The following is a 144,179-nucleotide window of genomic DNA, read 5'->3' on the forward strand; positions in this document are numbered from 1 at the left end:
TTTAGCCTGGTGGTCCTTGGGTACAGTGATCTGTATTGCTGACCAGAGGGGAGAGGTATGAAAAGGGTGAATTCTGGACGACAGGAGTCGCTGCTGATGCCACCTGCCTGCTTCCTCACTCTGGAGGAGTACAGGTCCTGGATGGAGGGCAGGTTCACACCAGTGATCCTCTCCGATTGTCCTCTATAGTCTCTTCCTGTCCACTTTGGTCACTGAACCAGCATATCCATATATCCATCCCCTGACTTGTATTGCAAAATCTGACTGTAAATGTGATGATTTAATTTAGATTTTTATAATAAGTTGCCCATGTGCCAACTTTATGGAAATGTGCTTCAATCCCTTCAGCTTCTCTCTTGTTTCACTCGGGGTTGCTGCAGCAGATCTGAGGTGGATCTGCATGTTTATTTTGCACATGTTTTACACAGGATGCCCTTCCTGACACACCTCCACATTACACAGAGAATGGGTAGGGATGGCCTGGAACTGAGGAGTTTCTGCATGGGAAACAAGGACATTAATCAAATGAAGTTGACCACAAAATATCTTGGATTCATACTGTCTGCAATGAAATAAAAGTCAAAATAAATGTAAGGATCACTGGTTTTCTTTTTATTTGCATGTTTCATCCAATATTATTTATTTATTTTCAGATTTGGGATTGCATGCACAGAGTTTATACTGTGTTCTTCCCAACAGGATGTTAGATTGCAGTGTTTACTAGCTACAGGGGTAAAACAAGTATTGAACACGTCACTATTTTTCCCAGTAACAACCCACGTAATCCACACATAAAAAAAAAAAAAAATCAAACTACAGATGTCCATAAATTCTGTGTAATAATGTGAAATGCTGCAGGAAGAAAGTATCTAACACCTGAAGAAGGAAGGTGCAAAAAGGCATGGAAAGCAAAACACCAGCTGTAATCTATCAATTAGAAAGCAATCCTGCCCCTTGTCAGTGCAAATTAGTATCAGCTGGTTCAGTCCCAAGTGATGGCCTATAGAAAAAGTGTCTCATTACTAAGCAGTTACACAAGAAACTAGGCCTGGGCGATATATCGATTTTATGGATTAATTCAAGATTTTGTTGCGGACAATTTTAAAAAATAAAAAATAGAGTTTTTTTCTACTCTTGCTACAGCACCACTTTTGTCCCCAGGACCCTCCGTAGCTCCACCCCATCCCTGTCCTGTTTCCTTTACACAACAACAACATGGCTACCGCTAATGAAGAACAAGTTTGGTCAGTGGTTTGGGTTTGCTGTGGTAGACGTGGAACAAGTGATTGCATGCTGCTAAAGCCCACTGCAACAAAAGGCAGCAGTACAACAAACTTATTCCAGCATTTAAACAGATGCATCCAGCCGAGTGGGAGAAATGCCACGCTTTACGAGGGGAACAAGAGCGCGCAACAAAAAACATTATTTTTTAAAACAAAAGAACAGCTGGAACTTCAATTCCAAGAGGTAAGTAGGGGTTACTTTTGTTAAGATTTTGATCAAATAAAAGCAAAACTTGTTTGGGGTCATCTCTGTCATTTGTACTCTTTAAAAAGTAGGGGGAAAAATCTAAAGAATTTTTTTCTTTAAAAATCAGATTTTATTTTTAGGCCATATCACCCAGCCCTACAAGAAACACTCATGATGGGTAAAAGCAAAGAGCTCTCTCAAGATCTTCATAACCTTATTGTTGCAAAACATTCTGATGGTATTGGTTACAGAAGGATTTCTAACCTTCTGAATGCTCCAGTGAGCACTGTGAGGCCACAATCTGAAGGTGAAATGAGTGTAATTTCACCATAAACTGGCCACAACCAGCTGCTCCTCATAAGTTTTCTGACAGAGGCCTGAAAAGAATTATTAGAAGAGTTGTCCAAAAGCCAAGGACCACTTGTGGAGAGCTTCAAAAAGACCTTGAATTAGTAGGTACAATTATTGCAAAGAAAACAAGTAATGTACTCATCTGCCATGACTCACCAAGCAAGACTCCATTGCTGAAGAAAAAGCATGATGAAGCTTATTTAAAGTTTGTTGCACAACATTTAGACAAGCCTGTGAAATACTGGGAGAATAGAGTCTGGTCAGGGGAGACAAAAACTGAACTCTTTGGATGCCATAATACACACCATAAATGGCACTGCACATCACCCCCAAAACACTATTACAACTGTGAAGTTTGTAGGTGGGAACATCATGGTCGGGGCTGTTTTTCAGAATACGGCTGTGGCAAACTTCATATAATTGAAGGCAGGATGAGTGGAAAAATCTACAGAGACATTCTTGATGAAAATCTGCTGCCATCTACCAGGATGATGAAGATGAAATGAGGGTGGACATTTCAGCAAGACAATGATCCCAAACACACAGCCAAGGAAACTATCAACTGGTTTCAGAGAATGAAAATAAAGATTCTAGAATGGCCCAGTCAATCACCTGACTTGAATCCAATAGAAAATCTATGGAAAGAACTAAAGATCAGAGTTTATAGAAGAGGTCCACGGAGCGGTCAAGATTTGAAGACTTTGTGTGGAAGAATGGGCCAAAATCACACCTGAGCAATGCATGCGACTGGTTTCTCCATACAGGAGGCATCTTGAAGCTGTCATTACCAACAAAGACTTTTGTACAAGATGTTAAATAAATTTCAGTAAGTGTGTTCAATAGTTTTTCCCTGTGTCATTTCACATTATTACACATAATTTAATTTATGGGCACCTATTTCTTTGTATGTATAGATTACTTGGGGTGTTACAGGCATCTAGTGAAAATTTCATGTCAATAGAACCTTTAGAAATACATTTACTGAAAAAAAATGTTTTCAATGATTGTTTTACCTGCTGTATGTCTGTCATTTACAGTTACTACAGCCCTTTACAATGTCAATGTTAACATCTCTTGGAAGAGTGAATTCCACACCAAAATATTTGTGTGAGCAGACTATCTCAATCAATGCATTTGGGACAATCAAATCAAATCAGTTTTATTTATATAGCGCCAAATCACAACAGTTGCCCCAAGGCACTTTATATTGTAAGGCAAAAGCCATACAATAATCACAGAAAAATCCCAACGGTCAAAACGACCCCCTATGAGCAAGCACTTGGCGACAGTGGGAAGGAAAAACTCCCTTTTAACAGGAAGAAACCTCCAGCAGAACCAGGCTCAGGGACGGGCAGTCTTCTGCTGGGACTGGTTGGGGCTGAGGGGAGAGAATCAGGAAGAAGACATGCTGTGGAAAACAGCAGAGATCAGTCACTAATGATTAAATGCAGAGTGGTGTATACAGAGCAAAAAGAGAAAGAAACACTCAGTGCATCATGGGAACCCCCCAGCAGTCTAAGTCTATAGCAGCATAACTAAGGGATGGTTCAGAGATTGCGAGAGTACAGTACATGAAGTCCTTAGAGGGTTATTGCACAAAGTTTATTGCAACCAAAAACCAATTTGCTTGTCACATTTTTCCTATCAAGTAACCATATTTTTTTTAAAATGACCAAATAACTGCCACCTGTGAAAGTTTCCGAAAAGTTGCATATTATACAGTGCATCCGGAAAGTATTCACAGCACTTCACTTTTTTCCACATTTTGTTATATTACAGCCTTATTCCAAAAAGGATTAAATTAATTTTGTTCCCTCAAAATTCTACACACAATATCACACAATGACGATGTAAAAAAAGATATCTTAGGACACTTAGGAGGAAGATGTACTGTTACACCGGTAACTAAGATAAATGGACTGAATTGCTATAGCACCTTTCAATCTGAAGCAGATGCTCAAAGACCATTATAACAATGCTTCACATTCATCTTTCCATATGCACACACAAATATTTGTTGCCATACAAGGCACTCATCTGCACCCTGGGAGCAATTTTAGTTTTAATGACCTTGCCCAGGAGCTTTTAGTGATTAGTGAAAGTGAGGAGCCTACCACCAACACCTCCCCCAGTTGTAAAACTGCATTCAGTGGCTTTTATTCACCACAGCTATGAAAAAGCTTCAAAAGATGTTTTCACATCAGTCCTGGAAGCTTGTATTCTGCTGCATCCGTCACTTCACAGTATGTTTCTGGATCCTGACTGAAGACCACCCAGGCAGACCAGTCATCCCTCCTTATCAATCCAGCTATCTCCCCGCACCCAGGTGCCCTTTTAGCCTAGGCATTGACACAAGCAATAAGGCATCTGCATGCTGGATGCTTTTATATATATATAAATATATATATATATATATATATATATATATATATATATATATATATATATATATATATATAATCTCACATGGCTATAATGGTGCAGGTGGCACGCAGTAGATGAGTTTTGGCATTGTGATCAGTTTTGCATGTGCTCTGGTCCATTTCTGTAGTCATTTATTTGCAGAGAGAAAACTGGACTAGACTTTGAAGAGCAGTGGTTCGACAGGTGCAGAAAGGTTTATTTCACAGATTTAAAAAAAAAGTAGAAGTCAATCAGTAAAGTCTGCTGAGGGGAGGGATGAAAACCTCTGGACCTGATGTGTAAGCAGCTCGAGACACCCAAGTAAAGGTAGCTGTGATTCCTGGCACAGAAATGATGCAAGAACTTGCCACTTTTTGCAGTCACTATCATACACAGACTTTATTTGCCTGAATAACTTCAAACTTCAATACAGAATACTTCAACAGGTGTGACGGGAAGAGCACAATAGAGTAACTAAGCATGTGCGATCAATTTCAAGGTTTCATGGGCATGAATTTACTTTAATTACTTTAATTTTTGGATTGCTTGTGATTGTCACTCATAAATAAATTGGAATAATTTCTTCATCCACTGCCATCACATCGGTACAGCTCCATGAAAGGAGGCTTGGTGCACATCTTGTTCAGGAGGAGGCAAACATAGTGGGGATATAGCATAGCATTTAATCTGGTCATCCAAATGCACAGATATATAACATACACATTAGTGTTTGACATATCAAGAGTTGAGAGAAGATTCCTCTTTAAGAATAGCTGCAATCTGAGGATACTCAACTTTACCCATCCAAGGTCTTGTGAAGAGCAAGGGGAATGATCTGTAATGATAAGTGGATTTAAGATCTTCCTACAAGATGCATAAACTCAGACACACTTTCATGGATAACCTTCAATGATCTGAAAAGAGTTGCGAGTTGAAAAGTGTATTGTGGTATATTGCGTGGATCCCGAGGTCCTACCCTTCATAAACATATATAGGTCTAAATAAAAGGCAGTAGCTGTTAGCACAATGTCCACACCCACTTGGTAGCCTTGCAAGCACACTACAAATTTCTCAAAACAAGGGCCACAAAAGTAGAAACTTGGCTGTTGATGTAGTACATGTGCAGTCATCTTGTCAGTCTACTCATCATCCTTGTCTTTGGCACCATGTTTCAGGATGCGGGTGAATTCTGCATAGTTGAAGTTGCCCTTCTTGTCAATGGGTGCCTCACGAAAAAGCTCATCCACCTCTTCATCTGTGAAGCGATCACCCATGGTGGTTAGCAGCTCTCTCAGATGGTCCTCGTGGATCACACCTTGGAGACAGGTACAAGGATTGACAGATGTGGCATACAAATATGAACTGAAGGCATGAAATACCTTCCTGTCAGATGTACAACTAGAAGGACACAGTGTCCTTTAATTTAAGCCCCACAGCAAATTATGACGCTTAGTTCATTCTACAAAAGGTGTCCATACAGTGATGACCAAAGTAAAGCCACTGCACAATGGACCTCTGGCCAACACGTCAGCCAACCAAATTGACTCAAATTATTGATCATTGATCCTGGTTGCTGAAAAATGATCCCAAACTTTGATTACAATTATATGATCTATCTCTATGACATCACTGCTTTGAGCCTTTTGCTCATATCTTTCATGGCAATCAGGCCCCAGAGACAAAATACAACTGTTGGCCACACTTACGTCATGACAGAACAGCAGTGTTGCTATATAACATCAATAACTGATCAGATGAACTCCTGTTGCCCCGCATTGCTACCACAGATCTTTTATCCAGCCAGTGTGCAGTGGAAAGTCAACGACAAATGTGATCAACTGCATTGACTTTTGTACTCAGTTACTGATCTTTGCGTATTACTGATCCTTTGATCCCTAATCACGTCTTTGATCCTGATCGTCAAAAGTAGACCTTTTGGTTCCAAATACAGGATCAAAATAATCAGGATATAAAATACACTCACCATTTTAAAAAAATAAACCATACCAGTAATGATCAAGGTTCTACCACTATATCTTAAGCCACACAAAATAACTGAATAGGTTTTTCCTTGCCCTATACCCACATTTCAATTAAAATTTATTTTAATATAATGGCTGAGTGGATCCTTGTCATTTGATTGGTGGCTTGTATGTCACGTGACATGGATTATTCATGCCATTTACTATTGTGTTTCATTTACTGTGCAATAGTTCTTTTTAGTGTGCAATTTTGGTGCCATATGAAATGTGCTATTGCACACAACCACGCATGCTCACACTACTGGGGGCAGCGTTTAGCTAAACATGGCAGAGTTTGTTTTGTGGTGGATGACGGTTTGAAGGAGCTAATTGATGGTCCCCATTCTTCTAACACCAAAAAACAAATCCACTACGCTGTAAGCAGTCTGGAGGCATGAAAAGCTGTTAGGATGAAGAGGATGAAGTTAGGATGAAAAGCTGGACAAATTTCTGACGTGGTTTTTCACTGGAGTAAGGAAAGCATGTGGCAGTATGTACTGAATTCAACACAACGATGTCACGGACTATATCGTCAGGATTGTTTTTTGCAAGTTGGCTGAGAACAGTTTGGACTTCTATTTAAAGATCATGCTGGGCGTCAAAGGACCAGTGGCGCAGGCCAAAATGTCCCTTTTCTGTTTATAAATTCATAAAATAAATTTGCTTCTGCCCTCACCCTTTCGGCCACATGGGATCTTTGTAATGTTGTTTTGTTATGAGTTTTTTTGTTGAATCATGTGCCGAATAAACTCTATTCATTCATTCATTCAAAATATCAAATGACAAGGATCTGTTTTCGCTGTTATGTGAAACAAATAATGAATGCTTTTTCATTCTTGCAATGGTACAAATATTTCATGAGGTTCCATCTTTCACCGAATTAAATATTCATTCCACTGAACTCAAATATTCATTATTTGTTAAATATATTGCCAAACCACAACATAAGGCACTTCACAAAAGGTAAGGTCTATCTAACCTTACACACACACACACACACACTATATAATATATATATATATATATATATATATATGAGGTCTATTAGAAAAGAAACCGACCGTTTTATTTTTCAAAAAAACTATATGGATTTGATTCATATGTTTTTACGTCAGCCAAGCTTGAACCTTCGTGCGCATGCGTGAGTTTTTCCACGCCTGTCGGTGACGTCATTCGCCTGTGAGCACGCCTTGTGGAAGGAGTGGTCCAGCCCCCTCGTCGGATTTTCATTGTCTGAGAAGTTGCTGAGAGACTGGCGCTGTGCTTCATCAAAATTTTTTCAGAAACTGTGAGGCACATCCGAGTGGATACCATTCGAGAAATTAAGCTGGTTTTCGGTGAAAATTTTAACGGCTGATGAGAGATTTTGGATTGTTTCTATCGCTGTAAGGATATCCCACGGAGCAGAATGTCGCGCAGCGCTCCGAGGTGACGTCGTCATCCTGTTTCAAGCTGAAAACCTCCAAATTTAAGCCTCTGTTGACCCAGAACGTCGTGAGAGAACAGAGAACTTTCAGAAGAGGTCGGAATCAGCAGTTTATCCGGACATTCCACTGTTAAAGGAGATTTTTTTTAATGAAAGACGTGCGGACGAATTGGCGCGTCGGCTCACAGCCAGCGCGGTGCGCCCGCCACAGGATTAAAACACCTCCGTGTTGATAACCATTTGTAAAATCCAGGCGGCTTTTGGTGGCTTTCAGTTGAGTGAGTATCTGAGAAATTGTTTAACAGCAGGGCATGTTCCAAGTTGTCCTTAAGGCTTCCAACGGAGGTGCTTTTCCTGTGGCGGGTGCGCCGCGCCGACTGCGAGCCGACGCGGCAATCCGTCCGCACGTCTTTCATTAAAAAAATCTCCTTTAACAGTGGAATGTCCAGATAAACTGCTGATTCCGACCTCTTCTGAAAGTTCTCTGTTCTCTCACGATGTCCTGGGTCAACAGAGGCTTAAATTTGGAGGTTTTCAGCTTGAAACAGGATGATGACGTCGCCTCCGAGTGCTGCGCGACGTCCCGCTCCGTGGGAAGTCCTTACAGCGATAGAAACAATCCAAAATCTCTCATCAGCCGTTAAAATTTTCACCGAAAACCATCTTAATTTGTCGAATGGTGTCCACTCGGATGTGCCTCACAGTTTCTGAAAACATTTTGATGAAGCACAGCGCCAGTCTCTCAGCAACTTCTCAGACAAAGGAATTCCGACGAGGGGGCTGGACCACTCCTCCCACAAGGCGTGCTCACAGGCGAATGACGTCACCGACAGGCATGAAAAAACTCTCGCATGCCCACGAGGGTTCAAGCTTGGCTGATGTAATCACACGTGATTCAAATCCATATGGTTTTTAAAAAAATAATAAGGTCGGATACTTTTCTAACAGACCTCGTATATTTACAAGGTCTGTTAGAAAAGTATCGGATCTTTTTTTTTTTCAAAAACCTGATGGATTTGAATCACGTGTGCTTGCATGAGCCAACCTTCGTGCACAATACATGCGTGAATTTTTTCACGTCTGTCGACTGCGTCATTTGCTGGCAAGCAGCCTTTGTGTGAGGACATGTGTCGCGCTCTCGGCAGATTTTCATTGCAAGGAAAAAGATGGAACAACTGGAGCAGCGCTACTGCATCAAATTTTGCCAGAAACTGTGCGACAACCAGGTGGAAAGCATTCAGAACATTCAGACAGCTTTCGGTGACTTTTCAGTCATGTGACTATCCGAGAAATTGTGGAAGAGGTGGGCATGTCACAGCATGTCCTGTGAGACTTCAACACGAAGGTGCTTTTGCTCCGCCGTCAGAAGCTTCGGGATGATGAATTTCACCGCCACCCTTTTCATGGCCAAATCTTCTGTCACAATGGAATGTGCCGACGTCTTTAAACCGGTTGTACCGCTCCTTAATCTGTGTGATGTTTTATGTTTTATTAAAACTGGTTCGTGCTCCCCATATGTTATCTTGCTAATGAGCAGGCACAACTAAATCACACAACATCCTTGGCAGAGGCAACAATACTACAAGCAAGTATACTGCAAGCACAAAATATTATAGTGTGGTTGCTCCTACAGTACAAATGTAGCCACTGAGCTACAGTGGATTACTGTATCTACTGCATTTCTGTTGGTCTATATCAGTTTGCAGATCATGACTCACCAGATCCCTCCTCATCAAAGCAGGCAAAAGCATTACGGATGACGTCTTCTGGGTCTGTTCCATTGAGCCTTTCGCCAAACATGGTGAGGAACATTGTGAAGTTGATAGGCCCCGGAGCTTCACTCATCATCCCCTCCAGGTAATCATCAGAGGGATTCTTACCTGTGGACCATCAACACTGTGACCAATATCCCCACTATCACTGCAAGAATCATTAATTGTAAGCAGACATATTTAAAGAGTTTCATTTGTGTTTGTTTCTTTAAGAATAAATGTTTCCATATACAACAGAGTATGTTGGTGCAGCTCTTGATATTTAGTCATTTGATGTGTCACACACACCCACACCCCTCAGTGTCTGTGTAGGATAATGTATGCACATTCTGCTGTGTGCTCAGAGTGTACACAGACAACCACTTTGTGCCATCAGAATGCAGCATAATTAGTTTATTTAAATACTGTGTATGGAAGAATAAATCTCTGAAATAGTTTTTTTTTTTCCTCTCTTTAACCAGAGTGTGAACGCACCCAGTTATGCCGCAGAGTTCATGCATAATGAAGCACAAAGCGCATACTGCATTTGAACATACTCCTGATCTACCATTATCAGGAGACAACAGCAAGGTCATCGCAAGTTTAAAAGGTCATGTCTGGATTTGAAGAAATTCTAATTTACAATGACTGGTGGTGGTGGAACAACCTGCCAGAGGGAGCAGTAACAACACTGAATAATCAGTTTTAAAAATAAATGACTAATATTGGAGGAATAATGATAAATACAGAGACGGATGCCCTTCCTGATGCAACTCCACATTATATGGAGAAATGTGGCACAGGTGGGGTTTGAATTCCGCATTGAAACCAAGCGCACTAACCACTTGGTCTCCCTCACAGCAGAGGCTGCTGCCCTTCAGGCCTGTTGGTACCTTTCAACTGCCTCTGGAGTCCTCCGAGATAACATATCCCAGAAGGACTCCCTCTTGAGTCGGACAGCTTCCCTGACCACCGGTGTCCACCACGGTGTTCGTGGGTCGCCACCCCTTGAGACCTTGAATGAAAAACACCTATTTCAACATGATTTTGTGTAATGTTTCCCTGACTTCCATGACAGTCATAACCTGCACTATAAATGACACTAATTATGATATAATCAAGGAAATATTTACAAGTTACAATGTCACAATTTGTGTGCATATGTAGACATGCACATTTGAAATTAAAATGCATGTGGACATGTTGCATTGATGTCAATTTTTTAGATGTTTTGAAGAAAACTGTCGTAAGAAATTGGTGTGTGGCTTTGCCAAAACCAAGTAGCACTGCTCATTTTTATTCATTTATTTTTATATTGCAACTGTTGTTGATTTCATGATAATTTTATGAAAAGATTTAAGAAAACCATTACCAAATGGGGCAATTCAAAAACATTATTCATATTGAGTTTTTCACTTGGAGTCACCACAGCAGATCCAAGGTAGATCTGCATGTTTATTTGGGATGTTTTACGCCAGATGCCCTTCCTGATGCAAATCCACATTATACGGAGGAATGTAGCAGGAGGGAACCTTCTACACTGAAACAAAGTGCAGTAACTACTTGACAACCACCCCTGCTCAAAGACATCATTGTATAGTATCATTGTATTTAAATTGCATATTATGATTATATTTGTGATATTTGATGGTGTTGTACTTGTCTCTCAACAGCCAGAATGATGTTTAAGTGTAATTTGTCTGTTGGTACTTTTTACAAAAAAATGTTACATCATTAATTAAGTCTTCGTTAAGGAGTATTTTAATGTTGAATAGACGTTTAAAAAACAGTTATGGTGAAAATATGTTGAAAACAGATTTAAATGTGAATGTTTAGACCAATTTTCAACAGGGTGTTCATTGCCAGCTTTTAAATGATAAATGTGGACATGCTGTTGGGAAGGTGTCGTAGCACGGACCCACAACAGGGGGCGCAAATGAACGGACAATGAATAAGCCAAAAAGGTAACAATTTAATGTTGCGATAATACACAACGAAACGTACTGTAATCTGCACAGTCAATTTAACACCAGGTGACGTGTGGGCAGGCTCGAAGATAGAAGACCCCCGACGAGAGAGAAGCCGCGTCCCACACGGCTTCCACCACCAACGGTCTGAAGAACACCGGAGCCGCCAAGTCCCGAGTCCCCAGGTGGCCTCTGTCTTCGGCTGTCGACCCTGGTACTGCTGGCAGAAAGCAGAAATATGATGAGTGAGTGTGAGTCCGCACACTCAGTAAATCCACAGTTACCGAGGGAGGAAGCGCCTCCACCTCCAAGCACACACTCGTGCAGCTCCTGTTTGAGCACTTATCTGGGTGGGAGGTGTTGCGAAGCCGTCGCTGAACACCTCAAACGCCACCTCCACAGATGAGTCTCACCGACAGGAAAACGGCTGCAAAGAAGAGTTTAGACAGATACACAGTCTTAAGTTCACAGAGAAATTACCTTGGTAATGGTAGTCGATTTCTCGGCGGGGAGGTGGAGTTGCAGTCCGGCTTTTATGGTGGTGATGATGAATGAGTGACAGCTGTCACTTCTTCTGGGTCTAGCGCCCTCTCGTGCAGGGCGCCCTCTGGTGGTGGTGGGCCAGCAGTACCTCCTCTTCAGCGGCCCACACAACAGGACCCCCCCCCCCCAACGGGCGCCTCCTGGCGCCTGACCAGGCTTGTCCGGGTGTCGTGCGTAGAACTCAGCCAGGAGGGCCGGGTCCAGGATGAAGCTCCTCTTCACCCAGGAGCGTTCTTCGGGTCCATACCCCTCCCAGTCCACCAGGTATTGAAACCCCCGGCCCTTACGACGGACGTCCAGGAGCCTGCGGACCGTCCAAGCAGGCTCCCCGTCGATGAGCCGGGCAGGAGGCGGCGTAGGTCCAGGTGCACAGAGGGGCGAGGTGCGGTATGGCTTGATGCGGGACACGTGGAATACAGGGTGGATCCGCAGTGAAGCCGGGAGTCGGAGCTTCACTGCGGCCGGGTTGATGATCTTGAGGATATGAAATGGTCCAATGTACCTGTCCTTTAACTTAGAGGAGTCCACACAAAGGGGGATGTCCTTTGTTGAAAGCCACACCTCCTGCCCGGGCCGGTATGTGGGGGCCGGGAACGTCGGCGGTCCGCATGGGTCTTAGCCCTCGTCCGGGCCTGTAATAGGGCAGAGCGGGCGGTCCACCACACCCGGCGGCACCTCCTGAGGTGGGCCTGGACCGAGGGCACACTGACCTCTCCCTCCACCAGTGGGAACAATGGGGGCTGGTACCCCAAACATGCCTCAAAAGGGGAGAGGCCGGTAGCAGACGAAACTTGGCTGTTGTGGGCATACTCGATCCAGGCCAGATGGTGACTTCAGGCCGCCGGATGCGCGGAGGTGACGCACCGAAGGGCCTGCTCCAACTCCTGGTTGGCCCGCTCTGCCTGGCCGTTGGTCTGGGGGTGGTACCCGGACGAGAGACTCACGGTGGCCCCCAGCTCCTTGCAGAAACTCTTCCACACCTGTGAAGAGAACTGGGGACCACGATCTGATACAACGTCCGATGGTATCCCATGCAGCCGCATGACGTGGTGGACCAGGAGGTCTGCTGTCTCCTGGGCCATTGGGAGCTTCGGGAGGGCCACGAAGTGGGCCGCCTTGGAGAACCGGTCCACTATTGTGAGAATCACGGTGTTGCCCTGGGACGGCGGGAGGCCCGTGATGAAATCCAGGCCGATGTGAGACCAGGGGCGATGAGGCACTGGCAGGGGTTGGAGGAGGCCCGTCGTCCTCCGATGGTCTGCCTTGCCCCTGGCGCAGATGGTACAGGCCTGGACGTAGTCCCGGACGTCGGTTTCCAGGGACGCCCACCAGAAGCGCTGCTGGACTACTGCCACGGTCCTACGCACTCCGGGATGACAGGACAGCTTGGACCCGTGACAGAAGTCCAATACGGCAGCTCTTGCCTCTGGTGGGACGTACAGTCGGTTCTTGGGGCCAGTCCCCGGGTCCGGGCTCCTTGTCAGGGCCTCCCGGACGGTCTTCTCCACGTCCCAGGTGAGGGTGGCCACGACAGTGGACTCGTGGATGATGGTCTCGGTGGGGTTCGACAGCCCCGCTTTGGCTTCTTCTTCGTGCACCCGGGACAATGCATCTGGTTTTTGGTTCTTGGTCCCGGGGCGATACGTGATCTGGAAGTCAAAGCGCCCGAAGAACAGAGACCAGCGGGCTTGCCTGGGGTTCAGCCGCTTGGCGGTCCGGATGTACTCCAGGTTCCGATGGTCCGTGAAAACCGTAAAGGGCAACGATGCCCCCTCCAGCAGGTGTCTCCACTCTTCAAGAGCCTCCTTCACCGCAAGAAGTTCCCGATTGCCGACGTCATAGTTCCGTTCAGCGGGGGTCAACCTCCGGGAATAAAGGCACAAGGATGGAGAACCTTATCAGCCTCCACGCTCTGGGACAGCACGGCTCCTATCCCTGAGTCAGAGGCGTCCACTTCTACTATGTACTGGCGATCAGGATCAGGCTGCACCAGAACTGGTGCAGTCGAGAACCGGCGTTTCAACTCCTGGAACGCGGCTTCGCACCGATCCGACCAGGCGAAGGGGACCTTGGTGGAGGTCAGGGCAGTCAGGGGGCTAACTACCTGACTGTAACCTTTAATGAACCTCATGTAGAAATTTGCAAAGCCTAGGAACTGCTGTAGTTTCCTGCGGCTTGTTGGTTGGGGCCAATCTCTCACCGCCGCAACCTTAGCCGGATCAGGGGCGACGGAGTTGGAGGAGATGATGAACCCCAGGAAGGACAAAGAAGTGCGGTGGAACTCGCACTTCTCGCCCTTCACAAACAGCCGGTTCTCCAACAACCGCTGTTGGACCTGACGTACATGCTGGACATGGGTCTCAGGGTCCGGGGAAAAGATGAGTATATCGTCCAGATATACGAAGACGAACCGATGCAGGAAGTCCCGCAAGACGTCATTTACCAAAGCTTGGAACGTCGCGGGGGCGTTAGTGAGGCCGAACGGCATGACCAGGTACTCAAAATGACCTAACGGGGTGTTGAATGCCGTCTTCCATTCGTCTCCCTTCCGGATCCGAACCAGGTGGTACGCATTTCTAAGATCCAATTTAGTGAAAATTTGGGCTCCATGCAGGGGCGTGAACACTGAATCCAACAGAGGTAACGGGTATCGGTTGCGAACCGTGATCTCGTTCAGCCCTCTGTAATCAATGCATGGACGGAGTCCGCCGTCTTTTTTACCCACAAAAAAGAAACCAGCACCCATCGGGGAGGTGGAGTTCCGGATCAGCCCGGCAGCTAAGGAGTCCCGGATGTAGGTCTCCATTGATTCGCGTTCCGGACGTGAGAGGTTGTACAACCTACTGGACGGGTACTCAGCGCCCGGGAACAAATCGATGGCACAATCATACGGTCAGTGCAGGGGAAGAGTGAGCGCCAGATCTTTGCTGAAAACGTCAGCAAGATCATGGTACTCCTTTGGCACCGCCGATAGATTGGGGGGGACTTTGACCTCCTCATTAGCCGTAGTGCCGGGAGGGACCGAGGATCCTAAACACTCCCGGTGGCAGGTTTCGCTCCACTGCGTGACAACCCCGGATGGCCAATCTATCCGGGGATTGTGCTTCACCATCCATGGAAAGCCCAAAATCACTCGGGAGGTAGAAGGTGTTACATGGAACACTATGTCCTCCCTGTGATTCCCAGACACAACCAAAGTCACTGGTTGTGTCTGATGTGTGATTAATGGAAGCAGGGTGCCATCTAGTGCTTGCACCCGCAATGGTGTCGGCAGAGCCACCAGAGGGAGCCCTACTTCCTTTACCCATCTGCTGTCCAGCAGATTCCCTTCAGACCCCGTGTCTACCAGTGCTGGGGCGTGAAGGGTTAAATCCCCACAAAGGATTGTTACTGGGATTCGTGCAGATTTGCGGGGTTTTCCCGCGTGCGTGTTATGGCCCACCCTTAGCCCAGTTTCTAAGGACGGGCGTTGTAGTTTGACCGTTTGGGGCAGTCCTTCTGCATGTGCTCACAAGAGCCACAGACAAAACACTCCCCGCGGGCCAGCCTCCTTTGTCTGATATTTGATCTTAATTTGGCCCTGCTCGTGTCCATAGCCTCCTCAGCAGGGGGAGCTGTAGCCACACGGAGCTCTCTGGCAGTGAAGCGTGGGGACGACATCACCTTGTCGGAACCGGAAGGGGGAGGGACGGCTCGTGCCCGGTCACGCCCCCCGGCCTGCTCCCGACGATGCTCGTTTAAACGGTTGTCTAAGCGTATAACTAAATCGACAAGCCCGTCAAAATCCAGCGGTTCCTCCTTAGCCAGTAGGTGCTCCTTAAGGACCGGGGACAGTCCGTTTACAAAGGCGGCGCGGAGCGCAACGTTATTCCAGCCGGACCTCGCTGCCGCGATGCGGAAGTCGACTGCATACTCGGCTGCGCTACAGCGCCCCTGTCTCATCGACAGCAGCACGTTCGAAGCGGTCTCGCCTCTGTTGGGATGATCAAACACTTGTTTGAACTCCCGTACAAACCCAGTATAAGACGTTAGGAGCCGTGAATTCTGCTCCCAAAGCGCCGTAGCCCATGCGCGTGCCTCTCCTCGAAGCAAATTAATAACATAAGCCACCCGGCTAGCGTCTGATGCGTACATGACAGGGCGCTGTGAAAAGACGAGCGAACACTGCATGAGGAAGTCCGCGCACGTCTCGACACAGCCCCCGTACGGTTCCGGAGGGCTTATGTATGCTTCAGGGGACGGTGGGGGGGTTCGTTGAAGGACCAGTGGAACGTCTGATACAGGCCCAGGACCAGCCAGAGGAGTGGCTGCAGCAGCGCCCTGATCGCGCGCTTCCACCCTGGCGGTGAGAGCCTCCACCCTCCGATTAAGGAGGACATTCTGCTCGGTCACTAAATCTAACCGAGCCGTGAAGGCGGTTAAGATCTGCTGCAGCTCACTCTTTTCTTTTTCTTTTCTTTTTAATATTTATTTCATTCATTTAAAAGAAAAACAGAAAAGCAAAAAACAAAAGCACCACAATACCAGAATGAAAAGGAGCAGAAAGAAGAACAAGTCTTATGATTTCTGCCCCTTTTAACAATACAATCTTTCAATATACAGCATCATAGTCAACATTATTTAACAGATTGCATTTCTTTAACTTGTCACATACCACTGACCCATTTCATAATTATGACCAGAAATTAATAGATTACATCACTGACAGGTTACATTTAAACTTAAGACACTCCAAACATTATTAACAGTTTACTTTTTTTTTTTTTTGACTTTCTTGCAGCCCACTGACTTACTTCATAGTTTCATACTTACTTAATACATCTAATTTAATATGTTTTTTAAATAATTTAAGCGACCTTAATTCTTTAATTTCTTTATTAAGATTGTTCCATAATTTGACACCATTTACTGCAATACTCCTTTCCTTTACTTTGGTTCTAAATCTTGGTTTTTTAAAGACTTCTATTCCTTTCAATTTATAACTACTTACTCTTTTTTCAAACATATTTTGAATGTTTGTTGGTAAAGTATTTTTATTAACTTGGTACATCGTTTGTAATATTTTCAAATAAACTAAATCATGAAATTTAAGTACCCTATACTTAATAAACAATGGATTAGATGGATCTCTAAAAACCACTGTTACTAATCACTTTTAAAGCTCTTTTCTGCAAAATAAATAAAGGTTGTATATAGGTTGTATATGTTGATCCCCAGATTTCTACACAGTAAGTTAAATATGGGACAATCAATGAATTGTACAATGTTAATAAACCATAACTATTTAATGAATATTTTACTTTATGCAAAACAGCAATGGCTTTTGCTATTTTTCCTTTTATGTAATTTATGTGCGACTTCCATGTAAGATCTTCATCAATCATGACTCCTAAAAATTTCATTTCTTTTACCCTTTGTATATCCATTCCATCTATTTGTAATGACACATTATTTTCTTTCGCTCTATCATTAAACAATATGATATTTGTCTTATTAATATTTAGTGACAATCTGTTTATATCAAACCAATGTTTAACTTTTTCCAACTCTGTATTTATCACTTGTGCTACTTCCTGTATATCTGATCCAGAGTAAAACAGCGTTGTATCATCAGCAAATAAAATGCTGCCAAGCACATTGGATACATTCACAAAATCATTGATATACAAAATAAAGTTTGGGTCCAAGTACCGATCCTTGTGGTACTCCATAAATAATGTTACACAATTCTGATTTGGTATTATTTATCTGAACAAACTGTTTTCTATTTTCTAAGTAGCTTTTTACCCACTGATGTGCAACACCTCTTATTCCATATTGTTGTAACTTGTGGAGCAATCTTGAGTGGTCTATAACATCAAAAGCCTTTTTCAGGTCAATAAAAATACTTACAAAATAATCCTTATTATCTATTGTTGTTGTATTTTCTCTATTAGTTCCATAATTGCCATAGCTGTTGAATGTTTTGTTCTGAATCCATACTGAGCATTATTTAAAATATGATGTTTCTCAATAAATTTATCCAATCTTGTTACAAAAACTTTTTCCATAATTTTAGAAAACTGTGGAAGCAATGATACTGGCCTGTAATTAGAAAAATTATGTTTGTCTCCATTTTTATATAATGGGACTACCTTAGCAATTTTCATTTCATCTGGAAAAACCCCAGTTGACAGAGACAGATTACAAATATAAGTAAATGGTTCAATAACAATTTCTATTATACTTTTTACAGTCATCATGTCTAAATCTTCATGGTCAGTTGATCTTTTGCTTACACAGTTTTTTACAATATTTCTTATTTCATCTTTTTCCACATTGTCCAGGAAAATACTATTGACCGTATTTACCAATGTACATAATTTATCTTCTATTATTGGTTTATTTCCCACCAGACTTGACCCTACATTTGAAAAATAATCATTAAACCCATTTGCAACTTCTTTTATATCATATATCTCTTTATTTTCCTTAACAAAGTAATTTGGAATAGTTTCTTTCGTTCCATCACTTTCCATCACACTTTTTATAATTCCCCATGTTACCCTCATATTATCTTTACTCTTATTTAGTTTTTCACTGTAATAATCTTTTTTTTTGTTTCCTAATTATTGTTAATAGTTTATTTTTATATTTTTTGTATTTATGTTCTGATTCCTTTGTTTGCAATTTTAAAAAGCACCTGTATAAATAGTTTTTCTTTGCACAAGCATTTTTTATTCCCTTTGTCAGCCATGGTTTATTTACTCTTTTCTTACTAATTTCAATTAATTTACAATTTTTTATTGTATGATTTCATCAATATTTTCATAAATGAGTTATATGCTACATTAACATCACTGACATAAACTTCTTCCCAGTTTTGATTTTTAAGGTCATATTTTAATGCCTCTAAGGCTTTTACTGACTTATCTCTTTTAAAGTTTATATCAGTTTTTTTTGTTGTACCTATTTTTATATTTAAATATTGAAAAAATTGGTAAATGGTCGCTAATATCTGTCATGAAGATCCCATTCTTAATAATTTCATCTGTTCTGTTTGTAAATATATTATCAATTACCGTTGCACTTTGCGATGTAATTCTGGTTGGTTTTGTTATCAAGGGGAATAACCCCAAACTATACATTGTATTCACAAAATCACTTAATCTTTGGCAGCTGGAGCTTTCTATGTTAATATTAAAGTCCCCACACATAAAAAGCGTTTTGTTTTTAATTTGATGGAATAATTCAATTATTTTATCTGTAAATTTCACAACACAAGAATCTGGTGCTCTGTATACACAACTAATTAAAATATTCTTAGATGTTTCATGTACAAGTTCCACTGTTACAATTTCTATGACATCATTCATAATTGTCATTTCTTCAACAATTGTACACATCAGATCTGTTTTTGTATACAGAGCAACACCACCGCCTTTTTTATATCTTCTGTTTACAAAATACAGCTCATATCCCTCCATTTGAACTTCATCCACTCAACACGCCTCCCGCTGACGCCTGCGCTCCTGGCTCTTCCATTGGCCGTTCAAGCTCGGGTTGACGCCCCTCGGAATCCATGACGATGGCCGAGAAATCCTGTTGGGAAGGTGTCGTAGCACGGACCCACAACAGGGGGCGCAAATGAACGGACAATGAATAAGCCAAAAAGGTAACAATTTAATGTTGCGATAATACACAATGAAACGTACTGTAATCTGCACAGTCAATTTAACACCAGGTGACGTGTGGGCAGGCTCGAAGATAGAAGACCCCCGACGAGAGAGAAGCTGCGTCCCACACGGCTTCCACCACCAACGGTCTGAAGAACACCGGAGCCGCCAAGTCCCGAGTCCCCAGGTGGCCTCTGTCTTCGGCTGTCGACCCTGGTACTGCTGGCAGAAAGCAGAAATATGAGTGAGTGTGAGTCCGCACACTCAGTAAATCCACAGTTACCGAGGGAGGAAGCGCCTCCACCTCCAAGTACACACTCGTGCAGCTCCTGTTTGAGCACTTATCTGGGTGGGAGGTGTTGCGAAGCCGTCGCTGAACACCTCAAATGCCACCTCCACAGACGAGTCTCACCGACAGGAAAACGGCTGCAAAGAAGAGTTTAGACAGATACACAGTCTTAAGTTCACAGAGAAATTACCTTGGTAATGGTAGTCGATTTCTCGGCGGGGAGGTGGAGTTGCAGTCCGGCTTTTATGGTGGTGATGATGAACGAGTGACAGCTGGTGCAGAGGATGAGTGACAGCTGTCACTTCTTCTGGGTCTAGCGCCCTCTCGTGCTTGGAGCCCGCACTCCAAGCAGGGCGCCCTCTGGTGGTGGTGGGCCAGCAGTACCTCCTCTTCAGCGGCCCACACAACACATGCCTTGCTCACTAGGCTTCAAAATTATGATTTGCTCATTCTACAGGTTGAAAATACCACTAGTCAAAATCATGGTTAAAAATGGTCTAAAGTGAAATGTTGATTTAAAAAAATAAAAAATCTCTCAGTTTTGAACGTCTTTTCAACATAAAAATGCTCACTGGGTGGGTGTCCCATTAACCTTCACCAGCAGCTGGGCACTTGGGATCATGCTCAGAGAAACACACAATATGTTCAAAAATCATAGCCAACATTTCCCGATAATACAAGGGATACTCTTCATCAGAGTCACCCTAAGTATCCACTCATTTGACAGTCATTCAAGCAGTACTCAAAAGAGACCTAGTACCCAAGACCTTAGTGTTTGGTCACTGTCACACAATGGAAGCATGCCTTATGAAGATTTGCAAGACGTAAAAGTAATACTAGTCTGACATCTTCAATTTCAACAGAAGAACAGAAGAGCAGGGGGAAAAGGAGTTAAATTAGTCTAATTTTAAACAGTTAAGCACAACCATTGAAGTGCAACCTTGATCATAACTAATCCTTTTTGATGAACTGCATCTTCCAATGCAAAGCAGTGGCACATTTTTCTTCCCTCATCAATGGACACCACAAGTGTCAAGGAAAGGACTGTGTGTGTTTGTTTTACCCAGAGATGCCAGCATATCATGCAGATCCTCTTTGTCAATGAAGCCGTCTCTGTTCTGGTCGATCATGTTGAAGGCCTCTTTGAACTCTTGGATCTGTGACTGGTCAAACATGGCAAAAACATTTGACGTGGCCCTCTGAGGCCGCTTCTTTGTGGTCTTCCCCTTGGCACGCTTGCTGGACATGGTGACAGCTGGATCTTGGCCTGTGTGCATTTAAAAGACATGATTCAGGCATGAGTGCAGAATGGGCTAAATGTACGCTATGACCATGCAGTGTTTGGTAATGTTGCTGGATTCACTGGATTCCTATGAATTTTGTACCGTTAAGCCATCAAGATGCTCATTAGGCTATAAATTGGTGTACTGTTTCATGGAGCTCTTTTTCTATCATCCTTTTACTTTGTCCTGAGCAGAACTAAAACCTGTTGTCACCACATCCTCTTAAAACCCAGGCACAGCAATAAGTGCGAAAACACCAAATCCTCTCAGAAATAGACCTGACAGTCATTGCAGGTCTGATTTACCCTCATGTGTCTTTGTTCCATGATGTCAAGCCCGGTGTGCGACAGCAGGCAGAAGGCCCAGCTGGCGTTTGCAGGGAGGATGAGTCACATAGAAAAAGTATGACATCATGCTTCGGCAGGACCCGGGGTGTGTGATGTCAATTCTTTTTTGAATGGCTCTCGATTCATTTAGTGATGGAGGAGAACTACAACCGTACTCTGTGAGATTTGATGATTTGAAATATTAAGCCATCAAATTACATCTGAATCACATTGTCAATTTATTTTTTTAAAACGGTAATTATATTTCTGTGGAAAATTGTCAAAAGGGAAAACCATACCGTGTTTAATCCTACAATACAATAATGATCACTTAAATAAGAGTGTATTTTATTCTATTTAGACTGGGACCAAATGTTATCCCATCAGAGTAAATTTTACTCAGCAAAATTTACTGTGTACAAATATTCAATGTTATCAATCACCGTTTTGTCAGAGCAGGTCTGATTTATTTCCATATAGGCATTTTGAAAGTGATAGACTGATTGCATTTGATTCACTTCAGAAGGCATTAGAACTAATAAAAGGCTGGGAAAGATCAGATGAAAATGTGACATCATCCACTTGTAAGAGAGACTCACATCTGAAAGGAAACCACTAATCCAAATCAAATTCCACTTTAACAACAAAAACATTTGTACTTCCTGTTTGCACTCACTATGTGGAAAAAAAGTAGGGGGAGGAAAAAACTATGTATATGTACAGTGGGGTAAAAAAAAATATATATTTAGTCAGACCCTGATTGTGCAAGTTCTCCTACTTAGAAAGATGAGAGAGGTCTGTAATTTTCATCATAGATACACTTCAATTATGAGAGACAAAATGAGAAAAAAAATCTAGGAAATCACATTGTATGATTTTTAAAGAATTTATTTGTAAATTATGGTGGAAAATAAGTATTTGGTCACCCACAAACAAGCAAGATTTTTGGCTCTCACAGACCTGTAACTTCTTCTTTAGGAAGCTCTTCTGTCCTCCACCTGTTACCTGTATTAATGGCATCTGTTGGAACTCGTTATCTGTATAAAAGACACCTGTCCACAGCCTCAAACAGTCAGACTCCAAACTCAACCATGGCCAAGACCAGAGAGCTGTCGAAGGACACCAGGAAGAAAATTGAAGATGTGCACCAGGCTGGGAAGAGTGAATCTACAACAGTCAAGCAGGTTGGTGTGAATAAATCAACTGTGGGAGCAACTGAAAGAAAATGGAAGACATACAAGACCATTGATAATCTCCCTCGATCTGGGACTGTACCCAAGATGTCATCCCATGGGGTGAAAAATGATCATGAGAACGGTGAAAAAAATCCCTGAACTACGCGGAGGGACCTGATGAATGACCTGCAGAGAGCTGGGACCAAAGTAACAAAGGCTACACACTACGCAGACAGGGACTCAAACATTGCAGTGCCAGGCGTGTCCCACTGCATAAGCCAGTATGTGTCCAGGCCCATCTGAAGTTTGCCAGAGAGCATATGAATGATCCAGAAGAGGACTGGGAGAATATCATGTGGTCAGATGAAACCAAAATAGAACTTTTTGGTAAAAACTCAACTCGTCATGTTTGGAGGAAGAAGAACGCTGAGTTGCATTCCAAGAACACCATATCTACTGTGAAGCATGGGGGTGGAACCATCACGCTTTGGGGCTGTTTTTCTGCAAAGGGGACAGGACGACTGATCCGTGTTGAGGGAAGAATGAACGGGGCCATGTATCATGAGATTTTAAGCCAAAACCTCCTTCCATCAGTGAGAGCATTGAAGATGTAACGTGGGTGGGTCTTCCAGCATGACAATGATCCCAAACACACCACTCAGGCAACAAAGGAGTGGCTCCGTAAAAAGCATTTGAAGGTCCTGGAGTGGCCAAGCCAGTCTCCAGACCTCAACCCCATAGAAAATTTGTTGAGGGAGTTGAAAGTCCATGTTGCCCAGCGACAGCCACAAAACATCAGTGCTCTAGAGGAGATCTGCATGGAGGAATGGGCCAAAATACCAGCTATAGTGTGTGCAAACCTGGTGAAGACTTACAGGAAACATTTGACCTCTGTCACTGCCAACAAAGATTATGTTACAAAGTATTGAGTTGAACTTTTGTTATTGACCAAATACTTATTTTTGACCATAATTTATAAATAAATTCTTTAAAAATCCTACAATGTGATTTCCTGGATTTTTTTTTCTCATTTTGTCTCTCATAGTTGAAGTGTACCTATGATGAAAATTACAGACCTCTCTCATCTTTCTAAGTAGGAGAACTTGCACAGTCAGAGACTGACTAAATACTTTTTTGCCCCACTGTATGTGAATATATAATACATTTTTCAATAAAAAAAAAATTGATCATAAAAAACAGCATTTAATCAGGACATAGATCAAAGCTTTTTAATTAATGTCTGGTTTTGACTAATAGTTCCTTGGTCACAATTTTCCTTGGTTTTTAAACCATTGTGATGGGATGTTCTCTTAAAGGTGGATGATGTCTCACTTCTGTCAGATTTTTCTAATACCTTCATCATTTCCCTAGTTGTGATCCAGGGGTTCTGGTGGAACAAAAGTTTGCCCATTCAGGCTTACTTCCTCAGTGGCATATTCAGATTCTTTACATATTTTTCCTCTCTTATGTTAAATGCAACACAACACTGATTTGACAGGTACGCCCTTAAATACAGCCAGAGGTCCCCACTTAATTGCTCATTATGCAGCTTTGTCATTTACAAGTCTGTAAAATAAGTTAAATCGTTTTATGAAATGTTGTGATTTGTTGTGACATAAATTTCAGTAAATGTAAACAGTTTTACCACTGAAAATTGTGTGTGTGTGTGTGTGTGTGTGTGTGTGTGTGTGTGTGTGTGTGTGTGTGTGTGTGTGTGTGTGTGTGTGTGTGTGTGTGTGTGTGTGTGTTGGGGGAAGGGGACAAAACCTAGCACTTTCCTCTCCTAGCAAGAAGGTCTGGGGTTCAATTCCACCTGTGCCCAGTACCTTTAGATTTTTCATACACACACCTCACATCATAAAAAGGATACCAGGAGTTAAAAGTACATTTCACATACTGACTTGACTAAACCAACCAAAATAAGCTTAATTTTAATGGGATCTTTCATGAAAATTACAACAGGATGATAAATGTGCTTAAACTATTTTTGAAGTGCTGCAGCTCAATAAGCTGTCAGGTCAAATTTTTTGGTCTCGCGTTACTCAGAGGCTGTGCATTTATTTTTGCTTCTATTCAAAACTTTTGTTGAAATTGACAGCAAATCCAAATTCCTGCCTTGATCTTTGACCTGATGAAATGATCTCTTGCTGTATGAGGTCTGTTAGAAAAGTATCCGACCTTATTATTTTTTTCAAAAACCATATGGATTTGAATCACGTGTGATTGTGTCAGCCAAGCTTGAACCCTCGTGCGCATGCGTGAGTTTTTTCATGCCTGTCGGTTGCTTCATTCGCCTGTGAGCAGGCTTTGAGTGAGGTGTGGTCCACCCCTCTCGTCTATTTTTTATTGCGAATAAATGTCTGAACGATTTGGATCTTTGCTGCATCAGTTTTTTTCCAGAAACTGTAAGAGACCTCCAGGTGGACACCGTTCGAAAAATTAATATGGCTTTCAGGGACGATTTTATAGGGATTAAACAGATTAAGGAGTGTTACTGCCCCTTTAAGGATGGACCACAACTGCTGAGAGCGCAGCTCGCTCCCAGCGCCGATGGACAGGCTGACACCCCGCACAAACAACCAGATCATTTCCAACGTGAAAGCTTTGTTGATCCGGGACCTCGTCTGACTTTTACAAAAAGGCAGAAGATGTGGACATCAGCACTTTTTCCGGCACATTCCACCGTTACAGGAGTTTTTTTTTTCTTCTTTTTCATGGAAAAAGAAGCCGAGGGATGCGCCACGGAGCCGTTCATTATGCGGGACAAAACCACCTCGGTGTTGGTCTCACAGGATGGCTTAAAGGTGGATTTCAGACGGATTCCGGTTGCTTTCCAGTCGTGTGAATATCTGATTGTGATTGTGCATGAGCTGGACATGCCAGAACATGTCCTGTGAGGCTTCATCACGGCGTTTCTTTTCGCCATGCAGCTCCGCCGCGACGCGCGGAATTCCTCCGCCTTTGTTCCTCTTTCCATGACAAAAAACTCCTGTAACAGTGAAATGTGCCGTTCATTTCTAAACTGGACGCTGTCTTGATCTGGTATGTCCTCTGACTAGCACAGGAATTGTGAAAAGACGTGGACATCAGCAGTTTTTCGGCACATTAAGACAGACATGCGGAGGAGTTCGGCGCGTCGTGGTGCAGCCGCTCGGCGCAAAGAAACGCCGTGATGAAGCCTCACAGGACATGTTGGGGCTTGTCCAGCTCAAGCTCAATTTCTCAGATATTCACACGACAGAAAAGCAACTGGAATCCGTCTGAAAGCCGTCCTGAGAGACCAACACCGAGGTGGTTTTGTGCCGCGTCAAGAGCGGCACGGTGGCGCGTCCCTCGGCTTCTTTTTCCATGAAAAAAAAAACTCCTGTAACGGTGGAATGTGCCGGAAAAGTGCTGATGTCCACGTCTTTTCACAATTCCTGTGCTAGTCAGAGGACATACCGGATCAAGACAGCGTCCAGAAAAAGTGCTGATGTCCACTGCGCTCTCAGCAGTTGTGGGCCGTCCTTAAAGGGGCAGTAACACTCCTTAATCTGTTTAATCCCCATAAAATCGTCCCTGAAAACCATATTAATTTTTCGAACGGTGTCCACCTGGAGGTCTCTTACAGTTTCTGGAAAAAAACTGATGCAGCAAAGATCCAAATCGTTCAGACATTTATTCGCAATAAAAAATAGACGAGAGGGGTAGACCACACCTCACTCAAAGCCTGCTCACAGATGAATGAAGCAACCGACAGGCATGAAAAAACTCACGCATGTGCACGAGGACAAGTTAGGACAAGTCCAGCTCTCCACAATTTCTCTGATACTTACTGGACTGGTAAGCATTGAAAGCCGAGATAGGCATGTCCCAACTTGTCCCATGACACGCCAAAACGGAGGTGTTCTTTGTCTCGCTCAAACAGCGAATCGGTCGTTACGCACAAAGCCTCCGCGCGGCTTTCCATGACAAAATCTCTTGTTAAAAGTGAAATCTGCCGGAAAATGGCTGATGTCCAGCTCTTGTGATAACCAGAGAAAGTGCACACGATGGTCTCGTATCCACAGAGCCATCAGCTTAGAAATGATCTGGCGTTTTCTGCCTCGTCGTCGCAGCTCGGAGCGAGCGTCCTTAAAGCCGTCCTTAAAGCTGTAGTAACAGTCCTTATTCTCTGTGAAGCCCGTAAAATTTTCACCGAAAGCCAGATAAATTTTTCAAATGGTTTCCAGGTGCCAGTCTCTAACAGCTTCTGAAAAAATTCTGATGGAAAAAAAGTCCAGATCATTCCGCTATTTCCAGACAATGAAAATCCGACGAGGGGGCGGGACCACTCCTTCCACAAGGCGTGCTCACAGGCGAATGACGTCACCGACAGGCGTGGAAAAACTCACGCATGCGCACGAGGGTTCAAGCTTGTCTGACGTAAAAACATATGAATCAAATCCATATAGTTTAAAAAAAAAAAAAGGTCCATTACTTTATTGACAGACCTCGTAAAAATGACTGTAACTGTATAAACACAACCTTTTCTAAAACCTTAGACAGAAATGGCAGATGAGACACAGGTCTAAAACTGGATAAAATTGACGAGTCCGGGTGAGGTTTTTTAAGAAGGGGTCGAACCACAGCATGTTTAAAAGCAGCTGGAACAGAAAATCAGAAGTTAATATATTAAATAAATGTAATAAACTTACTTGACAATCAAAACCAGTTAAAAATAATTTTTTTTTTTTTTCTGGATGAACCAAAGAGAAAAGGAGGGAAGCTCATGTCAGCTTAAGGAAAAAAGTTACAAAGTGGTTACGGTTAGGCAGCCGTAACTGTAACCACTTCAAATTTGGCAACAGTTATGGCAGCTATAACCCTAAATATTGGGACTATGCTTACAGCAGCCACCGTAATTGATGTTCTGTGACTCTGTGGTTGTTGCCAACTCCTCGTTAGCGTAGTGGTAAGTATCCACCTGTCAGGCAGGAGCCCGGGTTCAATTCTCCGATGGGGAGAACAAGGCTGTTTTTTCACTCCCTTCATATCAACTAACATTTCATGTTTATTATTCTTTAAGTTCGTTCACCTCTGGAAGATTTGGGTTATTTGGGCTATTAGGGTTAGGGTGTCACCTCACCGACATAAATAACCTTCCAACACATATTTATGGTTACATTAACAATACCCATGTGCAAAAAGTTAACCTACTTTTTGCATAATATTTGGAATACTACAAGGGGTTCTGTGGAGGCATGAGGGTCCATATTGCAGGTAACAAAATCTATTGTGAGAAATGATAATTTTTCCCATGGAATGATTATATATATATATATATATATATATATATATGTGTGTGTGTGTGTGTGTGTGTGTGTGTGTGTGTATGTGTGGTCTGTTAGAAAACTATCTGACCTTTTTATTTTTTGCAAAAACCATATGGATTTGAATCACGTGTGATTGCATCAGCCAAGCTTGAACCTTCGTGTGCATGCGTGAGTTTTTTCACGCCTGTCGGTTGCGTCATTCACCTGTGAGCAGGCTTTGTGCGAGCAGTGGTCCACCCCTCTTGTTGGATTTTTATTGTGAATAAATGTCTGAACGATTTGGAGCTTTGCTGCATCAAATTTTTCCAGAAATTGTGAGAAACCTTCAGGTGGACACCATTCGCAAAATTCAGATGGCGTTCAGGGACGATTTTATGGGGATTACACAGATTAAGGAGTGCTCCAGCCGGTTTAAAGACCGCCCACAGCGTCTGAGAGTGCAGCGCACTCCGAGCGCCAATCGACAGGCTGAAACCCCGCTGAAACTACCAGATTATTTCCAACGTGAAGGCTTTGTTGATCCGGGACGTCGTCTGACTTCCACAAAAATGGCAGAAGACGTGGACATCAAGAGTTTTTCGGCACATTCCACTGTTACAGGAGTTTTTTTCATGGAAAGAAAAGCGGAGGGATGTGCCACCGTGCCGCTCATGGCGCAGGGCAAAACCACCTCCATGTTGTTCTCACAGGACGGCTTTCAGATGGCTTTCAGACGGCTTTCGGTGGCTTTTCAGTCGTGTGACTATCCGAGAAATTGTGCATGAGCTGGACATGCCACAACATGTCCTGTGAGGCTTCATCACGGCGTTGCTTTACGCCATGCGGCTCCACCGCGACGCGCGGAATTCCTCCGCACGTCTGTCTCAATGTGCCGAAAAAGTGCAGATGTCCACGTCTTCCGCAATTCCTGTGGAAGTCAGACGACGTCCCAGATCAACACAGCATCCAGTGTGGAAATGAACGGCACATTTCACTGTTACAGGAGTTTTTGTCATGGAAAGAGGAGTGGAGGAATTCGTCGCGGTGAAGCCGCATGGCGCAAAGCAACGCCATGATGAAGCCTCACAGGACATGTTGTGGTATGTCCAGCTCATGCACAATTTCTCGGATAGTCACATGACTGAAAAGCCACCGGAGCGCGGCGCACTCCTTGCGCCGCGCTCTCAGACGCTGTGGGCGGTCTTTAAACCGGCTGGAGCATTCCTTAATCTGTGTAATCCCCATAAAATCGTCCCTGAAAGCCATTTGAATTTTCAGAATGGTGTCCACCTGGAGGTCTCTCACAGTTTCTGGAAAAATTTGATGCAGCAAAGCTCCAAATCATTCAGACATTTTATTCGCAATAAAAATCCGACGAGATGGGTGGACCACTGCTCACACAAAGCCTGCTCACAGGCGAATGACGCAACCGACAGGCGTGAAAAAACTCACACATGCGCACGAAGGTTCAAGCTTGGCTGATGCAATCACACATGATTCAAATCCATATGGTTTTTGCAAAAAATAAAAAGGTCGAATACTTTTCTAACAGACCTGGTTTGGGCCAAACATGGCACACTTAGGTGGATTCCAGAATTGCCCTGGCAAGGTCAGCAAGAGGCTAATTATTTTCTGTCTTTACATTTCTGTGTGTATAAATAGGTCTGTTTAAATAATGAAATGGACAATGAGAGAAATGTGTGTGAAAAGTGCACTATATTTGGGGTGGTTAGGGTTGGTTACCCACATTAAAATGAGCATTAACTTATATTTACAGTTGCATCAAACATGATTAAACTGAGGCACAGTCACAATTCTTAAGCCTTCGTCTTACCAGTTTCACATATATTATTTAATATTTCAGCTGCTTCCATGACATTTTTTTCCAGGCACAAGATTGCATTTAACTGAAAGAAATTTAAAGTTCATTCTATAAGTTTTCACCTGTAATATTGTACTTGTCATTAAATAAACATAGATTAATCATATCTATGCATTGACTTTAGCAGTGATTTTCTCTGATTTTTTGGGGAAAAAAAATATGCTTACTCATTGCAAGCTTGCATGAGGATTTCCTACTCTGCAGTGTGAATCCCAGTATTGGGGCTCCATTCATGCTACCTTTTTACAGTGGCAGCACACACACTCAAGTCAGAGTGTACCTACTCTGAGTTGATTAAACTAACTGAAATCAGCTGTTCTGGAACTGAAAACTTAAGAGTTTACCATCTCAGGGTCAAACAACTCGGTTCAGAGACAGACTCGGCATTTGTTGAACCTCCTTTCTGAAACAGGCCACAGTATGCTGACACAAAAAACAATACATTCAACAGCTATAACAGATTCCTTTTACAACGCAAATGCAGAGTTTGTTTAAGATTAGAGTTGGGTTCTGCATAGTTTCCCAAATTACTCATTGATCCTGTCGAGGGTCAGGAGGTCTGTTTTCCTGAACCATGTCATTACCGGCAGGCAAGCCTGGGAACTGCTCACAGCACAGCAGCCACTGCCCAGAAAGTTTGTGGATTGAATTAGAAGTTCTGCTGGGAGGAATGGGTGACAATTCCAGCAAAGTAATGTGAGAAGCATATGGAAGGCAATCATAACTGTCTGATATAATTTAAACATTTAAAACTACATACAAAGACTGTGTATGCAAACTTATGACCAGTGAACATCTGATAAGAAGTCCCTTCAGCTGCTTCCTTGTTTTCACTCAGGGTCACCACAGCGGATCCGAGGTGGATCTGCATGTTGAATTGGCACAGGTTTCACTCCTAGTGGAGCAGATAACTGAAACAATCCTTCGCATGGCAATACAAGCATCAGATTTGGCATGAAGGTTCTTCATAAATAAATGTTTGAGAAACAAGTGCTGGCCAAGTGAAAATCCAATATGACAGCCAGGTAGGGGTCAATGAAGAATGACACAGGGGTCAAAATTTAAAAATGCTCCAATCATATTGAAAGCTATACCAAATTATGTGTCTGATCACAAAGATTCCAAAAAGGTATAGTTTGGACTATCTATGACTGAATGTTATGGAGTTATGGGGTAAAAACAGTCAGAATGGTAAGAAAGGTCAGTTTCAGTTTGCACAGGAGTCAAAAGGTAAAGTTGCTCCAATTTTGGTAGAAAGTGGTACAAATTATTGGTTGAACTAATAATATTAATAAATGGAATAGTTTTGACTGTGTTGAATGCTTGGTTTGCAGAGTAAATGTCAAACAATGTTGAGGTACATTGGATTCTATGGTGTATGACGTATGTTACCCTGTAATGTGACAACTAAGCATGACACATGGTGCAAACTATTCCTTTTTAAACCCCTATTAACTCAACTAATAATTTGCATCACATTTTACAAAAATTGGGCAACTTTAACTTTTGACTCATGTACAAACTGAAACTGACCTTTGTCACCATTTTTGCTGTTTTTACCTCATAACTCCATAACATTCAATCATAGATAGTCCGAACTATACCTTTTTGGAATATTTATGATCAGACAAATAATGTGTTATACTTTTCAATATGACTGGAGCATTTTTAAATTTTGACCCCTGTGTAATTCTTCAATGACCCCTACCTGGCCACCATATTGGATTTTCATGTGGCCAGCACTTTTTTCTAAAACACTGATTTATGAAGAACATTCATGCCATATCTGATACTCGTATCACCAAGTGAACAATTCTGGCCAAAAGTCATATTTATCTGCTCCACTATCCAGATGCCCTTCCTGGTGTAACTCCACATAACATGGAGAAATGTGGCAAGGATGGGGTTTGAACCAGGAACCTCACATACTGGAACCAAGCCCACTAACCACTTGTCCACAGTAAGAATTGAAATAAGTCTCTAAATATCACTAAAGAAATTAAAATAAATTTCAATGTATTTTATTTGTATAGTGCCAAATCACAGCAAAGCTGCCTCAAGGTGCTTCACATGAGTAAGGTTGAACATACAGAGACATATATGAGTACTAGAGTCAGTGATGCCGGTAACGCGTAACGCGTTACTCTAATCTGACCACTTTTTTTTAGTAACGAGTAATCTAACGCGTTAATCTTTCCAAATCAGTAATCAGATTAAAGTTACTTCTCCATGTCACTGTGCGTTACTATTATTTTTCATTGTGGGTCGATAACAGCATTAAACTTGGTCTATGGGCAGGAGGTCGAGGTTCGACTGAACTGCCCACTTTCAGTGAGCTGTGAGCTTTTAATCCGCGGTTTTTTGCAGCTGCTCGACTCGTCCTCACCTCTTAAAGCGCGGTGATCAGCACACCTGCACTGAACTTTACAAAGACATTTTATACTTTTTTTCCTCCTTTCTTTAGAATTCTGAGCTGAGCCGCTCTGTATCTGGTCGTTAAAAACAGCTGATCCTCCGCGACGCGTCAACAACTAACACTATTTTCCACTCAAATGCACCTAAACTCTCTTTCTGAGGACCACATGATGTGAAAACGCAATAAAACTTTCTTACCTGTAAATCTGGTCATGTTTTCTGCATAAATAAATGTTATCCATTCTTTGTGCTCAAACGCCAAAGCAGGGGCGAATCTAGATGGAATGGGGGCGTGGGGCAAGGATGTGCCCCCCCACAACACCCCTAGATTAAAGGTGCAATTTTGAAGCCGTTTTTTACTACAGCTAATATTGCTTAAAATAATAATAATTTCGACAAGTAAAATGTTTAGAGAGAATTTAAATGTTAGAAAAATGTTAGAATTTAATAGTTACCTTTATAAACAATGTAGGCTCGAAATTGCAAGTTTTACTGTTACAGTGCTGTCAACAGTTAAATATGAGGTCAAGAAAGACGTCTTTATTTTACTTTTTATAAAACAAGTATTTATTTTCATTGAAGTCAAGAAAGGGTGACTATAAAGTGAGTTTTGGCAAAAACAGGTATCATTGTCATGTTGAGGTGGCAGAGGGTTGTTGTCGGCAGCTGGGAAAAGTAACTAAAAAAGTAACTAGTAATCTAACTTAGTTACTTTTACAATTGAGTAATCAGTAAAGTAACTAAGTTACTTTTACAATTGAGTAATCAGTAAAGTAACTAAGTTACTTTTTCAAAGTAACTGTGGCAACACTGACTAGAGTCCACACTCCCAAAGCTGCCTACTGAATGTGAATGTGCTTTCACGGAGAGCGACATGACACCTTCTAACCAGGCAAAATATTGACGAAGTGCCCGGATGTTAATGCATTTTCAATGCGGATATGTGAGTGAACATACACAGAAAAAAGCTCGCAAAATACCGTTCTGACCTGGATATCAAGCCTGTAAAATTAATTTACATTAACTTATATAAGGAAAGTATTAAACCAACACTGACACCCACACATTCCCAAATATTAGTGTTGAAAGTTACACGGATCTGATCTGTTCCAGCTGCGATAAATCAGCAGCTCAGCTGCTGAGACGTCCAGCTGCTCTGCTGTGTTCAGCGCTGCACGACTCATCGATCCATTACTATATATATATATATATATATATATATATATATATATATATATATATAAACGCAACACTTTTGGTTTTGCTCCCATTTTGTATGAGATGAACTCAAAGATCTAAAACTTTTTCCACATACACAATATCACCATTTCCCTCAAATATTGTTCACAAACCAGTTTAAATCTGTGATAGTGAGCACTTCTCCTTTGCTGAGATAATCCATCCCACCTCACAGGTGTGCCATACGAAGATGCTGATTAGACACCATGATTAGTGCACAGGTGTGCCTTAGACTGCCCACAATAAAAGGCCACTCTGAAAGGTGCAGTTTTATCACACAGCACAATGCCACAGATGTCGCAAGATTTGAGGGAGCGTGCAATTGGCATGCTGACAGCAGGAATGTCAACCAGAGCTGTTGCTCGTGTATTGAATGTTCATTTCTCTACCATAAGCCATCTCCAAAGGCGTTTCAGAGAATTTGGCAGTACATCCAACCAGCCTCACAACTGCAGACCATGTGTAACCACACCAGCCCAGGACCTCCACATCCAGCATGTTCACCTCCAAGATCGTCTGAGACCAGCCACTCGGACAGCTGCTGGAACAATCGGTTTGCATAACCAAAGGATTTCTGCACAAACTGTCAGAAACCATCTCAGGAAAGCTCATCTGCATGCTCGTCGTCCTCATCGGGGTCTCGACCTGACTCCAGTTCGTCGTCGTAACCGACTTGAGTGGGCAAATGCTCACATTTGCTGGCGTTTGGCACGTTGGAGAGGTGTTCTCTTCACGGATGATGCGAAGGAGATGTGTTGCACTGCATGAGGCAAATGGTGGTCCCACCAGATACTGACTGGTATCCCCCCCCCAGTAAAACAAAACTGCACCTTTCAGAGTGGCCTTTTATTGTGGGCAGTCTAAGGCACACCTGTGCACTAATCATGGTGTCTAATCAGCATCTTCGTATGGCACACCTGTGAGGTGGGATGGATTATCTCAGCAAAGGAGAAGTGCTCACTATCACAGATTTCGACTGGTTTGTGAACAATATTTGAGGGAAATGGTGATATTGTGTATGTGGAAAGTTTTAGATCTTTGAGTTCATCTCATACAAATGGGAGCAAAACCAAAAGTGTTGCGTTTATATTTTTGTTGAGTATATATATATATATATATATATACACACACACACACACACACACACACACATACACATATATATAATAAATTGTTAACTTTGACAGGATTCCAAAAACGTTCTCCACTACATGACATGGACAAGACACCTGCAGCTGTAAACAATTTCTGATTCTATGAACGAATGGTTTCATCAGCCAATAGTTCTGAAAGCAAATGCGTCATCAGGTACGAAATTATTATTTTATTTTAGTGTTGAAAGTTTGAACAGATCCAATATGTTCCAGCTTCCAGTTTCTGCAGACATGACGGCACAATATCACACGATCCAGACTGTCACACAGGCCGCATTAATTAATTCCACCTGGTCCGCATGAATTAAGTCCATTTTTGTATAGTACTACATAAATTCAGCTTTGAATGAAATTCCATTCAAGGTGATGTCTAAATCCTCAGATTTCATACACAGGCATGACGCTTTACACCAGTTTATCGCCCAAAAGTCACGGTAAAGTAACAAGAATAACCAAAACTGCTTAATTATGGTAGGAAATGTTGTCTCCCTTCTTCCTCCGTTCGTGGGTTTGCCAACATGCGCAGCTTTCCACCATTTTGGACCAGTTTCTTGATGAGACTCATTGACCATCAGTGTGCACTGCCTACTGAGTTGGCCTGAGTCAAAATGGCAACCACACCTCCTTGCCGGGACTGTGGACTCTAGTACTCATATGCGTCTCTGTGGTCTGACCTTACCAACCCCCCTGAGCAAGTACAATAAAGTATTTGATGCTTCCACTACAGCACATTTGCATAAAATTTTGATTGTGTTCCTCCTGATACACCAACTAATAGATCACCAAAGCTTACCTGAGTGTCAGCCAAGCACTCAAACTGCAAAGGTCAGTAATTTTATTTTCAAGGCATTTTGCAAAAAATGCTCAGGACAAGTACAACGAACTCAATTCAGCAATCAGTCTGAACACTTTGAAAGATTTAGTGCACATGTTATTGGAGCAAGATGGTCACCCATTGCAATCTTGGTAATGGCAAACCCATAGATTTTATATACACACAGGGCAAACATGAAAATAAAAGTAAAGCAGACATTAACTTACTGAACACATTGAGATGTATAAAATTAAGTTTGAAAGGTTTTTTTGCCAAGTGTGTGTGCTACAAGTGTTGTTTACAGAATCACACACACACTCTATGGACACAACATTGCCGGGGAATCTACAAAACTTTGCCTGGTTGACATATCTTATTTTTAAAGACAAAAAAATAAAAAAATCTTGTTTGATAAACACTCACGTCATTTTTTAGTTTTTTAGTTTTCCAATAAGGTAAGGGAAAACTCAGTGGTGTGTGTTGTTGGCCCACTGCCCTTTGCTGTGGAAGCAGGAAACATAACAGTACAGTTCCATTTAAGGTTTCAAAAACAAGAGTAATTCTGCTATCTGATTAAACGTTCTGTCCCCCACTTTGTACATAAATCTGCCACATTTTCATTGTCCAGACACTTGAAGGAAATGACACAACTACTTTAAATATAAACAGTTCAGTTTGAACCCCTTATCTCCAGTGTGCATTCCTATCTGACTCCACAGAGTCCAGCGACGAGTCTTTACAGCAGATTTTTGAGGGGTGTTTTCTACTACAGCAACATCTAAAATCTTCTGGATTATCCACTCAAAATATTCATAAAGAGTCTGAGGAGAACATTCCCATGTTCACAAAGGGTCACAGCTGGGCTCAGACTGACAACTGCGTTTGTTCTCAGCCACCACGGCTCCTTTGACAGACAGATGACAGAGGCCCTCTGTGCACACATTAACATGTCACCCAGCTCGCCTGTCAGCCATCAACACATCTACAGGTCAGAGGCCAAGAGTCAGGAATTCCACCAACAAACAAACTTAAACACCCTGAACAGCCGTGAGGTGGAAGTCCACGCATGAACACGACACTGTACATGTAAAAACATTCTCACATCTTACCCAGAATCCACATCGGGCAAACAATCAGTGCACAAAGAACCAGACATCAAGTGCGACCTTTAAAAACAAACTAACAGAAAGCAGCAGTTTTTCTCACCGGAGCTTCAGATGGAAATATTTGGGAGTCCTTCACACTCCTTTTGTGTAGCTTTGACACAGCAATGGGAAGGGAAGCAGGCAGCCCTACTGAAAAGTTTTGTTTAAAGAATCAGTCTCCCGGAGGGACCCTCCCATTTCTGCCGTGTCCAATGGAGGAGCGGCGCTGTCCCTCACAAAGACATCCCAGGCCAGGCCATTTTTCCATACAAGGCAAAAGAATGCAACAGTCTGCAGCTTTGTGGCTGCTGCTGCTGCTGCAGGCTCTGCCAGGGATGTTTGGGGGGAAAGTCAGAAATGACAGTAATCATGATACGGCTGCCTTATTTAGAGAAACGGGCGCAAACATTTACAGCCGGGTCTGTATGGTCCAGTGTGGAAACTTTAGGGAGAGATGAACAAAAGCCAGATGTTCTTATAGCCAGTTTCCTTAAATAGGCAGGCCGGCTGCTCAGCATTGGGCCCTGCTGACATGGATGCAACATCTGTTTGAGTTTTAAATGCTCACTGGCACCTATTTTACAGTCATTTTATATGTAAAATTGTTCTGATGTTTTTGTGGCTGCTAACACAGCTTTCCATTCAGTTTAGGATTAAAGGAGTAGTTAGAAAATCATTTGATTCCATTAAATGGGAAATATTCTGCTTTATTTAAAAACAAAAGCAAAAGAAAAAAGCCCTGCTGATGATGATGAATATATTGGATATTTAATGTTACACAAACTCAAACAATTCTGTGCTGTAATTGAATATATTAAATATATAAATAAATAACATTTGTCTTGATATCAGTGTGTGTGTGTGTGTGTGTGTGTGGGGGGGGGGGGGTTCAATATTTTAATGTTTCTCTGATCTTAACTGAAAAATTTGGTTATTTTTACAGAGATTAACTATAAATTAACCTCCATCCTCTATGAAAAACATGATTATTTTAATTACCCTGCACGCCACCACGTGAGCAGTGTACCATAACTGTTCCTGTGAGTGCGTGCGTGCGTGCGTGTGTGTGTGTAGGAACAAAAGAACAAAACAGCTGAATATTTTCAGGGAAAATTATTATGAATAATAATTTTTTATGATAAGAATTATTATCATAATTCTTCATGTGTCTCAGTGTACGGGGTACATATCAGCCATCTGATGCTACTTTTTTTTTCAGTCAAGGCCAGTTTCTTAACAGAATCTAGTACTTTTTAATTTTTGCTTCAGGTGTGAGCTGACACTTCGGTTTACAACGGTATGGGGGATTGTGCTTTTCACTTTTTACTTGCATGGGCAGCCTTACTTCATGGGGGGCGGGGGGTTGATTTTGGTCTTGTGTGTCTGTCAATGTGTGCACAAAATGACATAAAGGCTATAATTTGGGCCTAATATGTATATTTACGGATATAATATGAAGTCATATATCAAATGTCTGTTGCAGCGGTGGTGGCCAAGTGGTTAGTGTGCTTGGTTTCAGTGTGGAAGGTTCCTGGTTCAAATCTCACCCCTGCCACATTTTCCATGAAAGGTGGAGTTGTGTCAGGAAGGACATCTGGTGTAAAACACGTCAAACAAGAGAGCAGCTGAAGTACTTACTGTATCAAATGTCTGTTGGTCACATGACTTTGAAAAGTCAAACTCATTTAGAGTGGCTATTTCAAAGAATTGCTTAATGATATTCCTATGGTTACTATTAAACTCTAATATGAAGTTATATATCACCCATCTATTGGTCATGTGACTTTTGGCCAAGGAAGACCTTGAAAAGTCAAACTCAGAGTGGCTATTCCAAAGAATTATTTAAAGACATTTATTGTTACTATTAAACACAAATCTACAGCATGCAGACTGTGTATACACTGGACAAAGCCTCCATGATGTCACTCACGGGTTTTCTGAAGAGCTGGTTTGAAGATGAAATGGGGCGGCTCTAGCTGTCACCATGAGCAGCGTGCCTGACTCTGCCTAACTCCTGGGCAACCCATAAATAGCTAAAGAGGTGGCGTGTAGCCAAGACTGCCATGACTTGGGCAGGCTGAACGAAGCCCAAACACACCCCGTCTCTGAGTTACCAAAGCTGAAGCTGACAGGCTTTGTGCACTGGGCGGTGGTTTTCAGAACAGGTGGCTTGGGTGTCGGCATTAAAAACTATGACCAGCATATTGCTTCAGTAAGAGTGGAGGTAACCTCACGAACTTCTTAATACCTGCTAATTAGTACTAATGGTGCTGATATACAAATTCAATTATACTAAAAATTTCCCTCACCATATATCCCTCACCAGTCCTTTAATACAACTAACTACACAATAAACCATATTCAGGATGTTTGTGCTAAAATGCTCATTTTGGGGCTTGATCTTTAGTTATATATCACCTTTGTATTGGTCACATGACCTTTGACCTTAGATGACTTTGAAAGGTTAAACTCATGGTCAAAACTGTTTCACTCAAATAGAATGGAGCAAATATGGGTTAAACATTGGGGAAGGGTTGTGTTTCACGTAAGAATAAATCGGTTCTACTTTGGACAGAATTAACCAAGCGTCAAGGCCACATTATCACATCATCCCAGCTCCCAATTCAGATCAGGGAGACAGACACCCTCTCTACTTTTAAGATTAGGCTTAAAACTTTCCTTTTTGCTAAAGCTTATAGTTAGGGCTGGATCAGGTGACCCTGAACCATCCCTTAGTTATGCTGCTATAGACGTAGACTGCTGGGGGGTTCCCATGATGCACTGTTTCTTTCTCTTTTTGCTCTGTATGCACCACTCTGCATTTAATCATTAGTGATCGATCTCTGCTCCCCTCCACAGCATGTCTTTTTCCTGGTTCTCTCCCTCAGCCCCAACCAGTCCCAGCAGAAGACTGCCCCTCCCTGAGCCTGGTTCTGCTGGAGGTTTCTTCCTGTTAAAAGGGAGTTTTTCCTTCCCACTGTAGCCAAGTGCTTGCTCACAGGGGGTCGTTTTGACCGTTGGGGTTTTACATAATTATTGTATGGCCTTGCCTTGCAGTGTGGTGCGCCTTGGGGCAGCTGTTTGTTGTGATTTGGCGCTATATAAAAAAATTGATTGATTGATTGATCAAGTCATGTCAAATATTTAATTTGCATGAACATGTGTTAAACATATGGGTGTTAGACTCTGAGTGCACCCTCTTGCTGATTTTCTGATTGGTATACAAACAAATCAAACATTTATTTTTAGCAAAGTTGTAATTAGTTGCAGAGCAGCAGCATAAATACATATTTCAGGAATATAAATTATGGGAAATAGCACATGAGTAGACACCGTTTGTGACGTGATTGTGAGCACACTTGGCAGGTGCTCTGCCGCCCCCTACTGGGCTGAAACAGTTACAACGTTGGTGAACAATGAACTGACAAAACCAACAATAACATGGAAGAACTGTTATTTGTGATGGACAGAAATAAAAATGTGAAGAAGAAGAAAAAAAAATGGTTTCTGGATTACAAATTTTATGCTTATGTACAAAAGCCTACCCTACCTACCTAAAATCATTTTCAATTAAACTTGCTTTAATCACTGTTTGGGTCACCGGAAGCAGCACACGGCCCCGACATTTCAGTTGTGATGAGGTATGAAGATGCGATTATGAAGATACACTCATGTGATATTTGTTACTGTGTGAGCTCAACTACCAGCTTTCATCAAGTATTTGTGGTTAACTAGGTAATAGTATGTGTGGACTTGAAGACAGCGTGTGGTACAATGTGACAGAGACCAGCAGGAGTCGCTGTGCATATGGTAGTCCATAGGCCTCACTCTCCCAACTGCCAAAGGATACTCTGGCCACTCAGGCCAGAGCCCAGGTTTTGGCTGACTGGACAGAGCGTTCGCCTCTCATGCCAGAGACTATAAGCTTGTGTCCCAAAGGGAGCAAGTGGGAGTGGGAGGAGTCACAACAGAAACAACACAGACGACAAAAAGCACAGACCCACAACAGGGGGCGTAAATGAACGGACAATGGATGAGCCAAAAGTATAACACTTTACTGTTGTGAAATGTGCACAACGAAATACAGACAATTGCAGATTTTGGAATACAGCCAAATATACAAAGGTGACGTGTGGGCAGGCTCGAGGATAGAAGACGTCTGTCCAGAGAAGAGCCGGATCCCACACGATTTCCACTGCCAGCGGATCTGAAGCACACCAGAGCCGCCAAGTCCTGAGTCCCCAGGTGGCCACCGTCTTCAGCTGTCAGACTTGGTACTGCTGGCAGGAAGAACAGACAGATGATGGTGGGTGCGTGAATACCCAGCAAACAGTCAGCACAGCACACAGTTCTCTTCTGGTGGAATACCTCCACCTCCTAATCACAATTATCCCAAGAGTTCGTGCAGAATCCAAGTCACGCTAGCGGAGTCTGGGATGAGGAGCGGAGAACGCCAACTCCCCAAACACACCTACAAACTCTCGCGTACAAAGGTACGTCTGCAAACTCAGAATTTAACGTAGTTAAACACAGAAGTAAAGATGTTACGACTGTCTTACGTTTAGCTGAACAATTCGTGTTAAAAGGCTGAGTGTTTACCTGATGTACTGATGTTAAGGTCGAGTCAGTCTGCTCGACACAGCATCAAGCTTTTTGAACCAGAAGTGTCGGTGAGCAGCGTTTTGAGCACGCCCCCATCACGTGACCACTGCGAGCGAGGCCTCGTTACGTCACACCACGTGTCGAGCTTCACATAATCTGGGCGTGTCAATACGACCCGCCAAGTATTTAAATGAGATCTGAATCGCAGCTCAAACCGTGGGTTTGTGAGAGGAGGAGATTGCTAGCTACACTGTTATTACCAATTACCACGTGAATCGTAGCCAAGGAAAGCATTAGTTTATGTTTAGGTCTAGTTTAGAGTTCATTTAGTACATACACATAGGATCTAACATAGACAGACACACACCAAACACAACAGGCCATTCATATACAACATTTATTCACACAGTACATCAACATCGGTTATAGGTTCGACTATATATTATAGGTAGATCAGAGACTGAGCTGAGTGACTGAAGAGCTGTGATTTTGTTGAAGTGAAAGGTGTGAGAAAGGTGAGTGTGTGTGCGTGTGTGTGTGTGTGTGAGAGTGAGTCGTGGTGAGGAAGGGACATGGAGGAGCCAGTTCCAAAAAGAGCACGATCAATTGATTGGGAGCACTTTGATCTAATAAGTCCCAAAAAGGACAAGTGCTTGATTTGTGCTCAAGAGTTGAGGTACAGTAACAATATGTCTTCAATGACACCTGAGGTCCAAACATCCTGAGACATCAATGGCTGCTGCTTCTGGTGCTGCTCCTGGAGCAGGAATCAGGCCATGTAAGATATAGTTTATTCTTTATCTAAGATTAAAACATACTCATCAACAAAAATAGCTCAGCATGTCATACTGTATTTCCATTAAAGGCAGACAAGCTGATTTGGATGAGACACTGGTGGACTATGTTGTGGAAGATGCACAACCGTCCAAATAGTGGAGAGCAAAGCCTTCAGGGCTTTACTACAAAGGTTTGACCCAACATATGCCCACCTCCAGAGGAGAAGACCGGCTCAAATACTGGGGGACATGAGTCGCAGTCTATCCCAATTTACAGAGAATGGAAAAAAATATTTGTTGATGCCAGCAACATCAGTGCCTTGCAGTGGGTCTTCTCCAAAGCTGGAGAGGTGGTGAGGCAGAAGAGGAGCCGATTAAAGTCCAACAATGTTGAAATTATTCTTTTTTGAATAAAGATTGTTGAAAGTTGCACAATCACTGTCTCCTATCCCCTCTATTCTAATTTACAAATTACAGCAACATAAGCACCAGTTGCAGAAGCACGTCTTTCTCACTTTTCCCGTCACATTTTATCCAAATATAGTTTGAGGAATGATAACACAAATCTACATATAGTCTACAATAAAGGCTTTCATAACCATTATGTGTGCATCTGTAGGGACTATTTATTACATTAAAAAAGACACAGTAATACATATGACATTTTCTTTTATTATTATTATTTTTCAAGAACAAACCACATCAGTCATGAATTAATGCAAACATTTGTCAGGGCACTCGCTCAAGGTCATTCTCAAAGCAATCCAGCAGATGTCACCCTTCAAACTGTATCAAACGCGTCGAAGCAGTGTGTCGATTTTCAGCCAGTTGTGTTGCAGTGGCTCATTGGTTCATGAGGCTTCGAAATTGCCATCACTAACCTGATAGGTAGACGATATCTCGGCAGCCAGGTGGAGATGCTACCCGGCTTTTATGGTGGTGGTGGTTGATGAGTGACAGCTGGCGTTGATGATGAGTGACAGCTGTCACTCCCAGTTGCTCCCGTGGGGGCGCAACCTCTCGTGCCTGAAGCCTGCACTTCAGGCAGGGCGCCCTCTGGTGGTGGGCCAGCAGTACCTCCTCTTCAGCGGCCCACACAACAGCTACAACAGCAATCTGACATTTGAGCTTGGCCTTTGCCCAAATGCTTGTCACCCAGACCTCTGGCAGACCTTGCCAGGACAGTTCTGCAATCCACCTACGGTGCATCCGGAAAGTATTCAAAGCGCTTCCTTTTTTTCCACATTTTGTTAGTCCATGGGCCAAGCAGTGTTTCGGTACCACTTAAGGTGACTAAACAACACTTAGAATCCAGCCTCAGTGTATATATATATATATATATATATATATATATATATATATATATATATATATATATATATATATATATATACGAGGTCTATTAGAAAAGTATCCGACCTTATTATTTTTTTCAAAAACCATATGGATTTGAATCACGTGTGATTACATCAGACATGCTTGAACCCTCGTGGGCATGCGAGAGTTTTTTCACGCCTGTCGGTTACGTCATTCGCCTGTGGGCAGTCTTTGAGTGAGGAGTCGCCCACCCTCTCGTCGATTTTTTCATTGTTTAGGAATGGCTGCTGCTTTGTTTGATCAAATTTTTTTCAAAACTGTAAGGCACAACTGAGTGGACACCATTTGATAAATTCAGCTGGTTTTCGGTAAAAATTTTAACGGCTGATGAGAGATTTTGGTCTGATAGTGCCCACGGCACCCGACGGCGATCTGCGCTTCGAGGCGGCAGCGTCTCGCCATTTCAAGTTGAAAACTTCCACATTTCAGGCTCTGTTGACCCAGGAAGTCGTCAGAGAACAGAGAACTTTCAGAAGAAGTCGCCATGAGGAGTTTATTCGGACATTCCATTGTTAACGGACATTTTGTAATGAAAGAATGTGCGGGCAGAGTCGCATGTCGGGCTGGACCCGACCGCGGGGGGGTCGCGACAGGAAAAACACCTCCGTTGGAAACCTTAACGGGCAAGTTGGAACATGCCCAAGCTGTTAAACAATTTCTCAGTTACTCACTTGTTGAAAGCCATCAAAAGCCGCCAGAATTTTACAAATGGTTTTCAACACGGAGGTGTTTTTCCTGTCGTGGCGCACACAGATTTGCCGAGTTGTCACGGAAATGACTCGGCGAATTTGCGCGCACGTCTTTCATTACAAAATGTCCTTAAACAGTGGAATGTCCGCATAAAGTCCATGCCGGCCTCTTCTGAATCTTCTCTGTTCTCTCACGACGTCCTGGGTGAATTAAGCCTTAAATTAGGATGTTTTCAGGTCGAAACAGGCCGACGACGGCACCTGGAAGCGCTGCGCGACGTCCCGCTGCGTGGGAAGTCCTTACAGCGACAGAAACACCCCATAATCTCTCATCAGCCGTTAAACTTTTCACCGAAAACCAGCTTAATTTCTCGAATAGTGTCCACTCGGATATTCCTCACAGGTCCAGAAAAATGTTTGATAAAGCAACGCGCGCTGTCTCGAGCAGCGTGTGAAACAAAGGAATTCAGCCGAGAGGGCGGGACCACATCTCACTCAAGGCCTGCCCACAGGGAAATGACGTCACCGACGCGTGAAAAAACTCATGCATGCACACGAGGGTTCAAGCATGATTGGTGTAATCGCATGTCATTCAAATCCATATAGTTAAAAAAAATAATAAAAGGGTCAGTTTATTATCTAATAGACCTCGTATATATATAAAACTTTGCAACAATCTAAAAAACTTTTTCACATTGTCATTATGGCATATTGTGTTTAGAATTTTGAAGAAAAATAATTTCATCCATTTTGGAATAAGGCTGTAATATAACAAAATGTGGAAAAGGTGAAGCGTTGTGAATACTTTCCGGATGCACCGTAAGTATAAACATGCATAAACATGTTGCACTCATTGTTGTCATTAAAAAAGACCCCAAAACAAAACAATAATTACTGTTTACTGTTTAGGCACTCTGGCAAAACAATTTCCTTCTGAATTAACAAAGTTTTTCTTATTGCTATTCGTATTCTAAAGTATGTCCCGCAGTTAGATCAAATCAGGTTGAAAATCAAATTCCTTGACCTTTGACAAAGTGAAATTTAATAATAATATGCATTTTATATATACATGCCTTTCAAGACACTGGTACATTTCACAGACAATAAACGCTTCCAACTCACAAAAGTAAAGAGCAGCGAGAAACTAAACAAAATATATGAAACAACAATAAATTACAGTGGATTGGCTCCATGTTAACAGCCAGCACGTTTTTTAGTTTGTCTTAGTTTGTCTGACGTTACAATAAGAAAATAAAAAAAGCCTTTATCATTGGACTCCTCTGATTGGACTTTGTTTATAGATAACACAGGAGGCGGGTCTGCCGCCTTTTCCGCTTTGCTCATTGGTTAGTTTTGTGATTGACTTTTTTCTACACTGCGATTTGCGCGTGCGCAGCAGAATAGGAAACGATCAGTATGGATGTTGGTTTATAAAAAAAAGATCTCTTCGGAAAGGTAATTAAAAAAAAAAACTTTTTGACTGTATGGTAAATGTTTAGAAAAAGAGAAACGGGTTAACTGGTCAGATATACTGGAATTATGCTTTTAAAATGCTCTTTTAAACTTTCTGTACAAAAAAGTAAAGAAAAAACTAAACAAATGGACGTATCAAGCAACAGATAGCAACGTTCCTATCAAGTTGACAAAGTAGCAGCATGTTATTGTTTTACAAACAACCTTGTTTGATTTTTAGAGTTCACGATGAGCAGTAACTTTTTAGAATGCATTTTGACCCACGCCGTCATCATCTTTTTCGGTATAAATATAAAGCAACTTATTGTTGTGCGCTTTTTAATGTGTATATATAATTTGTTTGCGTGGAACAATTTAGTCTGTTGACGGAAGACTACGGAACCCTCAAAGTACCAAAAAGTACGTTTGTATCTAGGCGCACAAGATTTAACTTGTGTGTGTATGTATACACACACACACATATATATGTGTGTGTATGTATGCACTAGGCTAGCTGAGTTACCTGTTCTGCGCTCGAGTAATGGAGAAGAATTTTAGCCATGTCATTATATATTTCATGTCACTTTATTTAAGGTATAGTAAATTGCATTACATTGTGTTGTTGTCATCATTAATTTTCATAGAGTACTTTGTGACATGAGACTCACTGAATGATATGATAAAAGGCCATGAGTCATCACTGCAATGCTCTGGCATGCCATACACAGCAGGTACATTTTAATTGAAAAACATGCGTCTTAACTCACACGCTGGCCCATTCGGATTGTAATTAAAGTGCACCTTAGCCAGCCGCTATTGCATAGTTAAGTGTGATGTTTGCTTTGCTCTCGATTGCTTAATTACTGTGGCTGTGTATAGCGGAACAGGTCGTGATCTAATATATAAGGCTGACTGTGTGTGTGTGTGTGTGTGTGTGTGTGTGTGTGCGCGCGCTCGTTTGTTCGTTAGTGCATGTACGTACGCTTTCAACCTAAGAGCCCCAGTGACCTCCCAGTTGGTGTCCCCACTGTCACAATACCAAGTTTGGTGTCAAATGCTTTATTATTGTGGCTGTGCATATCGAACGCACATGCAGTCAACTTTAAATATTAGATATTACTACAGTCAGTCTGTGGTTTGTACCCCAGTATTAAATACTTATGTCCACAGGGTAACTTCCGTATGGTATGGATTTATTGTTTAAAAATTCATAGATCCAAAATATAAATGATGACCAAAGATAACCCATAAATTACACTTATGTCCAATGCAGTCTGCAACTAATGCCTAAAAGATCATTATTTAATGTGCACAAACTAACTTGTCTTGTGTGCAACACATCATAACTTGCTCTCATAAAATGGCAGTGTATTGTCAATGTACAGTCTGTTATCCTAGATAATAATATGAGAGAGCAGCTTAGTGGTTAGCACTGCTGCCTTGCAAGAATGCTGTGGTATCACTACACACCTGGGGCCGTCCTGTGTGGAGTTTGCATACTCTTGTGTGGGTCCTCTCCTGGTGCTCCGGCTTCCTCCCACATCCAAAAGACATGTATGTTAGGTGAATTGGAGACTTTAAATTGACTGTAGGTGTGCATGAATGTGTTTGTTTATCTGTATGTGGCCCTGGCATCCTGTCCAGGGTGTACCCTGCCTCATGCTCTATGACTGTTGGGATAGGCTGCAGCCCCCCATGACCCTTGATTGGACTTAGTGGGTATAGAAGATTGATGGATGGATGGACTTCAGGAGCTCCATAGATGACAACTGTTTTGATAGTTGATTTATGAATTTATCAAGTAGAAATCCAACATTTTGTGCCAGGTTGTGAAATGTGATTTGGAGCTTTTCTAACTTTCATGTGATTTTACACTGAAGAGGTCTAGAAAAATTATTTGCCAATTTTGTTGAATAATTTTTCAAACTAAACACTTCTAAAACATATTTGCAGTGATGGACACAAAGCAATCTTTTAGCAGGCTACTTTCATATTCATTTACTTTTATGTTCAGTTAGCATTAGAATCACTTTTCTTCAGTTCAGAGATCCGATTGTGCTACAAACCACTTTACAGACTCACTTTTTTATTCCTCTCTGCTTCTGTGTTGATTTTCTATTGGGACTCCTCCCACTCACTCCCCTCGGAATGCAAACCCATAATCTTCTGGCATGGGAGGTGTCCGCCTCCCATGCCGGAAGATCGCCAACTCTGACCATTTGGCTAAAAAACCCGTGCTCTGGCCTGACTGGCCAGAGTATCTTTTAGCTGTCAGCAGAGTGAGGCCTATTGACTACCGTATGCACAGCGACTCCTGCTGGCCTCCCTCACATAAGCTCTGGCTGTCACTTGAACCATGTTTCTCTGCCCTGGTCCTTGGGGAACCTTGACACTGCACGTTTTCTCACTCCTGTTCCTCCCTGTTCTGTCCACATTTGTTTACTTCAGTGTGGTGTGTCCCACTTCTTGATACACTGAGCACATGAATGAGCCAAGGAGTTCTGGGTGAGCGTAGCGATGTGACAATATGCAAAGTTGCAGGCTTATCAAAAATCAATAAATATATATATATATATATATATATATATATATACGAGGTGTATTAGATAAGTGACGTGGCTCGTCTTTAGTCTTCTCGGGATGTTGTCTTTTAGATAACACAAACTAATTGCAAGTGATATGCTAGAAAAGGACACAACACTTTAGAATAATTCAGCCTTAAGCAAGATAAAATGCACAGAGTTTTTAAGTTTATTTAAGCCTTCGACACAGAGCTTAGACAAACTGAGTCCTCTAGAGAGACTGAATATGACAACCGCGCTCATCTATTTATTGGAGACCCGCGGGCATCGCTCCTCCTTCGACTTTTTTATTTATTTCATTCCCAAGACATGGTTTTCTATTGGAAGCGTCCTCTAGTGAACCCTAAGCAGGTGTTAGGCCATTATTTCAATGTGACAAACGCTCCCATTAAAACGTGAAGGATTTACAACTGATTTTTTTTAAAAGACCTTCAGCCACAGGTGCAGTTGGCCTGAGGCCCCCCCCGCACATGGCCTCAGCCACAGGTGCAGCTGGCCCGAGGCCCCTGCACGTGGCCTGTGGGAAAGCACCTAAAAGGCCTTGGAAAGCCCCTGACAGACTGAATGACGAATAGAGCCCTTTTTTTTGGGTTGAACACCTGCTAGTTCAACCAGAGGACATACAGTTCAGATCAGGACACTTGATAGTTCATCATAGTTCAAATAAGGACCTAAAAATTCTTCTACAGTCCCTCCTCTGGGACTCGAAAGAGTCCCATTACATCAACTATACTCTTGGGTTGTTTACTGACAAGACATCTTCATTTGTGCATTGCAATAAAAAAGAAAACACATCACTCGACTTACTGATAACTCTGGTGCGGATATGACTATAAGTGATTCTTCACACGGTAAATATATTTAAGTGTAAGTGCAGGTGAACCTACATACTAAGGCACAAGGTGATTAATTAGCTGGATTATATCAACGCAAGTTGACATTCAAACATTGAGTTTTGGTGTAATTCAAGGCACTTAAAATGGCCACATAAAACAAGTTACAGCAACTTCTTAATCATGGCAAAGTAAAGGCTTTACATTGACATCAGTGCAACCAATCATCTTCTGGCATCTATTGTCTCACTCAACCAGAGGCTCCAACCCATTATACTTGGTTCTACATATTATTTTGTTAGAGTCACACATTTATTACTTAAATGCATCAAATAACCCCTACGTTACCACTATTTAGTCAACCAATCAAGAAACTATTCTAAGGTTAGCGCAGCTATGTCTAGTTAAATGATAAACACAATAAATGGTTTCCCTTCATGTCCGTCCTTAAGTCATTTGCCTTAGTCAATCATATAATGGTTTTCATTATAGGCCATTTCTCAACATTTTCCACTTTGTTTTTCTTCTTTTTCAGCTTGTTTTCTAATGCCCTTTTTGGCCAGACGCCAAATTTAGGCGATGCATGTCTCTTGAGGCATGCTATAATTTAAGAAAAAGGGGTCCCTATGGTGCGTCTTTACTACTAAACCTCCAAACACGCCGTGTAAGGGTCCCCTTTTTATAACTTTGCAATGTGATATCTATGTGTACGCATTTAGCTTTATCTGTGTTACGCAGATGATGGTAAGGACAGACATTTACCCAACCTTCGTTACTAACATATATCCTTCTTTGTTTTTATTTACACTCAGATTTCTGTAACCAGTCCGCAATTCAAACTCAAGAACCAAGATCATAGTCCGTATTCAGTGCCATTACGTCAGTCCGCGCTCCTCAGCATTTACTCAGCGTCTGAAGTTTTGGGAGAAGTTGGGGAATATGGGGAGGTTGGCCTTTCAGGGGTTGTGGGGGAAGGATCAGGAATTCTGGCTTTCAGACAGTCGTGCAGTTCTCTGATGGATCTTTCCAGCTCCTTGTGCTGCTTGGCCAGGTTGTACAGGGCCCCCAGAGAATTCTTGCCCACATTCAGGGTGGTGGTGGCCAGCCCTAGCTGTTCCCTTTCCATATGCTCCATCATGCTGGCTAGCATGTCCATACTAGACTGAAGACCACACAGTTGAGTATGGAGGCCCTCCTGAGCACAAGAGATGTTGGCATTGTCACGGTGTATCCTGAACAGGTATGCAGCTGTCTGACTTAGTTGTGGCATGATTTCCTCAAATAGCTCATGGGGAATGTGATTTGTGAGGGGCAGGAGTTGCTCCAAGGTTTTTGGAACAGATTCTTGTGGAACACGAAGCTCTCGAACCAAGATTGCCATGTCCTGTGGGGTGACCATGACCAGATTAAGGTTGTGCAGTCCAGGGGACAGGAAGTACAAGGGGGAAGGCATTTCGTGTGTGGGGGGAGTATTGTTGATGTCGCACAGGCAAGTGGTTGGGACACTCTGGGCATTTAGCAGCCTGTACAAAGCTCCCCTCTGTCCTGGTGGGTGAGTTCGGCTAAGGTCCACCCCTGCTGATCCTCCTCCAGAGGTACTGGGCTGATCGGAATATCTCTCCTGCCTTGGGGGTGGAAAGCTGGGGACAGGTCCTAGCAGTGAATTGGGTCTAGGATGCACTCGGGCGGTTGCTGCATATGGCCGACCTTGGCTGCCTCCCCTGGAGGGTATCGTTGCCACTGGCACATGTGACTGTCTCCATGGCATCTGCGGAAGGGGTGTGTTCCTGAGTCCAAAGGGTCCTTCAGGTGATGGTGGAGTCCTCGGGCCGACTCTTGCTGCAGGCAGATTCTGTGAAGCCGTCATCGCCAGGTGCTGGAACGATGAAGATCCTTCTGTTGCCAACTGGTTTAGCTGCTGGATGGAAGGCGGCTGTGGCGACCAATCATGTCTCGACCATCCCTCCTGTATATCCTCTTCTCCAAACAGTTCTGAGAGTCCAATCAGACTTGATAGAGGCAGATCAGGCATAGGTCCCTGATCAGGAGAGTCTGGTCTCTCAGCCATACTCCTGTGTCCTAGTAATATACATATACGTTCATTATTACAGCTCCATGTCATTCTTTCAGATATTGTCTATCCTATCCCTCATTTTTGTGGGTGCATGTGTGTGAATGTAAATGTGCGTGCATGTCTTCTTCCTCGTCTACAATATCACCAAGCACGGTCCATCCCAGTCCTCCCTATCTGGGGTGTACGCCACAATATTAGGGAGCTGGGGGCTGTCGGGGAGGATAATTGGTATTTCATCCATTTCCATATATTCTGGTTCTCTGTCTGTTTCGTTTGTGCTTTCTTCTAGGGCTCGGATGGCTAACAGTGGGAGCTGTCCTACTGTGGATGAAATCAATTTATTGACCAGAAATTTTATCAAGGGAATACCACAACATATTACCAGCAAGACCGCCACCCCTGTTAGTGCCAAGACTACACCTATCTGGTATAACCAGTCTTTCCATGATATCCACCCTCTCCTTAGAGTCCCAAACAGTGAAAATAGTGGGCCAATATTCATTCCATTCCCTACAATGTATCCAGAATCGTCAGTTTCATTTCTCCCTCCTATGGAGTTACTTAACAGTTCCTGTTGCATCTCTTCAAGTGTGATTAAGAGCTCTGTCAAATTTCCGTCTTCCCCTGTACGCATGGGAATAGCTGTGCAACATTCGGTGGCTTTGATCATAATACAAACTCCTTGTTCATCAGCCATCATCATCTCGATAGCTAATCTATTTTGCATTGTCATTAGCGAGGTGGCGTGCAGTTGTTCGGTTAAGGCTCCTACTGCTGCCAATGTCCAGTTCAGGTATCTTTGCTGATTATACCACAAGTAATTAATCCACTGCACCTCCTGGAACCTAGAACGGATTTTTGGAGTAACCCCGAACAGAGCCAATGCCCATCCCCATTTATCCGCGTCTTCATCTGCTTTAACTCTGCTACTGTCTATGGCTTCTAATTGTCGGGGTATCCCTTCTGGTATCCCGTTTCTTACTGTGATGTTGTAGTCTGTTTTAAGTGTCATTATTCCTCTTTTTTTACGAAGTTTCTGTGGCATGGGTTGTATTGAATTTGGCATTTCAATTACTGTTATAGCTCCTGTGAGCATCACAGGAGCACAAAGGCCTTTCCAATTCGGGGACAGCGATGACAGGAGTTTCCTTTTTTGTCCGCATATCCAAAAGATGTCAGCTAAGGGTACCGTTCCCTTAGCTAAATTTGGAGTAGATACCCATGAAGCATGGGTGAGATTCAGTCCAATTACAGACCCCCCTGTGGCCGGTACTATTTGTTCACACTGTATGCCTGCTGCTGGCAGGGTGTGACAGACGGTAATGTTCCATGCTGTTTTGGCCGGTTTGTATTCTTGCTGCTTTTGCATACACTGTATGTGGTGTTTTGGCTGGGTCGTCCCTACCTGCCAATCGCTTATGTATTGTGCTACTAAGCCTTTAGCTATACAGAATGGGTGTATCATCCCTTTCTCTATTTTAATCATAGGTGGAACGGTTCCTTCTGTACTTAGAGGCACTGGACAAAGTTTACTGTCGGCAGCATATTTTTCATCACCTACTGCCATTTTCATAACACATTGTGTATAGCATTCTGCTTGGTCTGAGTTATGTTGGGGACTCCTATAACAGTTGTTGATATCAGGTAGGGGTTTAGCCTGAGGTATCACACCTTTCCGGTGACAGGCTATGCAAGGCTTTTCACTGATCTCCCTAGCCGAAAATTTCAACCATTGGTAAAATAAATTGGTCTTCAGCCCTTGTGTGCGGGCTAGGTCTATACTGGGATCCCATCTCCCTAAGTGACTGCTTATTTCTAGGCTTCTAATTGTCCTCTTTTTCCTTGGTTTGATTTTTACCCATTTTGTGGCTTCATGTACTGTAACAGTTACGTCTTGCTTGGTTTCCCTGCATCCTCCTTTATCACAAATTACCTCTATGTTGAGTGTTCCCTCCTCTTCACATTTGATGCTAATGGCTTCGCCTAATATGTAATCCCCCAGCTTTCCCTGTATTCCTATGTTCTTGTAGGCTTTTGATTTAATGTATACCAAATTATATGTTTTTCCTGTGTTTAGAATGCCTTGTTTAGCTGCTATTGCGGCCATGGCCACGGCACAGTCCGTTGTATGTTTTGGATGTCTATTTTCTCCCATACTGACCACCAGTAGTATTGTCAATCCCTTGAATAATTCCTTAATCATTGCTCTGATGACTGTTGAGATGTGCTACTAGATGTGCTACTGAGTGAGCCGTCACTAGATGAGCTGTCACTAGGGATGTGTGGTGTATCTGTGCTTTGTCTGGGTTGTACTTCCTGTGGTTCTTCTGTCGGTAAATCTAAGTTGCTGTCCGAGTCTGATGTCTCCTGTGGCCTGTCTATCTGTCGGTCTGTATTTCTGTCTGTCTGTTGGCCTGCGTCTCCAGTTGTTTCTGAGTCTGCATCTGAGTCTGTCACTGCTCTATCTGGCAGGGATCCACTACTCTCTGAAGCTGTGCGTCGCCTTTGTTCAATCAGTCTCTGTGAGCGCCTTGGCTGGTGTTCGCCTGGCTGCAGGGAGGCGTGGCCTTCCCTCGGTGCTTCTTCTGGCTGCAGGGAGGCGTGGCCGTCCCTCGGTGCTGCTGTAGGGTCTCTGGCTTCTCTTGCTTCCCCCCTTGGCCCGGCGGCTCTGCCAAGACGAGCTTGCCGAGGCCGCAGGGGCGCTGGGCCACCAACCCTACAGCAGTGGTTTAAATGAAACCAAGTGTCCTTACCGTCTACTTTGACTGCTGTACGTGAGGCAAGAATAACTTTGAAAGGACCTTCTCGGCGGGGCCTGTCCCACTTCTTTTTGAACACTTTGACGTAAACCAGATCACCAGGCTGGATGCTCTGATTTTCGAGTGGAATCTCTGCTTCTCTGTCTTCTGTAGCACCTTTGACCTGCAAAAAGATAGTTTTGTGTATTTGGGTTAACTGTCTCAAATAATTATGCCATTCGTCTTGTAGCTGCTCCAGCGATGGTCCTTCGTAGGGTCCTCTCAGGTATGGAATAGGCATCGGCCGACCTGTAAGAGCTTCAAATGGTGTCAAATGGGTTAGTCGGTTAGTTTGTGAGCGCATTGACAATAAAGCAAGCGGCAACGCATCCAGCCAGGTTAGTTTGCCATTGCTGTCTGCTATGATTTTTGCTAGTTTGTTCTTTAAAATTCCATTAGCCCGTTCCACCGCCCCATTTGATTGGGGGTGATAAACACACCCAAACTTCTGTTTGATACCCAATTGTTTGAATGTTTCTTGTGTAACCTTGGCTACAAAAGCCCTACCGTTGTCAGATGAGATAGTATCTGGAATGCCAAATCTTGGAAAGACATCTCGGCACAAGAATTTGGCTACCGTTTTATGGTCTTGATTTGCAGAGGCTACTGCCTCAATCCATCGGCTGAATCTGCATATCACTACCAAAACATATCTCATTCGTTTAACTCGATTTTCAGCTCCCATGTCTATGAAATCCATCATAAGATGTCTAAATGGCCCATCAGGGACCGGAATGTGGGCTAAAGGGGCTGTGAATGATTTCCGGACATTGTACTGTGCACATACCTCACACTCATTCAACAAACGGTCCACTGTAGCTGCCATATATGGTGACCACCAGACAGCTTTTAGTTTGTTCATAATTTGGACTCGCGAACAATGATCGGGTCTGTGGGCCCAAATGATTGCATGTCGTAATAAATTGGTGGGTAACACAAAATGTCCATGACTACTGCGCCACAGCTTGTCTGCTGGCCCCTGACTGCGTGTCTCAATAGCGCCTCGTGTAACCCACATTCGTTTTTCTTCTCCACTGGCCCTACTTTGAGCCACTATCAGTGCGTCAAGTGAAACCAGTGGGGCACAATCTTGGATGGTTAGCAGGGGAAACATATTTTCTCCTTGTGCTCCTTTGCGAGCTGCGTCATCTGCTAGGTTGTTACCTTGAGCTATGATGTTATTATTCTTTTGATGACCTGCACATTTAATGATGGCTACCTCAGACGGTAATTGGAGAGCTTGTAACAGTTGGGAAATCGCTTCTCCATGAGTGACAGGGGTGCCATCTGCTCTCAGGAATCCCCTTTGTTTCCAAATGTTTGCATGTACATGACATACGCCATAAGCGTAGGCTGAGTCTGTGTAGATATTAACACGTTGATCTTTAGCTATCTGGCAAGCCATAGTTAAGGCTTTGATTTCTGCCAGTTGGGCTGAACAAGGCTGATCAATTCCTTGGGACTCCAGTAATTCAAAGGTCTCGCCATCCGTGTTTAGTTTAACTATCCCCATACCCGCATGCAATCCCGCGGCATCCCGAAAGCATGAGCCGTCCACGAACAGGGTTAGATCTGCATCTATGGCGTGATTATACAAATGTTCTCTGGCTCTCAAAAATTTCTCTGTCTCTGCCACACAGTTATGTGGAGAACCATCTAACGGTGTGGTCAATTTGGTGGCAGGATTCACCGTGTGACAACGTTGTATTGTTGTTTCTGGGGCGGACAACACAACTTCATATCCAGTGCGTTTAGCTTGTGTTAAGACAAAACGTTGACTGGTTAGCAGGGCATGTAACTGATGCGACGTGTACAACGTTACTGCATGTCCCATGATTATGGATGATGCTTTTTGAAATGCAAAGGCAGCTGCTGCTAGACCCTGATAGCATGGTGGCAATCCTGTTTCAATGTTGTCAAGCTTTGTACTATAATAGGCCAATGGTTGTTTTCCTTCATTTGTTTCCTGCATTAGTACAGCACAAGCATATCCAGCTTTTTCAGTAACATACAAATGGAAAGGTTTCCCATAATCCGGGTTACCTAACGCGGGAGCAGATTGCATGTCTGTTTTCAGGGCCTCAAAAGCTCCCGTTGCCTCATCTGTCCAGACGAGGAGAGCTGCATTGCTTGTTTGCCCCACTGCTCTAATCATGGCACGCAAAGGTGCAGTTTTTATTGCATAATCACAAATCCACGGCCGACTGTACCCTGCCATCCCAAGGAATGAAAGCATCTGTCCCACTGTTTGGGGTTTGGGAGCCTTGATTATAGCCTCGACTTGGCTTGGGGCTATACATCGCGTGGTCCCACACAACTGTCTTCCCAAGTATTCTACTTGTTGTTTGCAGAACTGCAATTTGTCCTTACTTACTTTATGACCTCCATCTGCCAATGCATGCAATACAATTAATGAATCTTTTTCACACTGTTCTTGAGTCTCTGATGCAATAAGGAGATCATCCATATATTGCACCAATGTACTGGGTATGTCAAGGTGTTGTAAATCTTCAGCCAGGACTTTGTTAAAGATGGCTGGGGACAGGTTCAGTCCCTGAGGTAGCCGTGTATACGTTAGCTGTTGTCCCAGAAATGTGAATGCAAACAAATGTTGTGAGTCTGGGTGCACAGGCACACTGAAATAGGCTGAACACAGATCGATTACCGTGTACCATTTTGCTCCAGCAGGGATGCTTGATAGTATAGTATGCGGATCAGGTACTATAGGCGCATCCATTTCTATTATTGCATTGATAGGACGCAGATCATGTACCAGCCAATACTCTTTGGTATTGTTTTTAGGGATAGGGTAGATAGGAGTATTGCATGGGCTTGCAGTTTTTATTAAAACTCCAGCTGCCATTAGTCCCTTAATTACTGGTTTTATGCCTTCAATAGCCTGAGGTTTTAATGGATACTGCCTTTGGTGAGGCAGTTTTGCTCCCGGTTTTACTTTTATTTTTACTGGTAAGGCTGTTTTTACTAGTCCTACATCTGTTTTGCTTTTGGACCACACCACTGGTGGTATTTGCTCTAACAATTTCTCTTGTTGGGCCGATAACACCATCTGTCCCTCTGGTCTAGGATTGAGCTCCACTTTTTGAGCTATAGCCTCATCATTTACTTTTAAGTTAATTCGTACAAACTGCTGGTCTTTTGACAGATGTACTTGTGGACTTTCCATGTTTTGCCATTCTTCAACTTCTGAGGCTGTCTTTACCATTGGACCTAGGTCATGGGATTCGTACTTTTCTGAGACTAAAAGGGTCACATGAGGCGTGGCATTTGGCACTTGATACCATTGTTGTTCAGCCGAAGTTAGCTTGACAGAAGCTGCGGCCCCTTGGGGGCCTAAATAAATTTCTGTGGTGGTTATGTGAAACAGCCGTTGATTCATCAATGCATCCCAGCAGCATGCATAGTCAGCCTGTTCTTGTTTGGCATCGAACATCAGAGTGACATGTAAAGGTAAACTAGGTGTATATACTGCTTCATAGTGTTGTTCTGCCCAGGGCTTCCATTTTTCCCATTCCAGTTGAAGATTTGAATTTTCTGGTTGTAACTTCAGCCAGTATACCATGGGTTGCACAGGTCGGCCCTTGTTTTCCATGTCCATAAGGACCATAATGTTGGCGAGTGCTTCGTCAGGAAAGTGTATTTGCAGTCCTTGATGGGTACACACTATCTGGGTTTGTAGCTTACATAAAATGTCTCTTCCCAGCAAATTCACAGGTGTATTTTGTGAGTATAACAGGGGTGCTTCAATTGTTTTTCCTGCAATCGTTACAGGAAGTGGGCGTGTAAAAGGTATTATTTGAGTCTTCCCAGAGAAGCCGATGGTCTTAATTACAGACCCAGAGAGGGGGAGATGAGCGCCCATTTTCCCTATGCAAGAGTATGTTGCCCCTGTATCCACCATGAAAGGGAAATCTCTGTTTTGTATATTAACGGTGACGGTTGGCTCTTCCTTTGGTATCATCGAAATAGCCAATGCCACCGTTTCCCCCTCTGTCTTCTCTAGGCCCCCCTATTGCCAATAGGCAGAGGGTCCAACCCAAGGTCGGGCCGGACAATTTCTCATTCGATGTCCAGGTTGTCCACAGCTCCAACACTCATTAGAGGGTTGATCCCCTATTGGGGGTGTTGGTCCCATAGGCGGTCCCGCTTGACTGTTCCTGGGAGCTGAGTTCTGGAATCTGCTTCCAAATGAAGGTTGGCGAGATCCTCTTCGCCACCCTCCTCTTTGACCTTGAAAGTTCCGTGACTCTCCTCTCCACCCATGACTGTAGGTGGGTCCATTTCCGGGTGTGCCAGTGCTATGGTAGTGATAGTGATGCTCCACTGGTGCTGAGACTTCTCCTGTAGGAGTGCTTCCTGCTGCTCCTTGGGGGCTCTGTGTGGCTGTTACCACAGGTGCCTGTATGGTGGCAGCAGTGTTTGCCGTAAGGCCTGTGCTTGCCAACTCAGAAGGAACAGGGGTCATCATTGGTGCCTGGGTCTTTGTTTTTTCTTTCTTGACTTTGGTTAGCTCTCCCAACTGCATCTGCACCAATTTTTTCGTCAGGGATTTTGCTGCATCTTCTTCTTTTTGTTTTTCCTTCTTGTAGATTTCAAGATGGTGACAAATATGCTCAGAGTATAAAGCCCAATTCATTTTTGATAGTCCCACGACTCCATCTAGGGCTTTCTGAACCTCATCTGGTAGAGCCTTTTTTACAGTTATTTTAAACAGGATTTCAGTTGCTGGAGAATGGTTCCATGCATTTCCTGTTTCCTCCGCCCATCTCTTCTGGAATTGGTGCAGGAACTTCTTTGGGCACTCTTCAGGTGTCCACTCCTCATCATCCAATTTAGAGGGATCCAAGACCTCAGGGTACTTTCTTCTCAGTCCTTCCCACATGGAGTTTCTATAGCGATTAAAGGGGACTTCATCATGTTGATTAGTGCCCATCATTTGTGTTAGTCCAACCTTTCCTGCTAATTCTTCAGTGTCATGTTTTCCCATGACATGCATTAGCAAGGCTTTTATGTCACCTAAAGACAAGGTTACCCCTGCAGTGCCTTCTTCTAAGGCAGTTATCCATCTCCCAACTCCTTGGGTGATGTCTGGCAGCCTGTTGGCCAGCCCCACCATGTCTGTCCAGCTCCATGGGGTATACACATGATGACCATTTCTGACCACCAATGGGCATATGAGGTCTTCGTCCTCCTCTTCTTCTGTGGGGGCTCCATACTGTCTTCCAGATCGAGTGCGACTGACTGGTTCCAGGCAGTCCATCCAGTTGGTTATATTCTGTTCTAAAGCCGCTATGTCTTTGGCTACACATTGTTGTCTTTGCCTGAGTCGGGCTTCTTTTGCACTCTCAATGACGATCTCACCAGAAATTTTTCGGGTGGGTGGCTCTATAATGTGATTCCCTTGATTGGGCGTCGATTGTTGTAATATTCTTCTTTCCTCGGCGTCCCTATGTCTTTGTATTCTTTCCTTTGCTAGCCGAAGCTGCTCAGCTAGTTCTTCATTATCTCTTCTGGCCAGATCCAGTGTGTCACAGAAGCTCTTGTGCCACTCTTCGGAGCCTCTATAGCCTGTGAAGGTCCAGTCGGCTGACTTATGGTGGGAGGGGACGGTTTTCAGTGGACCTCGATGTGCAGGCGGAGCCTTCAGGTCTCTCTCTTTATCCTCGTCTGCCTCCGTGTCACTGTTATTTGTGGGCCCCCCCTGCTGGTTGTGGTGAGCGACCACTTACTTTCGGACTTGGAGACCTTGTATGATCCATTTGACAGACTGAGGACCTGTCTCCTTGTGGCTCTCGAGCTTTTAGTGTCAGTGTGAATTTGCCCTCCACATCCATGCCTTGGTCCTCTTCACGAGTTCCTAATACAAATTGTCCAGCTGTCTTTCCCATATCATGACGTTTATATGGGGGTGGCTCTGCTTCCCAGCTCGGTGCACTGGCTTTAGTGTTTTTGGATCTTTCCTCTGTCATTTTTTCTCTTTTCTGCTGTAGCCTCTGCGCTTCCTGCTTGAACAAGGCCAAAACTTCTTTTTCTTCAGTGCGTTTTTTGTTGTTATTCACGTTCTTCTGCTAATCTTTAATTTCTTTTTTCTGTATTTCTACCGCAACTGCTTCACACATCACCGGATCAAATGATCCCTCCAAAGGCCATTGCCTGCCCCCATATGACCTTTTGTGCCACTTTTTCATACATTGGTTGGCCTTAGTGCGTTTTCCTGGATATTTTCTTAGTACTAAGTCTAGCGGGGTACTTTCCCGACCTTGACCTTGAGAGTTACCCATGTAACCCTGACGAACAGTATGTGAGATGTTTCTATGGTGCTCTGGTAGTCCCTCAGGGGCTGTCCTGATCCAGACCAATAACTTGCTGGCTGTAACACCTGTTTTGTATTTTAAACCCTTAAAAGGATTAAATTTCCAACTGTTATGCCCGTCTTCTTTTTCTTTAACTAAATACGAAAATTTACCTGTTTCCCACCGAACCTTCCTTAGGACCACAGTCAGAGTCAACCTAGGAAACAGTTCTTCACCTGGATCGGTTGGTAGTGTTACTAAATGATTTAATGGTATGCTAATTTCTTTATTAGGATCAGCACAAAGCAGCTCCAGCCACGGGGTTAAACCCTGATGCCACAGACGTCTTATCAGCAGCTCCCAATTAATTAGAGGGAATTGTTCTTTCTTTTGCTTCAGATTGATTACCTTAGTAATCTGCCATAATTTCTGATTGATCTCTTGTTCGTCCTGCCAATGTTCTGCTCCTACCCTGTCAAAATAGGTCCTTTCCAGCCAAAAATGTGTCCTGATTCCCTGGGTTTCGATGTCTCCGTCAGTCAAGTAATGTTCTGGGAGTAGTATTTCATCATCACTTAAGTCTCCCATCAATGACTGTCCCAAGCATTGATCAGTCTGTCAGCTTTTTCACTATAATCTAAGCTTTATCTCTTTTGATTTATAACCAATTTTATTTATTTAATCCTCTTACAACCCTAACACTTCCTAATGTTTTTGCTCCCGACTTTCTATTTTCCTTCTAATTTTTTAACTTTCTGCTTCTTGTCTTTTTCTGCTATGTTTGTTTATTAGTTTTCTTTCTTTGAAATAATATCTACCTTCTCTGTATTTACATAGCAGTCTTTTCTCCTGTCTTTTTCTTCACTGTCTCTGTTTCACACTTTCCTCTCTGCCTGTCATGCACCTCCCAAGTCCTTCTGTTGGGTCTAAACGCCTCCTCCTCGTACTCTTTCACATTAATCTTGTATGTCAGCCAGCCTGCAAGCCCTCACAGCTTTGCCTGCAACTCCCCGCTCTCCCACACACCAATCTTCAAAAGCTTTATACACAAAAATTATTAAAAACAACTTTCTATATATCTCTATCTAGACCTCTGCCACTTTTCACTCCGCGGCTTTAAACAACCTTTTTAATCACTTAACACCAATGTGTTCTGTTTAAATATGTATCTCTTCTTCACGTTAGACAGCTTCTCCGGCGCTGCCAGCAACTTCATATATATTTTTTTTTTTTTTTACAAGCCCTCTTTGAGCGTACAATATTTCATTTACTTCTACGCCTTACCACGCCTCGCGTGCGTATCCTGTGCTTAATATATTTTTTCACAAGCTCTTCTCTGAGCATACAATATTTCATTTATTTCTACGCCTTACCGCGCCTCGCGTGCGTATCCTGTGCCTTTCTGCACTTTCTTCTACTTTTTTTTTTTTCACTTACTGAGCTCCTCGTGAGCTTAATGTGCCTTTGCACTGAAAATACTCTCTCTTTCTTTTCTTATAAAAAACTCATATTACTGTGTACTTAATTACTTATTCTTCTCCCACGCCCCACAAGCGTGTATTTGGTGCCTTACTGCACTATTTTCTGCTTCATTAATTCTCATGTATTCTGCACTAACTCTCTATTTATTTATTTATTTATTTGTTTTATAGTTTTTCTCTTTTCTTAAAAAATGACGTCCTTTATTGAGCTCTTTTACTTACTGTCAGCTGTGCTACTTTGCACTTTTCTCTTTAAATCTCTTTATCACGTACGGTATTTCTACTGCGCCCCCTCAGGCGCTTATCTTGTGCTTCCTCTGCACGTATTCTCTGTTAAACTCTTTTTCTCACTTATTTCACTTCAGTCTCTGTTAAACTCTTTAAATAACCTTGTATTACCTTGTATCTATTTGTCAGTATACTCCCCTAAATTAACCCCTACAGCGCATGCTATCAGCCGGCACGTTAGTAACGAATTTCAACACCAATTATTCCCCAAGCATCCAGGTTAGTTCTCCACGCACTCTTTTCCGCACCAGAGTTCATGAACATTCCTGACCTTTCACTCACACACACCTTCTGAGCATTTTATCTACAAGGCCTGATAATTTTCAATCTTATCTTTTTTTGTCTTTTATCAATTTTCTTAGTCCAGGTTCTTTTGGGTAAGAGGCAATTAAAAAATATCACCTGTCAACTTGGGCGGAAATCCCGACTCACTCCTCCAGATCGTGCAGAAGTTATAAAAGGTTTCTGCTTACCTTTTAGTCGTGATCACTGTTATTTACGGTCTGGAGGGATGAGCTGGACTGCCCCAGGCTGCCGGAATGCCCCTGGACCCTCCTGAAGCTGGCTCGCCAAGTTCTGACATGGCTCGTCTTTAGTCTTCTCGGGATGATGTCTTTTAGATAACACAAACTAATTGCAAGTGATATGCTAGAAAAGGACACAACACTTTCTAGAATAATTCAGCCTTAAGCAAGATAAAATGCACAGAGTTTTTAAGTTTATTTAAGCCTTCGACACAGAGCTTAGACAAACTGAGTCCTCTAGAGAGACTGAATATGACAACCGCGCTCATCTATTTATTGGAGACCCGCGGGCATCGCTCCTCCATCGACTTTTTTTTATTTATTTCATTCCCAAGACATGGTTTTCTATTGGAAGCGTCCTCTAGTGAACCCTAAGCAGGTGTTAGGCCATTATTTCAATGTGACAAACGCTCCCATTAAAACGTGAAGGATTTACAACTGATTTTTTTAAAAGACCTTCAGCCACAGGTGCAGCTGGCCTGAGGCCCCCCCCGCACGTGGCCTCAGCCACAGGTGCAGCTGGCCCGAGGCCCCTGCACGTGGCCTGCGGGAAAGCACCTAAAAGGCCTTGGAAAGCCCCTGACAGACTGAATGACTAATAGAGCCCTTTTTTGGGGTTGAACACCTGCTAGTTCAACCAGAGGACATACAGTTCAGATCAGGACACTTGATAGTTCATCATAGTTCAAATAAGGACCTAAAAATTCTTCTACATAAGAAACCGACATTTATTTTTTTTTTTAACTATATGGATTTGAATGACGTGCGATTACACCAATCATGTTTGAACCCTCGTGCGCATGCGTGAGTTTTTTCATGCATCGGTGACGTCATTTCCCTGTGGGCAGGCCTTGAGTGAGATGTGGTCCCGCCCTCTCGGCTGAATTCCTTTGTTTCACACGCTGCTCGAGACGGCACGCGTTGCTTTATCAAAATTTTTTCTGGACCTGTGAGGAATATCTGAGTGGACACTATTCGAGAAATTAAGCTGGTTTTCGGTGAAAACGGCTGATGAGAGATTATGGGGTATTTCTGTCGCTGTAAGGACTTCCCACGGAGCGGAACGTCGCGCAGCGCTTTCAGGCGCCGTCGTCGGCCTGTTTCGAGCTGAAAACATCCTAATTTAAGGCTTAATTCACCCAGGACGTCGTGAGAGAACAGAGAAGATTCAGAAGAGGCCGGCATGAGGACTTTATGCGGACATTCCACTGTTTAAGGACATTTTGTAATGAAAGACGTGCGCGCAAATTCGCCGAGTCGTTTCCGTGATGACTCGGCGAATCTGTGTGCGCCGCGACAGGAAAAACACATCTGTGTTGAAAACCATTTGTAAAATTCAGGCGGCTTTTGATGGCTTTCAACAAGTGAGTATCTGAGAAATTGTTTAACAGCTTGAGCATGTTCCAACTTGCCCGTTAATGTTTCCAACGGAGGTGTTTTTCCTGTCGCGACCCCCCCGCGGTCAGGTCCGGCCCGACATGTGACTCTGCCCGCACGTTCTTTCATTACAAAATGTCCGTTAACAATGGAATGTCCGAATAAACTCCTCATGCTGACTTCTTCTAAAAGTTCTCTGTTCTCTGACGACTTCCTGGGTCAACAGAGCCTGAAATGTGGAAGTTTTCAACTTGAAATGGCGAGATGCTGCCGCCTCGAAGCGCAGATCACCGTCAGGCGCCGTGGGCCGTCCTTACAGCGACACTACCAGACCAAAATCTCTCATCAGCCGTTAAAATTTTTACCGAAAACCAGCTGAATTTATAGAATGGTGTCCACTCAGTTGTGCCTTACAGTTTTGAAAAAATTTTGATCAAACAAAGCAGCAGTCTCTGAGCCATTCCTAAACAATGAAAAAATCGACGAGAGGGTGGGCGACTCCTCACTCAAAGACTGCCCACAGGTGAATGACGTAACCGACAGGCGTGAAAAAACTCTCGCATGCCCACGAGGGTTCAAGCATGTCTGACGTAATCACACGTGATTCAAATCCATATGGTTTTTGAAAAAAATAATAAGGTCGGATACTTTTCTAATAGACCTCGTATATATATATATTTGCTAAAAAAAATAATGAAAATGTTTGTAATGATTTTCCATCTTCTTTCTAATTTTTACATACATATATTTTGTATTTGCACATCACTGTTAGTTTTCCACAACTATCATCTTTGTTGTTATTGGTACATTTGTACCAAATGTTTTTCGTACATGTGTTTTAGTTTCCTATGTTTTTGCTCTTCCACCTTAAGACATACAGCTGATTTGGCAGTTTCACTTATATATCACTCAGAATAGAGCAGAAAAAAAAATGCATGACTAAACATGCCAAACATTGTCTGCTTCTAATTTCTCAAATGTGACAGATTTAAATCAGTAAATACTTTTTTGGGACACTACAGCTCACCAGTGAAAGTATAAAGACATGTTTCATTATGTTCTGATGTTTGAGAAAATAAATGTTCATTGCTTTAATAAATCAGTCATGGATTGATGATGCAATTATTTAAATCATAGTTTGTTGCATCCAAACTCTAAATCAGAATAGTTTTTAAAAAGTGACATGCTAGATTAAAGTATTTTTTTTAGATTGGATACCAATCAGTGGTGAGTAGCTTCAACAACCACAATCACTGTTTGATAAAATTCTTATGTGTTGGCCTACCTTTATGTCCTGCCTGTCTTTGTGAACAGCCATGTTTGTGATAATCTTTGAAATGTGTTAGTTACTTGCCTTAGCTTCACCACATAAGTTGTATAGGTTCATGATGGTTTTTCCCGTGCTAATACAGGATGACTGCTGAAGAGTCCAGAGAGCTGTAGTTAAACCCAGAAAGTGTCTGGGTGATCAGTTTCTCTGTGTGCGTTGTATTGCTGAGCATATTTGAATAGCCTGTCCAGCCCTTTCAGAAAGTGCTGGTCTAGCTGTCATGTGCAGGCCAAGAGGGGAAGTATGAATTCAATGTGACAAGAGGGTGTGCATGTGCTTGTAAAAGTGAGGACGATAGAGGAAGAATCAGTGTGGGACTGAATATACCAGGACTCTCTCATACTTTGGTGTATTTTGCTTCCGAGCTCAAAGAGAATACTGCAGTACTGCCTTCCATAACAAACAAATATCAAATGGCAAGTCTTGTTTACTAGTCAAAATAATATACTGTACAGAGATTTTTTTATTTTATTTAATTTTTATCTGTTTTTGCTACTTTGCGGGTGTTACCAAAATGTGGCAACTAACATAGAGCGAGCACATGGGAGGATTAAGTCACCTTCATGAAGGGAGTAAGATACGATTTTGAATTAAAAGACCTGTTCCTTTGGGGTCAATGGAAAAGTTTCTAAATACTTGGCATTTTTCCTGAGTTTCTGTGTTGTGGAGAAACCTTCACACTGGTGTCATATGGCAGAAGGGAGCTCAAGGGAGCACAGTGTTGTGGAGCATCTTCATTCTTCACTGTGGGTAAGATGTGCGATTGATACTTTGGGCTTTTGGAGACATTTGTTGATTTCTGTAGTTGTGTGTGAAACTGAACTTCATGAATTCAGAACATCTCTAATGTCATGTAATTGGTGAGTCAAAAGTTACGCTATCTGTATTGTACTTGTAGTAATGCCTGTGTAGGCGGACACTCTTTTACTCACCTTTATCTCTGTGTCTGTGTGTTTGTACTTGTCTTGGCAAGATATCTTAAGAATGCCTTATCCAAGTTTGATCAAACTTGACAGATGCATTGGATGTATCGATAGGGAACAAGTGATTTTACCTAGGTTAGACTCAGTCAATGATTGAGGTCAGTGGTTATAGTCAAATTCTTGGATACATGCTAATCTACAACCCCTGGCAAAAATTATGGAATCACCGGCCTCGGAGGATGTTCATTCAGTTGTTTAATTTTGTAGAAAAAAAGCAGATCACAGACATGACACAAAACTAAAGTCATTTCAAATGGCAACTTTCTGGCTTTAAGAAACACTATAAGAAATCAAGAAAACAAATTGCGGCAGTCAGTAACGGTTACTTTTCTAGACCAAGCAGAGGGAAAAAAATATGGAATCACTCAATTCTGAGGAAAAAATTATGGAATCATGAAAAACAAAAGAACGCTCCAACACATCACTAGTATTTTGTTGCACCACCTCTGGCTTTTATAACAGCTTACAGTCTCTGAGGCATGGACTTAATGAGTGACAAACAGTACTCTTCATCAATCTGGCTCCAACTTTCTCTGATTGCTGTTGTCAGATCAGCTTTGCAGGTTGGAGCCTTGTCATGGACCATTTTCTTCAAGTACCACCAACAATTTTCAATTGGATTAAGATCCGGACTATTTGCAGGCCATGACATTGACCCTGTGTGTCTTTTTGCAAGGAATGTTTTCACAGTTTTTGCTCTATGGCAAGATGCATTATCATCTTGAAAAATGATTTCTTCATCCCCAAACATCCTTTCAATTGATGGGATAAGAAAAGTGTCCAAAATATCAACATAAACTTGTGCATTTATTGACGATGTAATGACAGCCATCTCCCCAGTGCCTTTACCTGACATGCAGCACCATATCATCAATGACTGTGGAAATTTACATGTTCTCTTCAGGCAGTCATCTTTATAAATCTCATTGGAACGGCACCAAACAAAAGTTCCAGCATCATCACCTTGCCCAATGCAGATTCGAGATTCATCGCTGAATATGACTTTCATCCAGTCATCCACAGTCCACGATTGCTTTTCCTTAGCCCATTGTAACCTTGTTTTTTCTGTTTAGGTGTTAGTGATGGCTTTCGTTTAGCTTTTCTGTATGTAAATCCCATTTCCTTTAGGCGGTTTCTTACAGTTCGGTCACAGACGTTGACTCCAGTTTCCTCCCATTCGTTCCTCATTTGTTGTGCATTTTCGATTTTTGAGACATATTGCTTTAAGTTTTCTGTCTTGACGCTTTGATGTCTTCCTTGGTCTACCAGTATGTTTGCCTTTAACAACCTTCCCATGTTGTTTGTATTTGGTCCAGAGTTTAGACACAGCTGACTGTGAACAACCAACATCTTTTGCAACATTGCGTGATGATTTACCCTCTTTTAAGAGTTTGATAATCCTCTCCTTTGTTTCAATTGACCTCTGTCATGTTGGAGCCGTGATTCATGTCAGCCAATGAAGCTCCTTTAAAATTGGGGAAATATGAGTCCTCCTGTTAGCTTGTGTCAGAATTCTCGCTGCAGAGTTCTGTACTAACTGCAGTCGACGCAACCCTCTTTTAAGAGTTTGATAATCCTCTCCTTTGTTGCAATTGACATCTCTCGTGTTGGAGCTGTGATTCATGTCAGTCCACTTGGTGCAACAGCTCTCCAAGGTGTGATCACTCCTTTTTAGATGCAGACTAATGAGCAGATCTGATTTGATGCAGGTGTTAGTTTTGGAGATGAAAATTTACAGGGTGATTCAATTTGTTACAATTGATTACAATTTGTTCATGTAAATGGGGAATCTTCTTCACAGACTAAAGTTAATTATGGAGTTCCACAAGGTTCTGTGCTAGGACCAATTTTATTCACTTTATACATGCTTCCCTTAGGCAGTATTATTAGACGGTATTGCTCAAATTTTCATTGTTACGCAGATGATACCCAGCTTTATCTATCCATGAAGCCAGAGGACACACACCAATTAGCTAAACTGCAGGATTGTCTTACAGACATAAAGACATGGATGACCTCTAATTTCCTGCTTTTAAACTCAGATAAAACTGAAGTTATTGTACTTGGCCCCACAAATCTTAGAAACATGGTGTCTAACCAGATCCTTACTGTGGATGGCATTACCCTGACCTCTAGTAATACTGTGAGAAATCTTGGAGTCATTTTTGATCAGGATATGTCATTCAAAGCGCATATTAAACTAATATGTAGGACTGCTTTTTTGCATTTACGCAATATCTCTAAAATCAGAAAGGTCTTGTCTCAGAGTGATGCTGAAAAACTAATTCATGCATTTATTTCCTCTAGGCTGGACTATTGTAATTCATTATCAGGTTGTCCTAAAAGTTCCCTAAAAAGCCTTCAGTTAATTCAAAATGCTGCAGCTAGAGTACTGACGGGGACTAGAAGGAGAGAGCATATCTCACCCATATTGGCCTCTCTTCATTGGCTTCCTGTTAATTCTAGAATAGAATTTAAAATTCTTCTTCTTACTTATAAGGTTTTGAATAATCAGGTCCCATCTTATCTTAGGGACCTCGTAGTACCATATCACCCCAATAGAGCGCTTCGCTCTCAGACTGCAGGCTTACTTGTAGTTCCTAGGGTTTGTAAGAGTAGAATGGGAGGCAGAGCCTTCAGCTTTCAGGCTCCTCTCCTGTGGAACCAGCTCCCAATTCAGATCAGGGAGACAGACACCCTCTCTACTTTTAAGATTAGGCTTAAAACTTTCCTTTTTGCTAAAGCTTATAGTTAGGGCTGGATCAGGTGACCCTGAACCATCCCTTAGTTATGCTGCTATAGACGTAGACTGCTGGGGGGTTCCCATGATGCACTGGTTTCTTTCTCTTTTTGCTCTGTATGCACCACTCTGCATTTAATCATTAGTGATCGATCTCTGCTCCCCTCCACAGCATATCTTTTTCCTGGTTCTCTCCCTCAGCCCCAACCAGTCCCAGCAGAAGACTGCCCCTCCCTGAGCCTGGTTCTGCTGGAGGTTTCTTCCTGTTAAAAGGGAGTTTTTCCTTCCCACTGTAGCCAAGTGCTTGCTCACAGGGGGTCATTTTGACCGTTGGGGTTTTACATAATTATTGTATGGCCTTGCCTTACAATATAAAGCGCCTTGGGGCAACTGTTTGTTGTGATTTGGCGCTATATAAAAAAATTGATTGATTGATTGATTCCATAATTTATTCCTCAGAATTGAGTGAGTCCATATTTTTTTTCCCTCTGCTTGGTCTAAAAAAGTAACCGTTACTAACTGCCACAATTTTTTTTTCCTGATTTCTTATAGTGTTTCTTAAAGCCAGAAAGTTGCCATTTGAAATTACTTTAGTTTTGTGTCATGTCTGTGATCTGCTTTTTTTCTACAAAATTAAACAACTGAATGAACATCCTCCGAGGCCGGTGATTCCATAATTATTGCCAGGGGTTGTATAAGAAAACTGGAAATTTTAAAGTAATTGATTCACAGGTGCATCTGACTAAGCTAACAAACAAAATTGGTTAACATAGTGCCTAAGATGGTTGAGGTACAGCTACCAAAGCTGCAGCATATGTATGATAAATGGGTCAGGAGCAAGGCTAACCAAATTTTGAACTGCGCTGATCACCCACTCTTTGGGGAGTTTAATTTACTCCCCTCAGGTCACCGTTTTAGACCACCTATGTTAAGAACTAGATGTGCCAGGGATTCTTTTATTCCTGCGGCTATAAGGAACCTGAATTCATTGGACTGACATCTCTTGAATCTTATTTATTTATTCCTGTCCATGTTTATTATGACAGATTTACCTGTGTCCTGTCCAATTGGATTCTGTCATTGGTTTTGGGGGAAGGAGTAGTTTTTATTGTTGTGTGCACAATGTTGTTGGCATCTGATGGTGCTCTTCTGTGTATGTGTCTTTGACATCCTGCTGCACAGTAAATTTCCTTTCCTAAGGATAAATAAAGTGAAACTTGAAACTTGACATTGTATCTTGAGACATCTCATGTGTAGAAGTCAGTTTAAATGAGTTGTGGCAACCTCAACTGAACATTATGAATGTCATAAATAAAAGGAAGTAACAGTTAGTTTACAGCTGTCCTAAGACAGATAAGTATTTCTAAATGAAAATCAAATCAAATTTATTAATTTATATAGCACCAATTCGTGACGGGGTTGCCTCAAGGCGTTTCACACAACACAACTTGAAAAAGCAGAACAAAATTAATTAAAATATTAAAAAGCACAATAAAAGAATAAAAACATAAAAAGTAAGAAGAATTAAAGAAAACACACATAATATAAAATACTAGTGATAAAACAGGGAAAAAAGATGTCTTCAATCTAGATTTAAAAATCTCGCCAGAGTCTGACTGCTGTATCTGTGCAGGGAGATCGTTCCACAGAGCCGGGGCACAATAAGAAAAAGCTCTGTGACCTGCAGAGTTTTTATTCACCCTAGGAAAACACAGCAGTCCTGCACCCTGCTAATGCAAGGCCCGAGCTGGTACATACGGCTTAACCAGGTCAGCCAGGTAGGTAGGTGCCAGTCCGTGAACAGTTTTATAGGCCAGTAACAGAACCTTCAAGTCAAAGAGTCCATCCAGCTGTCAGTCCATTAGTTTTTGTGTCATAGTTTGTCTGGAGAATTTATAACAGCCTAAGTAGAGAATTTGAATGAATTGTGACTCAAATGAGTCAAACCCTGTGAAATTGTGTTCTTGTTATTGTTACGACTCTGACCTGATTTGAGGACGTTTTGGTCTGTACTCTTATTTTGTTAATATTCTCAGATTGGAAATTTCACATTTTAGGCCCTTTACAAGTATAGTTGTTGGACTTCCACAAAACTGAAGAAGTTACAGTAGTGATTGGCACTTCAGACAATGGCTAACGATGCTGTTGTTGTCTTTTTCCTGTTATAATAGTGCTTTAAGAAGTCTGTTATTCAAACTGTAACTGCATCAATCACCAACTCATCAAAAATACTCGCTCTTAAATCTGGGCCACTATATATTGAATTTGGATAAGAAAAGTTGATTCATTGTTCATTAAAAATAATGATTTATTTTTAGAGTGTTTTACTAGATGACTTAATCCAGTCTTTGCCATTGAAACTGTGTAATCAACACTTGCAAAAGATGTGTCCTTGAATAATCTTACATTGTATAATGAAAGACAAGCTTTGTTTCCATTGCACCAAATGAACATTTTTCTTGTTAGTTTGTTAAACATTTTAATTTCTTGTCTCTGGCAAGCGTCCTGGGCCAGGCTCAACCTTTTCACCGACTTAAAAGTTTTTTTTTTTTCTTTAAAGCTAAAATGCCGTATGTTATTAATGTTTCTATTTCTTGCCTCCATATGTTTACACAGATATTCCCCAAAATTTTATTTCAGGTGATAATCAAGCTTTTCCAAGTTAAAAAAAACAAACAAACAAAAACACGTAATTAGCTTTTCCTATCCCTGATCAGTCATACTGTTACATAAAAGCTACTTCGCTGTTGGATGCATTACTTGATATTTTCCGAGTTACATTTAAAACTTTAGGAAGCGTTTTGTCACTGGCTGATCCTACTTGGTGTCTCTCTCTCTCTTTTTTTTTTTTTCCTTCTGTCTTTCTGTTCTGACCCCAGTCCCAAACCATGAATATTGTGGGCCAGTTAGCGGAGACGGTGTTTGTGACTATGAAGGAGTTGTACCGAGGTATTAACCCCGCAACTCTCACTGGAGGGATTGATGTCATTGTGGTGCGACAGCCTGATGGATCATTTCAGTGTTCACCATTTCACGTTCGCTTTGGCAAGCTTGGTGTCCTGCGCTCAAAGGAGAAAGTGGTGAAAGTCTTCTGTTTATATTTTTAAATTTTCCCCATTTCTCTCTCTCTCTCTCTCTTTCTCACTTTCTCAGCACTGATAGTTCTCTCTACGATTTAGGTGGATATTGAGATAAACGGAGAATGTGTTGATCTACACATGAAACTGGGGGACAATGGAGAAGCGTTTTTTGTGGAGGAAAACGAAAACATGGAGGTAAGATGAACAACATTTGATGGTGATGGGGCACCATTAAATGAACAGCTTTAGTACTTACTTAAATGCTTTACATTGGTTAATTGTATTTTCTTCACAATGTTACACTTTATTTCCTCCACAGGACAAGGTCCCAGCTTATTTGTGCACCTCCCCAATTCCTTTTGAAATTATTGACGATCTGGAGGAGACGGCCGAGTCAGCCTCCATTCCCGGAGGAGGGACCCGGAAGAAGAAACGGCGTCGTAAACGTGTGCGTTCTGACGCTCACATGAGGGATGACACTGCCTCCTCGTCTGATGAACGAGAGAGGGAGAGAGAAAATGATCAGGCTGGACAGGAGACCCCCACGAAAGAAGCACTTGTCACTTCGTTGCATGATTGGTCAGTGATTTTTTTTGCAAAGATGCGCTTTATTTGCTGTGTTTTTTTTTTGTTTTTTTTTGTGTCAAGTATGTTTTAAGTAAAGCTGCAGTGTATGAGAGGTGTTTATACATAACATTCATAACCATCTGTTCATTTGTGAATAATTACCTACAACAATGAAACTATACTCACCAGCCGTTTTATTAGGTACACCGTGATAGCACCAGGTAGGGCATCCTTTTGCCTTCAGAACTGCCTTAATTCTTCATGGCATAGATTCAACAAGATGTTCGAAACATTCCTCAGAGATGTTGGTCCGTATTGAGGTGATAGCATCAGGCAGGCGCCCTTTCAGCCAGTCTGCTCATTCTCCTCTGACATCAACAAGGCATTTTCGTTCACTCAACTGCCGCTCACTGGATATCATCTTTTTTCTGACCATTCTCTATAAACCCTAAAGATGGTTTAGTGTGAAAATCCCAGTAGGTCAGCACTTTTTGAAATGCTTAGTCCTGCATGTCTGGCACCAACAACCGCGCCACATTCAAAGTCACTTAAATTCCCTTCCTTCCCCATTCTGATGCTCAGTTTTAATTTATATTGAGGGTTAAGATGGAAAATATGAAGCTACAGAGAGAGATACTGGTCTTCACCCACACAGAGAATATTCACTGTGGGCTGTTTCTTTGGTAACAAACAAGGGGAAGACAAATCTTGTTAAACTGCAAATCTTATTTTTCAGAATGAATGGTGTCTTTAAGCCACATCCTAATACTGGGAACTTCCTTTTTCTTCCAGAATGCCTGAATTGATAGTTTCTTGGCTACAATCAGACCATATGAGAGAAGTTGCTGTTGTGTTGTTATTAAAAGGTTGACAATACTTCAATTTTAAGGCAACCAGCTGCACAGACAATTTGAATTTTCTCAATTTAAGGATATTACATGTATCAATTTAGATTAAAAACTTTGCCAAAACTGCTGTTATATATGACCATTTTAAAGTTTTGATTCATATCAACTCACAGTTGCAAGTACAGGTCAGTTCAAGTCTGGGAGTATGTGCCGGTGCTGCGCTTCTCTGCATCGATGACATTATGGAACCACCTTTCGGTCCTGGGTAGCAACCCCCAGGCAGACAACCGGTCCATCCTCACATCTGTAAAATATCCTTGTGTCTGCTACAGTCAGGTGAAATTTGTGCATCCCCTTGGCCTTCTCCAGCTACTGGGGTCCTGGTACCTGTACACTGGATCACGCACAGAGAAACGCTCCACATGGCCAAAATGTTGACACTGACCCTCCCTCATAACACAAATGATACTTCTCATCTTAGTCTCACTAAGTAACTACTCCTTTAGCACAAAGGCATTCCATTGGGACCCAAGAATCCTTCTAAAGAGACCTAGTACCAAAGGCATCCAGTTGTCACCTTAGTCATCAATTAGTGTCCAAGTCTCACATCTACACAGCAAGACAGGCAGCACCAGGACCCTAAGAAGGACCTTTTCTTTTCCTCACCTCTGTCGAGTGACCTCATGACTCCATAAGCTCTTCCCAGGTGCCTCTTGATCTTAAAGGCCGAGAACCCAGAGACGTGAATATCACTGCCAAGATAAGTGAATGTCCCCATAAGATCAACACTTTCAGCACATACACACATGACTCCAGGAAGTCCTTAAAAGCCTGGATCTTCTTAGGGGAGGTGATGGTCTAGTGGTTAAGACGTTGGGCTGGAGACCAGAAGATCCTTGGTTCAAATCCCCACCTGACTAAGGGCCCTTGGGCAAGGTCTTTTAAACTCAGATAAAACTGAAGTTATTGTACTTGGCCCCACAAATCTTAGAAACATGGTGTCTAACCAGATCCTTACTCTGGATGGCATTACCCTGACCTCTAGTAATACTGTGAGAAATCTTGGAGTCATTTTTGATCAGGATATGTCATTCAAAGCGCATATTAAACAAATATGTAGGACTGCTTTTTTGCATTTACGCAATATCTCTAAAATCAGAAAGGTCTTGTCTCAGAGTGATGCTGAAAAACTAATTCATGCATTTATTTCCTCTAGGCTGGACTATTGTAATTCATTATTATCAGGTTGTCCTAAAAGTTCCCTAAAAAGCCTTCAGTTAATTCAAAATGCTGCAGCTAGAGTACTGACGGGGACTAGAAGGAGAGAGCATATCTTACCCATATTGGCCTCTCTTCATTGGCTTCCTGTTAATTCTAGAATATAATTTAAAATTCTTCTTCTTACTTATAAGGTTTTGAATAATCAGGTCCCATCTTATCTTAGGGACCTCGTAGTACCATATCACCCCAATAGAGCGCTTCGCTCTCAGACTGCAGGCTTACTTGTAGTTCCTAGGGTTTGTAAGAGTAGAATGGGAGGCAGAGCCTTCAGCTTTCAGGCTCCTCTCCTGTGGAACCAGCTCCCAATTCAGATCAGGGAGACAGACACCCTCTCTACTTTTAAGATTAGGCTTAAAACTTTCCTTTTTGCTAAAGCTTATAGTTAGGGCTGGATCAGGTGACCCTGAACCATCCCTTAGTTATGCTGCTATAGATGTAGACTGCTGGGGGGTTCCCATGATGCACTGTTTCTTTCTCTTTTTGCTCTATATGCACCACTCTGCATTTAATCATTACTGATCGATCTCTGCTCCCCTCCACAGCATGTCTTTTTCCTGGTTCTCTCCCTCAGCTCCAACCAGTCCCAGCAGAAGACTGCCCCTCCCTGAGCCTGGTTCTGCTGGAGGTTTCTTCCTGTTAAAAGGGAGTTTTTCCTTCCCACTGTAGCCAAGTGCTTGCTCACAGGGGGTCGTTTTGACCGTTGGGGTTTTACATAATTATTGTATGGCCTTGCCTTACAATATAAAGCGCCTTGGGGCAACTGTTTGTTGTGATTTGGCGCTATATAAAAAATTGATTGATTGATGTAGCACTCCCTACTGTCTGCCATAAACACCTCACACAATACAACAGGGTTTCTGGTACTCACCAGGGTATGACAAGTGTTTTGATCATGTTCTGGACAGCCACCACTCAGCTTCACTCAACGTCACTCCTTTACACGCCACCAGCGTGACAAGTTGGAAAGCACCAGGTTGTTCGGAAACTCCAAATCCAAGATAAAATGGAACAAAACTGAGACAGTAATTCATAAAACATAAACACTGAACACTGCGTACAAGCAATGGTAGCATAACACCTGTGCACAGTGGTGACACGCTGAACACATGCCTGCAGATGCTAGTGTTAGCAGTGAGTGCAGGCATTTTCATAGGCCATTTCATTTTCAAGGGCATTTTCACACACAAACCTCGGCACCTTTGAGCTTACGGCAAACCTGCTCTACCACTTGAGCTGAAGTCACATTACAAACAGAGGTGGTATATTCATGAGTTCATTTATCCATCCATCCATTTGATATCGCTCATCCTATTAACAGTTGTGGTGTTGAAGCCAACAGTATCTTTGCACACAAATCAAACTATAAAATAGATTGTATTAAAGTAAATAAAACAGGCAGGTAAATACACTCTATTAAGATTTGTGTAAAGATGGGCCAGGACTGGGGTGGTCGTGCAGGTTGTCTGTAAACCGACAGGTTGACGGCTCAAATCCTCACTACTTCTTCTGTATGTCAAAATGTCTCAAATTGCTTCCAGTCCTATCCTGATGTGAGAGGATAGAGTTAAAGCAAGCTACAGTACCATAAAACCATTAAAATAAACAAACATTTTAAATTCATTGGACTAGCAATTGCAAGTTTTGAGTTGATCTTAAATTGTTTGTGCTTTGAGCTTCTGATGCAGACGGAAAAGCGCTGTATAAATGCAGTCCATTTTCCATTTAAAGGTTTAAGTTGGTCAAGCATAGCAGTTTGATTAACCTTTGTAATTTAAATTGTTGCAACTAATATCCTTAAGGTCAGAAAATTTAAAATGTCAGTTACCTTAAATTTTTGTTTTCTCAGGTTTATCTTTCAAAGCGTTTAACTTACGTCAGTTTGAAGGTGCATTGCCCGTTTCACCCATCACTACCCTGGAGTGAAATCAGTTGAGTCCGTTGCAGAGTGATATGTAGATCTGAGCTCTTGAAATAAAGTTTATTATTAAACTTGGCATGAGATTTCAGCCTTTAAATTCTACATGTAGGACAAATCTGCAAGAAAGTTGCACAAAGTTATACTGTATGCTGTGGTGATGATTTTCATAGGAATTTCCATCACTCGCAATCACTTGACAAAGTGGAAAATGTCAGCACAGCAGTTAATAATTATTTTCCTGTGTTTGTAAAAGCAAATCGGTGTACTACTCATTCTCTGATGAGCCAAACTGGCCAGTGGTGGAAATGGAGGCCAAAGATACTCATCCATATTCAGATGAACACTCCCCAAAAGAAAGGTGAGGATTAATCACACTTCTAACAAGAGCAATCAGAGATTTCTGGCATCCGCTAATCCAGATACGGATCACCTCTAAAATTCAGTGAAGTTTTCCATTCCCTAATATCTATCTGTGGTACAAATTTGGTGAGAATGCGTGAAGTAGTTTTGAAGTAATACTTAAAAGCCTGTATAGGAAATCTTGATTCAGAATCTGGATCACCTCCAAAATTCAGTAGAGTCTCCCATGCCCTAATATCTATCTGTGGTACAAATGTGGTGAGAATCTGTGAAGCAGTTTTTATGTAATCCTTCAAAGCCTATAGAAAGTGAAATCTGGATCCGGATCTGGATCAGTTCCAAAATTTAATGGAGTCTTGGTCTAATATCTATCTGTGGTGAAAATGTGATGAGAATCTGAGCAGTAGTTTTGACGTAATCCTTCAAAGCTTATATAAATTGAAACTTGATCCAGAATCTGGATCTGGATCACCTCCAAAAGTCAATGGAATCTTCCTTGGCCTAATATCTATTTGTGGTGAAAATATCATCAAAATCCATGCAGTAGTTTTGACATAATATTGCTAACAAACAGAGAGACAAATAAATAAATGCCGATGATTTTATTACATCCTTTGCGGACGCAATTATGAAATCATGAATGTTTTGGGGAGTTTGTGTCTTCCTCATAATTGCATTGAATCACATGGACCTTTCTACACTGATAATTCATGTTTGCATTTGAAAGCTTGCTTTATTAATGACCACATAACTGCTGTGTTCAGTATTTGCTGTCATAATATCTCTTACACTGAACTCATAATTATTTATTCATTTTTTAAACTAGTTTTAATGATTTCCTGCAGTCCTGTGTTCAACAGTCGGCCAAACTCTCCTAAGAGTGATTCTGAGCTTCTGGTTAAACATCAAGACTCCACAGAGCCACAGATGCAGTGGAACTGGGGAGGGTTTCCTATGGTATGACAAATCACACTGATGTGTGTTTACGCTTTTCCTTTTAATGCATTAAATTTGAGATTGTTGTGTTAAGAAACTTGTTAAAATGGCAGCTTTTGTCATCCTTTGCAGCCATGCCAGTCATCGAGGGTGTCTGTGGAACTGGAGGACATCGCTCATTTTGGCACGTCTCATTTCTGCACCATTCAAAGACAAGAGTCATTTGATATGGGCTGTGAACCCGTGATCACCTGTGGTAAAGTTCGCAGCGTAAAGGTGGTCAGGCCACAGCCTAGGACTCGCTCCCTAGATCTAAGTAGCTACTCTGTACAAACTGCACATTTTTCCTCAGAGATAATCCCTCATGTTGCCCATTCCATGTCCTTTGACCTCTCAGTGTGTTGCCCAGCATCAGGATCAACCAATGTGGAGTCAAGACAGGCACTTCAATCCATATTGGAGCAGGAAACTACAAACTTCAACAGCAATGAAGCCACTGTGACCAATACAATCGACTCTTTGTGGAAAAATGGTGGAACGGAACCAGAAAATGTGCAGCCCATGACAGAGAACACAGTCAAATCAGAAGCAGCTGTAGAGAGAGATACGCTTGTCTTATCTCATGTACGTTTTAAGACAGCATCAAGTTCCACTGGTACAGAGTTCTCAAAAAGCAGAGAAAATCAACAACAGCTGGGTGCTTTGTCCGAGCTAAGTGAACAGAGTTCCACCAGCCTGTACCCCTCCACCTGCGCTGAGGCAGGGGAAGAGGATGGTGGGCCTGATGTGGTGAATGGGTCAATAGCAGGCTCACCAACTGAACCACCCAAGACTAAGGGAGAAGTTCAAGATGCTAGGACAAGCTCATGTGTAACAGAGAGGTTAGGAAGCGCCTCTGAGGCAACCTACAAAACAGATCATCCAGAGAAAAAGAAAGGTGAGTTGTTTTTCAGTTATGTCAGTTTTTATTACATTTTGTCTCTACATTGTAGCTGTGGTGTTTTAGGCTTAGGCTATAATGAATGTGAGTTTCTGTCAATGTTTACCAGTTGGATTTGTCTTACTGTGTCCCAGGTAAACGTAACCACCATCTGGGACCAACAGGTATCTACTTAGATGATTTGACGAAACTGGATCCTGAGGTTGCCGCACTATACTTCCCAAAGAGGTAAAAAATAAAAATCATGGTCTGGTCAGTTGAGAACACTGGTGCCACACACTGGCACCTCTGACACTCTAAACAGCCACCCTTGGTTCCAGTTGGTATCCATACAGACAGAACACCAGTCTATCCCTACTTCCCCAAAGTACTTCCCCACTTCTGTGCTTGTGCAGCTCCCCAGCAGCACCTGCAGGATCATGCTCAGGAACGTGTTCCGACATAGCTATCATGACTATTTAGCAGCTTTGACTGAGGTTTATTTGTGATCACCTTGTTCTCAATAAAACTATGTTTGTACATATGTTAGCAAGATATCTTCAGAAGACCTACCCGTGTCGCCAACTGAATGGGCTCCCTAAAAATCGTTCCGCCCTGCCTTCACTGCGCATGCGTCATTTCTGTGCGTCAGCTGCGGTTCACCGACTATCACCTCATTTCTGCTTCAAACTGCACTCCAGTCATCATCTATCTCAGCGACAGATATCTGAAGCTTTTTACAACAATCATTTCCACATAAATTCAGCCTTATTTCATCAGAAAAGATGGAGGATTGGATCAGAGCACTGCACCTCTGTCATTTCAAAGTACCAGTAGCGACTCACTGGTTAACGCCTCGTTTCTGCTTAAAACGGCCTCGTTTCTACTTAAAACTGACTTTAGAATGTTTTAAGAGGTTTTACTTTGTTATCTAATGGTTAATAATCGCATTATTCTCTTTGATCGCTTTGGGTGGAGAGACTCAAGTCTCAGCTGACCTGCTGTGGTCCCAAATGACGCATGTGCAGTGAAGGCAGGCAGATCAATTTTTAGCAGGGGACCATTCGGTCTGCGACACTGGTACTCTGATTATGATCAAATATGGCAGGTGCATTGTTATTTATAAATGGGAAGGATTTCTCGGGCCCATGGCAAATTTTATAGAAATGAGTTCAGCTATTTTATTGTCCATGAAATTGACATTTTAAAGCCCATGTAATATTTTATCTTCATTTCTGATACATTGAAATATGGGTGTGGCATTGCCTTGCAATCTGAGCACTTCTAGTTTCCAATGGAATAGGCTGATCAGGAGCAGCGTAGTGGTTTAGTGATTAGTACTGTTACCTCACAGTAAGATGTCCCAGATTCACTTCTGACATTGTCATTTCTGTGTGGAGTTTGCATCTTCTCCCTGTGTTTGTGTGGGTGGGATGTAGTGTGGCAGAGAGAAACAATATTTGAAAGAAATGTTTCATCAACAAGAGGTGTTATTCCCTCCTAGTTCCCTCTTCTGGCTTATTCCCACTTCCAGACACAAGTAGTTTAGTTGAACTGGCAACTTTAAATTGACCGTGTGTGTGTGTGTGTGTGTGTGTGTGTGTGTGTGTGTGTGTGTGTGTGTGTGTGTGTGTGTGTGTGTGTGTGTGTGTGTGTGTGTGTGTGTGTGTGTGTGTGTGTGTGTGTGTGTGTGTGTGTGTGTGTGTGTGTGTGTGTGTGTGTGTGTGTGTTGGCTTTGCGATAGGCTGGTGGCCTGTCCAGGGTGTACTCCACTTCTTGCCCTGTGACTGCTGGGTTAGGCTCCAGCTCGCAGCCCCATGACCTTTAATTGCAATGGGGGGGGGGTATTCTTTAACATGATGCAGTCATTGTGGTATTTATCTTTCTGTCACTATTTTGCACATTCTGAAGAGATTGTTTGTTCCTTTTGATATATACCAGATAGATAACAAAACACAGTATGCAGTAGTATGATGTATTCCTGTATGACAATGTCATAATTGAGTGCAGACAGTTACATAATTTAAAAGTGTGTATTGTGCTAAATTATTGCTTATCTACATTTTACACATAATATGGCTGAAGTTTTTTGTTGAACATCCACGGAGTCCCACAGTTCCTTAAATCTATATTTAGAAGCTCCACTGCTTTAAGCAAAATTTCAGCCAGATCAGCTCATTTTACACTTCCGTGCCATATGTCACAAAGATACTCTGCCACATTCCCAAAGAAACTGTGGTAGGGCCACACCTCTGATGGGTTTGGGGTGTAGCACTCAGCTCCTTTGAATGGTGCTACTTTAGGATCATCACAGTGTCTGTGAAACATTTTTGGCTCCAAACTATCTGCTTATAAGCCATGTGGTGACCTATATCAGCTTACTGAAAATATTTGTTCTGACACATTTATATGAGATGATTGGTAACTGGAAGTATTGAACGTAAACATTTGCTGTCTAATGGAGCAAATATGGAAGTAAATTCATTTATTTGATTTTATCTTATTATTTTTTATTGTATGGTTGTTATTTTTGTTCATGTTTTATGGCTTTTAATTATTTTAGTTGTATTTTGTTTACTCAGTCACTCACTCATCTTCAACCGTTTATCTGGAGCCAGGTCGCGGGGCAACAGCTCCAGCAGGCGACCCCAAAGTTCCATTTCCTGTGCCACATTAACCACCTCTGACTGGGGTATACCGAGGCGTTCCCAGGCCAGTGTGGAGATATAATCTCTCCACCTAGTCCTGGGTCTTCCCCGGGGTCTCCGTGCCTGGAACACCTCCCAAGGGAAGCGCCCAGGGGGCATCCTTATCACATGCCTGAACCACCTCAGCTGGCTCCTCTCAACATGAAGGAGCAGTGGCTCTACTCCGAACTCCCCACGGATGACTGAACGTCTCACCTTATGTTTATGGGAGACACCAGCCGCCCTCCTGAGGAAACCCATTTCCGGCGATTGTACCCACGATCTAGTTCTTTTGGTCGTGACCCAACCCTCATGACCGTAGGTGAGAGTAGGAATGAAGATTGACTAGCGGATCGAGCGATTCGCCTTTTGGCCCAGCTCCCTTTTTGTCACAACAGTACGGTAGACGGAATGCAACACCACCCCTGCTGCGCTGATTCTCCGGCCAAACTCATGCCCCATTGTCCCCTCACTCGTGAACAAGACCCCGAGGTAATTGAACTCCTTCACTTCGGGCAAGACCTCATTCCCTATTTTGTTTAAAATTTTATGTTTTATGCATTTATGAATTGTTATGTCTTTTACAATGATTTTATTTATTCTTCTGTACAGCGCTTTGGTCCACTGTGGTTGTTTTAAAGCATTTAACAAATAAAGTTGGTTGGTTAAATGGTAAAAATGTGTGTTGTCTCTGCAGTGATACAGAGGGAGCATCTTATCGAGGGGCAGAGCAGGGATCAGGGAGCCAGTCCCCACAATCAGTGGGTAGCGCGGCCATGGACAGTGGCACAGAGTACTTGTCAGATTCCGCCACCTACAGCATGGATGTTAGCATGTCCCTCTGTAGGCGTGAGGGTGATGCCAGCCAAATTACCAAGGGTAAGTGGGGTCAGATGTGTTTTAACAAGGCAGAGCACCTCAATGAGATATTTGAAAAAGTCAGTTATATTTGTGCTCTCTATACAGAAAACTTTATGGAGCACATTGTGACATATCAGGATTTTGTCAACAATCCAGGAATCATTGAAGATCCAAGTCTTGTCATCTGTATCAACTCCAAGTAAAATTTACAAACTGTTATGTTTAGAAATGTCAGAATAAACTCAGAGATGCAACCAAACATGTAATGTAAGTAAATAGCATTTTGGAAGAGGCCACTATTAACAGCTCGGTGAGAGAAATTCACTCTACCTTCATCAGTCTAGGCATCTTAAAGAAGAGGGCTTACAAATTTAAGTAAAGCACCTTGAGGGGGAAAGAAAAGATGTGGTGAGAGTTACCATTACCATGTTTTTTTTTCTGATTTTGATATTTAGAAGGAATTCAGTTGCATGAACAACTAGCAGTTCTTAAAAATACCCCAAGCTAATGTTTATGTTTAGTAATGTTTATGTTTAGTACACAGACTTACTACTTTCTGCTGCATTCTGCTGTTTGAGAATTAGACAGATGCACCTGATGCTTTAAATGTTCCAGTCTGGATATACAGTGAGGAAAATAAGTATTTGAATTTGGCATGTTCTCCCACTTAGAAATCATGGAGGGGTCTGAAATTTTCATCTTCGGTGCATGTCCACTGTGAGAGACATAATCTAAAAAAAAATAAATAAATAAAAAATCCAGAAATCACAATGTATGATTTTTATATATATATATATATATATATATATATATATAATTTATTTGTATGTTACTGCTGCAAATAAGTAGTTGAACACCTGTGAAAATCAATGTTAATATTTGGTACCCGCCTTTGTTTGCAATTACAGAGGTCAAACGTTTCCTGTAGTTTTTCACCAGGTTTTCACACACTGCAGCAGGGATTTTGGTCCACTCCTCCATACAGATCTTCTCTTGATCTTTCAAGTTTGGAGTTTCAGCTCCCTCCAAAGATTTTCTATTGAGTTCCGGTCTGGAGACTGGCCAGGCCACTCCAGGACCTTGAAATGCTTCTTACGGAGCCCCTCCTTAGTTGCCCTAGCTGTGTGTTTGGGGTCATTGTCATGCTGGAAGACCCAGCCATGACCCATCTTCAATGCTCTTACTGAGGGAAGGAGGTTGTTGGCCAAAATCTCGCAATACATGACCCCATCCATCCTCCCTTCAATACGGTGCAGTCATCCTGTCCCCTTTGCAGAAGAGCACCCCCAGAGTATGATGTTTCCACCCCCATGCTTCACGGTTGGGATGGTTTTCTTGGGGTTGTTCTCATCCTCTAAACATGGTAAGTGGAATTGATTCCAAAAAGCTCTATTCTGGTCTCATCTGACCACATGACCTTCTCCCATGCCTCCTTGGATCATCCAGATGGTCACTGGTGAACTTCAAACGGGCCTGGACATGTGCTGGCTTGAGCAGGGGGACCTTGCTGCCCTGCAGGATTTTAAACCATGACAGCATCGTGTGTTACTAATGTAATCTTTGTGACTGTGGTCCCAGCTCTCTTCAGGTCATTGACCAGGTCCTCCTGTGTAGTTCTGAGCTTTCTCAAAATCATCCTTACCCCACAAGGTGAGATCTTGCATGAAATCCCAGACCGAGGGAGATTGACAGTCATCTTGTTTTTCTTCCACTTTCTAATAAATAATCATAACAGTTGTTGTCTTCTACCAAGCTGCTTGCCTGTTGTCCTGTAGTCCATCCCAGCCTTTTGCAGGTCTACAGTTTTGTCCCTGGTGTCCTTAGACAGCTCTTTGGTCTTGGCTATGGTGGACAGGTTGGAGTGTGATTGTTTGAGTGTGTGAACAGGTGTCTTTTATACAGGTAACAAGTTCAAACAGGTGCAATTAATACAGGTAAAGAGTGCAGAATAAGAGGGCTTCTTAAAGAAACATTAACATGTCCGTGTGAGCCAGAATTCTTGCTGGTTGGTTCAAATACTTATTTGCAGCAGTAACATACAAATACATTATTAAAAAATCATACATTGTGATTTTCAGATTTTTTTTGTTAGATTATGTCTCTCACAGTGGACATGCACCTAAGACGGAAATTTCAGACACCTCCATGATTTCTAAGTGGGAGAATGTGCAAAATCGCAGGGTGTTCAAATACTTATTTTCCTCACTGTATAAATACACAAACTAATGAACAAATGAATTACAGGTGTGGGAAATTATAATCAGACTGCAGCTGGGGAAGAAAACACAGGAAGAATTTAACTCAACAAGAACAATCAGATCACCAAAATAACACAGGAAGACAAACTACAATTGATAAAGAAACAAAAACCATGATCAGACTAACCCCAGGAATAAGACACCATAATAAAGGAAACTAAATTGCAGACGGTAACAAAAATAACCAAAGACAGTTATGAACACAGATAGTGATACAAACATAACAGCTCATATGGACATGGACACAGACAACACTAGGAACTGTCACTAGGGGAAGTCAGTGACTGGATGTTTGACTGGACACAAACCCATAAAGAAAAGGCACAGACTGCAACACAGACGCACAAACAATACAAACTGTGTATTATTTAAAGTAAAAGGTTTCTTCACGTTGCTCAGATATATATCCCATGTAAATTAATGTTGATGATTACTTATCAGCTATCTTTATCTTTCACAGTTACTATAACTGGGCTGTGGCTGCTCCAATGGTCTTGTCAATGGCAGCTTTCCAGAAGAATCTACCCACGGTATATAAGAATCCATACATTGGAACCTCAGTATTTTTAACAAATTTTGGTTGGAAAAATAAATCAGCAAGGCCTTACATATCTTGACATTTATATTCCCAATTTGCTTGGTTTTACATACGAGAGCGTATGAGCACTTTAAGGCCTGGCGCAAAGGAGTGCACAGTGTAACACAAGCATCAATTGTACTTTCCACTTAATGCAGTTGTGATTTTCATATCCAGCACCCACATCTGTTAAATTGCAAGTGGTATTGCATTAATCTCTGAACCCATGATTGTGTTGGTCAACAAATGAGGTGTGGTCAGGTGCAGTGAGTGTTGGTGGATAGCTATCACAAGTCATCAGAAAGCACTTGCAGAAGAGACCAACAAAAACTTAATTTAAAGTCCAGCACAATGTGTTTGCTTTACAAAGGATGCAGTAATCACGTACTCCTTGCATGGCAGGTTCCTGATGCACATATACTCTGACCACAGAGATGCATATTAACACGTTATATTACGAAGAACCTGAATGGAAAGCAATAATTAATCACAAAATAAAAGTAAAGACTCATGGAAAATACAGTTTGTTTGTACTATATAGAGTGCTGTCGAAAAGCTGGTGAAGGATAAAATGCCAAAAAAGTCTGGACGCTGGTGGTTCTCTTGGAGAAGACGAGACATGAAAAACCAGGTAGAAGCCTAGTTAGTCTTACTTTTTCCTCATTTATTTTTGTTTACTTACCAGCAGCAAGACAAAAAATGTGTGGCAGTCAAGCTACTCACAATGTTGAGAAGGCTGTCAGGGGAGCATTTTTATTTGCTAGACTTGGTGTGATTTTCTTTGTGTATGACAAAAGAGAAATAAGGGTTTGTGTGATTGAAGAAGATGAGAGATTAAGACAGAAAAAGGTGTTTGATTGTATGTCATGTTATCAAGCAGAAGTGACTGCAGCTATGATTGTTGCTTTTTAGTTGATAGTGTGTAATATTTCAGCAGAAGCACTCATCACAGGAAAAGGAGAAGTCACTAGAACATGCAGCTTCCACACTAAAGTAAGTATGCGCTCACACATAAAACGACTAGAGAACAGATACAGTACATCCACCGAGGCGGAAGAGTCTTCTGTTTACATCTCTTTTGAGATCCTTTTATTTCTTTCATGGTGAGATGTAGGGATATCACAGATCACAAATGCCACAGCTTGGATTAGATATGGATTTTAAGTGAAGGATTATCTTTTGGATCAGCCAAAAAACAAAAAATAAATACTTGCTTTACATTTTAAAAATAACTTAAGCAATGAAAACAAGTAACTTTTGGGTCCTGAATGAAAAATGAAAACAAGATGTCCAGTGTTTTACATAAAACGTTAAAATAAAATTCTTAAATGTTGTATTAAGTTAGTATCAGTGAATGAAAAATAGCCAAAAAATTTCATGGTTAGGAATGCCTTGGAATCCCCCAGGAAGTGTTGAGAATTTGGCTGAGGGTAGGGAAGTGTGGGATGAACTGTTTGGTCTACTCTCAACATGATCCGGACCTGGATAAGCCATAGAAAATTGAGGGGAGAAGAAATGGAGCAATGCTGATCTTAGTTTATAACTTCAAATTTGTTTCCAAAAAGATGACAATGTCTATATTGTCTTGTGAGAAGGGAAGAATAATTTTATTCATAACCCTTTCAGGATAAATACATTAATCCTACCCACTAATCCAAATTAATTCAGATCAATGGTCCTGCCTTGCAGACACGTGGAAAAAGTCTGGTATACATCGTGTCCAGTTTATGCGCAAGCTCAGTAGCAAATATTCACAATTTTGATTACATGATCAAATGAATTGGGATCAGAGATCAAAGACAAGTCCAGGATCAAATGATTCAGATTCAGAGATCAAACCTGAACAAACAAATGGACAATCCACTCATTAATCAAGATCTGAACCAAAATTTCATCTGCTCTTTCCTGACATGAGGCCATCCTCTCCAATATATTTTATTGAAGTCTATTCATGTCCTTGTGAGATATCCTGATGACAACAAACTGTCCTGATGTCCCAAACCAATTGAAGTGATCAAAATTTTTTGATTGATCATATTGGAAAATTTTATGACTATAATCCTGCAGTAAGTGGAGTTGATTGTCATAAAAATCATAAAAAATTTATTTTAATAATGAATAAATGAAACATTAAGATGCAGTTTGAATTGGAGGGTGTTTTTCCTCCCTTCTCAATGCATGGCAGAGCTATTAAATTGTCAACATGCATCGGATTGACTTCAGTGTACTTGCATTGTACTTCATGGTATCAGCACATACTCACCATTAAATGACTCAGATCAGGTGCAAAAAATACCTGATCGGGACATCCCTAGAATATGCTCATGAACTACATTTTGCATCTGATTTGGAAGTGATGATTCCTGCAGATTTCTTGCTACTTATTTACAGTATGTGACATGTAGTTGAAGAGTAGTTTCTTTTTTAGACAGATTTGTTGTGTGGCTGATGCAGAGTTACTGAATAATTATAAAAGTTATATTTAAAAAGTTATAAAATAATTGTTCATATTTTTTAATTTCATTATAAGTTCATTTAGCAATAAAAATGTACATTTTCTCATATTTTGTTTTTAAAAAGTCATCATCTAGAGCTGCTAGAGAACATAAATGATGAAAAGGACAAAAGTATTGAAAACAATGACAATTTCAGCATTAATTAAATGTAAGTGAATATTTCAGAACAGAAAGTGAATGAAAATATTAGACTTCATAATTGGCCATTGCCACTAAATTATCAGCTGACAACTTGGTTTTGGCCATTCTTATTCCTGCTGTGAAAAATAGTAATGAATTTGTCAGATGTCATTTGTGTTAATCTTGGAGTATTGCAGGCGCCGGTATAGTTCACTAGTGTTTTGTATTTTTTTCATATGTTGTTGAAAGCAAAAACTGATGCAGTTGATGAAGCTCACATCAAAGTATTTTATTTTGCACCATTATAGGGTGACAAAACCTTTTCCTTGATTACTTTAACATTATTGCATAATGTCTTATCATTCTCATGACAGGTGTTTGTTAACATAATGGTAATAATGATAAACCATCGAGAGCCAAGCCAAAATCTGTTTATTTTGATGCAATAGAGAGCCGCTCACCATTTAATCAAGTCAAGTCAGATCTGAGAGTTTGTGCTGGTCCCATGTGTTGCCACATCCACCACATTACAGATCTGCCATGGGCTTTTGTTTTTGTTTTTTTTTTTGTTTTTCTTTTTCAGAAACACTTTGGATGACATCAACAGTGATGAGGTAGCAGAACATGGCCAACAATCCATTGCTGAATCCAACCTATCAGCAGAAGCCTTTAATGCTGCTCAGTGTATCAGTCAGATGTACCGCAAATCACTTCGTCTGACCTCAGAGCAGATCGTAAGAGACGTAGATATCCAAACTAAAGAAAGTGTTTAAGCTGTTGTTTTTTTAAATGGATATTCAATTTCTCTGTTGTTTTGTCCACTTGTGCATGCCCATTTCTGCTCTGCAACCAGGAGCATCTAAACCTGCGGGAAGGAGCCAACAAAGTGGTGTTCAGTGTGACCACACAGTACCAAGGCACCTGTCGTTGTGAGGCTGCCATTTACCTGTGGAACTGGGATGACCGCATAATCATATCAGACATAGATGGCACAATCACTAAGTAACATGCAGTTTTATTTCTCCAATATAGAGCTGCCTTTTGAAACCACAGATCAAATGTAAAGTCTACTGTAACAGCCTTTCTGTCACTTTGTTTCCTGCAGGTCTGATGCACTTGGTCATATCCTACCTCAGTTTGGCAAAGACTGGACACACCAAGGCATTGCCAAACTCTACCACAGAATACACCAGTATGTCAAAGTACTTTTTGCAAGTTATTGGAACTAGTGCAGTGCCCGTAGGAAGTTATTTTACTTTTTTGATGATTAACTGCACGTTATTATCATTACCTATCTAATTTGGTAGGAGTTGGCGATAGAGTATGGTAACATTCCTTAGTGTGTTTTGTAAAGATAACCATAAACTAATTCCATGCTTTCTTAAATTCAAATGAAACACAATATTGGTTACTGAATTAAGTGTTGAAGATTGAAGAAAATTAGTGCAAGGATACAGACATTATTTGTGTGTGTGTGTTGGGGGTGGGTCCAAAAAAACCTTTTTCAAAATATCAAAATAAAATTTTTGAAAATAAATCCCAAAATACTTCATAAAAGATTGAGTTGATAATAAGCACTTTTTATGTCATTCTGGTCTGTTTTGCTTGATATATTATACAGGGTGAACACAAAAACACTTTTGTTTCAAATATTTATAATATCAAAAGTCACATCAGTAATTTTACAATTGTTGTATCTACAGTTACAGAAACTCATCAAGCTTTTTTCTCTTTAGCAGCTTCTTTTTCTTCAAAATTGTAAAATTATTCAGCTTATGTACTTGAAACATAATGAAAACATTATACAAATAGTGGGAAATTTGTTTGCGTTAGCAAAAAATGGATTTTAGCTAACGTCTCCTCGGTGTTGTCGAGTTAAACTCAGTCGCAAGGAACACTGAGAGCATGCATTTCACAGTAAAAGTATTTGCTGGGATGCGGCATTAAATATTGTATTGTGAAATGGTGCAAGCAACATGAACTATCTCATGTTGTTTAACTTTGCTACCAGTAACATCAATGAGCCACGCCATCTTGGAAGTACAAATGTTACAATGTTAATCAAACTAAAGGTTTCAAAATAAAGGTTTTGAAACTTAATTCCCAAACTTTTCATAATAAAGGATGCACATCATCATGCTATGCACAAGCCATATCCGAAAGCTGAGGCAGATCTGACAAATAGTGTAATAATGTGAGCCACATACTCGCACTCACACAGATGCTTTTTGCTTTATAGATAAATGAGTGATATAATAAGGAAAGGGGTTACTTTTAAATGGCTAAAACATTATATTGTAGAAAACATTTTGCTTGTTTGTGTTCTACCTTCTTTTTTTAACTGAAACTTCATTTTATATTGGCAAATACTAAAGCTGTACAGCTTTTCAAATTTCACAAAACTGACAAAATTTTAGTTTCTGCTGAAATCTCAGCATTATAATGTTGGTGTATTTTGAAACGTGTTGCAAAACTACTGCTCATTTTAGTAAAGTTAACATATTTACCTGGGAGGAATTCTATAATGAATATTTTATTTTCCTTTTAACACTGTCTGCAGGAGGACGTGCGTGTGCGCATGCATGGATGTACACAGGACATACATGCTAACATTTGACAGATACCTTGCAAATTACTTCAGATGTGTTCTGTGGTTTAAAAAAAAAAGAGCATTTTTTAGATTTAGAAGTGTTTATTTCTCCCTAACTTTTACAAAATATTTAAGAAATATATTAGATTTATACAGAAATAAGTTGCTTCGGAGTGTTTTCCGCCATGTTGGATTATTTTGTTCAAGTAATCAGTCAGAGGATGAAGCCCTCATGTGATCTATGACGTTTCTATGATTGCTGTCCTAGACAGTATGGGTTGATACTGTAAGTAGTTCAAGGCTGTCTGTTCTTCTGAAATTTTCCCCTTATGGGGAACTATTTATAAATTTTTTTCAAGACAATGCAATCATATTTGATCATACTGGCAATGTCATATTATGAATCCCCTGTTTAAAGGTGAATAAATGAAATTATAATGTGTCAGTTCTTTTCAATAACTTAAATCTTTAAAAAAAAACTCAAAGGCATTATACTTTTAACAAAGAACAACAAAGCCTTTTTTAACCTCATGTATTGTTTGTCCAAAGGTGGTTGCGGTTTTAGACATGACTAAGAGCACTGTGCTCCGCCAACATTAGTTACCAATTTCACCAATTTTTACATTGGAAAAAATTTTCAAGGTCAAAGTCCTGTTAGCAGCGCCTTTTTATAAGCTAAAATATAATGCAAAATATGGATCAAAATAGCTTTTCAGTGTCAATACGGATCAGATGCGGATCAAATTTAGTCTATTCATTGAGAGTGCCTGTTTGCACCTCATTGTCACAAATGAGAGTGATTGAGGCACTTTTGATTGAGATATAATGTAAAATGTACACCAAATAGGCTTTTCAATATTAAATTCAAATGTCCACAAAATCCACAATCCAGAGTAGAGCCGGATCAAACGCTGTCAGGCAATATTAAGTGCCATTCTGCACCTCACTTTCAATTATGAGAGTGATTGTGGCATGTTTGATTCAGATATAATGTAAAATATTAAATGGGGTTTTCATTGTTAAATTTAAATGAACACAAAATCTGTAGTCCAGATCAGATCCAGATCATACTTTGGTCCTATTGTGCCTTCCATCTTTGACACAGATTAATGCAAATTTAATTATTTGTGAGACAGTGATAGCATAATATATGGTTCTGTGTGGTCTTGGCATTTGATCAGTTCTGTAAAAAATGTAACCACTTTTTCCTTGACTAAAACAGAACTATTCCACTATGATCATTCTGTCTTGGCTCCAAACTGTTTGAGATAAAGAGTTACAATGTTGAGTTTCATTTTTCAAGGGTACTCAGTCAAAAGTCATATGACTGATAGAAAGGTCATATATATATATGTATATATAATGTATATGTGTGTATATGTATTTATATGTATATATGTGTGTACACACCCAACACTCACTCTTCACACTCCTACCATCAGCCAGACGCTACAGGAGTCTGAAGTCCAGGACTACTAGACTGGTGAACAGCTTCTTCCCACAGGCTGTTTGGCTTCTCAATAGCTCTCTTACACACTGACCACTCTACCACTTCAGTGGCTGTTATTTCACTGTCATTCTTCTCCTTTATTACTATCAGGCTCTAAGTATTTATTATAATAGCTCTATTTATGCACCTTACAACTCCTGCACAGCAGGAAATGCTGCTAAACTACACAATGTTGCACAAAATTGCCAACATCCGCACATCCTCTAAACCTACATCCTTTAAATAGTGTATATCATACATTCTTCAGCCTAATAATGTGTATTTTATAATGTGTTTTTAATCATCTGTTGTGAACTTTCTACATACAGATTTTCTACGCAGAATGAACAGAGTAAGAATTTCATTGTGCGTTATAACGGCCTCTTTTTACTGCGCACATGACAAAAAACTCTGAACTCTTATATGACTTCATATTCATGTTTAATAGTAACTACAGGTGTACTGTTTCCCAATTGCCCACAATAGCCATCCTGAATATGTTGTACATACAAGTATTAGGCCAAAATCTGACCTTGGCCTGTCGCCTTTACTTGAGTTTTGGCTGATTGTCAAACATTCCACCAAGGTGTTCACACATCGACAGACACACAGGACCAAAAACAACCACTGTGCATGTCTAATGAGTCCAGGATTGATTAAAAATAATGTAGAATCCAAACTAAAAATCTGATCCATGTTGAAGTCCACCTGGAGGTTTTTTGCATGTTTTTAGTTGGATAGATGTGCATGAAGTCCGCTGTAAACTAGATTCATATTTTTGCAGAACACCAGAAATAACAGTAGTGGACAAGTGTTGTAAATGAGTATTTAGCTGTAAACACTAAATATGTGGTACTTGTGCATAATTGTATGTTGCAGCTCCTTTGTTACTGTTGCCGTCCATGCCAAATAATTAAATGAAGTGAAATGATTAATACATAGTTACTTCTGTTCTTGCAGGAATGGCTATAAATTTCTTTATTGTTCTGCACGGGCAATTGGTATGGCAGGCATCACTAAGAATTACCTGCAGTGGGTCAATGACAGAGGCACCGTCCTCCCTAAAGGTCCTGTACTGCTGGCTCCCAGCAGCCTGTTTTCAGCATTGCACAGGTAACAAGTACACACACCTCAAAAACTACTATGCAGCTCAAGTCCAACTCTGACACTACACTGCTTATCGTCACATCTGTGTTAAGAAAAATCACTGTGATTGTGTTTGTTGGATAAGTATCTGGTTAATTAACTTGGATTTTAAATAGCTTGTTGTGATCTTATTGTTACTGCATGTGTAGATTTGTGTATACATATATAGTGCCTGAGTCTACTTTGGTTATAACCACAAACCATACATGTCCCCAAAGCATTTTTCTGAAAAAAAAAAAAAAAAAAAAAAAAACTTGTTGAAATGTGAAAGTCAGTACACAAAATTATCATGTATACCTCAACTACTCATTCTCAAAGACGTAATTAAATATGAAGATTTAGTGACTTAATTGTATCAGTATGTAAGTGCATGCAAGGAGGCAAAATCTTGTGTCTCTTTATATACAGAGAGGTTATCGAGAAGAAGCCAGAGGTGTTTAAAGTGGCTTGCCTCAATGACATCAAAGACCTGTTTAATGCTCAGAGACAACCTTTCTACGCAGCCTTTGGCAACAGGACTAATGTAAGCAACACCACCTATGTTCTCTTTTTTTACTTGTCATGTTAAAGAGGCAGTAGGTTGTCATTGACAGTCACTTAGTCCCTGTGAATCAGTTATTATTATTATTTAGTTATTAAAAGATTGTTAGCAGTCGATCCCTCTGAGTGTGTACACACCTTTGATGACTACTTCAAATTGCGTAGTGTAATTACGCACACCTTATTGCATTTTCTGATTACTTGTAATGTGTATTGCTAGTGATATTTTTCAACTTTTGTAAGAACTGTTTACCCACTAGTTGTATTCTTATTGTTATCTACTGTTGTTGAATCAGTGTCTGCCTTTCTTGTCCAGTAAACTTGGGCCAGGGTGCTACAGTTGACCAGCAGTAGTACCATATTTTTCTGGACTATATATATATATATCACACTGGAATATTAGTTGTATCTGTCCAAAAATGTGTCATGAAGAGGAAAATATATACAGCCTATCCAGGAAGTATTCACAGTGGTTCATTTTTTCCACATTTTTTTATGTTACAGCCTTATTCCAGAATAGATGAAATTCATTTTTCCCCTCAAAATTATACACACAATACCCCATAATGACAAGATGGAAACATTTTTTTTTTCAAATTTTTTAATAATAAAATCAAACAAAGTAATCACGTGTACATAAGTATTCACAGCCTTTGCCTTGAAGCCCAAAATTGAGCTGAGGTGCCCCCTGTTTCCACCGATCATCCTTGAGATGTTTGCACAGCTTAATTGGAGTCCACCTGGAGTAAATTCAGTTGATTGGACATGATTTGGAAAGGCACACACCTGTCTACATATAAGGTCCCACAGTTGACAGTGCATGTCAGAGCACAAACCAAGCATGGAGTCGAAGGAATTGTCTGTCGATCTTTGAGACAGGATTGTGTGGAGGCACAAATCTGGGGAAGGGTACAGAAACATTTCTGCTGCTTTGAAGGTCCTAGTGAACACAGTGGCCTCCATCATGCATAAATGTAAGATGTTCAGATCCACCAGGACTCTTCCTAGAGCTGGCCGCCCATCTAAACTGAGCGATCTGAGGAGAAGGGCCTGAGTCAGGGAGGTGACCAAGAACCTGATGGTCACTTTGTCAGAGCTCCAGCATTCCTCTGTGGAGAGAGGAGAACCTTCCAAAAGGACAACCATCTCTGCAGCAATCCACTAATCGGGCGTGTATGAAAATGTTCCTTCCTTTGTAAAAGGCACATGGCAGCCTGCCTGAAGTTTGTCAAAAGGTACCTGAAGTACTCTCAGACCATGAGAAACACAATTCTCTTTGTCTGATAAGACAAAGATTGAACTCTTTGGTGTGAATGCCAGGCGTCATGTTTGGAGGAAACCAGGCATGAGTCATCACCTAGCCATTTCCATCCCTACAGTGAAGCATGGTGGTGGCAGCATCATACTGTGTGGATGTTTTTCAGCGGCAGGAACTGGCAGACTAGTCAGGGTTGAGGGAAAGATGAATGCAGCAATGTACAGAGACATCCTGGATGAAAACCTGCTCCAGAGCGATCTCTTGACCTCAGACTGGGGCAACAGTTCATCTTTCAGCAGGAAAATGACCCTAATCACACAGCCGACATATCAAAGGAGTGGCTTCAGGACAACTCTGTGAAAGTCCTTGAGTGGCCCAGCCAGAGCCCAGACCTGAATCTGATTGAACATTTCTGGAGAGATCTGAAAATGGCTGTGCACTGCCGTTCCCCATCCAACCTGATGGAGCTTGAGAGGTGCTGCAAAGAGGAATGGACAAAACTTCCCAAAGATTGCCCAAGATATGATGCCAAGCTTGTGGCATCATATTCAAAAAGACTTGAGGCTGTAATTGCTGCCAAAGGTGCATCAGCAAATTATTGATCAAAGGGTGTGAATACTTATGTACACGTGATTTTTGTATTTTAACTAAATTTGCATGAATTAATTTTTTGTCATGTTGTCATTATGGGGTGTTGTGAGTAGAATTTTGAGGTAATCAGCAAGTGGAATGCTTGGGTTATTACAGTGTAGTTATGCTTGTGCAACTGTTTTATTTATTAACAGTAATCAGGGAATTAAACACTTTGGTTATTACAGTGTACGAGTACTTGTGCTCGTGCAACTGTTTCATTGATTGAGTGTAATAAGAAAGCTAAACACTTTGGTTATTAAATTGTAGTTATGCTTATGGAACAGTTTTGACTAATCAGGAAGTGAAACGCTTTGGTTATTACAGTGTAGTTATGCTTGTGGAACTGGTTTACTTATTGAGAGTTATAAGAAAGTTAAACCCTTTGGTTATTGCACTGTAGTTATACTTGTGGAACTGTTTATTTCTTTACAATAATCGGAGTTAAACTCTTTGGTTATTACAATGTAGTTATGCTTTTGGAAGTTTTATTTCTTGACAGTCAGGGAGTTAACTTTGGTTATTACAGTTTAGTTATACTTGTGGAACTGTTTTTTTATTGACAATAATCAGGGAGTTAAACCTTTTGGTTATTACAGCATAGTTATGTTTGTGGATTTTCATGAAGTGTGTGTTGTCACAAGCCAGTTCTATATTTTGTTGTCAACATTAAACTAAGATGTTTTGACATATTTTGTGAATTTGTGCATCCTTATTGTAATACTTATTTATATTTATTGACTCCTTTTGTTGTGTTGATATCTATGACATCTTCATCGTGAAACTCAGTTGTCACAAAGCCGCTATATATATATATATATATATATATAATCTCAAATAAATAAAAAAAAGCAAGCTTCTGTATGCAAAAATTTCTAACATGATATCCAAGACATATTCAGTGACTTGTAAATGTGTCCATCCCCTAAATTGTCTGAAGAAAACTGTCTGAAAAAGTGATGATTTGCTTGTGTTACACTAAAAGGCGCAATGACTTATTCAGTCCATCATTTTAGCTTTTATATTTTTAATTAATTTGTGTCATATTGTAGAGATTAAGTTTCACTGTGAATTAAAAGTATATCTCGTAAAAAAAACATTTACACAGAAGCCCGAATTGCATGTATTTATTTATTTTAATTTGATGGTATTAAAAAATTAAGATGTGTAATAGTTGAAGGGTTCACATACTTTTCTTGCCATCTGACAATGAATGAATGAATGGTATAATTTGCTGTTATTTGTGTTTGCGGTTCTGTTGGATTTGCAGGATGCTTATGCTTATAAGCAGGTTGGGGTGCCTGATGCAAAGATATTTTCTGTCAACCCAAAAGGAGAGCTCATCCAGGAGATGACTAAGGGGAACAAGTCCACGTAAGTGTGTAGCAGAACGTGGGTAGAATTACAGTTGTATATAAAAGTTTGGGCACCCCTGTTGATTTCCATGATTTTCCTTTATAAATCTTTGATTGTTTTTTTTATCAGAAATTTCAGTTAAATATATCATATAGCAGACAAACAGTGATATTTGAGAAGTGAAATGAAGTTTATAGGATTTACAGAAAGTGTGCAATAATTCTTTAAACAAAATTAGGCAGGTGCATAAATTTGGCACCCCAACAGAAAAAAATACATCAATATTTAGTAGGTCCTCCTTTTGCAGACATAACAGCCTCTAAACACTTCATATAGCTTCCAATGTGAGTCTGGATTCTGCTTGAAGGTATTTTGGACCATTCTTCTTGACAAAACATTTCAGGTTTGTTGGTTTCCGAGCATGGACAGCCCACTTAAAATCACACCACAGATTTTCATTAATATTCAGGTCTGGGGACTGAGATGGCCATTCCAGAACATTGTACTAGGTCCTCTGCATGAATGCCTTAAGCCCCGTTTACACATAGATGGTAAGAGCTCCCGGAAGCGTCCCCGAAGAGTTTTTGGCTCCTCCGGGCCGTCTTAGGGATCAAACGCCGTTGTTAACGCCGATGCTAGGGGGCGTGGCTTAGTTCCGGCTTCACCGGGAATCGTCGAAAAAATTATTCAACATGTCGAATAATTCCGGGAGCGCTCCCGGAGAATTCGTGTGACGACAGAGACAATGCAAACAACAGCGTTTGATACTTTTTAATCGCTGTTTCATCCTGTCCCTTGTATCCCTAATCAACGGCATATAAAATGGAGATAGAGCCCACATCGGCATACACAACAGCGTTTTAACCGGCGACAGAGGCAGACAAAACGGTGGCGCTAGCGGACAGTACGCCATTCTAAACGCCACCTCCCGGTTAAAACGGTGTTCCAAACGGCCGATAGGCGGCGGTCAGTATAGAAACGCTAGCGCGCTGCATGCAGGCCTCACTCGCGGCCAGCTCCAGATATTTTTGCAGAGAAGCTCCAGTATGCCTCCTAAAAGAAAGTTGGCAGCGGCAAGGACTTTAAGAAGAAGGAAACCAAGAGGTCTGGTTCAGAAGCAGAGGGGAGGCCTGTGGTGGAGACGGCGCAACACGTTGAGGAGGGGGAAAGGAAGGAGAAGAAAAGGCTGAGGATGATCTCCCTCCCCCTGCAGTGACAGAGGCATGTATTCCTGCTGTTCCAGCCTGTTATACTCTGGGGGCGGTGCCTATATGCAAATGATCCTGGAGTAACGCAGGATTTGCCTGGATAAAAAACTGGGTATTAACCAGCGGTACACAGGGCATTATCTGCGGCAGCAGAACACCACCGTTCTCACGTGCTTCTTAACCTGCGATTGTAAAGGATAGAACTTGGTATTAACCCCCGTTGCCTGATGTGTGCTGGATGCTACGGCGTCAAAACGCCGCTTTATTCGGCGGATTTAGCGGCGTTTTATCCGCCTGTTTGCGGATAGTACGGCGGTCAAAACGCCGGCGAAATGCTCCACCCCTTTCCACCGTGAAAACAGCCGGAACTACCGCGTACTTCAGTCTACGTACTACCCGCCGACAAAACCGTCTATGTGTAAACGGGGCTTTAGTAGATTTTGAGCAGTGCAGGGGTGCCCAAACTTTTGCATACAGCTGTAACAATACTGTGCATCTCTTAAAGATAAGATAAGATAATACATTATTGTCCGATCAGAGATCCGACATTTATCTTACATATTCAGTAGCTCCGGTACAACACAATGCATAAACAACACAAATAAGACCAGTGATGCCGGTAACGCGTTACTCTAATCTAACCACTTTTTTTAGTAACAAGTAATCTAATGCGTTAATCTTTCCAAATCAGTAATCAGATTAAAATTACTTCTCCAGGTCACTGTGCGTTACTATTATTTTTGCATTGTGGGTCGGTAGCAGCATTAAACTTGGTCCGTGGGCAGGAGGTCGGGGTTCGACTGAACTGGCCACTTTAAGCGAGCTGTGAGCTTTTCATCCGCGGTTTTCTGCAGCAGCTATGACACGGTGACAGCACACCTGCACTGAGCTTTACAAAGACATTTTTATGCTTTTTTTTTTCTCCTTTATTTAGAATTCTGAGCTGAGCCGCTCCATATCTGCTCATGAAAAACAGCTGATCCTCCGCGACGCGTCAACAACTAACACTATTTTCCACTCAAATGCACCTAAACTCTCTTTCTGAGGACCACATGATGTGAAAACGCAATAAAACTTTCTTACCTGTAAATCTGGTCATGTTTTCTGCATAAATAAATGTTATCCATTCTTTGTGCTCAAACGCCAAAGCAGGGGCGAATCCAGATGGAATGGGGGCATGGGGCAGGGATGTGCCCCCCCCCCCCACAACACCCCTAGATTAAAGGTCCAGTTTTGAAGCCTTTTTTTTACTACAACTACTAATACTACTTAATAATAATAATAATAATAATAATAATTTTGACAAGTAAAATGTTTAGAGAGAATTTAAATGTTAGAAAGAATTTAATAGTTACATTTATAAACAATGTAGGTTAGAAATGGCAAGTTTTACTGTGACAGTGCTGTCAACAGTTAAATATGAGGTCAAGAAAGAGGTCTTTAGTTTACTTTTTATAAAACAAGTATTTATTTTCATTGAAGTCAAGAAAGGGTGACTATAAAGTGAGTTTTGGCAAAACAGGTATCATTCTCATGTTGAGGTGGCGGAGGGTTGTTGTCGGCAGTTGGAGAAAGTAACTAAAAAAGTAACTAGTAATCTAACTTAGTTACTTTTACAATTCAGTAATCAGTAAAGTAACTAAGTTGACTTTTTCAAGGAGTAATCAGTAATTGGATTACTTTTTCAAAGTAACTGTGGCAACACTGAATAAGACACAGATATTTCACAAACAAACAATTCATACAACAAAAATTTATTCGCATTGCAGCCTTGATAATGTTATGGATTAAGCTCCTTATTTAGTTTAAGTATCAACTGATGCACAAAAGAATGTTTCAGTCTGACCTTATTAAACCGTGGAACACTATCGGCACCCATATGGAAGAAGGACATATTAAAAAAAAAAAAAAAGCTGCCTGTAAAATACTTATTTATTGACAAAGTGAGGATGACTGATTTGTATTTCTGAGTCAGTTGTACGTATATAATGTTTTTGTGTGTGTGTGTGTTGCAGGTACAGCCACCTCAGTGAGGCGGTGGAGCATTTCTTCCCATTTATCTGTGTTGAGCCCAGCACTTCCTCTGCTTTAGACTGCCCTGACTACAGCTACTTTTCCTACTGGAAAGAGCCCCTGCCTGAATTAGACCTGGATACATTACTGTAGACACACTACTATTCACACAGTAGAACAGTACAGCAGAGGAATCTGCAAATATTTGGATATTTGACAAAGTTATTAAGCTTTCAGTTGCCTATACCTTTATACTGGAAATAAAAGCAAACAAGAACAGACATTCAGAGAATGCAACACCGGTGCATAATGTTTGACACAAATTAATTATTTGTGATTCAGTCATATTGCAGTATATGGCTCTGTGTGTCCAGTTACATTTGATCACATCTATCCAAAGTTGAAACATTTTATCCTTGTCTAACACACAACCTTTCCACCATGGTTAATCCACACGGACTCCAAACAGTCACAACTCTGATGTCAGAGTTCATATGACGAGTATAAGGGTGGCTTATGACTTCATGTTGGTGTAACCATGATTATTCCTTTAACCAGTTCTTCAAAGTAGCCATTCTAAATGAGTTTAATCTTTCAAGGTCACCCAGAGTCAGCAGTCATGTATCACTTTACATTTGAGTTTAATAGGTGTATCTTTAACCAATTACTTGTATTAGTTATTTTACTGTAAATATGCAGCTATGTAACCATTGTGCAGGGATGGTGGCCAGACGGTTAAGTGTGGATGTTTTCAGTGCAGAAGGTTCCCAGTTCAAACCCATCCCTGCCCATTCTCCATGTAATATGGAGTTGTATCAAGGAAGGCATTTGGCGTAAAACGTGTACCAAATCAACATGCAGACCCACCTTGTATCCGTTGTAGTGACACTGAGTGAAAACAAGGGAGCAGCTGAAGGAAACTGCTTCCTACCCAGCTGTGTAACCATTTTTGCTACAGTGTTCTTTGTCATTTGATGTAACTCTGTGCATTCTGTCTTTTTGTTCCAAACTCAGTGGAATGACTATGGGTCACCTGAGGACAAAGTTTTTTGATGTTGATGGAAATTGCTAACATTTTAAGGTTACAGGCCAAGGTCATGCTTTTGGCCCATTGGATAAAGATGACCAGTGGTTACTATGAAACACTAATACTATAAAGTCATGTATCACCTTTCGACTGGTCACGTGTTGTTTTAATCTTGGGTGGCCTTGAAAGGTCAGAGTTGAGGTTGCAACCTTTTAACTCAAGCAGTTTGGAGCCAATATAGATTACATGTGGTGGAAATGTTGTGCATTAGTTTTTGGCATAACTCACACAAAAATCATAAAACATTAGTTTTCATGGTGTGGGTGTTGTACTCCCTGAATGTCTGTTTTTGTGTTCTATGTTGCCTTCAGCTGCAATATGCAAATGGATAAATTAACATGTGTGATATGTGGAAGGAATTTGCCTGTTTTGTGTCTATTTATGCTGGATGAACTCAAAACAGTGAGACAAATTAAATTATGACATGCGCTGACTGTGTGACTAATCGTTTAAATCTGAAATACTTGATTTATTAGAACAGATGTCAATGTTTGCACATGCTGTTGTGTTTTGTCTGTGACAATCCTGAAAAGAACCATAACTGGACTTTCATCCTTTTTTCATTACTATTGTGTGTGTCTGTTTTTAGCATTCCTGGTTATAAAATTAAAAACTGTCTTTGCATGATGACAGAAGTAACTGATTTAAGATCACATTGTGGACCAGCACTGTGTTATGAGAATATAGAAATAGTTTATCTGAATTCCTGGTTTCTACTGTAAAGGTTTTTTTTACCCATTTTATGAGAAAAGGTTAAAATAATACTAGCTTTAAAGTGATGTCAGGGACTGACTGGAAAAATATCATTAATCCAAAAATTGTGCTTCTGAGTTGCGAATAGGACTCAGATGTAATGCTGTGGAGTTTGGGGGTTTTATAGTGTGTGTATGAGAATATGTTATGTGTGAGAATGTTATGAATGTTATTAAAATGTTCTGTATTGTTGGTCTCTTGCCTGGATAAGTGCATCTAGTTTTGTCAGTCATAATATGGACAGGAGATACTTGCTGTGATAATAAATATTGAAAGCCTGCAGATCATCACATGCTGAGTGCTGGTGTTGAGGCAACACAAGTTTGTTTCTCCCTCAAATGCCAGCAAGTGCCCTTTGGTTACAACATGCACATTTCAGGTGTGTTTGTAACATAATTACACTGTATTCAGACACACAGTATCATGTAACATGCTGTGTGCAGAATATAAACTGAAGCTGAAAATGTTGCTGTAAGTTTTTTCAAACCAAATATAAATGACTCAATTTAAAATGAGGTGTCTTTTGTTTTCTTGACACTATGCATTACATGATCTGTGACAGAGCTGCATTGGGATTTGGCCAACACCATCGAAGTCCTACATGGGAAAAAGCTCACACAGACCACCTGGTGTGACCAAGTGGTCTCCCAGCCAAGTTCTAATTAGGACCTACTCTGCCTTACTTCTGTAATCTGACAAAATTATGTGTGCACAAAGCAATATGGCTGCAGGTTTTGTATGTCTGACACTATTTCATGGGAATTCAATCTTTGCAATATACAGTTGTGCTCAAAATAATAGCAGTGCATTTAAAAAGTGAGTAAAGCTTAAATCCTTACAATAGCTTTTATTTCAATACATGCAAATGCATTGAAAACACTGCACATTCTAGTCCAAATCAAAATAAGAAAAATTTGTCACATTTGTTACTACTTTACAGAAAGTGAAGAAAAGGAATATTTGGTTGTTCAAAAAAATAGCAATGTCTGTATTTTTGTTTGTGACCCTTATTACACTTTTAGAGGTGGGCCTTATTTAAGGATGGAGGCAGTAAATGTAGTACATTTCTCTGAAAATCTGGGTAAAATGGTTCACATGGTTTCCAATGCATTTGCATGTATGGAAATAAAAGCTGTTATAAGGATTTTGAGCTTTACTCGCTTTTTAAGCACTGCCATTATTTTGAACACAACTGTATGATTCTGTCATTTTGACATTTGATAAGCTCAAGGATTGTGCTTTACAGCGGTTCCTGTACCCCATATCGGAAAGTAAATGTATGCTAGGAACAGAAAATGGGGGGTCAGCTTTAAGCAAAAAAGGTTTGGAATTGTTGCCCTATAGCAATGGGCCTATGACCTTGACTATTTAGCAGATTTCCTCAAATTCAATTAATTGTTGTCATTGGCTGACATTTTGCAAATCCCAAATGGGACCTGGTCTATATTGGAATGGTGCTACACAAAAGTCCCATCAGTGCACAAAACCATGATCCACAAGTGGAAGTACTGTTCAAGTTTCTAAATATTTTAGATATTTTACAAAACTTATGCCCTAACCAAGACATATGTTCTGATCTTAACCCTAACAAGTTTCTAAATATTTTATATAGTTTACAAAATTTATGCTCTAACTAAGACACTTATTCTGATCTTAACCCTAAACCATTTAAGATAAAATATGTGTTGCCCTGCAGCTAAGACAAGTTTCGAGCCCCCCCACACCAGAAGTGCTTATATAAACACTTGTCACATGCAGCAGTAATATAATAATAATCCAAATTTGACCTATTCAGCAAACACCAGGGATCAATTTACTCCAAGTCTGGACCAAATTGAAGCAAGAGTTTTGAGTTATTCTGTTCACAGGGAAGGACATAGGACTGAAAACAATGCCTGGATTCTCTTGTATTCCGAAATATAAAGTAAGTAAATAAAATGATAATAATATAGTCACAACAATAATTATATAAATAATGCAATACTATAAAAAAATTTTTGGGGGTGAGTAAGACCCTTCGGTTGCTCCCTTGGTTTCTTTCGGGGTGCCCCAGCAGGTCCAAGGTGGAGCTGCATGTTGATTTGGCATAAGTTTTACGTTGGGTACCCTTCCTGATGCAACTCCACATTACATGGAGAAATGTGACAGGGGTGGGGTTTGAACCACTATTGTGTATATATTACTGGATCGCTCATTGGCCAATATTTTTGAAGCAAACCGGCCGCCATATTACCACTCTGATGTTCCGCCCCTGAACGCTCTTTTCTATTGCTCTTTAATGAGGCGCACGCAACTTTATTCTTTGTAATTTTGTTTAAAAAAATACCTTCATGTGCAGCTATAAACTGCCCAAATTGCCAGATCAAAGGCTGTGGATGAACATTTCACCTGTGAGTGTGATTGAAATGGGAAGTAATGAACAATAATTTGAAGAGTTCTCTCCCTTATTCCAGTACATAGGCAAAAATAATAATAATAATAGTATAATAAGTGGCTTATTAACTCAACATGTGTTGTTTTGTGATGGACGAACTATTTTAAGACGCACAGACCTACTTAGGTCCACTTGTGCATAGTTTTGGAGCTTAGGCGTTGTTGCTACGAGCTTTATTACTTACATTAGGCTGAAGCTCATAGAGCTGTGTGTAATAAATGTTGTCATTGCAGGGAAAACTAACTGTCCTGTAGCTAGTGAAGTGGTGTTTTATTCTTTTAGTGCAACTATTTAAAATAATCCACTATTTCTGTGTTATCCGTTATGATTTTTGTTATCCATCCACTTTTGTTCTTGATATGGTACCAATACACACACACACACACACACACACACACACATATATATATATATATATATATATATATATATATATATAAGCTTGCTGATTATTTCACAACAGTATAAACTTTGATTAAAGAATGATCATTATTTGTCCCAGTGAGATATGAGTTAGTGAGAAGGGAAGAAAGTGTCACAGTAATAAAAGAAAGAAAGAAAATTATACGAAGAACAAAAATAAGTAAATGAGAGAATCTGCTCAGTTATTACTTGAAATTGTTGACGTTCTAATGTGTCTAAGTGCGGTCTGCACAAATTGGGAGTGGCAAGATGGCCGCCAGTTTGCTTCAGCGGATTGTACGGAGTGTGCGGGCCAAAGAGCTATCCTGTAATATATAGAGATGAGTGGTTTGAACCTGGAAACTTCCGCACTGAAACCAAGCGCACAAACCACTTGGTGTAGTAGCGCATAGACATTATAAAGGGGAGACGCCGCATTGGTTGCTGAGGCGCAAAAATGCGGCCGCCATCTTGGATCGGTCATCGTAATGATTCCATCACAAGGCACAGTGAAGGTTTGATTTTATAATTTTGTTCATTTTTATTTTATTTTTCTTTCTTTCTATGAAGTTGCTTTTTTCTTTGTTATTTTCTCTGTTCTATAAAGTGTCTTTTTAGCACTGTGTAAAGCGCTATATGCATATTACAGGGTTGGGTAGGATTACTTTGAAATGTAATCCAAAAGTAATCAGATTACAAGTAATCCAAATCTATGTACATACATACATGTAATCCACATGTATTCTTTCAAAATAATACTACCCAACCTTGTGCATATAATGCATTATTGTTAGTAGTAATAAGGTGCTGAGAGCTGCAGAGAGCTCTGTATACAGTCCTCTTTTAGGGTTTTTAGCTGGAAAACTTTCACGAGCGAGTTTGTACATGTGTCAGTATGGTTTGAGGAGGGGATGTCATGTTCTTGTGTTAATATGACAATTTACATTACATTTTATTCTCTCTGTATAGCCTTGGAACTCTCTTTCTCTCTGACCTGATATGAAGTATATTGATACGCTATGTTTATATATATATATATATATATATATATATATATATATATATATATATATATATATATATATATATATATATATATATATATATATATATATATATATATATATGTGTGTGTGTGTGTGTGTGTGTGTGTGTGTGTGTGTGTGTGTGTAAAGTTTGGATATTTTTAACAAATCATTTCAAACTGGAATTGTTCTTAACAGTATGAAAGTGGCAAAAGTGATACCTTTTTTCAAATCTGGTAACAAGCATCTTTTCACTAACTACAGGCCTGTGTCTCTATTGTCACAATTTTCAAAGATACTGGAAAAACTTTACAACAGCAGACTGGATAAATTTATAGATCAACACAACTTGCTTGATGAAAGTCAATATGGTTTTAGAGCGAAAAGGTCCATTACACTGGCATTGCTCGCTTCCATAGAAGAGATCAATAAACATGGACCAAAGGGTAATAGTAGCAGGTTTATTTGTTGACCTAAGAAAGGCTTTTGATGCAATTGATCACAATATATTATTTCAAAAGTTGGAACTGTATGGGATCAGAGGGGTTGGATTAAAACCTACTTACAAAACCGGAAGCAGTTTGTTAAACTCTGGGAATACTGTTCTTCATGTCTGGACATCATATGTGGGCTTCCACAGGTTTCTGTGTTGGGCCCAAATTATTTATTTTATACATTAATGATTTATGTGAAGTTTCAGATCTGGTTAAAGCTGTTCTCTTTGCAGATGACACAAACCTGTTTTGCTCAGCGTAAAATCTGCAACAATTATTATCTGATTTAGGAACTGAAATGACAAAGTTAAAGAGATGGTTTGATATTAACAAATTATCATTAAATTTGTCTAAAACTAAATTAATGTTATTTGGAAATTATAAAAAAAAGACATACAAATTCAGTTAAATATACAAGGGGTAACATAAAATGTGTCAAAGAGAATAAGTTTTTAGGTGTCATTATTGATGAAAAATTAATTGGAAAGCTCATATTCAGCATATTCAAATGAAGGTATTAGAGTATTGCAGTATTAAATAAAGCAAAGCATGTTCTTGATTGCAGAGCACTACATACTTTGTATTGTTCATTGGTTGCACCCTACCTGACTTACTGTGCTGAAGTTTGGGGGAACGATTACAAAACTACATTGCAACCATTATTCATATATATATATATATATATATATATATATATATATATATATATATATATATATATATATATATACAAGGTTGGGTAGGATTACTTTGAAAGAATACATGTGGATTACATGCATGTATGTACATACAGTCACTTGCCCAGTTCTGGATCATTGCCGGTTCCGGATCACTGCTGTAGTATTTGCACCGCCATTTCTCGTAATCAGCGCAAATAAGCTAATACTTGGTACCAATGGAAAGACTGATGTTTTGTCTACAAAAGACCACAAGCTCGACCGGATCCAGCCATCCTTGTGATCAGCAGAGGAATCAAAACATTAAGTAGCAAAGGTGAGTTTGCCATTCAGTGTTTTTGGTTCTAGAGTGGGAAAATACTTACTTACTTGGGTAGAAAATGTCAGTGTGTTATGTCTTGCTGTTTAATTGCTGCACGCATTTATCTCTGACATGAAAATTTGCTGGTTGTGGATCACTGAAGCAGCAGCCTTGTGTCAGTACCTGTGAGCCATGTGTACTTTGGGGGTCATCTCAGCATCACGAATGGGCATGAATGTGGGGGTTTTTACTTTTTAATTCGGGAGAAATCTCACCTCCACACATTTAAAATCCTCCTTTGCTCTCCATCTCTAACAATATAAGGTGCGAAATGATAGCAAGTTGGGGCATCTTGTGCTATCCTGACCCACTTCACTGTTAAAAGTCGAGGTGGGTGGATCGATCCTAATATCGATAATATCGATACCAACGCTGGTATTGATATTGAACGATCCTCATGTAAAAAGATCGATACTCAAGCTTTTTTCCTCTCCCGCACACACTGACTGCTGCACATGCAGATTCATCAAAGTCTACTCTCTGTCTGTAAGAGCAGTGCTGCGCTGTGTCACACAACACGGAGCAGCACACCCTTGTATTGTGGTTTGTCAGTCCTCTACCTCAGGAGATTTTGTTTTAAGTTGTGTTGAGTGATTTTTTTTAAACAAAAATGTTGATTGCGATAATAAAGTATTTTGTTGTCATGTGCAATGTTTGGCGAAATTCTATCCTAGGTCTTTTGGATCCTTTGGATCTATGAAGCTTAAATATGAAAAAGTATCGCTATCGATGTCGGTGATATTGGGCCCGTATTTACTTGGTTTCGGATCAATACCAAAATTCCTGGTATCGCCCACCTCTAGTTAAAAGCTTAGGGGTAGATGTCAAAATACAAGAATGTTTATTACCACAGATTTTATTTTATCTTCATTTATTAAGGAATGCCACTCAAATGGAGTAAACACTTCATTTTTTGCTTGTAAAAACATATAACAGTGCCTTTCGAAACTAAGTAAATTCTTATTTAACAAGTATAATTTATATCATTTCGTGTTCAAAACACATTCTCGGGCATCATTCTGTATTAGAAGGGCTCCAGCCAGATGCCAAGAATGCCCCCAAAGTGACGCACAGTTTTGTGATCCAGAACCAGGCAAAATGATCCATTTCCGGCAAATATTTACACCACACATAATGTGGCTTCACACTTTAAGTAGAAGGGCTACCCCATCCAGACTTTTTCAACTAGATAACATCAAAATACCCAATACAACAATACACAATAAAGGACATCCATTTGCATTATGGCTCCGTATAGCATATAGCGGGACTTTCAAAAAAGTGATCCAGAACTGGGCAACTGACTGTGTATATATGTGTGTGTGTGTGTGTGTGTGTGTGTGTGTGTGTGTGTGTGTGTGTGTGTGTGTGTGTGTGTGTGTGTGTGTGTGTGTGTGTGTGTGTGTGTGTGTGTGTGTGTGTGTGTGTGTGTCTCGGTCGAATGACCGGTCCAAGATGGCGGCCGCACGGCTCGTCAGCGGCAGCAGCGGTCGATGCGGCGTCTACTCTATAATGTCTATGGTGTCGTGCGCTAAAGTCAGGTGCGTGGTTCTGACGCCGTCAGCCCATTTTACTGCCTCGTAAGGACTAGAAAGTCGGTTTGGTCTCTACTGAAATGATACGCACAGAGACTTAGAACAAAAACATACTTTCAAAGAGAAGATTTATTGTAGTTTTCTAGTTTCCTTCGTTGCAGCTGTTTTGCGAAAGAACGAAGCAGGTAAGTAAAGTGTGATTTATTTGTGTGATGGACTTTGATCCGGCTGCGCTGCGGCGGTGACATCCGTGTTAACAGGGAATCGAAACTAATTCCTCGGTAACTGTTCTACTCAGTCTTACTGTTTTGTACTTTATTTAATCATAACAGATTATTTCCGTGCAAATCGATGTTACATTTTTGGTCACATCCCGTTTTTTCCTCCCGTTTCTGCGCATCAAACAAAACAAAGCTTACCTGTTGGGGTCGGACAGTGAAGTTGATGCGAGTTTGTTCATTTTCACCAGTTTTGTATTTTTTAATGCCTCGGCAAAGCGAGGCAGTGGGTTGTACCAACAAAGCTAGAAAGAAAATTAAAATGTACACTATCTTAAAGTTATTTAAATTAACGTATCACTTCCTAAAAAGTTTTAATTTTAAATAACTTTAAACTAACGTATCACCCTATAAAATACTGTCTGAAAATACAGTTATTTAAAATGATATATCACTCCATTAAAAAAAAAGAAGTTTATTTTATTTATTTATTTTTTTGTTTAATGGTAGGTTAGTTTAAAGATTGAAACGCACAAGTCAGAGTACAGAAAAAGTCTGAAGGGAATAAATTGGCTAATTTTTGTGAGCAAATAGGATAAATTTCTGGGATTATTCCAAAATCACTACACTAACAGCACAGCGCTCGGCATTTTGAAGCACATTAAACAACCCACCCAACTATTCGCGTATGGTGTCATGTTTCTTAATTTAAACATCAAAAGCATCTACGGACATAATTTTAACAAGATCTAAGAAACTTCAACATGTTCAACATGGCATAAATAAAAATGGTAAATGGACTGCATTTATATAGCGTTTTTCCATCTGCATCAGACGCTTAAAGCACTATACGAATAATGCCTCACATTCACCCCGATGTGAGGCTGCTGCCATGCAAAGCTGACTTCTTATCTTTTCCAGCAAATGCAGATGTTGTGTCTCAACCTGTTATTGGATGAAAAATGGGCAGTGCTTTGGATTTAGAGGGTCCAAATGTGCTACATATTGCATTTATTCTGCAAATGTAGTAGTTTTCCTCCATGCCAAAGGCTACCCAAATATCTGAAAGGGGTTGAATAGTGATCAGTTCCTGGAATTTTCCAGCAATGATCACTATTATATCTGTGTCCACAGTGCAAACTTGAATGTGATTAGCATCCTGCTCTAATGCCTGCACAAGGTGTACTATAATCCTGTGTCACCGTTAACATGATTGCAATTTGGCATGTTGGTTGAACCTAACCTTCCCTGGAAGTCAGGAAGGCGAAGAGTTCCTTCTTATTTGTGGAATAACAAAGGGAATCCATCCATTTCCCTGGCAGCTTTGTTTGCCCAGACACCTTTCTGTGCATGCAGAAACTATAGTTGATTCCTCTTTTCTGCCTATAGGCAGAATCAACTATAGCTGATTCCTTTAAACTATCTGGGACATAGATGTCCCATACAATGTCACTTCTCTTGCAGCTGTCAAGTTGTCTTGCAACATGTGGAATGAAAACCTTGCAGGGGTCGAAATACATTTTTTTTACCTACTTGAACTGGTGCTAGTAACAAAAAAATTACTTGCACCAAAAAAAAAGTTACTTGCACAACCGAAAGTCAGTCATATATCAACCGTAAAACTCCTCCTCTGATGTGTTAGACTCTTCCTCTCTGGGGAGAGTTTGAGGGGAGAGCGGCAGCAGTAGCGACAGACAGTTTTTTTTTCACGTGCGTGAAGATTATTTTATTTATTAACTACACAGATGTATAATAAAACAAATGGTGACTGGTTTATAACACAATTATGAACGAGGAACTATGGAGCCCTGGAAGTGTCATCGCAAAATGTTTTGCATGTGGAGAGAATGTATGCACATTTTATTATATTGTGCACTCGTTTTATTATATTGTGCACTCCTTTTATTATATTATGCGCACGTTTTAAGCATCGTTTGAGTGAAACAAGGACATGATCTACTTAAACGTGGCCACAGTTTGTAAAACGTGCACTCAACATTGTCTTGACACATAAATGTTGGCTACTAGCTAAACCAGGAGACAGTGTAATACATTTCCCCATTAGAAATGGACCTGGTCAGGGTATATCATCATCGTTTGGGCACACAAGGACATACAGAGAACTCCAGCTGCCCAGCATGGCATCATCTGGAGTTTAAGCACATTAAAAAGGATGCTGAGGGCGAAGCGTCTCCCTGTCATGAGGATGACAGTTTAGGTCATATTATGGAGTTCATTTTGAACGAAAGGAAAACGTGCGCATGTTTTTTAATTCAAGGGCTCAATTAAAGGAAAATGTGCACATGAATTATCATGGCCAGGAAAACATGCGCACGTTTTATTAATTTGAGAGCATGTTTTATTAATTCATGGGCTCAATTAAAGGAAAACGTGCACACAAATTATCATGGCCAGAAAAAATATCACTTTAAGTGACCTCTCCCGGGTTCCGCAAAGAACCGCAGCGACAACCAGTTTTTTTTTTTTCACGTGCGCGTGCGAACTAATCATCCGTGAAGATAATTTGATTAACTACACTGATGTATAATAAAACAAATGGTGACTGGTTTATAACACAATGATGACAGAGTTTGAGGGGGAGAGAGAGGAACCACAGCCAGCCAGTTTTTTTTTTCTTTTCTTTGTTTACATGTGCGCATGCAAACACAACAAATAGAGCACAGCAACTCGCTCCATGTGTGAGTCATAAAACGCAGGAAAGATGAAGACACACTGGAAATTGTTTTTTCCTTATTTATTCCTTTATTGGTTCATTCTACTGGTCCTTATAGTTTTGATAAAACTTGGATAAAGTTACTTGCACCAGTGCAAGTGCAGTATAAAATTATGTGCACCGCTCGAATAATACGTGCACAAACTAGCACATTCACATACTATTTCGAGCCCTGCCTTGTCAGCATACTTGTAGGCAAGCAGTGAACAATGATGGCTCCATGTAGAACTTTACACTCAGAAGGGGTACCGTGTAGCTGAGGTTGGAGATTTTGTCCTAGACATTTAAGCAGCTCCAATTTCACTGTGCAGGTAAATGTATGTTACCAAAGTCTGACATTGAGGGTGGAAATGAATGATTTTCATGGGCAAAGAATTCAGCCAAATCACATTCCCAACTTTGTGTGGCAACATGGAGCTGACCAGATAGTGCCTCTTTGTTCTGAAAGAGCTTGACCTTTTTTCCCTGCTTGATGAGGCCTTCATTTGAGGTACCTGAAACAAGGTGAGACCACTCCTTTTGATCGGGTCATGGATAGACTGACTCTTATCTAGCAAAAGATCTTTCACAGAATTTTTATACTTTTCTTCCCCTACATTTTTCAGTATGTACATGGCAAGATGAAAACACAGTAAGATATACCTTACTGAATTTTCATGGCACTGTTCACTGATTCATCAACAAAATTTCAGCTGTTAAGGATTACAGGCTCTGGAAAATCATCATAGAAAGCATTACCCATTCTTTTGATTGTTTTTGTGAGATTCTGAACTTGTACCTGAAATGTGTTTTGAGCTTCACCTCACTCGCTGACAGTTCGATGGATTCTCTGGGTCATCATCAGGACTTACTCTCCCTGAAACTATTTCAAAAGCTGGGCTAATTCTGGACCAGAGAGCATCTATCTCCTGAGTGCAAAAAGCTTTTCAGTCAGTCCAACTGCACCACCAGAACCTTTGACTACCTTATTCTTCTATTCATGTGCTTGATCAAATGGTGTGGAGGAAAAACCTTGCTGGTCTTATTCATAACCCAATGGCAGTGGTCCTCAAACTCCCTTTTGACAGTATCAGGTAAAGGTTTCATCCCTAATGTGAACTGGGAGCCAGTGTGCATAATTGACATGATTCAAAGCAAAAAAATGTTACCAGCTCGTCCATGATAGCAACATAATACAGGAAATTTCTCCCTCACTCTGATGAAAACAAGAATAAATGCCTTATATTTCATTAAATTTTCTGAGAACATGAAAGTGGGGCCCTTCTTCTGCATCTCTTGCCTCCAAGTTGTCATCGAAGCTTCATCATAGGGATCAAACAGCTGCTGGAAAGCTTCTTACTCAAGATTACAGAGTGCTAGTAGGATGACTTGGTGAGCATGTTTGGTTCTAGTCAAGTGTGATGCCTTCAGAAAGGAATCTGTATATTATATTATATACAATATACGAGGGCTGTCAATAAAGTAACAGTCCTTTTTATTTTTTTCAAAAACTATATGGATTTCATTCATATGTTTTTACGTCAGACATGCTTGAACCCTCGTGCGCATGCGTGAGTTTTTCCACGCCTGTCGGTGACGTCATTCGCCTGTGAGCACTCCTTGTGGGAGGAGTCGTCCAGCCCCTCGTCGGAATTCCTTTGTCTGAGAAGTTGCTGAGAGACTGGCGCTTTGTTTGATCAAAATTTTTTCTAAACCTGTGAGACACATCGAAGTGGACACGGTTCGAAAAATTAAGCTGGTTTTCAGTGAAAATTTTAACAGCTGATGAGAGATTTTGAGGTGATTCTGTCGCTTTAAGGACTTCCCACGGTGCGAGATGTCGCTCAGCGCTCTCAGGCAGCGTCATCAGCCTGTTCAAGCTGAAAACCTCCACATTTCAGGCTCTATTGATCCAGGACGTCGTGAGAGAACAGAGAAGTTTCAGAAGAAGTCGGTTTCAGCATTTTATCCGGATATTCCACTGTTAAAGGAGATTTTTTTAATGAAAGACGTGCGGACGGATCCGCGCGTCGGGACGCAGCCGACGCGGTGCGGCGGCACAGGAAAAACACCTCTGTGTTGATAACCATTTGTAAAATCCAGGCGGCTTTTGATGGCTTTCAGTGGAGTGAGTATATGAGAAATTGTTTAACAGGCAGGACATGTTCCAACTTGTCCTTAAGGCTTTCAACAGAGGTGCTTTTCCAGTGGCGGAGCGTCGCGGCGGCTGCGTCCCGACGCGCGGACCCGTCCGCACGTCTTTCATTAAAAAAATCTCCTTTAACAGTGGAATATCCGGATAAAATGCTGAAACCGACTTCTTCTGAAACTTCTCTGTTCTCTCACGACGTCCTGGATCAACAGAGCCTGAAATGTGGAGGTTTTAAGCTTGAAACAGGCTGATGACGCTGCCTGAGAGCGCTGAGCGACGTCTCGCACCGTGAAAAGTCCTTAAAGCGACAGAATCACCTCAAAATCTCTCATCAGCCGTTAAAATTTTCACTGAAAACCAGCTTAATTTTTCGAACCGTGTCCACTTCGATGTGTCTCACAGGTTTAGAAAAAATTTTGATCAAACGACGCGCCAGTCTCTCAGCAACTTCTCAGACAAAGGAATTCCGACGAGGGGCTGGATGACTCCTCCCACAAGGAGTGCTCACAGGCGAATGACGTCACCGACAGGCGTGGAAAAACTCACGCATGCGCACGAGGGTTCAAGCATGTCTGATGTAAAAACATATGAATGAAATCCATATAGTTTTTGAAAAAAATAAAAAGGACCGTAACTTTATTGACAGCCCTCGTAAGCTCATATTAATGCTGAATGAGGGTTTATTTCCTTTTAGTCTGTAAGAACCAGAGCCTACAGCAGCTATTCAATGCATTTGTCGGCCATATTGGATTTTGGTCTCCCATACCGAAACCACAAAAGATTCAGGAGGGTTCCTAGGCTAAATTTTCTTGTTATGGCCCATAGAGGTCACATGCAAAATTTGGTGGTTTTGTCCAACCAGCAATAGTAATCTTGAAAAATGATGCTAAGCCACTTGACAGTTGTGCTCTTGTCTTGGTCTCTGTAACGATGTTTGTATTTATGTTTGCAAGATATCTTAAGAACACATACATTTTTGATCAAACCTGTCAGGTACATTGGGCCTAAGGATGGGAAGAAGTAATGTAATTTTGCTTCGGATTTTTCAACGATCACGGTCATAGGGAAACTTGCTAATATATAGGAAAATGGATTGTTTTATGGAAATAAGTTCAGATATATTATTGTCTGTGAACTTGGCTGTTTAAAAGCCCATGTAACATTTTCTCTGAAAATTTTGTTAAAATCCATGGTGTAGTTTTGAGGTAATCTTGCTAACAGTTTGACAAATAAACGCAGATGACTTTATTATGTCCTTGGCAGATGTAATTAAAGTCTTCTCAAAGCCATTTTACTTTGGAGAAATTGCACCTCTACTTGCACTTCAACTCCAGCAAAGACATAAACTAAAGACCGTTTTGTATTTTGGGGGATATGAAGATACCTCAGAGGTATAATAAGTGGAACAAGGATTTCAACATATATTCTGCAGACTGAAAATGAACTAATGATCTTTAAAGATACATTGTGTAAAAAAGATTTACCTGTGGGTGCAGTGTAAAAAAAAAAAAAAAAAAAAATTAAAAAATGTTTACAGTTCAGTTGTATATGGTATATTTTTAAAAGTATCTTCCCACCTTGTGTGTTTTTCTAGGGTGTACTACTGTGTCAGAGATGGAAGCAGAATCGTCTTTGGCTTTGGAGCTCACATGTCCAGTTTGCTTGTTGCTCTTCTCTGAGCCAGCTTGTCTTCCCTGTGGCCACATCTACTGCTTTGCCTGCCTTCAGACCATGGGAGAAGGCCTTGACCAACACTGCTGCCCAGAATGCCAAGCAGAATATCAGGGAACCAAAGCCGCTGTAAAAAGTGTTAAAATAAGCAATATTGTTGAGACCTACAAAGCTACGGGAGGAAGCGTCAGTGCCTCAGCAGACTTTTCGGACACCAGACACCCAACAGTCATGAATAATCTTAGTTGTGGTACAATCCAATCAAACGCAAAAGATGATAAGGCAACAGCTGGAATGAGCCAACAAGAGGGCTCGGGAAGCCCTTTAGAGGATTTTAAAAAGTCAGGGTTCAATGAAAAGGATGGCTTCCAATTGAAGGCTGATGCCTCGGGGCACTCGTTTTCTTTAGAAGAAGAACAAGGCAGCAAGAAGGAAATGGATGAACCTAAATTTCGTCTTGCATCTCAAGTGACAGAGCTGACCCTCAAGCTGGAGATGGCAGACAGTGTTCTGAGGAAGGAGAAGGAATGGAAGGAGGAGGTGTCCAGTGCTAATTCTCACCTGAAAGAGAAAATGTCTAAACTTTTAGCAGATATTGTGGATTTGTCGCAGAGCTACAGCGTGACTGTGAAACAGCTGATTGAGGAAGAGCTCCGTCCAGGCGAGGAAGCCGTATCAAGTCGTGTCAGTCGAGCTTCTGTGCTCACTGAGCAGCTACAGCAGGCTATGCTCAAAGCCAAGTCCCTGCTTACTGAAGAGGATGACACCGTGTTTGCTGATGAGCTTCAGGTTTTACAACCACGCATTGACAAGTTAATGGCCCAGCCTTTGGAAGGGGAAGACGATGGAATTGAAACAAAAGTTGACCCTGCACGAACTTGTTCTAAGTTGGAAGACGTGAATGCTGAGTTGAGGGAAAGAATTGGAGATGTTCAGCGGTCCCTCCGAAACACCCTCAACCCTTCCGAAGTCACCTTTGACCCAGATACGGCCCATCCCAACCTTGTCCTCTCAGCAGATCTGAAGAGGGTGACTTTTAGCAGTGCCAAACAGCCTTATCCAACATGTCCTCAGAGGTTTACCAGCTTCTTTCAGGTGCTCAGCGCCCAGAGCTTCTCTGATGGTGACCACCGCTGGGAGGTGGAGCTCGAAGTCTCTCCATGGATCATCGGCGTGTGCTACAGCAAGCAGTTGGCACGTAGCGGGCTGCCCTCTGCTCTGGAAAGCAGTCGTAGCTCCTGGTGCCTGATGTGGTTTGACAACCTGCTGACGGCCTTTGAGCGGGGTCATTCTGTGCCGCTGAAGAGAACCACGGTTTCACGCAAGCTGGAGCTCAAACTGAGCTTCAAGACCCACAGGCTTAGCTTCTACAACATCAGCCCAAACAGCGGGAAGACTCACATTTACACCTTTAAGGCTCACTTGACTGAGCCAGTGCATCTGGCCTACAGGATGATGGCCGCACACCCCAAAGCTCGCGCTACTATCTGTTCATAGTTGGAATTGTACTTCAGCTGACAATATTTACTTCTTGGCAAACGTGCTAATGACAGGAACACAAAAGTTATCAGACCAAATTTTTCCTTTCTTTGTGTGACCTGCTACATCCCAAAATGCAAAATCCTTTCTCTTTGTCTTTTTAATGAAACAGTTTTACTGATGTGTTATTAAAATACACTGACAAATTCTGTCATTTTCAGGAAAATTGTGTAGTTGAATGCAAGGATATGGGAGCTTTGGGTTTCTGGGTAATGTGACACTAAATGTGCTTTTTAGCATCAGTAGTTACTTCAGGCCCTGTCACAACTTGATGATTTAGCCTGCGTATGCCAACCGTATTAAAAACACTGGCACACACTGGGGTACGTCTAATAAATTAATGCAGCTGTCGCACCTTGACGGTTAACCAGCGTATGCCGACAGCCTCGTTTCCACCCAGTGGTTCGGGTCAGTACTGCACGGTGTGGTGCTGGTCAGAAACAGAGTAATTTAATGTTATTTTACTTTTTATTTTCACTTTTTTTTTAATCTTGGTGGACCATTTTCATTGTGTACAGACTGCGGACTGGCTGTGGTAAACACTGCCATGAATGAATGAATGAATGAAGTGCTGTCTCTTTAAATGTTGAAAGCGCCAGCTGCTTCCTGATCAGCAGATCTGATCAGGTCATCACAGACCTGGTCATCGCAGACCTGCTGTGATGATTTAAACTTTTAAAGCACCAGTCGATCGCAATCAGGTGTGATCTGAATGAAGTGCTGTGTGATCACTTCCTGTTCCGGAGCACAGCGGTGTTTTTCTGTATCTGTTAGCTGTTTAATCTGCGCAGTTAGATTGATCTAGTTATCTAGATTACGATTTGTTTCCCAGTGTAATCTTTACGTGCCTTAACTAAAGCACTCCTTCTGCTGAATCACCTCTAAATTATTTACACATTATTCACTTTGCGTGTTTTTAGGAATCCGCTAGCTTAGCGTAGCTACTAGCTCTTAGCCGGTTTAGCATGGCGGCTTCTCCTGTCTCTCCTGCACTTTTCTGCTCTGGGTGTGAAATGTTTAGTTATTCCTCGGCCTCCTTTAGCAGTAACGGTACTTGTAATAAGTGTAGCTTATTCGTAGCTTTGGAGGCCAGGCTGGGCGAATTGGAGACTCGGCTCCGCACCGTGGAAAATTCTACAGCTAGCCAGGCCCCTGTAGTCGGTGCGGACCAAGGTAGCTTAGCCGCCGTTAGTTACCCCCTGGCAGATCCCGAGCAGCCGGGAAAGCAGGCCGACTGGGTGACTGTGAGGAGGAAGCGTAGTCCTAAACAGAAGCCCCGTGTACACCGCCAACCCGTTCACATTTCTAACCGTTTTTCCCCACTCGACGACACACCCACCGAGGATCAAACTCTGGTTATTGGCGACTCTGTTTTGCGTCGGCAGTAATGACACCCGGTTACGCCAATCGGAGGTCACTAAAATTAACATTGAATCGGTGTGTAACTTTGCAAAAACAATGTCTGACTCTGTAGTTTTCTCTGGGCCCCTCCCCAATCAGACCAGGAGTGACATGTTTAGCCGCATGTTCTCCTTGAATTGCTGGCTGTCTGAGTGGTGTCCAAAAAATGAGGTGGGCTTCATAGATAATTGGCAAAGCTTCTGGGGATAACCTGGTCTTGTTAGGAGAGATGGCATCCATCCCACTTTGGATGGAGCAGCTCTCATTTCTAGAAATCTGGCCAATTTTCTTAAATCCTCCAAACCGTGACTATCCAGGGTTGGGATTGTAGTCTTACACACCTCTCTGCAGCTTCTCTCCCCCTGCCATCCCCTCATTACCCCATCCCTGTAGAGACGGTGCCTGCTCCCAGACTACCAATAACCAGCAAAAATCTATTTAAGCATAAAAATTCAAAAAGAAAAAATAATATAGCACCTTCAACTGCACCACAGACTAAAACAGTTAAATGTGGTCTATTAAACATTAGGTCTCTCTCTTCTAAGTCCCTGTTGGTAAATGATATAATAATTGATCAACATATTGATTTATTCTGCCTTACAGAAACCTGGTTACAGCAGGATGAATATGTTAGTTTAAATGAGTCAACACCCCCGAGTCACACTAACTGTCAGAATGCTCGTAGCACGGGCCAAGGCGGAGGATTAGCAGCAATCTTCCATTCCAGCTTATTAATTAATCAAAAACCCAGACAGAGCTTTAATTCATTTGAAAGCTTGACTCTTAGTCTTGTCCATCCAAATTGGAAGTCCCAAAAAACAGTTTTATTTGTTATCTATCGTCCACCTGGTTGTTACTGTGAGTTTCTCTGTGAATTTTCAGACCTTTTGTCTGACTTAGTGCTTAGCTCAGATAAGATAATTATAGTGGGCGATTTTAACATCCACACAGATGCTGAGAATGACAGCCTCAACACTGCATTTAATCTATTATTAGACTCAATTGGCTTTGCTCAAAAAGTAAATGAGTCCACCCACCACTTTAATCATATCTTAGATCTTGTTCTGACTTATGGTATGGAAATAGAAGACTTAACAGTATTCCCTGAAAACTCCCTTCTGTCTGATCATTTCTTAATAACATTTACATTTACTCTGATGGACTACCCAGCAGTGGGGAATAAGTTTCATTACACTAGAAGTCTTTCAGAAAGCGCTGTAACTAGGTTTAAGGATATGATTCCTTCTTTATGTTCTCTAATGCCATATACCAACACAGTGCAGAGTAGCTACCTAAACTCTGTAAGTGAGATAGAGTATCTCGTCAATAGTTTTACATCCTCATTGAAGACAACTTTGGATGCTGTAGCTCCTCTAAAAAAGAGAGCTTTAAATCAGAAGTGCCTGACTCCGTGGTATAACTCAGAAACTCGTAGCTTAAAGCAGATAACCCGTACGTTGGAGAGGAAATGGCGTCTCACTAATTTAGAAGATCTTCACTTAGCCTGGAAAAAGAGTCTGTTGCTCTATAAAAAAGCCCTCCGTAAAGCTAGGACATCTTTCTACTCATCACTAATTGAAGAAAATAAGAACAACCCCAGGTTTCTTTTCAGCACTGTAGCCAGGCTGACAAAGAGTCAGAGCTCTATTGAGCTGAGTATTCCATTAACTTTAACTAGTAATGACTTCATGACTTTCTTTGCTAACAAAATTTTAACTATTAGAGAAAAAATTACTCATAACCATCCCAAAGACGTATCGTTATCTTTGGCTGCTTTCAGTGATGCCGGTATTTGGTTAGACTCTTTCTCTCCGATTGTTCTGTCTGAGTTATTTTCATTAGTTACTTCATCCAAACCATCAACATGTTTATTAGACCCCATTCCTACCAGGCTGCTCAAGGAAGCCCTACCATTATTTAATGCTTCGATCTTAAATATGATCAATCTATCTTTGTTAGTTGGCTATGTACCACAGGCTTTTAAGGTGGCAGTAATTAAACCATTACTTAAAAAGCCATCACTTGACCCAGCTATCTTAGCTAATTATAGGCCAATCTCCAACCTTCCTTTTCTCTCAAAAATTCTTGAAAGGGTAGTTGTAAAACAGCTAACTGATCATCTGCAGAGGAATGGTCTATTTGAAGAGTTTCAGTCAGGTTTTAGAATTCATCATAGTACAGAAACAGCATTAGTGAAGGTTACAAATGATCTTCTTATGGCCTCGGACAGTGGACTCATCTCTGTGCTTGTTCTGTTAGACCTCAGTGCTGCTTTTGATACTGTTGACCATAAAATTTTATTACAGAGATTAGAGCATGCCATAGGTATTAAAGGCACTGCGCTGCGGTGGTTTGAATCATATTTGTCTAATAGATTACAATTTGTTCATGTAAATGGGGAATCTTCTTCACAGACTAAAGTTAATTATGGAGTTCCACAAGGTTCTGTGCTAGGACCAATTTTATTCACTTTATACATGCTTCCCTTAGGCAGTATTATTAGACGGTATTGCTTAAATTTTCATTGTTACGCAGATGATACCCAGCTTTATCTATCCATGAAGCCAGAGGACACACACCAATTAGCTAAACTGCAGGATTGTCTTACAGACATAAAGACATGGATGACCTCTAATTTCCTGCTTTTAAACTCAGATAAAACTGAAGTTATTGTACTTGGCCCCACAAATCTTAGAAACATGGTGTCTAACCAGATCCTTACTCTGGATGGCATTACCCTGACCTCTAGTAATACTGTGAGAAATCTTGGAGTCATTTTTGATCAGGATATGTCATTCAAAGCGCATATTAAACAAATATGTAGGACTGCTTTTTTGCATTTACACAATATCTCTAAAATCAGAAAGGTCTTGTCTCAGAGTGATGCTGAAAAACTAATTCATGCATTTATTTCCTCTAGGCTGGACTATTGTAATTCATTATTATCAGGTTGTCCTAAAAGTTCCCTAAAAAGCCTTCAGTTAATTCAAAATGCTGCAGCTAGAGTACTGACGGGGACTAGAAGGAGAGAGCATATCTTACCCATATTGGCCTCTCTTCATTGGCTTCCTGTTAATTCTAGAATAGAATTTAAAATTCTTCTTCTTACTTATAAGGTTTTGAATAATCAGGTCCCATCTTATCTTAGGGACCTCGTAGTACCATATCACCCCAATAGAGCGCTTCGCTCTCAGACTGCAGGCTTACTTGTAGTTCCTAGGGTTTGTAAGAGTAGAATGGGAGGCAGAGCCTTCAGCTTTCAGGCTCCTCTCCTGTGGAACCAGCTCCCAATTCAGATCAGGGAGACAGACACCCTCTCTACTTTTAAGATTAGGCTTAAAACTTTCCTTTTTGCTAAAGCTTATAGTTAGGGCTGGATCAGGTGACCCTGAACCATCCCTTAGTTATGCTGCTATAGACATAGACTGCTGGGGGGTTCCCATGATGCACTGTTTCTTTCTCTTTTTGCTCTGTATGCACCACTCTGCATTTAATCATTAGTGATCGATCTCTTCTCCCCTCCACAGCATGTCTTTTTCCTGGTTCTCTCCCTCAGCCCCAACCAGTCCCAGCAGAAGACTGCCCCTCCCTGAGCCTAGTTCTGCTGGAGGTTTCTTCCTGTTAAAAGGGAGTTTTTCCTTCCCACTGTAGCCAAGTGCTTGCTCACAGGGGGTCGTTTTGACCGTTGGGGTTTTACATAATTATTGTATGGCCTTGCCTTACAATATAAAGCGCCTTGGGGCAACTGTTTGTTGTGATTTGGCGCTATATAAAAAAATTGATTGATTGATTGATCTGTCGGTGTGGTGATCACCGACAACAATGGTGCTTTAAATGTTTAAACAGCACATCAATCGGGTGTGATCACCCTGATCGAGCAATCAGGTCATCTGACTATCACACCACAGCGACAGCGCTTTAATTTTAAATCATCACGGCGCTTCTGTGTGCTCAGAGCGCAACACTGGCATCCTCTGAGAAATGCACCTGCAGCAGAAAAACCACTGAAGGATTTGCTTTAAAATGCTACATTTATAGCCACAAATTAAAGTATTTTCAAAAATCAGGAGCTTTATGTGGATTGATGTTTGTCTGTGATGGTGAATTAGACTGAAATGAACAGGTCAGATTACTTGGTGTGTGTGAATGAAACAATCATTAGGCATACAGGCCGCATATTTCAGCCAATTAGTGGCCAGCATTAATGGATTAATGGACGGATTTAGACTTATGAGTAAATTCATAGTGTAAAATAGTGTACTTCATGCACCAGAAAATTCAAAAGTATAGCCAAGGAAGTACGATCTATCCACAAACTAAATTTTACTTTGCTTTCCATTAAAAAAAAACAAAAACAACACTTATCTTTAAGTGCTCATCTGGGATCGGGTCACAGGGGCAACAGCTCCAGAAGGGGACCCCAAACTTCCCTTTCCTGGGCCACATTAACCACCTCTGACTGGGGGATTCCGAAGCGTTCCAAGGCCAGTGTAGAGATAAAATCTCTCCACCTTGTCCTGGGTCTGCCCCGGGGTCTCCTCCCAGATGGACGTGCCTGGAATAGGTATTCCAGGCGCCTCCCTAGGGAGGCGCTCAGGAATCACCTTTACCAGATACTCCGAGCTCCTCACGAAAGAACTTAAAATTCTTTTTGAAAAACATGATAATGTCTGCGTTGTCTGTAGTTCTCCCAAGCAGGAACACCACTCTGTCAAGAAACTTTTTTATTTATTTATTTGCCCTTCATGAGCTCATTGAACTCTCAGCCACTTCAGCTCTGTCAACTCAGGGCAGCATGGAGGAAACACGGCACATCCACTCTGTCTTCACCTCATGATATTTCAGGGTGATTCTTTCTATGGTTGGACCTCGACGTCCGTCAAGCCTGCTCTAGGCTGCCTCGAGTGGAGCATAGGTCTGCATTCACATGTTGGCTGTAAGCATCAGTAAACCAGATGTTGCATTGTTTTCAATGAGAAGATGACAGATAATTATGCCACCTCTGGCTGTGAGCGTGCACTTGCTGTCAGCGTGCACTTGCTGTCAGAAACTGAAAAATTAAGATGTTTACTGCTTGCAGCAGTGACAAGTCCCAGATGTTTTGTCATTAAAAAGGAGGAAGGACAGAGTGAGGGATGGATTAAGTGCAGTGTCAGCACCTTTTTAATAAGGTAAATGTGAATAATTTGTGTGATATTACAGACAGGGATTTATCTTAAACTTTTTAAGTTTTAATACTCGTGTAAGTTTTAACATGACATGATACTAAACCCTAAAACTTTGTTGCATCTTTCAGTGAAGTAAATTACTGTCTCTTAAACAGTGAAAAATGGCTGTCCCTCATGTTGTCACCTATAGTCTGCCACTGCAGATGACAGGAATTCTGCTCTTCTGCTCTGTCAAAGGTTATGATAGTTTTTCTGCCACCACCTGCGGGCAGTCAAGGTTGTTTGCTTGTAACAGGATTTGTTCATTGCATTGCGATTGCAATTAATCTGCGGTTCAAGTGTGTGTGTGTGTGTGTGTGTGTGGGGGGGGGAATAGTCTGTATGGATCATGTTGGCTTATATTATTAGCAGAAGGTGGGTGTTGATTTGTCTGTGAGCAAGTAGTCAATTTTGACCTAATCAGTACCCCTTAAGGGGACTAAACAACACAGTCCAGCATCAGTGTACCGTGGCATAATTTGCATCACTTTTTACCAAAACTGGAGGAACTTTAACCATTGCCCCTGTACAACCAAATTGATCTTTGGCACAATTTTTGCTGTTTTTACCCCATTAATCCATAACAATCAGTCATAGATAGTCTAAACTATACCTTTTTGGAATCTTTATGATCAGACAAATAATGTATACACTTCAATATAAGTGGAGCATTTTTCAATTTTGACTCCTGTTTAGTTCTTCATTGACTCCTTCCTGGCTAAAGCTACCACCACACATTTTTATGTTGGCCATGATATACTGAGGCTGGATTGTAAGTGCTGTTTCATACCCTTAAGTGGTACCGAAAACCTGCTTGGTCCATGGACTAGGTGGGCAGAGTACACAATACACCCAGTTTTTGTCAGCTGTCAGCCAAACTACATGTAAGTTGAACCACAGCTGTTGGTAATTTGCCATCATCCACTCACCATCCACTAACCATGCAGCAGGTCTGTCACCTGCTGTTCACCACAAGCTAATCAGTTCATCCTCATTGCTGTTTTTAATTTGTAAGAAGTTGGGTTTTGAGGTGTTGTCTCGAGTTGGCTGGGATGGACAAACTCACTCACCCACTCATCTACATTTTAGCTGTCCAAACCTTACTACACTGTTACCAGCACAGGAAATTTGGTAGATTTATCCTGCAACCTACACAAAACTGTGATTTAACAAGTGTAATTCCAATCTATGATGCATTACATAAGTTCCACCTTGTGAGGTTTCGCACGCTGCACTATGTTTGCACGAAGGTCAGTGCAGATAAGACCTTCATTTATCAAAGTTAAGGAGAAACATGTACAATAACGAACAGAACATATGTGTAAATCATGATTTATTTAAAAAAAAAACGTGTACAGTCAAAATAATTTTTATCCTTTTGGATATTTTTTCCCTCCACCATCCACTTATCCACAGTTGTAGTAACCGCTCCTTGCTGTTGATGGCGGTAATGCCCCAATAAGATATCTCGCGAGATTATCACTGCTTAATTCGTGAACAAGTATGTCACATGATGCGGTGAGGTCGAAACTGTCTAGTATAGCACAGCTATGTCATGTTTTCGTTTTACTGACAAATTACGCTGTTTGTCATACGCACACACAGAGACCTGAGCCTTGACCATAAACAGAGTATTTTGAATGGGTAAGTTATTTTTGTTAAGTCTTAGGAGCTCTCGACGGCGTAGTGCTTTCAATACTACGACTGTTTTGATGCTAACGAGAAGCCTGTTTTTCTGCTGTTATCAACACTAGCATGGTTAGCACCGTCTACTATACTAAAAGTAGTACATGCAATTCGAGCGTGAACTGATATCTTGTTGATTTCTTTAAACTATGATATAACATGACATTTGACATAACTTGAAAGATAAATCGGTTAATGCTGGTATGATTTGGCTTGGCATTATATTAACTCTGAACTTGGCAACGCACAGTAAGATGGCAGCCAGTCCTACATGTGTGGCAGGAACTTGGTTTTAAAGCACCATAAACCTACAGTTGGGAAAATAAGTGTTTGACCGCCTGTCAGTTTTGCAGGTTTTCCCACCCACAAAGAATGGAGAGGTCTGTAATTTTTATCGGAGGTACACTTCAACTGTGAGAAACATAATCTTAAAAAAAAAAATCCAGAAAATCACATTGTGTGATTTTTAAATAATTAATTAGCATTTTATTGCATAAAATAAGTATTTGACCCCCTAGAAAAACAGAGCTTAACAATTGCTACAGAAACATTTGTCTGCCATTACAGAGGTCAGACGTTTCCTGTAGTTCTTGACCAAGTTTTCACACACTGCAACAGGGATTTTGGTCCACTCCTCCATACCGATCTTCTCCAAATCTTTCAGGTTTGGAGTTTCAGCTCCCTCCATAGATTTTCTATTGAGTTCAGGTCTGGAGACTGGCCAGGCCACTCCAGGACCTTGAGATGCTTCTTACGGAGCCCCTCCTTAGTTGCCCTGGCTGTGTGTTTGGGGTCATTGTCATGCTGGAAGACCCAGCCATGACCCATCTTCAATGCTCATACTGAGGGAAGGAGGTTGTTTGCCAAAATCCCGCAATACATGACCCCATCCATCCTCCCTTCAGTACGGTGCAGTCGTCCTGTCTCCTTTGCAGAGGAGCAACCCCAGAGTATGATGTTTCCACCCCCATGCTTCACGGTTGGGATGGTTTTCTTGGGGTTGTTCTTATCCTCTAAACATGGTAAGAGGAGTTGATTCCAAAAAGCACTATTTTGGTCTCATCTGACCACATGACCTTCTCCCATGCCTCCTCTGTATCATCCAGATGGTCACTGGTGAACTTCAAATGGGCCTGGACATGTACTGGCTTTCTCAGAATCATCCTTACCCCATAAAGTGACATTTTGCATGGAATCCCAGACCGAGGGAGATTGACAGTCATCTTGTGTTTCTTCCACTTTCTAATAAATAATCATAACAGTTGTTGTCTTCTACCAAGCTGCTTGCCTGTTGTCCTGTAGTCCATCCCAGCCTTGTGCAGGTCTACAGTTTGTCCCAGCTCTTTGGTCTTGGCTATGGTGGACAGGTTGGAGTGTGATTGATTGTGTGAACAGGTGTCTTTTATACAGGTAACAAGTTCAAACAGGTGCAATTAATACAGGTAAAGAGTGCAGAATAAGCGGTCTTCTTAAAGAAAAATTAACACATCTGTGAGAGCCAGAATTCTTGCTGGTTGGTGGGGGATCAAACACTTATTTTATACAATAAAATGCAAATTAATTATTTAAAAATCATACAATGTGATTTTCTGAATTTTTTTTTTTAGATTCTGTCTCACAGTTGAAGTGTACCTACGATAAAAATTACAGACCTCTCCATTCTTTGTAGGTGGGAAAACCTGCAAAACTGACAGGGGGTCAAATACTTATTTTCCCCACTGTATAGTTGCAGGTCTCCTGCTCAAACTGAAACAAGACTTTGAGATTCCCCTTTATGTCTGAGAGCTCTTCAAGTTACATGGCTTACAGAGGGTGATGATGATGCAAACTGAGTTGGAGGGTTATGAATTCAATCATCTGAATAGATGAAATAGAGGAGGAGGTGTTGCATTGTATGTTGACAAAAGGATTAACTACAAAATTAAAGATCAAATGACTATGGCTGTGGAAAATCTTTTGGAATCCATCACAATCGAAATAGGTATGGAAAAATGCAAAAATGTAATTATTAGCTGCATATATAGAGCTCCAGGCTCTAAAATAGAAGAGTTTCAAAATTGGACAGAGAAGTTGTTTTCACAGATGTGTAATAAGCGAGTATTTTTCTGTGGAGATATAACCATTGATCTCTTAAACCCGTATCAGCATAAAGTAACTGAGGATTTCATTAACACTATGTACAGTCTAAATCTATATCCAAAAATTACTAGGCCTTCAAGAATAACTTCACATTCAGCTACTCTCATTGATAATGTATTTACAAATGATATTGATACCAAAACACTCAGTGGCTTATTAATTAATATTAGTGACCATTTACCAGTTTTTATAGTAACTGATTTGAAGTTTAATAAAAAATGTACTGAGAAAATACAATATTGCAAGCGCCTGCAATCTGAAGAAGCTATCACTGCCTTAAATTATTTACTTTTACAGGATTGGAATCCCATTTACAAAAAGCAAGATGCGAATTTAGCATATTCTGAATTTGAAAACATATTTCTTAATATATACAACAAAAAATTGTTCAACTATACAGTATAATAAAATAACTATAAAGCTAACCCATGGATAACAAAAGGTCTTCAAAAGACTTGTAAAAAGAAAAATACGCTATACAGAGAATTCATTCAAAGTAAATCAAGAGAGGCAGAGGTTATATATAAGGACTATAAAATAAACTAACAACTATTATGTTGAACTGTAAAAAAAAAATCATACTTTAGAAAAATACTAAACGATAATACAAACAATATAAAGGAAACATGGAAAATACTGAATAGTATTATAACAAATAAACCCAAATCAAATAACTATCCAACATACTTTACTTATGACAACAAAGATGAATATAACATGAGCCAAGTAGTGAATAGTTTCAATAAATTTTTTACTAATGTTGGGCCCGATCTGGCAGCTGAAATCCCACACTGTCCATGGGGAAAATCAGCAATTAATCGCCAGAAATCCACACACAATGTTTCTCAGCCCAGTAGATGAAAGGGAAATTATTAACATAGTTAGTACATGTAAAAGTAAAAAGTCAACGGATCATAATGAAGTACATATGTCCTTAGTAAAGCGAATAATTACTGAAATTGCAAAACCATTTTCATATATTTTTAACAAATCATTTCAAACTGGAATTGTTCCTAACAGTATGAAAGTGGCAAAAGTGATACCTTTATTCAAATCTGGTAACAAGCATCTTTTCACTAACTACAGGTCTGTGTCTCTGTTGTCACAATTTTCAAAGATACTGGAAAAACTTTACAACAGCAGACTGGATAAATTTATAGATCAACACAACTTGCTTGATGAAAGTCAGTATGGTTTTAGAGCGAAAAGGTCCATTACACTGGCATTGCTCGCTTCCATAGAAGAGATCAATAAACATGGACCAAAGGGTAATAGTAGCAGGTTTATTTGTTGACCTAAGAAAGGCTGTTGACACAATTGGTCACAATATATTATTTCAAATGTTGGAACTGTATGGGATCAGAGGGGTTCCTCCGAGTTGGATTACAAGCTACTTACAAAACCGGAAGCAGTTTGTTAAACTCGGGGAATATTGTTCTTCCTGTCTGGACATCATATGTGGGCTTCCACAGGGTTCTGTGTTGGGCCCACAATTATTTATTTTCTACATTAATGATTTATGCAAAGTTTCAGATCTGGTTAAAGCTGTTCTCTTTGCAGATGACACAAACCTGTTTTGCTCAGGGTAAAATCTGCAACAATTATTATCTGAATTAGGAACTGAAATGATAAGGTTATCATTAAATTTGTCTAAAACTAAATTAATGTTATTTGGAAATTATAAAAAAAGATATACAAATTCAGTTAAATATACATGGGGTAAACATAGAACATGTTAAAGAGAATAAGTTTTTAGGTGTCATTATTGATAAAAAATTAATTGGAAAGCTCATATTCAGCATATTCAAATGAAGGTATTAGAGTATTGCAGTATTAAATAAAGCAAAGCATGTTCTTGATTGCAGAGCACTACATACTTTGTATTGTTCATTGGTTGCACCCTACCTGACTTACTGTGCTGAGGTTTGGGGCAATGATTACAAAACTACATTGCAACCACTATTCATTCTTCAAAAAAGAGCATTAAGGACAGTTCATAATGCAGGTTATCGAGACCACACCAACCCATTGTTCATTAAATCTCAAATATTAAGACGTAATGATATGATTTTGTTTGACTGTTCAATTAATGTACAAAGTGAAAAATAAAAAAGTACCCTTTAGAATTCAAGAATATTTTACTGAGAGAGAGGGAAAATATAATTTTGAATCATTTTGAATCTTTTTAAAATTGCTGGCGCTTGGACGACCAGGAAGGGTTTTTGTGTCTCCATGTGTGGCCCTAGACTATGGAATAACCTGACGGATGAACTCAAATGATGTCCAAATATCAATCAGTTTAAAAATCAATATAAAGAAATGATGTTTTACAAGATATGCATCTGCTGAAGGAGGATGAGTTTTGTGTGTAGCCAATTGTGTGTGTGTGTGTGTGTGTGTGTGTGTGTGTGTGTGTGTGTGTGTAAATTACAATCCAAATACTTGCCATTTACCTGCCTAATCATAACTCTGAGTTTATGTATTAACTTTTTAATTATAGCCTGGTGTAGTGATTACTCTGAATCCAGTAACATGGTGGGAAATTATGTTTTTTGCTTTGCAGTTTGACTTAATGTTGAATACACTCATCATTTTTTGTTTACACAGGTGAGCCTTGTTAACTCTCGCAAGTTGGGATCCACAAAACCCAAAAACATACAGTAGTCTTTATAAAGTAGTCTAAATTTTTGGGGTCCACAAATAGACCGTGGGTAAAGCCGAAATGTGAGTTATGCATACACGAGTTAACGGGGTTCACCTGTATATAAAATGTGTCCTTTTTTCTGAAATAAATGTCAAAAGCATATGCAAAGACTGTTTCGCTCATGCCAGTAACCCAAGTCTGGGGTGACTTTATACATTCGTTTTCTGTACAGGATGCCAGTCCATCGCAGGGCCACATATAGACAGACAAACACATTCACGCACATCTACGGCCAGTTTAGAGTAACCAATTCACCTAACTTCCATGCTGGAGCACCCAGAGGGAACCCATGCAAACACAGGGAGCACACACAAACGCCACACAGAAAGGACCAGGCGGGAAGTGATCCCATGACCTTCTTGCTGTTAGGCAACAGTGCTATCCACTACGGCACTGTGATACCTGTTTGTATACATGTACATATAATTAGCCGCAGCTAATGTATGCACCTTAAAGTAAATCTTAATCCAACAACACAATACAGAAGTAAAATTTAAATTTGTTTCTTCAGTGAAAGACAACCACCAGTGTACTTAATAAGCTACCACTGAAACACAACTAGTTGACAACCTCTGCTATTTGAACACTGCACTTCTAAAGGAGAAACTGTATTGGAGCTTTCAGAAGAGCTTTCAAAAGACTGGATCTATACACTGCTCCGAAAGGAGCATGCAGGGATCTTATTTTCAGTCCCATGTGTCTTTGTGTGAATAGAGTATTTGAAGTGTTTTGATCTGATTTGGGCTAAACTTGGTGGAGCGTTTGAGGGTCGGCCAAGAACAAAAATGACTTTATTTAGAGGAAATACTGTTAAAAGTCAAGGTCACGGGCAATACCAAATATTTGATCCAGTTCTACTATATGAGACATTTAGAATGGATATTTCAAGGAATTAGTTAAAGATACACCTATGTTCACAAGTAAATACTAATACAAAGTCCTCGCATTATAAATGTTTTAACTCGCATTGTTGGGAGCCAGTATGGATTAAACATGGTGGAAGATTGTGTGTTGTTCAAAGATAAAGAGGTTAAGTTTTGGACAGAATTGAGCAAATGTTAAAGCCCCTTTCACACCGGGGGTGCTCCCGGTTGCTCCCAGTTGCGCCGTGCGTCATTATGGCGACGCCGCGTGGAAGTAACTCAGTGCCGAGACGATGCAGCTCAGCTCCACAACAGCGCGAGGGCGCAAAGGAGGAAGCAAGTCGGGCGGCAAATTAAACCTGTTTAATTTTTTTGGCGTCCTGTGCTTGACACAGAAAGAAGTGGTTCCAGCGCAAGTCGGGGCAAATGGCGTAATTCGGGGCAAAGAGGCATTACCCGGCGTGACTTGAAGCCAATTTGTGATTCCTGCTGGAACTGCATGGAATCACTGAATTGCAAATAACTAATTTGCATAAGTCTGTGTCAGATAAGTCTGGGCCAGGTGCAAACATGTAAAGTGAGAGTATTGTATTCTCTGAGTGTCCTTTTTCACTCCCTTAGGCCCTGACATCATGCTTGCACCAGTGACTGCTGTGGTGAGATTTGTTCAGTACAATGGCAGTATTTCACCCACACCATTGGAGAACACTTCAGCATTCCCATCTTGGCAACCTGACACTGAAACCAACATCTCCAAGCCTCACAAATGCTTACAGTTTCTATATGAGGATGTCAGAGACTCCAGGTTAGAGGATGTGAAGAACACCTGCTCAGATTTTCAGATCTGTGTCTGAAAGTCCCTAAAATATTGTAATGACTAAATGGCATTTTTTGAATATGAATGTGCAAACTGTAATGAGATAGTCCAAGACATGGAATTAACTTTTTCAATGATTGCTCTGTTTTAGGGTGCGATTCTGGGACATTCTCCTGCTAGTGCCGAATGTGGCCTTCTTTGTATTCCTGATGTGGAAGCTGCCTTCAGCCAGAGCCAAGATTCGACTCGCATCTAGCCCTATCTTCGTCACCTTTTACTTGCTGGTATGACACAAACTATCCTTGTATTCAAGAATTCAGTGTGGGAAGCATATTGTTGTGGGGCAACTATCTAGACATTGATTGAAAAATGCTGTGGCCTGCTTTGTTAATTAGTGAAATGCAAACTGTTTTTTTTTTTCCGAACACCAATATTGATGACAAATTCATTTGTCAACTTTCTGTTTTGCCGCAGGTCACATTTGTTCCCAAATTTACTGCATTTCTATTGTAGGGATTATAACCTTACAGCAAACACAGCTCTTCATTAACACCTTAAGGAATGCTCCTAACACTAGTGCACCAAAATCATGAAAAATATTTCAAAATTTTTCAACACCTAATACCAATTTGTCTAACATTTTAACTTTGTGTTGTCACATCAGTCTCTTCTAACATGTCACATGTATTACTACTATTTTAAGGTATTTGTGTGTAGCAGGAGTTGGAATCACTCGGGCAGTTGTGTCCATGACTGTCAGTGCATCCAGTGCTGCCACCATCGTAGACAAAGTAAGGACTCGCGTTAAGCAAGTTTCATACTGTTATTTCTTTTATTGTTTGCCTATGCTGTTGTAGTGTGACTCATAACTGACTCACACCTTTATATGTAGTATATATATATATTTTCTGTTGTAACTGTGTGTGTGTGCAACAAGTGAAGTCTACAATAAGAGGAAATTAGGGAATAAAAAAGGGGGGATAAAGGATTAAATTGAAGAGGTCATCAATTCAATTAGGGAGTTTACTGAACACCAGGTAACCTCATGAGAGCATTATAATGGATAGACACGCAGAGAAGTGGCAGACTGCCCTGGCTACTAGATCCCCTGCCCCAAACCACCTTTTCTGTTTCAGATTGTCGACATTTATATGCAGCTTTTTCTGTAATATTTTGTCTTTTAAACTTTTATGTTTAAATCTGTTTTATAAACATGTACAGCACAGCATTTTTTGAACAGTTCTGAATTTTTCTAGCTGGATAGACTTTGTGTATTAAAATTCACAAGTGGAGCATGTTTATTGAAAACTCAAAATAACTTTTTGAGACAGTTGTACATGCATACAATGTGGAGCGCTTCTTAAAGGTTGTTTCTTTTGTTTTATTTTCATTTGTAGAAAAAGTAGTTATGCAGTACGTGACAGACTGCATCTTCACAGAATCAGTGACTCATGTTGAATTAACAGCTGCCATATCAATCAATCAATCAATTTTTTTAATATAGCGCCAAATCACAACAAACAGTTGCCCCAAGGCGCTTTATATTGTAAGGCAAGGCCATACAATAATTATGTAAAACCCCAACGGTCAAAACGACCCCCTGTGAGCAAGCACTTGGCTACAGTGGGAAGGAAAAACTCCCTTTTAACAGGAAGAAACCTCCAGCAGAACCAGGCTCAGGGAGGGGCAGTCTTCTGCTGGGACTGGTTGGGGCTGAGGGAGAGAACCAGGAAAAAGACATGCTGTGGAGGGGAGCAGAGATCGATCACTAATGATTAAATGCAGAGTGGTGCATACAGAGCAAAAAGAGAAAGAAACAATGCATCATGGGAACCCCCCAGCAGTCTACGTCTATAGCAGCATAACTAAGGGATGGTTCAGGGTCACCTGATCCAGCCCTAACTATAAAGCTTTAGCAAAAAGGAAAGTTTTAAGCCTAATCTTAAAAGTAGAGAGGATGTCTGTCTCCCTGATCTGAATTGGGAGCTGGTTCCACAGGAGAGGAGCCTGAAAGCTGAAGGCTCTGCCTCCCATTCTACTCTTACAAACCCTAGGAACTACAAGTAAGCCTGCAGTCTGAGAGCGAAGCGCTCTATTGGGGTGATATGGTACTACGAGGTCCCTAAGATAAGATGGGACCTGATTATTCAAAACCTTATAAGTAAGAAGAAGAATTTTAAATTCTATTCTAGAATTAACAGGAAGCCAATGAAGAGAGGCCAATATGGGTGAGATATGCTCTCTCCTTCTAGTCCCCGTCAGTACTCTAGCTGCAGCATTTTGAATTAACTGAAGGCTTTTAGGGAACTTTTAGGACAACCTGATAATAATGAATTACAATAGTCCAGCCTAGAGGAAATAAATGCATGAATTAGTTTTTCAGCATCACTCTGAGACAAGACCTTTCTGATTTTAGAGATATTGCGTAAATGCAAAAAAGCAGTCCTACATATTTGTTTAATATGCGCTTTGAATGACATATCCTGATCAAAAATGACTTCAAGATTTCTCACAGTATTACTAGAGCTCAGGGTAATGCCATCCAGAGTAAGGATCTGGTTAGACACCATGTTTCTAAGATTTGTGGGGCCAAGTACAATAACTTCAGTTTTATCTGAGTTTAAAAGCAGGAAATTAGAGGTCATCCATGTCTTTATGTCTGTAAGACAATCCTGCAGTTTAGCTAATTGGTGTGTGTCCTCTGGCTTCATGGATAGATAAAGCTGGGTATCATCTGCGTAACAATGAAAATTTAAGCAATGCCATCTAATAATACTGCCTAAGGGAAGCATGTATAAAGTGAATAAAATTGGTCCTAGCACAGAACCTTGTGGAACTCCATAATTAACTTTAGTCTGTGAAGAAGATTCCCCATTTACATGAACAAATTGTAATCTATTAGACAAATATGATTCAAACCACCGCAGCGCAGTGCCTTTAATACCTATGGCATGCTCTAATCTCTGTAATAAAATTTTATGGTCAACAGTATCAAAAGCAGCACTGAGGTCTAACAGAACAAGCACAGAGATGAGTCCACTGTCCGAGGCCATAAGAAGATCATTTGTAACCTTCACTAATGCTGTTTCTGTACTGTTTCTGTACTGTCACTAATGCTGTACTATCCTGTCACTGATCACGAAGTGACTTTTCCTGTCTAAAAGCAAAGACATAGCTGACATATTCCCATGGAGTTCACGCAGTAAACTTGCTGTTAGCATATCAAGCTCAGGTGCACTGTTGAGGATTATCTAAGAGGTGTTACCATATCTACAATATTAAGCATGTGTTCTCTGTAAATGTACAGTATGGTCAATCCACTTTGTGCTGTTATGAATTCTCATGGTATTTGTTGTCTCTGTAGGTGCTGTGGGAAATCACCCGGTTGTTCTTGCTTGCCATTGAGCTCAGTGTTATCATCTTGGGGCTAGCTTTTGGTTAGTTTTTTTTTCCTCCTGGTTTCACTTCTGATTGTCTAATGTGTTGCATGTTTCTCTATTCACACATCTGTGAAATGTCTATTGAGATTTGATTTGTTTTAGCACAGGATTGTTTTTTTTTTTTTATTTAAAGGGGATAGAGAATCAAAATCATCTTTTTCATGTTTTGGTGTTAGCTCAGAATCTCCCCACTGTGGGGAATACACACAAAGAGCAAGTTTCAGAACCTCTGTTTCAAGTAATTCTCCTTTTTTGAATTGCCGCCAGAAAACAGGCCAATCCGTTTTTGAGAGAAAAGTTATGTCACTTTTTAACCAATAGCCCCCCACACACACCCTTTCACACACGCCCCTTCGAAATTAATTATTCATAAGGTTGTGCCCACCCATTCCTACCACTGGAAGAGGAGCAATGGCGAGCTACAGGTGTGCTTTCCCAGGCTGTCACAGCGGACTACAATCTTTACATATTCTTCCCACGGAAAGCAATGTACGCGATCACTGGCTTTTATTCATTTTTAACCGCATCCCCAGTACGTACAACCGCCGACTATTTCTTTGCTCTGTGCATTTCACGGAGGACTGTTTCACAAACCTTGCACAATTTCGAGCTGGCTTCAGTCGGTATTTAATACTCAGTAGAGGGTCAGTTCCGACTTTGCGACAAAATCAACCCCAGCAATCAGTACAGCCTGTAAGTATCACATTTTCTTTTGTTTTAAATTTTTTTAATTTTTTTTATTATCATTATTATTTTGTGACTGGACTTTGTCACAGTCAGCCTCTGGCTGACTTCATGTTGGTGGGCGAGGAACAAGATTTATCACTCAACAGCAATGTTGAAACGTGATCTGTTAAATAAGTTAGTGAAGATTACTGTCGTCTCGTTTTTGCTACAACGCACTCAACTTTTGTTCAGAATCAGCTTCTTATCACTGGTAACGACGCGGATTTCCTCTCACTCAAACCCGCAGCTTCACAGTGCTTTAAACCGTCGTCCCCAGACTTCAATAGCGACACAAGTGCAGCAAAACGAGACGAGTCATTGGATAAATGCTGGGCTTTGTCCCGCCCATCGGACGCTCAGCGTGTCTGGGGGTCTATGGGGCAATGGGCTGGCCTCGGCTGGCCCGGACGCCCAGCTTCTGCATGATGATTGGATGATCTGTCTGAGACTGAATCCATTTTTGATTGACAGCGAAATGAGCGAATCAGCGATCATTTTCATTCTGTTCTGAGTTGAACCGGAGACTTTCCTAATCCTCTTAGCGGCATTTTCAGTGAGAGCAAGGGCAGCCAATCAAACAACGGCAACCGATCAGCGCCAACGCGTACGTGCATTTCATAATGAGGTTGCCAAATAAGCTCCGAAACGACGCCATTAAAAGCAAACGAGGCATTCTAAACCCAGCATAGTAACATAGCTGTTTCAGAGAGCCTTTTAGGAAGGTTCTGAGCCATTACAGGCCAACCAGTTTTTTTGGGTTACATATCACATCACAGAACAAGGATTAATGCCCCATTCAACCCCTCTCTATCACCTTTAAATGTTGTGTGTGGGTTTTTTGTTTCTGATTTAATTATCAGGTCACCTGGAGAGCAAGTCCAGTATTAAGCGTGTGCTGGCTATTACGGCTGTGCTGGCTCTGGCCTACTCAATTACACAGGTAATGTTAATTCAGTTGCCCCAAGCGCTTTATATTGTAAGGCAAGGCCATACAATAATTACATAAAAACCCCAAAGGTCAAAACGACCCCCTGTGAGCAAGCACTTGGCGACAGTGGGAAGGAAAAACTCCCTTTTAACAGGAAGAAACCTCCAGCAGAACTAGGCTCAGGGAGGGGCAGTCTTCTGCTGGGACTGGTTGGGGCTGAGGGAGAGAACCAGGAAAAAGACATGCTGTGGAGGGGAGCAGAGATCAATCACTAATGATTAAATGCAGAGTGGTGCATATAGAGCAAAAGAGAAGAAACACTCAGTGCCTCATGGGAACCCCCCAGCGGGATGGTTCAGGGTCACCTGATCCAGCCCTAACTATAAGCTTTAGCAAAAAGGAAAGTTTTAAGCCTAATCTTAAAGTAGAGAGGGTGTCTGTCTCCCTGATCCGAATTGGGAGCTGGTTCCACAGGAGAGGAGCCTGAAGCTGAAGGCTCTGCCTCCCATTCTACTCTTACAAACCCTAGGAACTACAAGTAAGCCTGCAGTCTGAGAGCGAAGCGCTCTATTGGGGTGATATGGTACTATGAGGTCCCTAAGATAAGAAGGGACCTGATTATTCAAAACCTTATAAGTAAGAAGAAGAATTTTAAATTCTATTCTAGAATTAACAGGAAGCCATTGAAGAGAGGCCAATATGGGTGAGATATGCTCTCTCCTTCTAGTCCCCGTCAGTACTCTAGCTGCAGCATTTTGAATTAACTGAAGGCTTTTCAGGGAACTTTTAGGACAACCTGATAATAATGAATTACAATAGTCCAGCCTAGAGGAAATAAATGCATGAATTCGTTTTTCAGCATCACTCTGAGACAAGACCTTTCTAATTTTAGAGATATTGCGTAAATGCAAAAAAGCAGTCTTACATATTTGTTTAATATGCGCTTTGAATGACATATCCTGATGAAAATGACTCCAAGATTTCTCACAGTATTACTAGAGGTCAGGGTAATGCCATCCAGAGTAAGGATCTGGTTAGACACCATGTTTCTAAGATTTGTGGGGCCAAGTACAATAACTTCAGTTTTATCTGAGTTTAAAAGCAGGAAATTAGACCTCATCCATGTCCTTATGTCTGTAAGACAATCCTGCAGTTTAGCTAATTGGTGTGTGTCCTCTGGCTTCATGGATAGATAAAGCTGGGTATCATCTGCGTAACAATGAAAATTTAAGCAATGCCATCTAATAATACTGCCTAAGGGAAGCATGTATAAAGTGAATAAAATTGGTCCTAGCACAGAACCTTGTGGAACTCCATAATTAACCTTAGTCTGTGAAGAAGATTCCCCATTTACATGAACAAATTGTAATCTATTAGATAAATATGATTCAAACCACCGCAGCGCAGTGCCTTTAATACCTATGGCATGCTCTAATCTCTGTAATAAAATTTTATGGTCAACAGTATCAAAAGCAGCACTGAGGTCTAACAGAACAAGCACAGAGATGAGTCCACTGTCTGAGGCCATAAGATCATTTGTAACCTTCACTAATGCTGTTTCTGTACTATGATGAATTCTAAAACCTGACTGAAACTCTTCAAATAGACCATTCCTCTGCAGATGATCAGTTAGCTGTTTTACAACTACCCTTTCAAGAATTTTTGAGAGAAAAGGAAGGTTGGAGATTGGCCTATAATTAGCTAAGATAGCTGGGTCAAGTGATGGCTTTTTAAGTAATGGTTTAATTACTGCCACCTTAAAAGCCTGTGGTACATAGCCAACTAATAAAGATAGATTGATCATATTTAAGATCGAAGCATTAAATAATGGTAGGGCTTCCTTGAGCAGCCTGGTAGGAATGGGGTCCAATAGACATGTTGATGGTTTGGATGAAGTAACTAATGAAAATAACTCAGACAGAACAATCTGAGAGAAAGAGTCTAACCAAATACCGGCATCACTGAAAGCAGCCAAAGATAACGATACGTCTTTGGGATGGTTATAATGTTAGAGGATAGATACGAGAGAGAGGCATAGAAATAATTTATGTGATGATGATGCCAACCTCAATCTGTAGGAAACGTTTGCAGCTGTTTTGCTGTACCACAATCAATAAAAATTGATAAACAGTTGTTACAGACTGTACTCATTAAAGTGAATAATTTATTGCTGGATGTAGATTCCACATTTGTGCTGCTCTTTTTGGATTTATGTGTGGTCTTTGTCAAAGATGATTTGTTTTGATGGAGAGAATTGAAAATTATTTTGGCATCTCTGGTTGAGTCCAGTGGGATGGATAAACTCGAGCAATGCAGACATGTACTGATTAAAAAAAAATTTTAAGAACATGTCGCACCAAAATCATAACAATTAAGATTTAGGCTGTTAGTGACCATGTGATGATCCACCGGAATTATTTTTACACTTCCGTGACCGGTTTCAAAATATAACGCATTCACAACAAACAGCTACAGAGACATCCGAAAACAAAGTACTCGTGACTACTCTGGTGTTTCTCACAAGTGACGTGACTACTAGAAGCGTCCCAGCGTGCGCTTCAATGGAATGTAGCTAAGAACATCAAGAACTAAGGCACAGATTAATTCCAAAGTTTACATAAGTGGCATGCTGTGTTATGGTGACTTGTTTTTAAGTGAAAACTGTTCATTTTGATGCAGTCACCGTAAAAGCTGCAGGTGGCCTGTGTGTATGTATGGCTTTGATCACAGAGAAACTGGGGAGAGCTGACATTTGATGTTTGGTATGCTTATGTATTTTGGGTCAAGGATGAAAGCTGCCAAAAAGGAACATTGATAGGACTAATATTTTTGGAGAAACAACAGATATTTGGTAACAGTGAACAATGGATATTGACAATTGCATTCTGGACTCGCATGCCATTTCAACAGGGGGCAGTAAATTATTTATATAGGGTGTCCAGTGTTGTATAGTAACGAAGTAAAAATACTTCACTACTGTACTTAAGTACGTTTTGGGAGACTTTGTACTTTACTTGAGTTTTTTAAATTCAGCTTACTTTCACTTTTACTTCACTACATTTCCGACCTTAATTGCATACTTCTACTCCGATACATTTTCTATGCCCCATGCCGTTACTTGTTACAAAAAAAAAAAACACACACACGAAAAAGGTCGTGTTTTCACCCAGAGACACCACTGATTACTAGTGACTGCAACAAAATCAGGCCGATTTGTCATGAGGCATGTCTGATAGGCTTTTTTGCAGTTGCGCACTTGGGGGGTGTTTGTCAGGAAAATAATTTCTCTACATTGATTACAGACCTGCAGCGGGCCTGTAATCAACTTTTCTACAGCGCGGCTTTGCTTTGAACCTTGAACCAATCGAAGCAGTGATTCACAGGTCGAAGCAGTGCTTCGATCTACGATTTGTGAATTTTATTTCTCTTTATCCTAATTTTTTACTGCTAAAACCCTGAAGAGCATATGTCTGTGAGTAATATTATTATTTTTATGTTAAACTGACCTGTTATGGTCTTCTGAAACAGTTGATAGATGTATTTTATAACTTAAAAACGGGACCGATGCTAACGCGTTAGCATGTCTGTGGCGTTTTCAGTGTTATCAGCACGCTGTGTTGATTTGTTTTCTGTATAATTAATGGCTCAGCGTTCATTGTCATAAGAGTCAAATTGTAATTTTGTTAAATTTATTTTTATTCATATATTATAGCAACAACAATAGTCTACATAATAGACAATAATAGTCAATAATAATAGACTAATAATGTTACAATACAATTTTAGAGAAAGAGACAAAAAGAACATAATGAAACAAAACACAACAGAAAAGATAAAACCATGTAACAATGAAAATAAATAAATACATATACAGTATAAACATGACCCAATCTAGAGCCCGTGGATCCCCACCGGCAATGTGCTTGTCAGATTATAACCAGGGTTTGATTTAACACATGTTTTCTATAAGGGAAAAAAATGTTCTGACTGTAACAAAGATGCAGATTTTACATACACGTTGTGTCTTAGGGACACTGACGTAGGTTGTGGTGTCTTAGGGGGTTAAATTATTGACTTTTGGCTTCTTTCCCACATCCAAGGGCATGCCAGTTAGGTGGATTGGAGACTTGAAATTGTCCGTAGGTGTGCGTGTAATTGTTTGTCTATATGTGGCCCTTCGATAGACTGGTGTCCAGTCCAGGGTGTACCCCACCTCACACCCTATGACTGTCTGGAACAGGAACCCGATTGGGGCATCCCAAACAAGGAGATTTGAGGATAATCACACCCTGTTTTGGATGCTTTTTTTTTTTTTTAAGTGAGAGCAGTTTTTAAGGTTTTGCTGTTGACTTGGAAAGAACTGAATGACTGTGCACCCTGTTACTGTATACAATTTGAGTCTTGTGTACCGGCACGTGCTCTGCAGTCTCAGGATGCAGGCTTGTTCTAAGTTTAAGATGCCAGATGTAACTTTTTTCTGGCTTCCTGTGCTCCGATTGTAGATTGTACGCATATCTGCAGTTGATGATAAGCAATCAAATTTAGTTGAATCTTTTAAATCCAAACTCATAACTCACCTTTGTCCCACCATTGCTTGTAATTAGAATATTGCCTTAAATTATTTTATTTGAATTTGCAGGTTTTTATACTGGGTGTACTGTATTTTGGTGTCCAGATTTTCAGTGTTTTTGTGTGTGTGTTTTGTTAATATTGTGCTTTAATGTAGCATTTAAATGATCTGACATAATGTGCTGTACAAATAAAATTATTTTATTTTAGGGCACACTCGAGATTCTGTATCCCAGACAGTCACCTGTCTGCTGCGGACTTTAACATCTACGGCCATGGGAGGGCGACACTTCTGGTTGGCCAGCTCCTGCTTCTTCTTCCTGGTCAGTACTGTCCTGTAACATAGTGATGAAAAACTTGTACAGATCAGGGATAAACGTGAACACGGGCCCCTGGGTCACCAAACTCCCGAGTTCATTATGAATAATAATGATAAAAGTGCATAATTATTTAAGTTATTTGTGCTGGGCTGCACACCTAGATTTTTTTTTTTTTAAACCCAAGATCGCAAGTGCTGTCCACCTTTCTCATAAGTTATAAGATGGTGTTTCCTGAAGGCATTGTTGAAAAATATGCTAGACCTCTCAGCTAGTTGAGGAAACTGCTGAAATAATTCAGAATGTTTCAGCTTTAGATAAAATCCACTTAAAAGGCTGGTTCCATTCATGTCTCTTTTTTTTCATAGTCCTCCCTTTTAGGTTACTGGTTTAAGTAAACCTTGGTAAACCCTTGCTTGAGTAATATGTCGGAAGCGACTAACTAGTTGGCAACAAGTTGCACAGAAATGTTTGTGAACACCAATGTTACTGTACTATGTTCACTGTGTTTGTGACATTTTTGATCTGAAAGGTGTGAAAGATTTGGATGTTTGTGCTGCATTGTGAAGGTTTGTAGCATGGAGCCAAAGGGGGTAGCCTACACTGGATATTTGTTGGTCACAGAGTAGCCTTTTGTGGCCATGAGCCACCTGCCATAGTTCATGTCAAACCTCACCTGATGCCTAAAATTCATGGAATCCTTCTTACAGGTGTATTCTCTGATTGTGATCTTGCCAAAAACTCCGGTAAGGGAGAAGATATCCCTGCCATGTAAGTTTTGAGATTCATATATTCAAAGGTGACAGTAGGCTTGATAATAAAAATAAATAAATAAATAATTCCACAGTCATTCTAAGTATCTACATCTATCGTGATGATGATTATTACAATCACTTCTATTTTTGTCTTACTGTTGAATTTGTGTAGTTATTTAGCACTTTAAGATGTTGCAAAATGTCATTGAATGGAAACCTGTCTCTTCCTGTGTATGCTACAGCTAAGAGGAGTTTTTATGTGTATGCTGCCATCCTGTCTTTGCTGAACCTAGTCCAGGGCCTGGGCAGTGCTCTGCTCTGTGCTGGAATTATAGAGGGACTCTGGTCAGTATGACGTTTGTTTAACTGATTTGTGTACTATTAAATAACCATTTATAAAGTTAATTCTGCAGCATATAATCCCTGAAAATGTTAACATTATTTAAACTTCAAATTTTTAAAAAGATGGTATTCACATTATTTGTAATGTAAATATTAAAATTAGTTAATGTTCTTAATATACTGATAACATTATAATAATGCTAATAATATTGCGTATATGACAAGAACCTAAACAATTTATAAATACATCAATTATTTTCAACTTCTTATCTCGCATCCGGTCGGAGAAATGGTTCCAGCAGGGGACCCCAAACTTCCCTTTCCCGAGCCACATTAACCACCTCTGTCTTGGGGATACTGAGGTGTTTTCAGGCCAGTGTGGAGATATAATCTCTCTACCTAGTCCTGCGTCTTCCCCTGGATCTTCTCCCAGATGGACCTGCCTGGAACACCTCCCTTGGGGGTGCCCCGGGGCCATTCTTACCAGATGCCTAAACCACCTCAGCTGGGTCATCTCAATGTGAAGGACCAATGGCTGTCTAAGAGAGACACAGCCACCCTCCTGAGAAAGTCCATTTCGCTCTCTTGTATCCATGGTCTAGTTCTTTTGGTCATGACTCAACCCTCATGACCATAGGTGAGTGTAGGAGCAAAAATTGACCAGTAGATCAATCAATCAATTTTTTTATATAGCGCCACATCACAACAAACAGTTGCCCCAAGGCGCTTTATATTGTAAGGTAAGGCCATACAATAATTATGTAAAACCCCAACGGTCAAAACGACCCCCTGTGAGCAAGCACTTGGCTACAGTGGGAAGGAAAAACTCCCTTTTAACAGGAAGAAACCTCCAGCAGAACCAGGCTCAGGGAGGGGCAGTCTTCTGCTGGGACTGGTTGGGGCTGAGGGAGAGAACCAGGAAAAAGACATGCTGTGGAGGGGAGCAGAGATCAGTCACTAATGATTAAATGCAGAGTGGTGCATACAGAGCAAAAAGAGAAAGAAACAATGCATCATGGGAACCCCCCAGCAGTCTACGTCTATAGCAGCATAACTAAGGGATGGTTCAGGGTCACCTGATCCAGCCCTAACTATAAGCTTTAGCAAAAAGGAAAGTTTTAAGCCTAATCTTAAAAGTAGAGAGGGTGTCTGTCTCCCTGATCTGAATTGGGAGCTGGTTCCACAGGAGAGGAGCCTGAAAGCTGAAGGCTCTGCCTCCCATTCTACTCTTACAAACCCTAGGAACTACAAGTAAGCCTGCAGTCTG

At 41.0% G+C, this 144,179-nt stretch overlaps 4 protein-coding genes across 7 annotated transcripts in view; 3 read left to right on the plus strand and 1 right to left on the minus strand.

Moving 5' to 3' along the window:
- Positions 1 to 4,595: 4,595 nt before the first annotated feature.
- Positions 4,596 to 36,759, minus strand: myl9b (myosin, light chain 9b, regulatory). 2 transcript variants are annotated; one of them, XM_034167033.1, is made up of 4 exons: positions 36,644 to 36,759; positions 20,940 to 21,143; positions 9,390 to 9,551; positions 5,364 to 5,539 (listed from the first exon to the last, which is right to left on the minus strand). In XM_034167033.1, exons 2-4 carry the CDS (start codon positions 21,121 to 21,123, stop codon positions 5,364 to 5,366), a joined length of 522 nt encoding a protein of 173 aa, XP_034022924.1. In that variant the 5' UTR covers positions 21,124 to 21,143; positions 36,644 to 36,759. The 2 variants fall into 2 exon arrangements, with proteins under 2 accessions (XP_034022925.1, XP_034022924.1); XM_034167034.1 differs by lacking the exon at positions 36,644 to 36,759 and having other exon boundaries at positions 4,596 to 5,539; positions 20,940 to 21,123.
- An 8,648-nt stretch (positions 36,760 to 45,407) lies between these two features.
- Positions 45,408 to 102,309, plus strand: LOC117507217 (phosphatidate phosphatase LPIN2-like). Of its 3 annotated transcripts, none has more exons than XM_034167038.1 (20): positions 45,408 to 45,481; positions 71,679 to 71,879; positions 71,979 to 72,074; positions 72,199 to 72,458; positions 76,747 to 76,851; positions 77,699 to 77,810; positions 77,922 to 78,726; positions 78,864 to 78,957; positions 82,093 to 82,274; positions 82,362 to 82,455; positions 84,975 to 85,044; positions 85,633 to 85,722; positions 86,026 to 86,084; positions 88,311 to 88,461; positions 88,581 to 88,729; positions 88,833 to 88,919; positions 92,767 to 92,919; positions 93,361 to 93,475; positions 96,651 to 96,754; positions 99,960 to 102,309. In XM_034167038.1, the coding sequence occupies exons 2-20, from the start codon at positions 71,688 to 71,690 to the stop codon at positions 100,108 to 100,110; spliced, it is 3,069 nt and encodes a 1,022-aa protein (XP_034022929.1). In that variant the 5' UTR covers positions 45,408 to 45,481; positions 71,679 to 71,687; the 3' UTR covers positions 100,111 to 102,309. The 3 variants fall into 3 exon arrangements, with proteins under 3 accessions (XP_034022929.1, XP_034022928.1, XP_034022926.1); XM_034167037.1 differs by lacking the exon at positions 45,408 to 45,481 and adding an exon at positions 65,681 to 65,826 and having other exon boundaries at positions 86,029 to 86,084; XM_034167035.1 differs by lacking the exon at positions 45,408 to 45,481 and adding an exon at positions 65,682 to 65,826.
- Positions 102,310 to 108,776: 6,467 nt separating this feature from the next.
- Positions 108,777 to 117,367, plus strand: trim107 (tripartite motif containing 107). Its single transcript, XM_034167039.1, has 2 exons — positions 108,777 to 108,910; positions 115,403 to 117,367. The coding sequence occupies exon 2, from the start codon at positions 115,423 to 115,425 to the stop codon at positions 116,974 to 116,976; it is 1,554 nt and encodes a 517-aa protein (XP_034022930.1). The 5' UTR covers positions 108,777 to 108,910; positions 115,403 to 115,422; the 3' UTR covers positions 116,977 to 117,367.
- Positions 117,368 to 125,119: 7,752 nt separating this feature from the next.
- The window catches only part of tpra1 (transmembrane protein, adipocyte asscociated 1), a 26,906-nt gene continuing 7,846 nt past the window's right edge, over positions 125,120 to 144,179 (plus strand). The window contains 11 exon segments of the mRNA XM_034167042.1: positions 125,120 to 125,270; positions 131,640 to 131,823; positions 131,987 to 132,139; positions 132,539 to 132,626; positions 135,200 to 135,272; positions 136,862 to 136,941; positions 141,709 to 141,729; positions 141,731 to 141,775; positions 141,777 to 141,821; positions 142,526 to 142,586; positions 142,813 to 142,915. Coding sequence (XP_034022933.1) covers positions 125,267 to 125,270; positions 131,640 to 131,823; positions 131,987 to 132,139; positions 132,539 to 132,626; positions 135,200 to 135,272; positions 136,862 to 136,941; positions 141,709 to 141,729; positions 141,731 to 141,775; positions 141,777 to 141,821; positions 142,526 to 142,586; positions 142,813 to 142,915 — 857 coding nt within the window. The 5' untranslated portion in view covers positions 125,120 to 125,266.

The sequence above is a fragment of the Thalassophryne amazonica genome, chromosome 3 (genome assembly GCF_902500255.1).
Source record: "Thalassophryne amazonica chromosome 3, fThaAma1.1, whole genome shotgun sequence".
Taxonomy (NCBI): domain Eukaryota; kingdom Metazoa; phylum Chordata; class Actinopteri; order Batrachoidiformes; family Batrachoididae; genus Thalassophryne; species Thalassophryne amazonica.

What these genes read in the sequence shown, in the direction of transcription:
- trim107 (XM_034167039.1), top strand. Translation starts at nt 115,423, where the DNA reads ATGGAAGCAGAATCGTCTTTGGCTTTGGAGCTCACATGTCCAGTTTGC.
- LOC117507217 (XM_034167035.1), top strand. Translation starts at nt 65,767, where the DNA reads ATGGCAGAAGGGAGCTCAAGGGAGCACAGTGTTGTGGAGCATCTTCAT. An exon ending in AGGAAAACGAAAACATGGAG is followed by an intron (nt 72,075 to 72,198) that starts GTAAGATGAACA and finishes TTTCCTCCACAG; the next exon opens with GACAAGGTCCCAGCTTATTT. An exon ending in TCCAGAAGAATCTACCCACG is followed by an intron (nt 85,045 to 85,632) that starts GTATATAAGAAT and finishes TGTACTATATAG; the next exon opens with AGTGCTGTCGAAAAGCTGGT.
- myl9b (XM_034167034.1), bottom strand. Translation starts at nt 21,123, where the DNA reads ATGTCCAGCAAGCGTGCCAAGGGGAAGACCACAAAGAAGCGGCCTCAG. An exon ending in TGATATGCTGGCATCTCTGG is followed by an intron (nt 9,552 to 20,939) that starts GTAAAACAAACA and finishes GATGGTCCACAG; the next exon opens with GTAAGAATCCCTCTGATGAT. An exon ending in CTTTGATGAGGAGGGATCTG is followed by an intron (nt 5,540 to 9,389) that starts GTGAGTCATGAT and finishes CCTGTCTCCAAG; the next exon opens with GTGTGATCCACGAGGACCAT.